This window comes from Podarcis tiliguerta (assembly GCF_965153285.1).
Source record: "Podarcis tiliguerta genome assembly, chromosome: 1".
Lineage (NCBI taxonomy): Eukaryota > Metazoa > Chordata > Lepidosauria > Squamata > Lacertidae > Podarcis > Podarcis tiliguerta.
This window is the reverse complement of record NC_139534.1, coordinates 64,122,495-64,266,166: the sequence shown is the minus strand read 5'-3', so window position 1 is coordinate 64,266,166 and position 143,672 is coordinate 64,122,495. Positions and strand designations below refer to the sequence as shown.

Sequence of the window (143,672 nt, the reverse complement as noted above, 5' to 3'; positions counted from 1 at the left end):
TAAAAATTAGCCATATCAAGTCACATTCCGTAAGTGGGAAAACTCTGAGAAATTGTACAATGATTGTTGTTGGTTGGCTGATTTTCCTTTTGGCGTTGCATCTGATGCATAGAGTTCCAAACGCTAAGGTGAGTAAACTTTGAAATACCAGTCGGAAATGCTGCCCTATGTCACCCGAGTTTGCTGTTTGATGCAAAACCAAATAGTTTGATTCTTACAAACTTAGGATGTGTTCAGTCCACTGTTTTATGTGGTTTTGCACCCAGACAACAGGAAAGCATCCTGATCATGCCAAGGTACTTATCTGTCACCATCTCGACAAATAGCCTCACCCTGTAAATAGAGCCGAGACTTGTATGCCTTTAGAACATGTGTGCAAACCCATATAAGCCACATGACCCCACAGTAAACCATCTGAGGAATTGTGGCAATGAGAATATATGGGGTGCTGTAGTAAATGAAGAAGTGCCCAAAATAAACCAGGTGTAGCATTACCCTAAGCATGAAGGAAGGAGATATGCATGAGTCCCAACCTTCATGCAATACTAGATGTGTCCTACATGTTCCGCTAATACTGATAAAAGCATGTTACAGGTGTTGATGGAGACTATAGAAGTTTTTTAAAACTACAACTTTATTGCAGTGGTTCCAAAATACCTATTAACTATTAAGCCTTTTTCTATTTCCAGAAATCTAGGTGAGACAGCCCTTATAATTTAGAAGAATAATAAAAACAATCAATTTTTTATATTGATTATAGTTCAGTAATTCTTTATTGTCACTGATAAGTGTAAACTGTTTAATTATTATTTACTGTTATTTAATTTTACTGTTTACTATTCTAATAGATTATTGAATATTGCTTTATTTAAGTTGTTTATTTTAAAGTTTTTGTGACTTTTTTGTATTGCATCAGATTGTTATTACATGTGTGATCTTTGCTGTTTTGTTGTTTCTTCAGCTTGCAAGCTGCCTTGTGTATAGTATTATAGAAAGACGGTATACAAATTAAAAGTGAAATGAAATGAAAAAGAATCATAACACCTCAGCCTAAAGTACAGCGTTCTTTGTTGCTAAGGTGTACTCAAGTTCCAACAGCTTGAGATAGATAACTGGGCATGTGGGTGACAAGTTTCCACTTGTACTTAATATTTCCTCGTGAGCTTTCATCATACTCCTTGCTCAGCGCTGCTAGAAGAGTGGGCATGCCACACGGAGAAAGGAAACTACCTTAGCTCAACGTGGTTGTCTGTGGCTGTGTGATTGTGTGGAAGTCTTTTTGGCAGAAGCTACTTCCATACAATATTTATTTGTTGTGCACTACAGTCCCAGATGGGACGTAGGTGGCGCTGTGGGTTAAACCACAGAGCCTAGGACTTGCCGATCAGAAGGTCAGCGTTTCAAATCCCCGTGACAGGGTGAGCTCCTGTTGCACAGTCCCTGTTCCTGCCAACCTAGCAGTTTGAAAGCACGTCGAAGTGCAAGTAGATAAATAGGTACTGGTCCAGCGGGAAGGTAAACGGCGTTTCCATGCGCTACTTTGGTTCGCCAGAAGCGGCTTGGTCATGCTGGCCACATGACCCAGAAGCTGTACGCTGGCTCCCTCGGCCAATAAAGCGAGATGAGCGCTGCAACCCCAGAGTCGGTCACGACTGGACCTAATGGTCAGGGGTCCCTTTACCTTACAGTCCCAGAGCTGGAGGAGAACTCATGGGGGTTCGAGATATGTGGGAATTCTGAGGAAGGATTCAAAAGACATGAAAATTCATAGAATCATAGAGTTGGAAGAGACCACAAGGGCCATTGAGTCCAACCCCCTGCCAAGCAGGAAACACCATCAGAGCACTCCTGACATATGGTTGTCAAGCCTCTGCTTAAAGACCTCCAAAGAAGGAGACTCCACCACACTCCTTGGCAGCAAATTCCACTGTCGAACAGCTCTTACTGTCAGGAAGTTCTTCCTAATGTTTAGGTGGAATCTTCTTTCTTGTAGTTTGGATCCATTGCTCCGTGTCCGCTTCTCTGGAGCAGCAGAAAACAACCTTTCTCCCTCCTCTATGTGACATCCTTTTATTTATTTGAACATGGCTATCATATCACCCCTTAACCTCCTCTTCTCCAGGCTAAACATGCCCAGCTCCCAGTGCTGATTGCCCAGTGCTGATGCTTTATTAAAGAAAGGTAGACTTACAGCAAAAAGCAGCCTGCCAGTTCTCCTTGCATCTCGTGTGCAACGGACACCACCAGGCAAGAAGATGATGGACTGTCTGCACCCAAGCAAAGATGCACACATTCTTTATACAATAGAACAGCATACTGTACGTCACATGTCCTGTGGAATTGACTCACTCATTAACCTGGGGATTTGCAAACTTGATGAGAATTGTTTGTCTGGTGGTGCAAAAGCACAGGGATATCTTCACAGCTTACTTGAACACTGCCACACCACACACACACACACACACACACACACACACTTTGCCCCTAGTCTCCATCCACTAGCATTTGCTGCTTGAGGTGTTTGGCTCACTGTAAGTCCCATTAGCCTTCTGCACCAACCATCAGATCAAATGAGCTCCAACGTTCAGCCCAGTCAAAAGAAACACAGATATGGTTTGGGAAAGATGTGCCTGTCCTCGAGTAGTTCAGCAGCCTCTTTGAAACTCAACATCATAGTTAACTCTAATTACTGAGTAAACTTTAGATGAAGGCGAGAAAGTGCATAGTATAAAAAGACTTGAAAAATATTTCAAATACTGTACGATATTTCGCATTTGTGCACACCCACAAAATAGGTTAAATCTACTTTTCAGTTATTCATGCCCCAAAAAGCTTCCAATTCATCACTTTTACAACAAAATTGATTTAATGACAACTCACAGGCAGATTAAACATTGTTCTGTCCCTCCCATCCTGCTTCGTTCATCCCATATGTTGCTCCAGAGTGTCCCTTGTGAGGCCACAGGGGCTTGGGGGGGGGGGCAGCCAGATAAGCCCGGGTGCATTAGTGAAATTCTACTTGCTCTTCTCAGGTTTCAGCCTACAAATGACACAGGGCACAGATCAGATTCCTGACCATCTCAATTTTGATGATTTTTAAAAAGTGTTTCCAGCCCCAATGGTTGCAAAGCTGTTACGCTTGAAAGGTAGTGGTCAGTGCCTGGTGAGATAGAGGTGATCTGCTGAGCAGCTAAGCCCTGCATATCTCTTTTCCGAAAACCAGAATAAACAATGCAAAATAGTAAGAATGGCACAGAAAAATTATTCAAATAAGGTCTTATGCATACAATGGTACCTCAGGTTACATACGCTTCAGGTTACAGACTCCGCTAACCCAGAAATAGTGCTTCAGGTTAAGAACTTTGCTTCAGGATGAGAACAGAAATCATGCTCCAGTGGCACGGCGGCAGCAGGAGGCCCCGTTAGCTAAAGTGGTACCTCAGGTTAAGAACAGTTTCAGGTTAAGAACAGACCTCCAGAACGAATTAAGTACTTAACCTGAGGTACCACTGTACTTGACCCAATGCATCCCAGTAATTTATTTGCTTCTCATGCAGAATCGCCTAGTGAAGAGGAACAAAAGGAAACCTGAAGGTGTTATCCCTAGACCAGTTTGTACCTGCGCACCTTAAACTCAGCCTCTGAGTCAAGCCTCAACATATGGCCCTTTTTCTATATGAATGTTGGTTGAAGAGTGAGATACTTCCCTCCAAACTTTTCAGTAATATTCTGTGTGTTTGGTTACAGGCTGAACCGGCAAAGAACGAAGGTGATAAGCATTAACTGGCATTGTCCTTTAGAGGAATGCAACCCAGGGCAGACTTCCCATCTTCTTTAAGAGCGACAAAGATGTTCCAGTTCAGAAGTGCTATTTAAAACATCAGCAAGAAAGGAGTTTCAGGAGCTAATGCTTACTGCAGTACTGAAGGCAATGAAGCATATTGTTTCACTTGTTGGTAACACATAAATTGATTGCACAGCATCATGTTATATGTTTATGACCAAGTTACCTGGACCTTCAAATATGTTACCACGTTTCACGATGCGCAGGGCAGAGTGGATCTCAAGCATTACCTATAAGAGCATATTTGAAATAGACTATGCTTCTATTTAAGGGACAATCACATAGAACGTTTCGTATCCGATACGATTTCTGATGGACTATATACTTTTAAAATTGCCTACTACCTGCAGTAGCAAAATTCACTTGGTGTTCACTATTCTGAAAATATAATGGGTGGAAAAAGACATAAAGGTTAATGTCTGCGGAATGATTTATTTAGTCTTTTAATGCATATGCCACCTTTCCCATGAAGATTTGAAGGCATTTCACACAAATGTGAAAGTTAAATACTGTAATAGCAAGCAACAAACTTCTTAATTTTAAAGTTTAAATTTTTAAAAAAGCATGCCTATTTATTGTCTGCTGATTAGCATTCTAAAATAAGCATTGTATAATGAACTATAGCACGGTTATCCTATTCTTCCCATGTAAATAAGCCACACATAAAGGAGGCAAGACAGGAGTGCCTGGCATGCTCTGGTCCATGGGGTCACGAAGAGTCGGACATGAGTAAACGACTAAACAAAGGAGTATATAGCCCAGGGGTCAGCAAACTTTTTCAGCAGGGGGCTGGTCCACTGTCCCTCAGACCTTGTGGGGGGCCAGACTAGATTTGGGGGGGGGGCGCGGAAATTAACGAATTCCTATGCCCCACAAATAACCCAGAGATGCATTTTAAATAAAAGCACACATTCTACTCATGAAAAACACCAGGCAGGCCCCACAAATAATCCAGAGATGCATTTTAAATAAAAGGACACATTCTACTCATGAAAAACACCAGGCAGGCCCCACAAATAATCCAGAGATGCATTTTAAATAAAAGGACACATTCTACTCATGAAAAACACCAGGCAGGCCCCACAAATAATCCAGAGATGCATTTTAAATAAAAGGACACATTCTACTCATGTAAAAACACGCTGATTCCCAGACCGTCCACAGGCCGGATTTAGAAGGCGACTGGGCCAGATCCAGCCCCCAGGCCTTAGTTTGCCTACCCATGATATTATAGCCTATAGGGAGATGGACTTAAATAAATACTTAACTAATTCCAGAGCCTAAGGTGTTAGCAGAGAACAGTCAAGATTATTGCATCTACACCACCAAAGGTAGTGCTAATTTATATTGGGGACAATGTTGCAGAGCTGAGTGCTTCTGTTCAGCATTTCAGATGCTTCATTCAACCCTCACCACCTAGACTCTGCATTCCATTGCCTCCTGAGCATACTCAGTCCTCACTGGGCAAGGCTGTTTGTTTGGTTTGTTCCCCATTTTTGGGGCAAATATTGGTGCAACCTGGAACCTAAATACCCCATTATCTATAGATGGTGCCATTTTGGTACATAATATCAAACACTTGGAGAACTGGATTCATTATTACTGTCTATGACTCTATAGTGATTGTGTGAGAAAAGGAGATGTCCATGACAAAACCTTTAAGAAGTTTTCTCATTTCATACTTGAAAATGTCATTTCAAGTCTTTTTGTTTCTCTTCAATAAAACGTGTCTATTCTGTTATCTTCTTTGGGAACATCCTGCACATCTTCCATGGTCATCCTTTGGGGCCTGGTGGTTCAAAGTATCTAGTTATCTGGAAGTCCAGAGTGTCTTTGCAGATGCCCTTTTATGTTTCCTTTATTTGCTATTCTTAGTTGGACAACTCCTCAACCTCTGCAATTTCTGCAGACACTTTGAATGTCTAACTGGTCCCTCATCTTAAAGCAATGCAGTACTCGCAACACAATACAGTAGTACCTTGGGTTACAGATGCTTCAGGTTACAGATTCCGCTAACCCAGAAATAGTACCACAGGTTAAGAACTTTGCCTCAGGATGAGAACAGAAATCATGCGGCGGCAGCGGGAGGGCCCCATTAGCTAAAGTGGTGCTTCAGATTAAGAACGGACCTCCGGAACGAATTAAGTACTTAACCTGAGGTACCACTGTACATACATATGGCTCTTTAAAATTAGCTTTGTGGCTTAGCTACAGTTTTGTCATCACCACTTTGCTTCCTCCCCCCCAAAAAAAGAAATTCAACTCAGTTTTGTGCAGAAGGTATCTGGGGTAGCAGGTGGCTTTGAGTACCAAAATGAAGCTGCTAAAAGTGGGGATGAAGGGGAAGAGGCCATAGGGTCATGCCGAGGGCTTGCAAAATTATTTCACTTTAACATCTAAGATTCTTTGGCTCCCTCATTGATTTAGGGAAGCAATTACAGAATACAAAGGACAGTCATGATATGGCAAGCATGACGTGAAGTTTTTGATTTTTGTATTAACTGGGCTAAAGCCATAAAGATGAAATTCAACAGATATATGCTGTGTTACAGCTCAATGGACAACTGCTTTTCCAGTTTTTAATTTTCCACTAAGATACAATCTTATATGTTACTGAACTATAGCACAGTATTTGTACTGAACTCAGTCAATATTATTCCCTAACATTAGCGACTATGACAAAGTAGTCAGAAACGGCATCATTCAATTAAAACTTTTAATATTTGATCTGCTATTTAATAACTCAGCTATTTTGATACTCTGTAATAAGATCTAATAAATTCCAGCCGCTTCTGCATGGCTCAGACACTTAATAACAAAGTGAAATAGCAAACTTCAAGGAACAAAGAATATTTTGCAAGGAGTCTTGTGGAAGGAACACCCTGGTATTTTAAAGTCTCCTACAAATTAATGCAAACCAGTGAAAAATTCAATAAAATGTTTTAATGTCTGTAATTTATTATATACATAATTTGCTTTCAGACTGCACTTCAAATGTGCAAAAGCATACACTCTGACAGCACCAGAAAAAAACAATAAGGTTAACAGTTTTTACCTGATTTGTCACATTGTGTTAAACACAATGAGCTTCACAAAAAACAGAACATGGAATCTAGAAGCATCCTCAGTTATATGCTAACACTTGATTGTAGTACTCTGACTCAACAAAATAAATAGAAATCCAACATAGTCATCACAATTAATTTACTAGTCTCTTCAAGACTGTATTTTCTTTCCAGTGTTTTGGTCTCCTGCTATATATGTAGAAATACACTTTGGGGTAATTAAATTTACAGAAAGCCAAAGCCAAATAAAAATTAGTTATGCTGGATAAAAATCAGGGGCTTATAAAAAATAAGATTTTATACATTTTGAAAGAGTTCTCCATTAAAGAATAAATCAGAGTTGTTTGCTAGGATTTTCCATGAAACTTGCTGCCCTGGCCTGTCAGATACTGCTGTAAAAAGTGTAAGTACAGCCTTAATAAAATACATATAAGGCAATTGCAAAATTAAGTTTTAATTAAATACAAAGTGCCCTTCAGTTTTACTTAGTAATATCAATAAATACTAACTACTGTAGTTGTGCAATACAAGACCTGGAAGGACTTTATAAAAAAACTATGCTATTTCACATGATCAAGCATCAATAAAGCATCTTTGACAGCAGAATTAACTCTTCATCCTACATTCCTGGAAATATTAATGTATGTAAAAAAAGGCACATCTTTCACTGAACAGAATCAGCAACTTAGACTAGAGTTCTGCTAATGCAATCTATGATGTCTCTACAGAAGCCTGACACCTCCAAAAGGAAAATATTCAATTTGTTTCTTTTGCTTCAGTGTTGTATATGCCTTGGAAGAAATGAATATTCTAGCTGATTAGTGAACCATTAAATAATTGATATGTTTATTTAAGGGGAAGAACCAAGAAAAATGACGGGAAAAACATTTTCCTGCCACACACAAATAATGCAAACAGACATGTTAAACAGCTCATCATCTCAAAAGAGAATACAATTATTCTCTAGAACGCATGATCATTCTCATGTTCAGGGCAAGTTTCTATTTTGGAAGTTCTAAAGTGATAAAAGAAGATTGGCAATATTAGGTTATCTTCTACAAGACAAGTAACACTGAAATGTTTCAGAATACAGTCTTGAACAGAACTTACAAGACGTGGTTAAAACATGCATGTGAATAATGAAGATTTCTGTTCAGATTTCTGGTGCTACAAATTCTTCAGCTTGCTGAGGACCGTACCTGGGCTGATGATTAAGATACATCCTCACATTAGAATAATTATAAAATGAACAGCAGCCTGGTCATGTTTCCAACAGTCATTGCCTTGAACGAATTAAAAAGACAAATGGGTGCATTTGCCAGATTCATGTGTGTATATATTAATCACAGCAAGATGTAACGCAGACAAATGGGGGGAAATAGCACTAGAGATAACAGTAACTTTTAAGAGTTCCAGTTCAGCTGCATACTAATTGTAGCAACTGTCCAATAGTTTCATTTCAGCAAACACCACCCAACAACAAAAAGAGGTGGCTGAAGGATTTTATAAGCAAAGGTTCTTTATTTTCTTTACATTAATTCTCCCGATTAAACTCCACTTCCCATTTTGAAGGCTGAATTCATTCATTCCTGTTACTTATTACAATTTCACCTCCAATTATTCTTTAAAATGTAGCCAATCTTTGCTAGAATACCTCTCCGCTAGAACACTAATCAGGATACACTGTCCAACCTTAGTTTTAGCTTTTAGAAGAATATCATATTCTTCATTATTGGCCTAACGATGCAATTTTTAGCAAGCATAATCGGTTTTTTTATTTATTAGACAGCATATCATGGACACCAGAGTAATAAAATACATGAAACATGACTGAAATCCCAAAGCACAGTTCTTTTAAATGAGGGAAAACCTAGAACTTTTTGTAACATTCAATTACTGTGTTACTTTTGTAGTAGCTTTAAATTGGTGCGTAACCAAACGTTCAAAAACTAACAAAAATGACCTTTTGACAAACTATAAAGTATGTTTCTTTGTGGGGAATCTATTCAGCTGCTTTATTGAACAACTGTTCAGAATAACTATAAAGATGCCTGCAATGAGAAGGATGTAGATTGAATTGGTGTCTATTCTGGAATAAACTAGTTGGCAATATACACCAGCAGGCTTTGGGGTTGTTATGCAATATGCACTTAATCTAGAAATGGAGACTGAAAAAAATGGGGTATATTCTAAAAATATTCCTAAAATGTAGTTAAGCCAAAGTCATAGAAATTATATATCTATATAAAATGTAAGTTTGCATTTCCCAAGATAATTTTATTTTTATTTTTGGCAATGAAATCCCAGTCCTACAAGGCAAACTCATCATTTGGTCCCATTTCTTATTGAAATAATTTCTAAATGACATGAAGTAGCTCGATTCTATCTTCTGCACAGCAGGATAGGAAAAAAATCAGGCAGTGGACTGACTCTTATCAGCTCAAGGAAGACTTCAAACACATGGGAATAGATACAGGGTTTCCCAAGGCCCCACTCTACTGAATTCAAGAAGCCAGAGGAACAACCTTATATTACTAGAACCAGCAAGTTAGCTTTGCAAGGGGAGGCAGGATGAGATTTCTGTTGGCATGTATGATGCTGTTTTCTTTTCTTCGTGCCAGACACTGCTGTCTGTTTATTCCACAACAGCTACTTCTAGGGATAGGTTCAGTCTATTAGTTTTCGAAGACAATGCTCATGACCTTTCATGATAACATTGCTTTTTCAAATAATCTTCTCCAATACAGGTCAATATTGCTTTCAACATCAAGAACAGCAGCGACAATTTTTTAATCTGTGCTTTATCTGGATGGGAAGAATTTAAGAATCTTGACTCAGGACACAAACAACATTATTCCTTTTTAAAGTAAAATGAAGAATGCAGGCTGTCGTACTGGTGTGAGGGCCCACATTTTGCAAGCCAGTGCATAGTCAGTCAGTAGTCTGCTGGCATCCTTGAACTAATTTAGGCAGTAGTAACATTCATTTCCACTTTAATTCCGTCTATATTCTCAATTAGTGCATTTATTTTATAAAAAGGAAGCATTGGCAAATATTAAAAATATGAATTTGTGGGTCAAATTAAAGAACCATATTTCTATATTTCCATTTTCTACTCAAGTTTTTACCCTTTCATATGCAAAGTAAAACTAAAGCTGAAATTTGGAACAAGCAGCAGAATTGGGGGGGGGGGGGGAAGAAATGGAAGAATAACAAGAAAACCATAGCTATGGCAAATTGATTAACGTGTTCTCAGCTTCTTTGCCTGCTTCTTTCGTTTCAATTCCTCTTCTTCACGTCTTAGCTCTTCTAGATCTTCCTGCATTCCAAGCCTCAAGCTGCGGAATAAAGATTTAGTTACACTAAAATCTGAAGATAATTAAACCCAAAATGTAGGAGCACAAAAAATCCCTAGCCAGGAGGAAATCAATGTAACCCTCTTACAATTACCCATCACTAGACAGCTTGCAGAAATCTTAGCTAGGTTTAGGATATCCCCTAGAGAAGCCATATTAGAAACTGCCTTACATTTCCAGGGATGCAACAGCACTGGAATATGCTACAATTAGACTGGGAATAGAAAAATAAAAATAAATGGCTCCCATAACATATTGAGACGGCACAAGGTTACAAGCCTACCCAATACTAAAAACATGCTATATAAAGAAAGGCTGGCTAATTGTAATTGCTGCTGCAATTGGCCTGAACAATAATGATATCCCCCAATTAAGAGTATAAATATAGAGAGTTAGAGCAGCTGAAATTTGTATTCACATGTTGCTTTGAAGATGCTACAAGGATCAATAATACCTCCAGACAATCCTATATATGACCAGACAGGAAACCAAACTGATTGCGTTTATATTCTGTTTTTGTACAGCACACTTCCGGAGGTTTAGGCATGTAAGCTTGTTGCAGCGAAACCACAGAACAGGGACCACCAATCTTTTTGGAGCAGTGGGCATTTTACAAATTTCAGGAAAGTCCTGAGGGCACTAGTCACAAAATAGTGCACATGGATAGTGTGGCGTAACACAAAATTAGAGAGAAAACTTGACCCTGACAATCTTATGCTCACTATGGGAAGCCAGCCGATTGTGGAGACCACGCAATACACACAGAATTGCTATGCAATAACAACAGAGGGCATTCCTCTGTACTCGGAAAAATATACAAGGTGGCCACATCACACTCCCCCCAAAGAGAAGGTACCTGTACATTTTGCCCAATAACTTTCATTTTAGGAGAGCTAGACATTTGCTTATTTTAAATGAAAACTCAGAGTGGGGGCAGTGGTTTTCCCAGGGGCACCTAATAAAAGCCAATTAGTGCCAGGTTGGCAACCCCTGCCATGGACTGTTTTGCAGCAGCTTAAAGACCTGTTTGAATTACATGTTCCATTCTTCCAATCATTTTGCCTGTGCAAGCATCCCAGCTTGCCAGATGGAACAATACCCCCCCTTCTGTTCTAGGAATTCTTCTGACCCTTCCCCAGAGCCAATTTTGAGAGGCCCGTGGGGAGAGGCAGGGGAAAGCACTGTTGCACAAGCAGAGGTCCTTGTGCAGGGCTTCTGCCGACAGAGCTGGTTAGGTAAAAAATGTATTAAGTATTGCAATGAAATACAAGAATTACAGTCTTAGCTTCAATATATGCTAAATAAGTATGCAAAAAACACACAATAGCAGGAATTGGTCCATATAATCATCTTAGCTTCACTGAGTAGAACATTTGTAATGGGACAAAAATCATTGTCTCCATTTGGGCCCAATATTTAAAATTGTTTTCAGGAGATCACTGACTTTCTGAGGAAGCTACAGTCTTTGACAGTCTTCCCAGGGACCATCATTCAAGCAAGCATGGATGCTGAGGCTCCATACACTAACAAAGATGGGTAAGAATCCATCAGGAATATTATCCCAGTTGATCTCTCCACCAAGTTGGTCACATTGTCCTCACTTATTTCAAATTTATGGAGAGCTTTTGGTTTCAGGTTAACAGCACTGTGATGAAAACGTGCAGATCTCCACAGTATGCCAATATATTCATGGCTGACTTTGAATCATTTCCCAAAAAACCTCCCCTTCACTTGAGGTCACTTCACAGAGACTTCAGCCATTTTGCTCACATTGCTTGCCATGGCTCACAATGATTCCAAACTCATCATTATTTGGAATCACATTCATGGAACTGTTTCTTTTTGATGGATGACCAAAATCTGGGAGAGTGAAGTGGATAGATTCAACTCTGCTTACCTTTTGGCTTCCTCCTTCTGTTGCTCCTTCCAGCTGCTTTCCATGTAACGTAAGGCATAATCACTTTCGTCTTTATATCTGAGAGTAATAGGCAAAATGAAATGCAATATGTTCACTTTTGCTATAATACATAAATGCATGTGTTTCAGAACCAGAATTGTATATGCATTTAAATAAAACAGAAATATGTTTCAAGTAACCTTATAATTACGGTATATGGCTGGACCAAGTCAGTTCCTTTCAGTGCAGGGGTGGGGACCTTTAGTCTCAGTAATCATATGCTTTGGCAATAGGCTGCATATTGTAGTATATCAGCCCCTTTCTTGCATTTTTTGAGTACATGCACATTCATATTTTTTATCCGCGATTATAGTTGACAGAAACCACTGAGAACTTTTGCTCAAACTCTGTTTTCTTAAGGAGCTCCTGATTAATTTCAAAAGTACTCAAGCAGACCAAATTATGAAACTGTATCGGGGAAAACTTTATGCACCTTACATGAATGTTATAGAGACTGTCATAATTACACAATGGTATAAAATGATACAATATTTTTTTTCTCACCTAGCCCGATCATAGCCAAATATCTCTTTAATATGTCTAGAGATTTCTTCCTGGGACTCTCCTTCATCATCTATGAAGTCCTCCATTTCAGAATCGTATTCATCTTCATCGTCTTCATATTGCCTTTTACTAGTAATAGGTGGAAGAAATGGTCTTGGAAAACCTAAGGGGTGAAATTCAGACATGTAATACACACTTCCAAACCCACTGCAACCTTTATTTTTGTGCTGCATTAGTTTTTCATTAGCTAATGCAGTCACTTCATGAGGCTTTACATGGGTTACATTCTGGGCAGCTATTGGTGTAATGCAGGGGCAGATTAACTTTTGGCCTTCCAAATGCTGCTGGACTACAAGTTCCATCATTTCTGATTGCTGGCCATGGCTGACGGGGGCTGATGTGAGTTCATCATCATCTGAAGGCACACAAGTTAGTCATCCCCGCTACCCAGCATTTAAGTAACAAATTTAGTTGGATCACTGTAAATGGCTTGGCAAAAAGAAATGTTCTTTTCAAATGCAGGGGCGTATTACATCAACACAACAAATCTACTCTTGGAATACAAACCTGAAATCCTCCTCATAATAAGAATACTAAATGGTGTGTGTTTACTAGGCCTATTGCTTCAAGCGTTATTAGGTAGCTTATTATGTACCAGACAGATTATTATGTACCAGACGCAAAGACATAGAGTCCGGCTGGACCAGGCTAAAGGCCCAACTGGTCCAACATCCTGTTGTCACAGTGACCAGCCAGATGCCTATAGAAAGTTTGCAAGCAGGACCTGAGTGCAACCGAACTCTCCTCGCTTGTGATTCTCAGCAACTGGGATTCAGACTTCCAACAGTGGCGGTAGAACATCATGGCAAGCCCTATCCTCCATTAATGCTTCCAGTTCACTTTTCAACATATCTAAGATGGTGGCCATCACATCTTATAGAAATGAATTTCATAGTTAAACTACCAGTATGTGCTGTATGCAGTAGTTCTCTTTTATCTGTTCTGAATCTTCCATCATTCAGGTTAGTTGAATTGCCCAGTATTATTTGGGGGGAGGGGATAATTCCCATGCAGTTTCTCTACACTAGAACACAAAATCTGCACTTAATTCCATCTGCTTGACATGTTAGGCCCAGATTTGAAAAAGCAGGGCAAGGCGAAGGATGATTTGTGCTTAGCAGCAAAGCATTATCTGTGTACATCTACAGCATTCCAGCACCGTCTCCCTCTCCAAAATGGTTGACATCGCTTCTTCATACAGTACAAGCACTGGAGTTGCAGCAAGCTAATCTAGAATAAGAGAACCTTTGTTATGGGAGAGTAAGGGCTACTGACTGCTGCAAAGATTAAGTTGAAATCCTGTCTGCCTTGGCAAAGGAGTGCTCCAATAAAAATAAAGCTCAACTCTGCCCTCCCCCAACAGGAGTGATTCCTGTGCTTCAGATCAAGGGAGCTACTTACCCGTAAATCAATCATGGAATTAATATCAACCACAATATCTTTGTTACAGCCTTTCCTGCTCACACTGAATTTGCTTGAACTTGTAGAAGCCAGAAATCACATAAATGTACCTGACGTTAACAAGACCATAAAATTTATCTAAGGTTTCCTACACTCTACCATACGTATGTTTGTGAGGAGCAATCAAATCTGCAAAGTAGTTTTAAAAACAGTCCATATTTTGCTTTGCTTTTTTTTGTTTACAAAGTTCATGGTAGAATGAGATCCTATACAAATTCTCGGAGTACTGTACTACCACTGAACTCAATGGAACTCACATTCAACTAACATGCACTAGATTGGAAGATATGCAACTCCAAGTCCCAACAGATACAGTGAGACAACAAATGTATGAATGCAACAAAGAGTACATATCAAATTATTCATAAACTCAAACTTTAAAGATACCTTGTGGGGGGATTCTGGGTCTTTGTTGTGGAAATGGCCTCATCCCATTCATTTGACCGCTACCTTGTCGTGGTACCAGATTTTTAGAAGAGATCGTTTCTGATACAACCGTACACTTTGGTTTCAGAGTTCCAACTGAAGTGGTGTTTGGCCGGCCTGGTCCCAATCCTGAGTTACTACCTCTTGCCGGTCCTGCATTTAGACTATTTGGCCGCCCGGGTCCTATGTTTTGACTACTTCCAGAACGCACTGGTCCTGAACTGTTGCCTGGTCTGCTAGATCCCACACCTAAGTTACTGCCTGGCCGTACAAGTCCCGCACTTGAGCTGCTGCTTCGTTGCCCTGATCCCGAGCCGCCACCTAATCGTCCAGGTCCCATGCCTGAACTATTGCCCTGTGGTCCACGTCCAGCAATCAAACTGCTGCTTGGCCGACCTGGACCTGTACTCAAGCTGCTCTTTGCTCGTGGAAGAGGTCCTCCTGCGCCTGAATTGCGGCTTGCTTGCTTGGAGCTGACATTTTTAACACCTTCATGCTGGGAAGGAGCCGCACCAGATGGTTTTGTTTGGCTAGTAGTTTTTTTCAGACCAATTTCTTTAGCAGATGGATGCCTGAGAATTCCATTTGCAGCTGTTTTCAAAGTTGGGGTATGAGAGTTAGGTCCAGATTTCCCACCCCCATTAGATGCTGGTTTAATTTGACTGCTGTTCGATGGGCTTTTCAAAGGGACCTTATGTGCAGGTTTTGCTTTCTCAGAAGGGTTGGGTTTGGAGGCAGATGACAACTTCAAATGCTTTTCATTTAAAGCTGGTCCCTTGGATTTCTTGTCAGTACTACTTTGAGAGGAAAGGCTTCCTTTCGACAAGGAATGTTTGTCTGCTGAATGCTTACTAGGTTTAGCATTTATGAGCTCCTTCTGTGAAAATTCCTTCTTGGAAGAATTTGATATAGTGACCTGTTTTATTTCTTTCCCAACTTTTTTCTCTTTTAGTATAACCCCCTTTTTGTGTTTCCGCTCTAAGTATTCTCGCTCTCTCAGTTCTTCCGCTGTCATGGGTCTTTCCTCTGTCTTTTTCAGAGGAACTTTTATTTCAACTGGCTCATACTGTTTCTTTTCAGCCAGCTTTAAAAGGTCCCTAAAGTTCAGTGTTGGAGGTGCACTTTTGGGAGGCGCCTTTGGTTTCACTGGTGCTTTGGATGGCTTTTCTTCATATTCTTCCAATTCATGCTCCGATTCTGTCTGATCATATTCAAATTGCTCCATTTCATCACCTGTCATGCATTCACCTCCTTCTGTGTTCCCTTCAGAACTGTTTTCACGGCCTTGCCTCTTTTTAGGCTTCTCTTCAGCAGGAATGCCATTATAGCCACGGAAATTGTCCTTCGTCCGTGAAGCCATAGCTCTTGCTTTTCGGTCATGTTTCAGTTCTATACGTTTAGCGAGAAGTTCTTCTTTTCTTCTTTTTTCTTCAATGGCTGTAAAAGAAGGAAAGTTCCTATGTAAAATATTTGTTGTGCTTGACAAATCTTGGGATAGCTTGAAAAACTGCAATGGCTAGTAAAGGTCATGCTCAGAGTTTACAAACTATCTAAGCAATCAAATAGCAGACATGGAACATAAAAGCTACCCTTGGAAATTACACAGCAGAATTTTAATTAAGAGCTCCACTTTAAACACAAGGGCTGACTGAGATCTAAAGAACTGCACAATTAATTCAGCACACCCAGGAGGTTGTGGGTTTGGGTTTCTCAGGCAGCAGCTCCCCACTGAACATGGGCAACTGCTTGCAAAACTGAGGAGGAGGACTTTCAAAGAGCAGTTCTGTCTAGTATCTTCTGGAATTTGTCAAAAAGCCTGTTAAATAAAACTTGCTTTGAAAGAACAAGGTGTCAAAACTATGCACCAATCTCTGTGGTGTTGTAGTTTCTAGCTATTGTACAAACGGAGAGGAATTCAACACTCTGATGTTCCAAACAACCCAGCAGCATTGATGGAATTCCTGCTTGCCTGATGGAATGATCTCCCCCTCTCCCTGCTCACTGCATGCTGTACTACCCCAGAGATATTGATAGGGAAGGTGGGAAGCCTTGTTGTGCTCGCAGAAGTCCTTGCATTGGCTTCAGTCATCTGAATCCAGTTCTAAATGCAGAACAGAGGGGAGGAAATGAACCAACTCTTTAAGTTTTGCCACTGCTTTCAGAGGATTATAGAAGCCAATGCACATCCAAAAATGAGGGAACTATGGCAACAATATTCAAAAAGAAACAGAAGACAGTTATCACCAAAAATAAGTGACAGTGGCTCTTGGGAGGAGAAAGAGAATTTAAAAATATACCCTTTTTCCTTTGTTCCTCTTCTTGCCGCTTGAGGAAAGCTCTCACAGCTGCTGACTGAACACCTTTCACTTTTGGATCCTTTTTGGGAGGGCCTACTGCCAAACTGTATCTTTTCTGAAAAAGAGACAAAATGTCAGAACCACACACCAATCTTAAAGGCTCTAGGTTTCTAGCTACTGTACACAACAGGTTGGGGACTTTGGGCAATTTAACAATAAAAGCCTTTTCAGCAATTGATTTCAGTGGTGTTTAAGGTGCTTAGCACTGGCCACAACCACATGCCACAATACGTCATAAACCATCTTATCACAACATTTTGAATGACATCATCACAGACCACTGGCTATGTTGGTTGGAGCTAATGGAAATTGCAGTATAACAATATCAGAAGAGCATAGATATAACACAAGACAGGCTATATTTTATTCAAAAAGCTGTCTCAGTGCTTATGCAAGTAAGAGTTTTTGTACTTAATTTGTGATTTATTTGGGGGGGAGTGTTTAAACATGGTCAGATTTAATTGTAATTACTTATTTAGCTGTATAAGAAAAAAAGCTGTTTTATGTTATATATATATATTCCTTCCAGTAGCACCTTAGAGACCAACTAAGTTTGTTATTGGTATGAGCTTTTATGTGATGCACACTTCTTCAGATACCAATCTTCTTTGTATTTGAAGAAGCGTGCATGCACATGAAAGCTCATACCAAGAACATACCAAGTTGGTCACTAAGGTGCTACTGGAAGGATTTTTTTTATTTTGTTTCAACTACGGCAGACCAACACGACTACCTGTAACTGTGTGTGTGTGTGTTTATAATTACCAATTTAGAATATATTGATATTCCTTCTCAATGAAAAAAGGAACACTAAAACAAATACTTTAATACAAGACTTTATACAACACATAGCTTGTATGAGGTATAAAAGTCTACTACAGCTACAAGTTCTCTCCAACAACTCAGTGAACAAGCTAGACAGGCAGTAACATTCCATTCTCATTGTTTGATAAAAGTACCAGCTTTATACAAAGATTTGTCCGCAGTGGCGAAAAGCACAGGTCAAACACTCCTGGTGTGCTTTTTAAAACACTGATTATCCTTTTCTGAGCACCTCCAGATGGCAACTGTAGGGTTGAAAGCTGTAGCAATATGCAAGCTGCAGATGGCTGTTGTTACACAGCATTTAAGCAATAACTGAAATTGAAAACCACAAAGCCTTTAAAAGTTCATTTTGTAAAACTTGATTACACCCTCCATGCCTTGAAATATTAGTGAAAATTATTCAAAACTATGTTAGCTCCAAAATTAGCATTTATCCCCTCTTTAAAAGAGAGCAGGTGTCTTTTAAAACACTGCCCTCTCCAAACTAAGAGTGAAACCACCACCTGGTTTTTCTTTAAGTTACTTTGACAGAAGTAGGCAGTTGTCATAAGTACAATGAAGAAATCTCACAACCCTGACTGAGCCAGATATTGAAATATGACCCACTCCACAGAGTCGCTGTGAAGCTAAAAAATAAAATAAAATAACAAGAGTGCAGTAGCCCTTTATTTGAAGATCCCAATGCTATTTCTGAAACTACAGCTTAACAAGAAGACAAAATCATGTAGAAATTCTAAATGTTATAATTCAAACTTTGAAAATACTTTCTCTTTTTATCTTATACTATCACATTGCCTTTGGCCAGATTCATTCCCTACACTACACAGACCCTATGTGTTACTGTTGAACAATAACAAGGACTACTTTTTAAATCAAGTTAATAGATATTTACATACTTGGGTCAGATCTTGAGTTATCTATAGCAACAACTGAGCTATCAGTGGAAGCATTACTAAGCCCAATAGTCACTTCATTTTGAAAACAGCTAATTATTGCTTAGCATGGCTTTCCCTAAGGGAGATGAACTAACAGCTCTATAATTTTAGCGAGACATGATGCAATACATTATTGTTTCTATTTCTCATATAAATGATCGTGAATGTGCTTATTCACTATCTAGCAAAGAATAGTTTCAGCCTAAAATCCTTCTTAGCAGCAACATTTCAGTAACTGCTTACTACTTGATAATGGTTTTTAAAGTGTCTCAAATCTGAAATTACCTTCAGGAAAACTTAATACATACATTTTAATAGTCCAATCCTAGTCATGTTTACTCAGATGTAAAATAAGTAAGACTTTCAAAGTTAATGGGCTGGATCCAATGCTTCTCTTCCAATGGAAGATAATTTGAACAGAAAGATTATTTCTGCTGGAGGAACAGACTTCCTGTCAGAGGAAAGGAACCTCTGAATGCTGTTCAATGTTGCCTAGGACCGCAACCACAGGAAAGCAAATGTTAACTAACTCTGCTAGCTTACAGGAAGAGATGAACTTCCCAAAGTCAACAATAAAGATAAAATTGTAGTAAACGCTCAAGATTTTATTAATCATTTCTGAGCTTTCATTCAGCACAAGCTGTTTAAGAGAAATACACTTTCAGGAATTATATTTCTAAATCAGATGTGGGGAACCTGTGGCCCTCCAGATATTCATGGAATACAATTCCTACCATCTCGAACACTGGTTATGTTGGCTGGGTCAGATAGGAGGATGAGTCCAATAACACCTGCAAAGCCACAGGTGCCCCACCCCTGTTCTGAATTGTGATTCCTTTTCATTGATTAAATCACTTTTCCCATGAAGAGATCATGATCCACACACACACTGGCAATACGCATTTAATAAAACATGAACTTTACTGATAGCTTCTTCAAAACATATAATATGTTCTCTTGAAAGCGAAAGCTCCATTTGCTTGTCCTATTTGGAATCTATACAGTAGTTTCTTGCTTTCATTTAATCCCTTTTACTAGCTTAGACTCCATTTTCCTGATATATTGTAGCCTAGCAAAAGCTGCATGAACTTTTACTAACCCTTCTCATTAGGAAAAAACCTCACTTGCTTTTAGGAAGGAACAAGCAGCAGCCAGTGTCCTAACACTGAAAGAATTCAAGGAGGTCAATTGCCATAGCAATGCTGAAGGGAGACTGGCTAGGCAGAATGATTGCAATTAATATTATATCAATATATAAGAATGGATGTATTAATCACAAAATAAATGAAAGCAGATGTTGGTGGACAACTAATAAATAAGGTAATTAATATAGATGGACATTGATGAATATTGTTATAATGAGAAGGTTGGGGAGGGCTCAAAGTATCTAAGAGATTTCTGACCGGTTTAGACAACAGTGGGATGTAACTATTATAGAAAGTTTTATTGCAGCCACACGATTGGCTAATAGTAATCAAATGTGTAGCACAGAAGTATATAAGAATGCTTTCTGTATCAAGTTGCAGTCATTCCTTGATTTCTAGGAGACTGTCCCCATGCCTAGTTTCATCTGAAGCCTATTTTGCATAGAACTGTAGACTCAGAAGGGACCCTGAGGGGCATCTATTTCTTTGTTTTGTGTCAGGGTTCCCAAGAAGAACACCAATTTCTCTCTTTCTCTGACAACCAACCCTTCGCACTTGCAGCTGTCCTTTCATCTAGTAAATGTTGAAATCTGTATTGTATTCAGGAGCACTTACAAGACTCAAATTTCTATTTAATCTATTTTAAATTGAAGAGCGGCCCAAACTTTCAGATTACTAAAACAGAAGAAGGCATTGCTGAAAATGAACTGTTCATAAAAGATTTATGTGAAAAGAGACCTGAAAGCATCTGTGACAGGGTTGTCAAACCTGTGACTCTCCAAGCAATGGGACTCCCCACTCCCATCAGCCTGGCTAATGATGGAAGTTGTAGCCCAACAAGACTTGAAAGGCCACAGGTTATCCACCTCTGATCTAGAAGAGCAGTCTCCAGCTTTTTTTGGGGGGGATGTTATGGCTAAAAAAATATAGTCACCTTATACAACCTACTTTGAAAACTGAAGGTCAAGTATAAGAATTGGAATGGGTTTTTTTTGGTTGTATGGAGAAGTTAAAAGAAACTTTTTTTTTACATGTGTAGTAGACATGCATATTGAACAGCTATTTGGTGCAACTGTGCTAAGGGTGTCCAGGATATATTTGCTGCCCAGCCTTTTTTCTGTATCCAGTTTTTGTCTAAGACTGCAATCCTATGAGCACTTACTTGACAGTAGGCCCCACTGATTTAAGTGGAATTTATTTCAAAGTAAGCATGCATTGATTTGCCTGCAAGGCATTTAAATTAGAATTGCTAATACATCATCTTTCCTACGTCAGCAAAGATTATAGCTGCACACTATTTGAGGAAACCACAGCAACCCAGCACTGGTAAAGGTTTGGGACATTAGAATAAATATTTCAACTGACCCTATTAATGAGATACAAAGAGAAGAACGTTTTTTCGTTAGACTGAGACTTGCGTGTTTTCCTGGAGAATTAAAATCAAGACATGGACTAAATAAAAAGACCTGCAATAGGCATTTAAATCATCATGCTGTCTACTCATAGAAAATATACCTTGGGCTTGGTCCATCCTCTGAGGATGTAGTATCACATAAAAGTCTCCAAAGGTTATAACAAAGCCCTGTTCCCTCCATCCTCCACAGCATATAATGGGGCTGTCACCATGCCAGTCCATTAACTCCAAAATCTCTAGCCAGTCCTCTCTGTCCCACTCCACTTGACCAAGGAAGAGTGATGAAGGGACAATGGTCTGCTCCCTCTAACTCCATAGGGAGAACAGAGCTCTGTTATGCTCTAGTCTAGGGCAGGCTCCCTCAAACAGAAGGCTGGGTGCATACCAGTGGGTCTTGGGCCACTCTGAGGTTGGCCTCAGTGTCACAGCCTGTCCAGAGCCTCCTCAAATACCTGCCCCGTCTCCTAACCTAACCATGTGATAAGACTTTTGATTGGACCAATGACTATATCAGCAACTTCTTGCACTCTGGTGTCCAGGAAACAAGTTGAGAGAGAAGCGAGGCAATCCCTCCCTTCTCTGAGAGGAAAGGACCAGGGTAAGCATTGATGGAAATTAGAAATGGAAATAAAAGTTTCATTTTTATGGTAATAAATAAATGAACTAATAATACATAAACTAGGAAAAGAAAAGAAGAGGATGAGAGAAGCTGATATAAAAGGTGTGAATATAAAAGGATCAGGAAGCTGGGATAAAAAATATTGGGAGTTTGGCATGGAGGGAAGGGAATACAGCAGATGGTTAAAAACACTTTGAGAGGCATTGGTGGGGGGCCGGAAGGGAAAAATATGAATGAACAGGCCTTCTCTACTTACAGCCTCTGGGTAAGCACACTTTGCTTAAAATGGGGAGGCTGAGCAAATGTATGTACTTAGCCTGAGGAAAGCTGAGCTATGGAACTCCCTGCCACAAGGAAAATACTGTGGCAAATAATTTAGTAATTTCTGAAGGTGGATCAGATATCAGTAGAAAGTGATGTCAGTAACCGCCAGCTGGTTATGCCAAACTCTGCCTCTGTCTGCCACCACTGTGTTACTGGCTCTACATCTGAACCACCATTTTGTGATTAGTGGATCTCAGTGTAAGCCATCTCCAGAGGGCCCTGAGGATAAAAAGCCTGAGAACCTCTGACAAATAGGAAATCCTTCATGCACACTACTATGCCCATGGTGCACTGGACCAAGCTTAATCTATTCTATTTAATGCTGCATTGGATTAATTATATGGGTAGAGGGAGAGAGAAAGAAAAAATTAAAGGCACTGTCTCTTACCAGAATTTTACCAACAGCTTCCAAAAGATTATCATGACCCAGTATTTGAGAAAATATTTGATACCAAATTTTAAGATACTAAAAAAGGTGGCATAACTCTCAGGATATTCTTCCCAACATGCTTCTTCAGGAAAAGGAAGGAAGAAAATGTCAATACAGTGGTACCTCTGGTTACAAACGGAATTCGTTCTGGAGGTCCATTCTTAAGCTGAAACCGTTCTTATCCGTGACTTCCGCTTGCATCATGGGGCGAAGTTCGCAACCAGGAGCAACTGCTTCCGGGTTAGCGGAGCTCGTAACCCGAAGCATGGGTAACCAGGAGTGTTCATAGCCAGAAGTACCACTGTAAGCTCCTTTGTAACCCAGTAGCTACCTACCCTTAACAAATGCTACATAATACTAATATTATGTTGCCAGTTTTTGTAAAACCTGAAGCTTTTTTTTAATAAACTTTGCTTTATCAAATATCTTACACCTTTTACCAGAAGAACATGCAATGATCACCATGATCCTAAGAACTCTTTCATTTAGTACTTCCTTGCTAACTGTAATTCTCATACAGCCATTCCATGATACAACCAATCTAGATATCCATTTGTATTCTGATTCTTTAAAATATAGTCCCACATCCATAAGCCAAATTCAGGTAAGTCAGATAACTATAAAACAAATAGTTTCACAAATAGACTACAGCTGCTGTTCTTTTAACAAGCATCTGCCTAAAGCCTAAGTAGACATGCTTAGGCTGGCTTTTGCGGCTGTTGTTACACCCAGAAAACCCTGCTGCACATCTTCAAAGCCTGGAGAAGCTCACTTAGAAAGTATAAGCCAGATAAATCCCTTTAAGAATTGAAGTTGGTATAAAGAGGAGTGGGATATAGCTATTAATGATAAATTAACATGTGCCATTAAGGTAAGATGGGAAATATGCAGCAGAAAGGATTTTGAGGAGATATGGAGGGTGTTTGTAGAATTTGTACTGTTCAAACAGAAAGGGGCCAAACCATGGTAAGAGGTGTTGAAATTTTGGGAGGTTGTATAGCTACAATGGAATAATCTCGGTGGTGGGATGCACATTTCAAAATTATTTTGACAAAGTAATAATCATAAATAATTTTAAAAAAGAAAAAGTGATGGGGTCGGCATCCAAAAAGTTCCCTGAACCCTCACATCCTGCTTGGACATTGTACAACCTCAATGCAAGCCTTAGCCCTACGTTTTTAGGCCAAGCTTCAGATCAACTGCAAAACGATTTTAAGGTTAGCAACCTAGCATATGTAGAGGTAACTGCAAACCAACTTTTTGGTCTCGTTTTCTAAAGTTTTAAAGTTATTTTTTGCGATTAAAAAAAAAGGAAAGGGTCGGGATTTGAAGTCAAGTGTTCGCTATCCGGAAAAAAGGAAAAGAAAAAAGCAGCAGCGGCAGCTTTTGAACAAAGGCATCTTTCTGTGACTCAAGCGAGAAATGCATTTGATAAAAGCATCCCCCACCCCACCCCCGTGACACCTCGCCGAACAGGCTCCTCTCGCCGGGCGCCGGCAGCTGAGCGAGCAACAGATTAGCAACACAAAAGCTGAGCAAGTAGCGCGCACGGAAAACCCGGGATGTACGCGCGGCTGGGAGCGAGAGAGACCGAAAGAAGAGCCCGAGAAGACTCGACTCAGAGGAAAGTCCGCTTCGAGGAGAGCAAAGAGAGAGGGACCCAGAAGGGAAGCGACGGGCCGCAGCCGGTTCGGCGAGAGGCGGTGGCCGTCGGCTCTTCCCCGCCGCCAACCGTCCTCTCGCCTCCCTCCCTCGCGCCCCCGCCAGCCCTCACCGGCACTGCGCTCAGCCCCTGCTGCTCCGACGCCACCATCAGGATATCGCGGAACTCCATCCTGGGCTCCGTGGCCCTTTCGCCCCCGGAGAGGGGCGCCGCCGCTCAGCCTCGCTGCTGCTGCTCCTGCCGCCCCTCGAGTGGATCTTCTCCTTCCCTCGCCCAGCTGACGGAAAAAGTTCCTCACGGACGCCTCCCTCCCCCTCCTTCCCTGCCTCCCTCCTTCCTCACTTCCGGCCCCGAAGCTCCTCTTCCCACCTCTTATATCACCTCGTAAGCGTCAACCAGTTGTTTTTTTTTTGTTTAAATGAGCTTGAGGTCACTTCCGCCACTCCGCTCCATGCGGAAGCACGCAGGCGCCCTTCTTCTTCCGGAGAGGACGTGTTCCGACGCGCCACGTGATACGAACAGCGCGGACAGGGGGTTGCTCGCCACGTGTCTGTGCAGCAGAGCGGTGGGGTTTTCATCTCGGGTTTAAAATGCTGTGTTAGTTCGGTCCTCTGCCGGAGAAGGATTCGGGTTTTGTTTTTGTTGTTTTTCTCCCGAGAGTGGGTTTTTTTGAGGTGGGGTGGGGAATGTGGGGATACCTGCTGGGCTGACAAGGTGTGTTTCTTTCAGTGGCCCTCTCATTTTGCACCTGTACTTCATTGATTGTTATTGCTTGGGGTGGATCCTGCTGCTTTTCTTGCATTCACTCATTCGCTCGCTGCGGCTTCTGCTTTTACCGCCGCCAATCATTCGAGCTGGTAAAGTGCTACAAAAAGGCTGGGGTGCGGGTGACAAGTGTGCCGTCTGTTTGCCATATGTACCCCATAGTGGAAGAACCCTGGCGTCTTTAGGTAGGGCTGTGAAAGACTGCTGACTGAAACCCTGGAGAGAAGTTGGTAGCTATGAGCTAGAATGCTAGATCAACCAAAGGGTTTGACTCTGCTTCAGGCCACTGCCTACATGCTTGGTGTGCGTTTACTCAGAAGTAAATCCCATTTCATTGCATGGGTTTACTTCCAAAGGAGAGGTCTGCCAAATTGTAGTCTTCCCAGTTGTTATAGGAATTCTAAGGTCTAATATATATAGAATAAATGTTCATAAATGTACAAGGCAAACACACATGCAGAAGTGCAGTGTCTGAAACAGCACAGGAGAGCAATCCTGAAGCTATTTTGACTCCCTCAAATTGACCTCAAATATTTCGCTTCAAGGAGGAAGGAAATGGGAAAAGCTTTCCCGTTGTCTTTGTACTGTAGGGGCTTACACCTCCCTTTGCAAATACAGTCTGGCCAGTATCTGTTAAGCTGAGCAAACTATCAATATATGTAAGAGATTCAGGAACTAAAGTATTTACCATCACAAAAGAATGGCCAGACCATCCTGACAGACAGGTTTTCTGCTGTAGACCGCCCTCCTGTGATGTATGTATGATGTTTTGGGGGGTGGTCTTGAGCTATAGGGGAGGCAATTTCAAAGGTCTATATAAGAGCTTGCACACCATTGTTTGGGGTTCCTCTCCTCCCTCCCTTCATGGGGGGAGTGGGGGACTCTGTTGCAACAGTTTAATAAAGATCATGCTTACTAGCTGATTTGCTTCTCAATATTCTCTGGTTGGCCTCTGTTATTTTCTCCTACCAATAGAGAACCTACATAAGGACTCTATACGGGCTCTTGGATACCCCATGAGGGATAAAGGAGCAGTATTTTTCTTATAACACAGTACTTTGTACAATCAATTATTTTTTCAGCTTGTTTTGGGTCAATACAAAAATGATTTGGTTTGTGGTCATAGCTTCACAACAAAGCTATTTTTCAGCACTAGTACAGAAGTGGATCGTGCCAGCATCGTTCTTGCAGCAATAATAGTTGGCAGTAAAGTTTGTAAAGGCACACAATGGTAAATTGACATTGGCATATTGAAACTTTGATTCAGGTTAGCTTGACCTTGTTGGCAGTCTGGTACTTGTTAAACTCATGGCCTTATCTTCACCTAAGCCAACTAGTTTATGCTACTCTTGCAAAGACCTGTGAGACCCCTACAGAATCATCTTTTTAATCATCTGCTGTACAGTATGACCACATCTTGGAAGGTAAGGATGGTCGCATGGGGGTGGTTCAGGTATAAGTGTTTTGGAGTGTGACCCCCGCACACAATGTGCTGAGTGATGGTCTGCTATGTAGCTGATCCTTTTTGCTATAGCCAGAGTTTCTGACTCCCCCAGCCCCAATAATGTAGCCCTTTCAGTAACCCGGGGGGTCAGTTTATAGTCATCAGAATCACTTGATTATTTTGTCCTTGACCATGCCAAATCTGGCTGCAATTTCGGATAGAGGATTACATTCATGCTAAGCATTTTTGGGAGGGTACACAAGCCTAAGATCCACGCACATAACTTTAAATTATGATCCCCATTGCATGTCAGCTCGGCCAAGGAGTCAGTAACTTGAAATTCCATAGTTGTGCATACAGGGCTAGTGATTTGATTACTTCTCTTTGAGACTCTTAGGAGTACCTGTTTTTATTTGTGCTTTATTACTTGAATTTTCTATTCTGAATTCTGATACAGGTGCTGTCTAAAGCCTTTCTAATACAAATTTTGATTGCAAGGTTGGGGTGACTGATGCAGAGGCAACTCCCCAGCTGAAGTTCAGACGGATAGTAAGTTGTTTTTTTTTGTTGCTTCAGCCTTCATTGATCAACCCTTTTGAACAGCAAGAGAATGGGTCCCATATGATTTATTTATGTATTTATTAAATGTACGGTATATTCTGGCCTTCATCTGGGGATCACAGGTGATTTAGAATATAAAGAACATTAAAATACATAACATAAGAACAATGTGTGTTCGGCTGCACATTGTTTGAATGTCCTCAAATAATATTTGCTTTGTCAGTCAGTCATAATTTTGGGGAATATTCGTTTATCCTTCACAGTTAACAACACTGAAAGAGAGAAAATGGTGAAGACACTTGTGCTTGATGGCAAACGATGACTGATCCAGAGTACCAGGGACGGGCACAACACACCAATGAAACCACATGTGTGTTTACTCTGCAGTGGGAAATACTATTAATTGCATCTGTTTAATGGTCTTACATGTATTGCATTGCAAGCTATTAATCCAACTGCAATAATCTGTTTCTTCCATTTTATTTATTTTATTTTAACTTTGCTTCTGCAGGCAGTCATATAATTGGTGCCAGAGAGTGGGCTCCTGGAGTCCTGGCCAGTTCCATCATCGCTCGCTTTGAAGCTCATCCATTTGCCACAGACATTTGGATCTGTTCAAGACGATGGGAAGGCAGCAGTACTTGGAAGATGCAGCACGGCAGCTGGCAGACACTTGCCCAGCCCAAGCACGGTTTTTACTGTGGACGCTCAGCAACAGAGAAGACAAAACCGAGTGTGCCGGTTCTGTGAACCGAGTGTGCCATTACTGTTTCCAGTTTCTCCTTCCAGGTAATGTTAGGGTACGTCTGATGCCTAAAAAGAGGGTGACTCCACAGATACAAAAACTACTTAATCGGGAAGCAAAGGGCTACAAACTCAATTTAAAACAAACAAAGCTTTTGAAGAAGTACAAGGAAGCAAAGAATGTTCTGCTGGTTACCTGCAATGCATGTGGGAAAACAACAAGGCATTCTGGGAATAGTAGAGAAGGTTTGGGTAGAAAGGCATTAACCCGGAAGTCTTCAAACAAAATTACACCTGTCAGCCACCGTCATTCTGGATCCAACAGAGGGACACCCAATTCCAGAACATCATCTGGTCAATCAACACCTCGTTCTTCCTCCAGGACTCAGAGAAACATCAAAGACCACTTCGCACAGCTGAAAAGACTGCTTCATCTTGAAGAAAATAAAAAAAGTAATAAGGGGGACCTCAAAAACTTCTTACTATCACTTTAACATTTTTGAAATACTTAATGTAACATAATCGCAGCTAATTAAAGGAATGCATCACTTAAAATATGCCCGTGGTACTGCATTAACTATAGTTTTTCCTGGAACAAAGTGCTATGAAACTAGAGGTGCAAAGGTCTGGGGGGAAAACTTGGAAAAATAGGGGCAGGGACTGCCCCCCCTTCTTTCCAAAGCCTTTTTCTTGTAAAAAGATTATGGAATGTTTTCTTTTTGAATGATGAATAAAACGTTTAAGAAGAGCTGTTTGTATATTTACTCCCCCCGCATGATTTCCCAAAACTATAACAGGAAGACTTATGTGAGAATATGTACAGTATCAGATCATTACAGTTCTTGCAAGTCCTGAGTTGAAGACTGAGACTATGGGTCCATCTGCACCATTGCTTGAATCAAGTGGGAAGCAAAACTAACTGCTTAATTAGTTTTGTTTCCCACTTGTTCCATCATTATTCTCAGGAAACCTTTAATGTTCTAATGAAAGGGTGACATCTCCATTTTCTTTTAGCTTACAATATGCCTTTTCACTAACCAAATGCTCTTAAGGAAATGTTATGGTGGCACCAGGAGACACCCCAGGTTTTCGCTGACCTAGTTTGGTGAATGCCACCTCCCTCTTGCCTCCTCTGCTGGCCTCCATATGACTCCAGACCTCATTCTTGCTTCTGGGAGAGTCCCTCTTTATTTCTTAACCCCACTTCCCCATGCTTCATTAGCTTTTTCTGAAAAATCATTGCTGGTACTCCAGCTAGGCAAATAAACAAGCGCACACAGAGATGCTTGTAGGGTAAGAAAAATAACAAAGTAGTTTATTGTATGACGTAAATAACTAGGCTAGGAAAGTTTCTAGTTCTCTAACCTAACAAGCTAAAGGAAGGCAGCCACCCTTGCTCCTTTTACTCAGGATAGCTCCCAGCTGACTTCTTGAAGTCTGTCAATGTGAGGGAGGTACAACCTATCAGTCTAAATAGAGAAAGAGCGAGGAGCCTTCGTATTCTCCTGTTTAGGGAAGTTTTTAATATTTGGTGTTTTATTGTGTTCTTAATATACTGTTGGAAGCCGCCCAGAGTGGCTGGGGAGGCGTGGCCAGATGGTCGGGGTATAAGTAATATATTATTATTTATTATATTCCCAGACTATCACTGTACCTTTATGCTGACTTCTCTGTCTTTATGCAAACCCCTCTTCTGCAAACTGAGTTGCACCCAAACTTCCAACACTGTGTGTGTGTGTGTGTGTGTGTGTGAGAGAGAGAGAGAGAGAGAGAGAGGCTTTCTTGTCTCTTTCCTGTACTGACACAGGAGAAAAGCTTTGTTTCCCTCTGGGATGAGGAAATGAGTACACACATGCACACCCATGGAAGTGAGAGAAGGTGGCGATTTTTTATGCTAAAGGTGAAGAAGAAGAGGAGTTTGGATTTGATACCCCGCCTTTCACTCCCCTTCAGGAGTCTCAAAGCGGCTAACATTCTCCTTTCCCTTCCTCCCCCACAACAAACACTCTGTGAGGTGAGTGGGGCTGAGAGACTTCAGAGAAGTGTGACTGGCCCAAGGTCACCCAGCAGCTGCATGTGGAGGAGCGGGGAAGCGAACCCGGTTCCCCAGATTACGAGACTACCACTCTTAACCACTACACCACACTAGAAAATAGATCTCTAGATGTTTTGCAGTAATCAAAAAAGATTGCTGACTTCACAATGGTTTGATAAAGGGGTCAGGAGCCTCTGACCTTCCGGGTGGTGGAGTCCCAATTCCCACTTGCCTGAGCCAGCATGAGCAAAGGTCAGGAATGATAGGAATTGTAGCCAAACCATATCTAGAGGCCTGCAGGGTCATTCCCCCCTGTGTAATGGCAAGAACTTCCCCACCCCCAAATTAGGCTGCTTAAATGAATAAGGGTGGAGGGGAGGAATGTGTTTGAAAGAACTATGAGCTCAGTTCCCTGGGCCAAGATGGACGCAAAGATCCTTAATTCTTAGTGCATGTCTGCCCCTTTTGGCAAATTACTGATTTGCACCGTTCCAGGAAGTGGAACTCAAGACTAGGATTTGTGGAGTTTAGGACTGAGTCAGCCCACTCCTACCACGTCCTGGCTTTTTTAAAAAAACAGCTAATCTGATCACTAGATGGCACTCTGTCATCTCAAACCAGACTTGGTGCTCCAGCAAGTAACAAGTCTTCTCTAGCTTTCTGATACCACAATTGTGATGGCAAATGGGTTATTTTTATTTATTTATTTAAAGAGTCATAGGAGGTTTAGGATGTTCTGACAAAATCCTGCCAAACTTGGAACTGCCATACTAGATGAACTCAGTTCTTTCAACTCGGTATGGGACGCCATCTCCACAGAATATGGCTAGCTGTTTCACAAAATACACAGGATGAAATGGCAGAATTCTGGTCTGTTTTACTTCAGGTGGGGGGGAATTGCATTGGGGAAGGAAAACCTGGCGTCTTCATGTCACTTAGAGCCCACTCTCTGATGAGCCACCTTACCACGTGGAGAAATATTTTTATTGTGGCAGGAGTGGAGGGCTGAAAAAAACCCATGACCCCTCAACCTCTACGGGCTGAACTGCTCCTTGTAATTTAGGATTTCACTATCATCTCACTCTTTATAGCCTGTAGAATGGCTTCAGTGTTCTGTTACCTCTACCCCCATAGAACTTGACCATCTTCTCTGGTCCATGTATGTTTTAGGACTTTTGACTTCCCTAGAGTAAATTTACCAGCCATGGGACAAGAGGGGATGCTCTTTTACAGACCAATACCTGATTAAGTTGGAGTAAATGAGTGTTTTTCACAATGGAGGGATGTACAAAATAGCAGTTGGGATAGTTCGTACTATTTAATTCATAAATGTTCTGAATTTAGGGGGGAGCACTGAAGTGGCAAACTTCATCCAATTATTTGGAATTATGAGAACCCAAGAAAACAGAAGAGCTCCAAAAGGATCTCTCCAAACTGAGTGAGCAGGTGAGGCTCAATGTAAGTCAGTGCAAAGCAATGCACAATAAAATCACTTCATTGGGATGTAGCATTTAACTGACCAAATACTGTCAAATGATGGGTTTTCTATTCTTGTACTGAATAAATGGTGAAATGGCTCTCAAAAGCCTCTCTTCGTCCCATGTTTTTGATGGTATCAATATAGTTGAGAGCGCTGATTTTATTTTTAAAATATTTAAAAAATGGGAGGTATCCAATTAACATATAATAAGTTAATAACAATAATTTATTATTTATACTCCGTCCATCTGGCTGGGTTTCCCCAGACATTAAAACATCAGTCATAAAAAACTTCCCTGAACAGGGCATGCCCTGTCAATACAAGGATTTCTGCTGATGCAATAGGAATTTCCCCTGCTCCTTCCATGCACTCCCCAAATCTGCTCTGGAGGGTGGGGGAACCTCTAGAACATATTTTAGGGGGTGCACAGGGAGAGGAGATGGGGGATGTCGCATTGTGCAAGTGGGAATCCTTGTGCTGTCAGGGCATGTTACTTTGCATGCAACCCCATATGCTTTAATCATCAAATGGTGTGATATTTGGGCAGCTTTCAAAGTCAAATCAGGGTATTGTTGTGAAACAATTCAGTTTTTAAAATGTTTCCGTAACTCATGGCAGCAGGAGAAGGTAAAGAGAGAAAACATCTTAATACAGGGAGATTAGCTTCTAAATTTCTGGTCCAAGGTGTTAAGATTACTCTGCTGAATTTTATCTCTTAGGCAGGGTTTCATATTTTCGTGTCACTGTGTCACAGGGACGTGGGTGGCGTTGTGGGTTAAACCACAGAGCCTAGGGCTTGCCGACCAGAAGGTCGGCAGTTCAAATCCCAGTGACAGGATTAGCTCCCGTTGCTCGGTCCTTGCTCCTGCCAACCTAGCAGTTTGAAAGCACGCCAAACTGCAAGTAGATAAATAGGTACCACTCCGGCAGGAAGGTAAACGGTATTTCCATGCACTGCTCTGGTTTCATCAGAAGCGGCTTAGTCATGCTGGCCACATGAGCTGGAAGCTGTCTGCAGACAAACGCCAGCTCCCTCGGCCTATAGAGCGAGATGAGCGCCGCAACCCCAGAGTCGTCTGTGACTGGACATAATAGTCAGGGGTCCCTTTACCTTACTGTGTGTCACAGTCAGGAGATGTGATGAGGCAGGGCTTCCCTGACCATTGGCCATGAGAGTTGAGACTCCAACAACATCTGAAGGTTCCCCAACCCTGGTGGAGGTAAACCAGTAAGGAGCTCTTCCAGCTGATGGTGAGCAGCTTGGTTTGCTCAAATAATAGAAACCTGCCTTTTTCGTACTGGATAAATGAGATGTCTCCCAAAAACCTCTCAAAGAAATCTTAGTCCCATGTTTTTGATGGCATCAATATAGTTGAGAGCACTGATTTTTAAATAGCTTGCCACACTGTCTGAGTTGGGCTGCGGTTCTAATAAATGGGATTCCAGTTTCTGCCTCTGCCTGTGAATGAATGTATTTTGAGAATTACACCCCTGGCAATGGAAACTTTTTTTTACAGTAAGCTCTCCTGACTTCCAGTATTTTATTGGCAGTTGTGAGTCAGCGTGATCCATTGCTCCTGAACTAGAGGCAAAACATGAAAGCTGCCTTAGGATATATATGGATAAACAAGAATAAAATCCAATTATTTCTCTTGCTTCTCACCAGCTGCGCAGGCAAACAAAGCTCATCTTTACTTTAGCGTTCTGTGAATTCTAACCAAATTGTAAAAGGGCATTATTTTTTCAAAGCTTCGCTGATAGGAATTAAATTTTGATTTCAGATGCTTTGTCCCTTACTGATTGGAGTGGTAATATTATACATTTCCTACCTCTAGCAGCGAGACAGTTGTCTAACAGAGCAAAAATTGAAACAAGGGTTGTAAACTAAGCCAAACTAAGCATTCGTGAGTCTTGTTGGTTTTAATGGGAGGACTGAATGTGTGGTAAGCTCTTTCCCCCCCTTCCCTTGAAATCAATGAGCTGAACTTTGGCTAGTTCTATCCAATGCTCAGGTGCCTCTAGATCAAAATATTCAATGCTTACATATATTAATGAATAGAACTGGATTTTAGTGATCTCTTCAATCATAGTGGCACTGTGTTCTAAACCACCAAGCCTCTTGGGCTTGCTGTCGTAAGGTTGGCAGTTTGAATCTGTGCAGCGGGGTGAGCTCCCATTGCTTTGTCCCAGCTCCTGCCAACCTAGTAATTCAAAGGCCTGCCAGTGTAAGTAGATAAATAGGTACCACTGTAGCAGGAAGGTAAACAGTGTTTGTGTTGCACCAGAAGCGGTTTATTCATGCTGGCAACATGATCTGGAAAAGCTGTCTGGACAAACAGCAAATTCCTTGGCCTGAAAGTGGAGATGAGCACTGCACTCCATAGTAGAATTTGACTGGACTTAGCCATCCAGTGGTCTTTTACCTTACCTGTCTATTTCTACAAAACCATGTTTTCTATATTTATATGGTTTAGGGTTGAATCCTAACAATTATTACTCTGAAGAAAGTCCCATTGAATTGAATGTGTCCTACTCCTCCCAGATAATTGAGTTAATAATAATAATAATAATAATAATAATAATAATAATAATAATAATAAATTTATTATTTATACCCCACCCATCTGGCTGGGTTTCCCCAGCCACTCTGGGCGGCTTCCAACAAAACACTAAAATACAATAACCTATTAAACATTAAAAGCTTCCCTAAACAGGGCTGCCTTCAGATGTCTTCTAAAAGTTTGGTAGTTATTTTTCTCTTTGACATCTGGTGGGAGGGTGTTCCACAGGGCGGGTGCCACTACCGAGAAGGCCCTCTGCCTGGTTCCCTGTAACTTGGCTTCTCGCACAAGGGAACCGCCAGAAGGCCCTCGGCGCTGGACCTCAGTATCCGGGCAGAATGATGGAGGTGGAGACGCTCCTTCAGGTATACTGGACCGAGGCCATTTAGGGCTTTAAAGGTCAGCACCAACACTTTGAATTGTGCTCGGAAACGTACTGGGAGCCAGTGTAGGTCTTTCAAGACCTGTGTTATATGGTCTCGGTGGCCGCTCCCAGTCTAGCTGCCGCATTCTGGATTAGTTGTAGTTTCCGGGTCACCTTCAAAGGTAGCCCCACATAGAGCGCATTGCAGTAGTCCAAGCGACAGATAACTACAGCATGCACCACTCTGGCAAGGCAGTCTGCGGGCAGGTAGGGTCTCAGCCTGCATACCAGATGGAGCTGATAAACAGATGCCCTGGACACAGAATTGACCTGTGCCTCCATGGACAGCTGTGAGTCCAGAATGACTCCCAGACTGTGCACCTGCTCCTTCAGGGGCACAGTTACCCCATTCAGGACCAGGGAGTCCTCCACAGGATTGCAGCCTTGGTTTGTCCCTTCAGGATGCTTCTGGCCAGTGCTTTTTTTCTGGGGGGACACAGGGGTACGCATACCCCTAAACGTTTTGTGAATCTTTGTACTTTTGTCCATTTACTGTATTTATTTATTTATTTTTCCTGGTTTGAACTATAAAATGGTGATTTTCTTGAGTCAAAATGAGAGTATGCCTAAACATTTTTTTTTTTTTTTTTTTAAAGAGCACTGCTTCTGGCTTTCTGCTATATGTTACAAGGCGTTGCTTATCTAATTAATTGCAATTTTTGCCTGAGTCAGTCTGGCATGACACCTTACAAGTTACAAATATTAATATCATTAAAAAACACACAATGGTCCACAAAGGATGAGGTCTCTGAGGTTCAGTATGATGTCAGGGAGAGCTCCCCATTTCTAAGCCTGCAGAAAGGTTCAGAGAGGTTTGAAAACCTGCAAGACATCTTCCAAGCCTCCCTGAGCCTCAGTGTGAGGTCAAGGAATCTCCACTTTTCTCCAGGCTTGGAAGAAGGCTGGACGAATTTCCCAGACTTTGGGATGTCTTTTTGGAAAATAAGCTTACTGCTGTCTGAACTTTTCTGAAGTTAAGCATGTTGTTATGTACTGAGTTGAATAGGATCCAAAATGCAGCAGTCTGATGTGTCCTAGAACAATAAGATCCAAAATGCAGCAGTCTGATTGGTCCTAGAACAATAGGATTCAGAATGCAGCAGTCTGATTGGTCCTAGTACAATGCAGCAGTATGATTGGTCTGCAGGAGCCACCCAATCCAGCTCCAGGTGGAAGTGAATCCGCAACCTGTTTGGCCTACAGGAGAATCCCGGAATTAGCCAATCACGTGCGGCCCATTGTGTAAATAATGTATATAAAGCAGATATTTTGGGGGAACTTTCATTCCTCACTACCATGAGCTGAATAAAGAGCATGAAATCCACAATCGACTCTGAGTATATTTCATATGTTTTGAGAGATTCCCCTGCCCCCCTCTCATGAGAAGGGTGGATGTGAGTGTCATAGCTTCTGGGGTCTTGGCTAATGGCTTCAAGGAACAGGGCGAGTCCTGCCTTTATTGGTGAAGGATCTCAATGCAAGGAGCAAAACTCATCAGAGAACAGGTTGTTCCTAGCAGAGGGAAGGAGAATATTAATTCTCAAGTCCCTTCCAGATCCTATTGAACAGCCTGAAGATTCTGCAAAATACAAAAAGCACCAAAAGAAGGGTGTGATCACATATAGCTGCTTACAGAAATTCAAACTTGTTAACAGTGAAAATGAAATGATCCCTAAGTGAATGACATTTATTTGGCCTCTGCAGTTTAAAAATTATCTATTGATACTTATTCAAGAATATACAAAAGTTCATGCCCATTACAAAGTATCTTTTTTATAATACACTGAAATAAAACAGCTGCTTAATCTAAAAAAGAACAAGGGCAGAAAGAAGAAAATGAAAAGACTGAAAGAGAGAGAAAGCAAAATATGAGGAGAGAGAAAGGATTAAAGAAAGATAAGAAGACTTCTGGTTCTCTGTCCTGCAGCTAAATATAGTATTCAAACTAGTTAAAATCCAACCATTCTCTCTTCTGTAAACCAGTATTTTATTCAATCTTCAAATCCTAATATTACAAGTTCGTTTTCTCATTTATGCAAGAAGTCCATACAAAGTTTCCAGTCCCAACTAAGACGAATTCATTTTCAGTGAATTTGGACCATGCCCAGCTCTGCCGATAAAGCCCAAGAAAATACGCAAGTCAGATATCTAATGAGCATGGCCATCAAAAATCTGGATTAACTACCATAGTAACAGGTCTGTCTGCCAACAATGTCTTCTGCTTTTTATCCAGATTTTTTCTTTTTTTTCTTTTTAGCTCTGCTAAAACCATTTTTGGCTACTTCATTCTACAGCCCTGGCAATCAGTGACAAATATGGTGCAAAACATGAACTGAAATGAGGGCAGGAAGAACTCTGCAGGTCATTTCCCCTAGAAAGCCCTGGAAACCAATGAAACGAACCTGGGCAAAACTTGCCCCATGTTCTGCAGAATCTCAGCGTGAGGGTATTTTGAAAATAAACAAATAAATAAACCTGTACTGCGTTTTTAGAGATTAGCGAGACAGAACTAGATTAGTGAGAAAGTGCAGGATAAGGGAAAGCAGCCAACTTGCATGGTTGGATTTTTTCTTTTAATGTGTGTTTCCCCTTGCAGAATTCAACAGTAGCTGTTTCATTTCTAGTGAAGCAACTGTTGTGCTTAATTTGTATTGCAAAGGGCACAAGCAAAGGAAAGGCTTTTTCTGTCTTAATTGTTTCCATGGCTGGATTATTCACCACAAACTGTATTCATGAAAAGATGTCCTGCTTTAAAGTAGATAGTTCTCTTATTTCCAGGGCTGCCAAGTGTCCTCTATTTCAAGGGATCTCTTAGCCCAGTGGTGTCCAAACGTTTTTCAAAGAGGGCCAGATTTGATGAAGTGAAGGGCCAACCAAAGTTGTTTAACCTTTTTTTAGGATTGAAGTTGTTGAGGTTTTTTTAGGATTTTACCCACGGGGGCCGGATTAAACCTTAACCCAACTGGCGGGTTGGATTAGACCCCCGTAATGGACTTTGGACATGCCTGTCTTAGCCCAAGACAGAGGGCCATAAGAAGGAAAAACAGGGGCCTCTCCATTGCCCACTGGTGGGGGAAAGGTGGAAAATGTGAAAATAGACCTCTGCCTTTCTCCACCAGGAAAGATTACTGTGCCATGGCCATGCACGCTACTTCAAGATAATGTAGCTTTCTGCACTAGTGCTGAAAAATAGCTTTGTTGTGAAGTTATGACCACAAACCAAATCATTTTTGTACTGACCCAAAACAAGCTGAAAAAATAATTGATTGTACAGAGTACTGTGTTATAAGAAAGAGACTGCTCCTTTATCCCTTATGGGGTATCCAAGAGCCCGTATAGAGTCCTTATGTAGGTTCTCTATTGGTAGGAGAAAATAACAGAGGCCAACTAGAGAATATTGAGAAGCAAAGCAGCTAGTAAGCATGATCTTTATTAAACTGTTGCAACAGGGTCCCCCACTCCCCCCCCCCATGAAGGGAGGGAGGAGAGGAACCCCGAACAATGGTGTGCAAGCTCTTATATAGACCTTTGAAAGTGCCTCCCCTATAGCTCAAGACCCCTCCCCCCCAAAACATCATACATACATCACAGGGGTGCGGTCTATAGCAGAAAACCTGTCTGTCAGGATAGTCTGGCCATTCTTTTGTGATGGTAAATACTTCAGTTCCTGAATCTCTTACATATATTGATAGTTTGCTCAGCTTAACAGATACTGGCCAGTCTGTATTTGCAAAGGGAGGTGTAAGCCCCTACAGTACAAAGACAACGGGAAAGCTTTTCCCATTTCCTTCCTCCTTGCAGCGAAATAAAGGTAAAGGTAAAGGTACCCCTGCCCGTACGGGCTAGTCTTGACAGACTCTAGGGTTGTGCGCCCATCTCACTTAAGAGGCCAAGGGCCAGCGTTGTCCGGAGACACTTCCGGGTCACGTGGCCAGCGTGACATCGCTGCTCTGGCGAGCCAGCGCAGCACACGGAAACGCCGTTTACCTTCCCGCTGGTAAGCGGTCCCTATTTATCTACTTGCACCCGGGAGTGCTTTCGAACTGCTAGGTTCGCAGGCGCTGGGACCGAACGATGGGAGCGCATCCCGCCGCAGGGATTCGAACCGCCGACCTTTCGATCGGCAAGCCCTAGGTGCTGAGGCTTTTACCCACAGCGCCAATATTTGAGGTCAATTTGGGGGAGTCGAAATGGCTTCAGGATTGCACTCCTGTACTGTTTCAGACACTGCACTTCTGCATGTGTGTTTGCCATGTACATTTATGAACATTTATTCTATATATATAAGACCTTTGAATTCCTATAACAGTAGTTGTTTTAGAAATTAGTTTAATTAAACTGAAATAAATAGGCTTCAGGAAAACTCCATAGATGCTGTGACCGCGAACAGGAAAAAACAAGGATTTCTGTTTTTTTACAGGAATGCCCATGACGCTACTGCTGCAGTGCTGGAAAGGTATAGATGTTTTAATTCTATAGATACTCTACAGTGGCTTTTTCTCCCTCTGCATGTCAGTCATGTTCTGCTGAACTAGCTAGCTGACACGGCACTTTCTGAACACTGCATGCATCAGAAAAGAAGTTCTTTGTCTTTTCCGCAGGGGACACAAAAGGGGCAGTCAAATGACAGGTTGGGGGGGGAAATAGCATCCTTTTTTACTGGAGGAAATGGAGGAGAGGCTCACACAAGGTGCTTTGTATTAAAATCAAGTGTTTCACCACATGTTACAACACCAACCTCATTCATCACCATATGCTGATGCGGGAATCACACACCATCAATTGCCCTGCGGGGCATGATTGTTCAGTGCACTGGGCTACCTTAACCAGCCTGGAGACAGCCGAGGCTCTAATGTGTTATGGACGAATCTGGCATGGTGGCTTCTCAAAGTTCCAGTCAGTTTTGTTCATCACATTTTGGCCACTGGTTTGCCATTTTTTAAACACCTCATGAAAATTTGTCAGCATACTTGTGTGCATTTCTCCTGATATACATACATTATAATGCATTTGTTCCTAATAAACAGATTTTTAAGTTATTTTCACTCAGTTATGCCTTTTTCTGTATGTACATATTATTTTGGTTGAAGAATTGCTTCACAAAATTTGGAGAAGTGTGGTTATTGATGGATAAAGTTAAAGGGACCCCTGACCATTAGGTCTAGTCATGGCCGACTCTGGGGTTGCAGCACTCATCTCGCTTTATTGGATGAGGGAGCCGGCATACAGCTTCCTGGTCATGTGGCCAGCATGACCAAGCCGCTTCTGGCGAACCAGAGCAGCGCATGGAAACGTCGTTTATCTTCCTGCCGGAGTGGTACCTATTTATCTACTTGCACTTTGACGTGCTTTTGAATTGCTAGGTTGGCAGGAGCAGGGACCGAGCAATGGGAGCTCACCCAGTCACGGGGATTCGAACCGCCGACCTTCTGATCAGCAAGTCCTAGGCTCTGTGGTTTAACCCACAGCACCACCCACGTCCCTTTATTGATGGATAGCTGAAGAAGAAGAAGAAGAAGAGTTTGGATTTGATATCCCACTTTATCACTACCCTAAGGAGTCTCAAAGCGACTAACAATCTTCTTTTCCCTTCCTCCCCCACAACAAACACTCTGTGAGGTGAGTGAGGCTGAGAGACTTCAAAGAAGTGTGACTAGCCCAAGGTCACCCAGCAGCTGCATGTGGAGGAGCGGGGAATCGAACCCGGCTCACCAGATTATGAGTCCACCACTCTTAACCACTACACCACACTGGCTGACATCATTAATTATTATTATTTATTGAATTTATATACCACTCTATACCCAGGGGTCTCAGAGCAGTTCACAGAATAAAATCAAGATATAAAACTAAAAAATACCTAATAAAAACAAAAACAACCCAATAGCTCCTCCAACCCAATAGCCCCCCTTAACTATATTGGTTTGGGAAGGGCAAATTTGGCAAATTAGCATTAAAATGTGAACAGAAGTAGATTTCTCTCCTATCCCTAGTCACAACTGTTTGTGTACATGCATAGGAGGGAGGGATAAGTGATAAGTGATAGACAGGTCTTCCTTCTTCCTCTGTTTGCCGCAGGCTATGTGTGCAGCCTGGGTGCCTCAGTACCAAATGCTTAGCCTGTGTCTGAACCAGAGCAAATCTTCAGCTTGCTTGTATATCAGCAAACAACCTGATAATGATGATAATATGATGCCAAGTGCCTACAGGTAACAAATCCAAGATCTTGCCTGGAACGCTGGTCTACAGAAAGGTGAGATGGAATAAAAGGAGAGGGACAAAACAAATGTCCCACAATAAATCTGCACAGCGACAGGTGAGACTGATGGCTGCGCTATCAGAGAAGCGTAATAGTCTTAACAGCGCATGACTTTCTCTGTTTTCGCTCCTGGGTCGCATCAAAGAGAGCTGACAGTGTCGAATATTTTGCTGACAGTTCGAAAACTGGAGGAAAGCCACCTTCTTTAGCCTACAGTTGCTTGACTATTACACTAGGGGGAGGTATGGGAACAGAATAATACACCCAGGAAAACACCTGCATCTGCCTGCACCACCACCATAGTGGCAATGCAGACTACAACAGGTAAAGGTTATACTAATTTTGCGCAGCTTTTTTTTAAAAAATGACATTTTTGGTTACAGAGCTTTTTCTTATTTGCAGCCGCCCAATTAAAAAATGTAAAATTATTTTGTCTGTGTGCTGCCCTTTTGTGTGTTGGCATCCACCCGGAGGGTTTGGGGATGGTTTGGAGTTGTGTGATGCTTACGGATAGCACAAAAGGAGATGTGACTCGTTGCATGGCTGTTCTTTCTGTACTGAAAAGCAGTCGCATGGGGGAGGCTGATCTAGAAGGAGATCAGGACTGCAGCATGCAGTGGGGAGATCATTAGCTCCCACCAGTGGCGTAGCGTGGGGGGTGCAGGGGGGGCCGGCCGCACCGGGCGCAACATATGGGGGTTAGGGTTAGGGGATGCAAATCCACTGGTTAGGGGGTGCAAATTACTTGCCTTGCCCCGGGTGCTGACAACCCATGCTACGCCACTGGCTCCCACTACCGTCCTGATTTGGGCTGGGATGCAGGGGGACATGGCTGCTGTTCAGCCCAAGAAAGAAGACAGTACTAGTGGCTTCTCCCAGGGGAAAATAGCAGCTATGTCCCGTCCCCTCCGCCAGTCTGGATCAAGGCTATGGTGGGGGCAAAGGGGTCAATCCAAAATTGTTCTAATCCACTCCCCATCCAGATTGTCCCCTTCCCTGCCACTACAATTAATAAAGAGGGGGGGGGGACCAAGCAAAGGACATGCGCACATGATTAATGTCATCTTTCTCATTTCACTCATAAAACACAGTTTGGCTTTAAAAAAAAAAAGGAACAGCAGTAGGATCGGCACAGACATATTTGTGTAGCTTTTGGCCGGTTCTCTTTGGAGTGGTGTACTTTCTATCTTTCACTTCCTGAAGCGTCGTTCTATTCTTCCATCATTCTGGTGGTGTTCACACAATGCCCAGTGTGATTCTTAGTTTTTACTCCAAATGCTGAAGCCCCTACTGGCCACACACACTTGTGGCAGCCATGCTGCTTTGGCATCAGCAGGCAGGATCCCTCCAGTGCTGCAGATGTGCTTCTGCATGCCAGCAGGAACCCTGGCTGATCTGGGTTCTCACTCATGTGGAAGAGTCCCGATGTCCATGCACCTGTTTGTACACAGGGCTCTTGTCCATCAATGCTGAAGGCAGATACCTGGGCATGACCAGCAGGTGGCATCCTGCTCTTTCCTTATGTGTTTGATAAATGGACAGGGCACCCTCTGAACACACAGGAACATAGGTTGCAGCTGAAATAATAATAATAATAGTAATAATAGTAATAATAGTAATAATAATAATGCTGAAATAATAATAATAATAATAATAATGCTATAATAATAATAATAATAATGCTGAAATAATAATAATAATAGGATGCTGCTAAATAAATAAATAAATAAATAAATAGTATCCCACCCTCCCCGGCCAAAGCCAGGCTCAGAGCATCTAACAACAAGTAAAAATAGCACAGTGTACATAAAACCACACAGTCAGTTAATTAAAATACATTCTAAAATCAATTCAGAATCAAATCAAGGGAGGCCATCTAGCACAGCATCATCTCTACTGACTGGCAAGGGCACTGCAGGGTTTCAGACAGGGGACATGACCATCTCTACCTGGAGATGCTAGAATTTGAAATTGGGACCTTCGTCATGCACAGCAGATGCTCTGCCACGGAGCTACTGCTCTTCCCATACAGCCACACCTGAGAATAATTATGACATAGGGCAAAGCTATTATTTGGGGGGGGGGCGTTATTGGGTTGCTGGTATTATTTTTATTATGCATGTTGGGATTTTATGTTGTGAACTGCCCAAGGCCTGCGGGTATAGGGTGGTATACAAATGTAATAATAATAATAATAATAATAATAATAATAATAATAATATTCTGATGGAGTCATCAAAGGACCAGACAAATTTAGTCCAAACCTTGATGGAATCCTGAGGGCACCCATTTACTCTTTCTTATAATGGAGCCTTTGCACAGGGTGGTTGCTGTAAGTTGGCTCTGTGAATTGGAGGCAGGGAGGGGACAGCCCAGCTGAGCAGGCGCTGAGCATACTTGTCAACCCAGCCTTATGCAGAATTAAGTCTTGCTGAATTCAGTAGGGTTTGTTCCAAAGTGGGCTTAGGCTGCAGTTTTATGCTAGCTTCCCTGGGAGCAAACCCACTTGAACTCAGTGGAACAGAACTTCTGAGTTGCCACATATAAAGTTGCATTGCCCATCCTTAGAAAAAGTTATCTGTTTTTTTTCCAGCAGTAGAACTTTTTTAAATGAAATACCAGCCAAACACTGGAAATTGAGAACCCCCATACAAATGATGACAGGCTGTGAGCCATAGCATGACATTATTACACCACGCATAGCCTCATAAGGGATATTTAAATATTCTTCATTCAACTAAATCTTTGGGAAAGTTCATTCAAGGCATACAATGGAGCATTTGTCTCTTGCAGTTGAACCAGTCACAGAAGGTTTATGGGAAACATTTAGAAAAACACTCATTAAAGCAAAGACAATCTGAAATGGGAATGAAGAACAACAATGCATCAAAGAAACCATACATACATACAAAGAGTCCCTAGATTTATAGACATCAGAGGACAAAGCTGACAAAGGAGGTTTGTGTAAGATGAGGAGTTACATCACTTCCTCTTTTGAAAAGCAACCCGTAGCCTTGGGATGAATCTCCTTCAAGCTGGCAACAAAAAGAAAGAAAGAACTTTACATTCCACTGCTGCAGATTGGAAAGAGTTGCATGGAAATAACTAATACCAGAGGAATTTGTAGCAGGAGTGGATGGATTTAAATGACAGCTTGTTCCGGACATATGAATGGGTATTCGTCCCGTTGAGGTCCCCAATCTGTGCCTGTCTGGCAAACTAAGAAGCCATCTTGAACACCACAAAATACCCATTTCACAGACAAAAAACTGGTGATGCTAATAACTCTATCCCTACCCCAAATGGGGAAAACACCTACACATGTCCTCAAACAAAATAAAACAAAGAAAGAAAGCAGGCAGACCTTTCTGCAGAAGAGCAAACAACCACCAAGCAAATAACCACCTCAAAACCAAAAGCAAAAATAACAACCACCATTTAATTTTTAAATAGATAAAACTTGGGAGGGTCAGGAAGTCTTAGCAGGCACCAAGGAAAGTGTCTGAGGATATATGGGTGCCACACTGTGATCCCAGATTTACAATAAGCATAGTACTTTAATGTCAACAATTTAGAAAGTGTCAAAACACTTTCCCACATACTCCTGAGAGCTCTGAGCTCCATGCATTTATTATTATTGAATGTATTACTTTTTTGTTATTTTATCGTTATACTTTGCTTTATTTATTCATTCTTTAAATATGCATGCACACAAAACCATCAGTTTATATATACAGTGCTACCTCGGGTTAAGTACTTAATTCGTTCTGGAGGTCCGTTCTTAACCTGAAACTGTTCTTAACCTGAAGCACCACTTTAGCTAATGGGGCCTCCTGCTGTTGTCGTGCCGCTGCTGCACGATTTCTGTTCTCATCCTGAAGCAAAGTTCTTAACCCAATATACTATTTATGGGTTAGCGGAGTCTGTAACCTGAAGCGTATGTAACCTGAGGCACCACTGTAGTATCTTTCTGAATTATGTGGGGAAAAGAGAGAGTTCTTCACCCCCAAGGAGCTTACAGTCTGGACAACGGGGGGAAAGAATATAGTGAGGGAGGAAGAGTTGAGGAGGAGGGAAGACTGAGGGGCCAATGCAGCTGCTTGGTTGCAGCTGGGAATGATAAAGGGGGAAGCTGCCAAAGGTAACAAAGAACAGGTGAGTTTTGAGAAGGACTCAGAAGAAAGAGAGAGCGACAGGAGCAGTTTGCTCCGTGGGGATGGAGCCCTCTGGTGGCAGCATTACTGCCACTTACTGGGAGAGAGAACTTAAAAGGTAAGCACATGGAGCTTGCGCTGGTTATGAAAGGGGATGTGACTCCAGAGAAGAGTTGTGAATAGCTGTGGACAAGAGAGGTTGAGAATTGTGGCAATTGTGAGATGAAAGGAATGGAGCGTGAAGCAGAAAGACTGAGTAGTCCGGACAGAAGATCAGATCACAAACCAAGGTTTTCTTGAGGGAACAAAGAGGAATGGGCATTGTTGCTGCTGCAGGGTTCTACAAAGTGAAACGGCATGATTTGATAACGGCAAGGAGGCATCAGTGGCTGTGATGCTGACAGGTATGGTGGGGGATCAAGGAATGGGAGGTGTGGGATGAAAAACAAGCAGATCAATCTTGCACATCTTGAGTATGCAATGGTGCCAGATGCCAGCCTACTACTTACCTGCCCACCGCCCACCTGGCTGCTGTGGAGCACTGCCTGTGCTACTAGGTGGCACTGCAAAAAAACCATCTGGAGCAATTGGTCAGGTGCCTATAGGTCAGTGGAAAAGGAGAAATCAAGACAGGAACAGTAGCAAGACAAAGCAATTGACTCCAATGATTTAACAGGAAGACAAACTTTTTATTACTATGAACACAGCTATATTTCAGCCTCACATCTTCTTCACCTGCACATGTCAACACTTCTTTCCCCCCAAAACCTCTCTGAGTTATAACCCTCTTTTTACAGATGGAGTTGCCTGTTAGCAGAGCTGGCCTACTCATAGAGTAAGGTGAGGAGATCTGCCTTAGGCAGTAGAATCCAATATAGATCTTTATTCTGCCTCTGCTTGTTCCCGATGTAAAACTTCATTCACCTCTTTTTCCCTGGTGGAGCGGGGGCGCCATTTTGTAGTTTGCCTCAGGTGCAAAAATGTCTTTGGCTGGCCCTACCTTGTTAGCCCAGGTGAAATATATAACTCAACCATTGTATTAGTTTCATTTTTATCCTATCCTTTCTTCAAGAAGCTCTCTCTCCCCACTGCTTATAAGAATACCTGTGATATAGGTCAGGCTGAAATAGTGGCCCAGAGAGTTTAACGTGTCAGCAGGAATTGGAACCCAGGTCTCTCTCAAGTGAAAGCCAAATATTGTATCTACTTGACCACACTGGCCTACATTGGATTGTTGTGGAAAATAAAGCTATTGTGTATTACCTCTGCTAAGAAGAACTTCGGTAAAGATTAAGCACTCAAGCTTTATTTCTTGCCATTCCACCCCTCACTCAGTTGTGTTATAGACCCCTGCACTGCCTAAGAACCTGCAGCAGAATTGTGAAAAGAACGAAAATATTCAGTTCAGATTCAGAGCGCTCTGTGTGTGAGTCAACATGTATTCATGTGTATGTTTAGCTAACTGAAAATGAGAAAAAAAATTGATTTCATATTTAAGCAATTCTCCTTCCTATTGCAACAGGGCTATTGTTTTGTTTTTGTTCTTGTTTTTATTGTGTATTTTGTGTTTTTTTTATCTTGTATCTTCATGTTGTGAACCACCCTGAGAGCTATGAATGAAGGGCAGTCTAAAATTTTAAATAATAATATCAAGTTTCCACCTTAACCAGAAACCTCTCCTGCAGCATTTTATAAGGGTACTCATAGAGAAGCAATAGCAGAATTAAAAACTGAGATGTGTATGAAGCGTCTTCACAGTTCAGAGGTGGGCAGGCTACATCCATGCTGCTTCAGGGAATTGAGAGCCCACCAGTGCCAAATGGCACTTGCTAAGGAAGCAGGTACTCAGCTCCATACTGATGGTGTTCCAAGCTCTAGATGGCTGACAATGTCAACCTGACATTGGCCAGAAAGGAGAGCTGGAAGGCTCCTATGCATGAGTTCCTTCAGGGCTGCGAATTCAGAGGACGTGACTGTGATGACTCACTATGTGTTTTCCCAGTTTATTGCACTGGCCTTCTGTTGGTTCCACCTGCTGCTTGTTTTTCACTCCACTCCTTTTCATTTGAGTTTGTACAAAAGTATCAGATGATCACCGCACTAACTTAGATCTATATATGAGCTATATATCTATATATGCCATCTCGGAAGCAAGCCACATTGCATTTCATCAGGGTTTGCTCCCAGGGAAGTGGGAACAGCCTTCAGTAAGCTTTACTGGCAACTTAACCCTGTTGGATCAGACCAAATGCCCATCTAGTCCAGCATCCAGTTCTCAAAGGGACCAACCAGCTTCCTCTGGGAACCCCACAAGCAGGAACTGAGCACAAGAGCACTCAACCCACTTGTGTGCTCCAGCAATTGGTATTTACTCTGATAGTGGAGGTAGTACACAGCCATCATGGCTGGTAGCTATTGATAGCCTTATGCTCCACAAATAAGGTCTGCTTCTGCAGATAAAGACATGAGCTTCAGAGGTGTCCATGTTTAATTAGAACTGTAGATTCAAAAACCGATGTAGGAAGCAGGCTGCAGGCAGAGGTGTAGTATGAAGTACATTCCAGAGGCAATAAAGATGGCTGCTGTGTTCTGCTTATCACCATCAGATCCTGAGGGTGAATTTGGCTATATCTGTCCAGAAATCTGATCCACTTTTTTTCGTTCCCATTACCAGGCTTTAAGGTGCTAAATAAAGGGCACCGTTGTTCCTTTTGTATATTCTTCTTCTGTTATTCAGGACCTTTATTCATACCACCTTTCTGAAAGGAACTCAAAGAACTTTTCTTACATATAGCACTCTATGGGGCAGATTAGGGTATACAGTGGTACCTTGGGTTAAGAACTTAATTCGTTCCAGAGGTCGACAGGGTGAGCTCCCATTGCTTGGTCCCTGCTCTTGCCAACCTAGCAGTTTGAAAGTATGTCAAAGTGCAAGTAGATAAATAGATACTGCTCCGGTGGGAAGGTAAACGGCGTTTCCGTGCGCTGCTCTGGTTCGCCAGAAGCGGCTTAGTCATGCTGGCCACGTGACCCGGAAGCTGTACGCCGGCTCCCTCGGCCAATAAAGCGAGATGAGCGCCACAACCCCAGAGTCTGCCATGACTGGACCTAATGGTCAGGGGTCCCTTTGCCTATGCTTAATTTTTGAGTTCATTTTTCAGCAGTAGCTATGGACCAGGTTTGACTATACCACAAATCCTTATTTAATTCCTCTAAGTATTTCCATTTTTTTTTACAGTGGCCATCCTGGCAGCTTAGAATAAATACAGAATCCATTTGTTATCCAAGCCTTCTTCATTTGACCCACCCCATTTCCCCAGCAATGCTAATGACGTGGCAGCATTATGGGCAGGGAGGAGTGAAGTGGCTGCTGTCTCCACTCCATGATATGCAAACCTCTATGCATTGCATGTTTAACATATATGGCACAATTCTGTTAATAGCTTTTATCATTGTTAGTATTCTATAAATGAGTGTGCATTTCTTATGGAATTGTAAATGGAGATTTTCAAAACTACTGCAAACCACCCCATCATGCCATTATCACAGTGGCCTTTCTACAATGATTACATATATGAATATAATTGAATATAATTGAAAAACCATTTATTATTATTTTTAAAAATGAAGTGCTCCTTCTTTAGGTACAGGTCCATTTAACTGGTAGTTTTGGCTTAAGTTCAGCTCTTGAAAGCTTCAATGTAGGATTCCCCCCCCCCCTTTTACCGCATCAAGGAACATGCACTCCATTAGATAAGTCAGGCAACTTTATAGGACAGAAAATATTCTGCACCAATGAAGGGAAGCCTCTGGCCCTCCAGGAGTTTGACTTCCAATTCCCACCCACCCCAGCATGGCCAATGGTCCAGGATGCTGAGAGTTGCAGAGCCACAACATCCCCCTTCCTGTTTGACACTGTGTCAGTGTTGTTCCAGTATTATTTCATGGCCTGAGTTCATGTGATCCAGATGGTAAACTGTCATGGCATTTAGTATAGCCACGTCCTCACTGCCTATTCTAGTGTTAGAGCACTGCATGGTTCTCCTACATTAGGGATGGAGGAATCTTTGGCCCTCTAGATGATGCTAGGTGTTGTACAACTCCCATCAGCCCCAGCAACCATGGCCAATGGTCAGGTATGATGGGAGTTGTAGTTATGGACTATCTGAAGGGCCAAAGATTCCCCACACTTGCCCTAACTTGCCTTTCCTCCTCTTTGAGGAACCCTGTGGAGTCCTCCCACTCTCTGGATCAGCTGAAAGCCCTGATATGTGGACATTCTCAAATCAGTTCACCAAGGAGTTAAAACACCTGAAATTGTAAGTAGCAGGCTGATATTTAAACCTTTTCATGTTCCGCCATTTGGCCCTGATCAGACTGGACAGCTGAATATAAATAGGAGGCAATCCCCTTCGGCGTAATTAATTGCATCCACAGCAATAATTTCATAACCAAAGGAGGATGAAAGCAGATTGATTATTGATTCACTTTCTGTAATTGTTGTTTTGGCTTGTACATTTTCAGCAATGCTATTAGCATAGATGTTGTGTTCTGTGTTTATGATAAAACGTCTTCTATGCTGATGTAATCCACTCTTTTTCCTATGCTTATGAATAGAGAAAAGCGGACTCTCAAATTCTATCAAAAATGATCAATATTTCCCCAAAGATGTTAAGCATGACAAATATAGGGGTCTCTAGGTGGGACAGCAGAGGAGAAGAATGTTCCACTGTGAAAGCAGAAACCCATGCACCAATGCAACGTTCGCCTTAGCGCTATGTTTGATTTAATGGTAGTGCAATTGCACAGAAAATGAGTCTTTTATTGTAGGTAATTCTCACATATCATGGTTAACACAGGTGACTTAGGATTAGCTTAATTATTGGTATGTGAGACATTTTCTATAGGGAGCAACTGCAGCAGTTTCACATCTGAACCTTTAAGTCAAGGGCTCTAGTTTGTTACTTTTTTTGCCAAATTAATTTATTATGCCTTTGTAGCATGATCACATTTTAGGTGGCTCTGCCACAAAGCTTTAACTTGACTGGGCCCTCCATTCTGGATCAAGCGCAAAGGAATCCCCACATGCAGCACATTGCAGTAATACAATCTTGAAGTAAACAACACATAAACTACTGTAGCCAAGTTTTCTCAGTCCAGGAACCATTGTAGCTGTTGTGCAAGTCACAGCTGGTAAAAGGCACTTCTAGCCATTGAAGTGACCTGGGCCTCCAGAGACAAAGCTGGATTCAGAAGCACCCCCAAACTTTTGGGGCACCTCCAAGACTTGACCTTTTTTTCCAGACACAGGAACCACTCGCCCACAGAGCCTCTGACATGCCAGGATTCAAGCTCAGCTTGTCTTTCCTCATCCATTTCACCACTGTGTGTCCTCTCCTGATTCAGATGTTGTGAAGAAACACAGGTGAATGTTCTCAGCAGACTATTGGCACCTTGCCCTAAAGCTCCTAATGACTACTTCCAGCGGCTTCATCTAGATATTAAAGAGCATGGAATGTTCTCTTACAGATAGCAAATTCCATAATCCGACTTGTTCTGGTGTTGCAAGAGCCTCAGTTCAGCGCTTCCACCCAAGGTATCTCAGGTATTGATCCACCCTAGGTATCTCAGCTGGCGAAGTCTGCTAAATTAATGTGAAGTGGTTGGAGACAGACTTTATTAAAGCTCCACAATGGTGCCACAGTTCTCTGTTGCTATGGAAACCAAGCTGTGGGAAGGCATAAAGACAAAAAAATAAAATAATAAATTGAGACCCAAAGCATCAGCTCTCTTCTTCTTTCTCTTTTTCATGTGATGTTCCCATGGGGACGGCTGAAAGCCTCATGGATGTATAACCATGAGAAAAGTCTAGCAAGGCTCCACGGAAAAGAGCAAGTCTTGGATCTCTTTGTCAGTCACCCACAGCTGAACAATCAGCAGGATTCTTTGATGACAGTGAGAGGGGGGGCGGGGAAGAAGTGTCACACAAAAGCCATTAAGTCAGGCGGGACAGACTTTGCGTGCCGAAATGATACTAATAACGACAGAATGGCTTCTAATAAGACTAGCTTCACCATAGCACTAAAGGAGCTTGGTGCAGTTTGTTCCCGCATCAATTATCATATCTGGCAAGAAGTCCTGATCTTAGCAGATTTATGGCTAGTTCCTGGGATGTTGCTGGAGCAGCATTAAGTTAGAAGAAATGCAAAGGAAGTTGGTAGCTCTGTTAGGCTTGTTTTGTATTGTGCCATCATGCAGTGCCAAGGGACAGACACAAAGGAAGGGCAGGTTAGATTTCAAGTCAAAGAAATGGAAATAGTAAATGATAATAATTAATGACAGCTCTTTTCGAAAGCCTAGGTGAGCTGCTCCTGGAGACCTATATTCATGCACATGTGCTTTGAGCAGACCTTGAAAGGTCATTTCAAATCCAGCCAAAGCTAAAGAAATCAAAGAGTCTTTTCCTCCTGACTGCATGGCAGTAAAAAGCCCCTCTTCAAAACGGCTCTGTTTCTCTCTGTCTCAAAAACACCCCTATCCCTGCACAGCTGAAAGGATTTTGATGCTGAGCACAGACTCTGGCAAAGAGCCTGAAGCTCATCTTCTATTGCCACTCTTTTCTAAAAAATGCTCCTCCCCGATATTTCCTTTCCCCTCAAAAAGTAGGGCTTGCTTGCTGCACCCTGCTGCCCAGTGACTGAGGCAGAGTTATATACCAGTCCCTGTGGCTCTGGAAGGCCACATAAAGATGTCAACTCAGGCAGTTTCAAAAGAAGATCAGACCAATTCATGGAGGCCAAGGCTCCTGTCGGAGGCAATATATGCTTCTGAATGCCAGTTGGTGGAAACTGCAGGAAGGGGAGAGCACTGCTGGCACTCAGGTCTTTGCTTGTGGATTTCCCATGGGCACCTGGTTGGGCACACTGAGAACAAGATGCCGGACTAGATGGGCCTTTGGCTTGATGCAACTGGGCTCTTCTGACATTCACAGAAGGAACCAGTTGGTACCCCTGTTCTCTCCCTCCTCCCATCCCACAAAGTGTATGGCATTTTAACATTACACTGAAAGTGAGGGCTGAGCTGGTGCGGTGGCAGTGGGAGGCTCCATTAGCGGTACCTCAAGTTAAGAACAGTTTCGGGTTAAGAACAAACCTCCGGAACGAATTAAGTTATTAACCTGAGGTACCACTGTATAATGGGAGTGGGCATTATGATCTTGGAAGATGTTCATGAGGGCTAGTCCTGGGGAGAGTCCTAGTACCTGTTTAGTTATTTTGCATACCTCTTATAGGACTGCTGTCCAGAAGGGTTGAATTTTAGGGCATTCCCACCACATGTGGAGGTATGTGCCTGTGGAGGTGCAGACTCTCTAACATCTTGGTGAGGTTCCTGGGTGTATCAGTGCCAGTTTCCATGGTGTTAAGTATCACCTGTAGATGAGTTTCAGAGTGAGTTCCCTTCTTTTGGCTAATACAGACTTAAAGGGACATCACCAGATGGGCAGCATCGAAATCAGATTGATTATATTCTCTGCAGCCAAAGATGGAGAAGCTCTATACAGTCAGCAAAAACAAGACCTGGAGCTGACTGTGGCTCAGATCATCAGCTTCTTATAGCAAAATTCAAGCTTAAACTGAAGAAAGTAGGAAAAACCACTGGGCCGGTAAGATACAATCTAAATCAAATCCCTTATGAATACACAGTGGAAGTGAGGAACAGGTTTAAGGATTTATACTTGCTGGACAGAGTGCCTGAAGATCTATGTGTGGAGGCTCGCAACATTATACAGGAGGCAGCAACGAAAACCATCCCAATGAAAATGAAATGCAAGAAAGCAAAGTGGCTGTCCAACGAGGCCTTACAAATAGCGGGGGAGAGAAGGCAAGCAAAATGCGAGGGAGATAGAGAAAGATACAGGAAATTGAATGCAGATTTCCAAAAAATAGCAAGGAGAGACAAGAAGGCCTTCTTAAACGAGCAATGCAAAGGAATCACCTCATCTGTCTCCTGAGAAATCTCTATGTGGGACAAGAAGCTACAGTTAGAACTGGATATGGAACAACTGATTGGTTCAAATTTGGGAAAGGAGTACGACAAGGCTGTATATTGTCTCCCTGTTTATTTAACTTATATGCAGAATTCATCATGCGAAAGGCTGGGCTGGATGAATCCGAAGCCAGAATTAAGATTGCTGGAAGAAATATCAACAACCTCAGATATGCAGATGACACAACCTTGATGGCAGAAAGTGAGGAGGAATTAAAGAACCTTTTATTGAGGGTGAAAGAGGAGAGCGCAAAATATGGTCTGAAACTCAACATCAAAAAAACGAAGATCATGGCCACTGGTCCCATCACCTCCTGGCAAATAGAAGGGGAAGAAATGGAAGCAGTGAGAGATTTTACTTTCTTGGGCTCTATGATCACTGCAGATGGTGACAGCAGCCACGAAATTAAGAGACGCCTGCTTCTTGGGAGGAAAGCAATGACCAACCTAGACAGCATCTTAAAAAGTAGAGACATCACCTTGCCAACAAAGGTCCGTATAGTAAAAGCTATGGTTTTCCCAGTAGTGATGTATGGAAGTGAGAGCTGGACCATAAAGAAGGCTGATCGCCGAAGAATTGACGCTTTTGAATTATGGTGCTGGAGGAGACTCTTGAGAGTCCCATGGACTGCAAGAAGATCAAACCTATCCATTCTTAAGGAAATCAGCCCTGAGTGCTCACTGGAAGGACAGATCGTGAAGCTGCGGCTCCAATACTTTGGCCACCTCATGAGAAGAGAAGACTCCCTGGAAAAGACCCTGATATTGGGAAAGAAGGAAGGCACAAGGAGAAGGGGACGACAGAGGACGAGATGGTTGGATAGTGTCTTCGAAGCTACAAACATAAGTCTGACCAAACTGCGGGAGGCAGTGGAAGACAGAAGTGCCTGGTGTGCTCTGGTCCATGGGGTCACGAAGAGTCGGATACGACTAAACGACTAAACAGCAACAACAACAAGTTTGTCTTGGATTTCTTGTTTTGGTATAGTATGGATTTGTTGTTTTTGTAGAAGTCTTTTAGACAGTTTAGGCCTTTGGCTTGTCAGGTTTTTATCTGGAGATTTTGTGCTGTGTGTTGGAATAGTGGGTGATAGGCCAGGGGGGTTAGCAGAGAGGGTGATAGCTTGCCTACTTTTCCCTTCTGTGTGAACCTGTTCAGTGTTGTGGGGATTTACTTTAGTTTGTTTTGGAGAAATGGGTGTGCTGTTGAGGGGATGTTTTTGATGGTTTCTCTCTCCCAGTGGACCCATTGCTTCATCTCATCTTCTCGAGCATACGGAATTATGTGGCGTACTTGGTTGGCGATGTCATATGATCCTATGTTGAGGATTCCCCATCCTCCTTCTGAGGAGGGGAGATGCAGGTATTTGGGGCTCATTCCTGGCTTTTTGTGTGAGCAAATAAACAAGTATAGTTTTTTCTGCCACTTCTGGAGTTGGGTTGGGAGTTTGGAATAAATAGGTTAGTTTTGGAAGGGGGATCATTTTGAACACAGCATACTTTTATGATTATGATGATAAAATCTAATTGCATCACAAAGGGCTGTCACCTTTGGCTCTAGAAAAGGGAATAATTACATCCACAATTAATCATTTACATGACGTAGGAGGATGATTAGACAAGTTCATGAAGGATCAAGCTGCTGTTGACTGTTGGCCATTATAGCCAAGCTCTGCCTCCATAGCTGGAAGCAGAAATGCTTCTGAATGCCAGTTGCTGGAAACTGCCAGAAGGGGGCGTGTTCTTGTGCTTGGACCCTTCACCTGTGTTTCCCACAGACATCTGTTGGGACACTATGAGAACAGGATTCACTGGCCTGATCCAGCAGGCTCTTATGTTTTTAGATTGGAGGCCGGGTGAACATATATGCTTGGGTGACTCCTTTTTTTTTTTTTTTAAATAATATTTTATTGAGTTTTACAACAGAAACTTGAAACAACATTAAACCAACAACCTCAGAAAAACAACATAAAGAAAAAGAAAAGGAAAAAACAGAAAAGATAAGTATTACAACACACAAACACAAAACAGCAAAATACAACATAGAAAATAAAACATATTAAAAACAATTTTTGTCTCCTTGTATTCTTTACATTAACTTATTTCTCCGACTTCCCCAGGCCTTCCTTCTCTGTATTCCAAATCATATATTCTGTCTGCAAATTCTTGTCCTCTATCGTACTTTGATTTTCTAATACTCTTAAAGACTAATAGATAATTGCATTTCCTTAGTCTGACAAAATATTAAATCTTTCTCTGATCACTTTTTCCCAAATACCCATTCATCCTCAATCCGATGTCATCAAATGTTCGTTATCTTATAATGTTTCTGTAAATAATCCTTGAATTTCCTCCAATCTTCCTTCACCGTCTCTTCTCCCTGGTCTCTGATTCTGCCGGTCATTTCTGCCAATTCCATATAGTCAATAACTTTCATCTGCCATTCTTCCAGTGTGGGTAGCTGTTGAGTCTTCCAATACTGTGCGATGAGTATCCTTGCTGCTGCTGTAGCATACATGAAAAATGTCCTATCCTTCTTATGCACCTGTTGGCTAACCATACCCAGGAGAAAGGCCTCTGGTTTCTTCAAGAATGTGTATTTAAAAACTTTTTTCAACTCATTATAAATCATCTCCCAGAATGCCTTTATCCTTGGGCATGTCCACCAAAGGTGAAAGAATGTACCTTCAACCTCTTGACATTTCCAACACTTATTGTCAGGTAAGTGGTAGATTTTTGCAAGCTTGACTGGTGTCATGTACCACCTGTATATCATTTTCATAATATTCTCTCTTAAGGCATTAGATGCTGTAAATTTCATACCAGTGGTCCATAACTTTTCCCAGTCAGCAAACATTATGTTGTGACCCAAATCTTGGGCCCACTTAACCATCACTGATTTCACTTCCTCATCTTGTGTATTCCATTTCAACAGCAAGTTATACATTCTTGACAGAATCTTAGTTTTGGGTTCTAACAATTCTGTTTCCAATTTTGATTTTTCCACCTGGAAGCCAATTTTTCTATCCATTTTGAAAGCCTCCATTATTTGGTGATAATGAAGCCAATCTCGAACTTTACTTTTTAATTTATCGTAACTCTGTAATTTCACTCGATCACCATCTTGCTCTAAAATCTCCCAATATTTTGGCCAATTGGCCTCCATATTGAGTTTTTTTAGTGCTTTTGCTTCCATTGGGGACAACCACCTTGGAGTCTTATTTTCAAGCAAGTCTTTATACCTCATCCAAACTTTAAACAATGCATTTCTGACAATGTGAATTTTAAACATTTTATGCACTTTAACCTTGTCATACCATAAGTATGCATGCCAACCAAAAGCATTATTAAATCCTTCTAAGTCCAACATGTCAGTGTTTTCAAGAAGTAGCCATTCTTTTAGCCAGCAAAAAGCTGCTGCTTCATAATAAAGTTTCAAATCTGGCAGGGCAAAGCCCCCTCTTTCCTTAACGTCAGTTAATATTTTAAATTTTATCCTTGGCTTTTTGCCCTGCCAGACAAATCTAGATATATCCTTTTGCCACTTCCTGAAACAGTCAGTTTTGTCTATAATTTGCAACGTCTGAAATAGAAACAACATTCTTGGCAGTACATTCATCTTTATCGCGGCAATACGACCCATTAACGAGAGTTTCAAATTAGACCATATTTCTAGATCTTTCTTTATCTCCGACCAACATTTATCATAGTTATCTTTATATAAGTTCCCATTTTTAGCAGACATGATAATTCCCAAATATTTCACTTTTTTCACTACTGTCAATCCTGTCTCATTCTGAAACCTTTCTTTCTCAATTTCTGTTAAGTTCTTTGTCAAGACCTTGGTTTTAACTTTGTTTAATTTAAACCCTGCCAATCGACCAAACTCTTGAATCAATTCTAAGACTCTTTTTACACTGGATTCTGGCTCCTGCAGTGTCAAAACTAAATCGTCTGCAAATGCTCTTAATTTATATTGTTTAGATCCGACCTGTATCCCTCTGATCAGTTGGTCCTTTCTAATCATATTCAGCAGCACCTCCAGGACTGATATAAAAAGTAAAGGGGAAATTGGGCACCCTTGTCTTGTACCTTTCTCTATTCTGAACTCCTCAGTTATTACATTATTTACAATTAATTTAGCTTTTTGTTCAGAATAGATTGCACTTATACCATTCTCAAATTCTTGGCCTACTCCCATACCTTGGAGATTCTTCTTCAAAAAGCTCCAAGAAATATTGTCGAAGGCCTTCTCCGCATCCACAAATATCAAAACTGCTTTTGTATTTATTTTTTCCTCCAAAAATTCCAATATATCAATTATATTCCTCACATTGTCAGATAGATGTCTTCCTGGGAGAAAACCTGCTTGATCTTTATGAATCTCCTTTATTAATACTTTCTTAAATCTTCTAGCCAAAATGTCTGCAAAGATTTTGTAATCCACATTCAATAGCGATATTGGGCGGTAGTTTTTAAGTTGATGTTTTTCAGTCTCTATCTTCGGTATAAGCGTGACAAAAGCTTCCTTCCACGTTTCTGGTGCTTTTTTCCCCTGAAGTATTTCATTACAGACATCTTTCAACGGCTGAATTAACCAGTCCTTCAATACTTTGTAGTATTTAGCAGTCAGTCCGTCCGGTCCTGGGGACTTGCCTAGTTGCATATTCTGAATGGCACTCTGAATTTCTTGATCTGTTATCCTATCACTCAGATTCAATCTGCTTTCTTGAGATATTTTCGATAGCCCATTCTCTTTCAAAAATTCCTCTATATCTGCTTCATTCTGGGGTTGCTGAAAGTAAAGCTGTTTGAAGTATTTTTGAAAGGCAGTCCTTATTTCCACTGGGTTCTGTATATTTCTTCCTTCCACTTCCAAATTTGTTATCGTGTTCTGTTTTTGTCTCTTCTTTATTTGCCATGCCAATAACTTTCCACATTTGTTTGCTGACTCAAATGTCCGTTGTCTCATTTGCCTTATTTTCCATTCAATTTCTTGATTAATCATTTGCATATATTCAACTTGATATAACTTAATTTCTCTTAAAATTTCCTGTGATTTTGGTTTTACTCTTAGTCTCTTTTCTCCCTCATTGATTTTCTCAAGGATCTTTTCTCTTTTTTCCTTTTGTAGTCTCTTCTTGACCGTGTTCTGTTGAATCAGAAACCCCCTCATAACAGCTTTACTTGCGTCCCATACCGTTCTTTTCTCCACCGTAGTGTTTAAATTTATCTCAAAATAGTCCTTCAAGGTTTTCTGGGCCTTCTTAGTTATTTCCTCGTCTCTAAACAGAGCGTCATTCATCCTCCATCTAAAGGAACCAGTTGGTATTAAGTTCATTACCATCTTAACAGCATTATGGTCGGAACAAGTCTTTGGGCAGATTACCGCTTTTTTTGTCTTCGGTGCCAGTCCTCTCGTGATCCATATCTGGTCGATTCTTGTCCAGGTCATTTTGGCTTCAGAGAAGAAAGTACCCTCTTTTCCTAGAGGGTTTTTGGTTCTCCAAATGTCCACCAAATCCAGGTTATCAGTCAATTCAAAAAAGGTTTTTGGTAGTCTCCCATCTTTGGTGACTACCTGTCGTTGTGCCTTGTCCATATTTGTCGAAACTACTCCATTCATGTCACCCATCAACATCACATTGTATTCCAAATAATCCATCAATGTCTCATGCAACTTCTTGAAAAACTCGGATTTTCCATCATTAGGTGCATACACACCTACTATCAGATATTTTTGTCCATGGTATTGGATTTCAATTGCCAAATATCTCCCTTGTTCATCTTTGAACATAAACTTTGGTGAGAGGCTCTCTTTAGCATATATTACAACCCCTCTTTTTTTTACTTTATCAGATGAGATAAATTCTTGGCCCAATCTTTTATTAATTAAAATTTTCCTATGGAGCCTTGTCACATGTGTTTCTTGTAAGCAAATTAAGTCCAATTGTTCCTTTTTTAAAATATGAAAGATCGATTTCCTCCGTCGAATCGAGTTAAGACCATTGCAGTTCCAACTTAAAATTTGCAGAGACATGGTGAATTTATTCTATTATGTTCCTCCAGTTGCTCCCAATGTCTTATCCTTATCTGTCGAATCCGGTGGTGTCTTTTTCTTCCGAGTCCTCTTTGGTTTTGCTCCTGTCACGCCTTCACTCCCTTCCTCTGATGATTCCGATGGGTCTGTTACTTTTAAAGTTCCCTTCTGTAGGTCCTCCTCGTAGGTTTCTAGGAATATATTCTTATCCTCCACTGATTTTATCTTTATCTTTCTTCCCTTGATACTGAAAGAAATTCCTTCCGGGAATTCCCACCTGAAGATGATGTTGTTTTTTCTTAGTTGGGTAACCAGATCCTTGTAGTTTGACCTCAGGTCCAAAAGAAATTTTGGAATATCTTTAAAGATCTCAGCTTTAGATTGATTAATTACCAAGGGTTTTTGAAAATGTAGTCCAAGAACCTTGTCTCTTTCTTCTTTGGTTCGAAACGTAATCAAACAGTCTCTAATTTTGATCCTTTTGCTTGTTCTTCCCAATCGAAAGGCACTCAAGATCTTGAATTCCTCTTTCTCGGATTCCAAGTTCCAAAATTTCTCAAATTCTTGTGTAAGAAGGTCCCGCAGGCTTCCTTCCTCAATTTCTGGTATATTTCTAATTCTCAAATTCGTTTGTCTCTCTTTCAGGTCCAGCATAGAAAATTTTGCTCTATATTCCTCTAGTTGTCTGTTCATCGGTGGTAATTTCTCCTCAGTGGCAACTGCAACTTCCTTTGCCTCCTCAGCAATTTTTCTTGTCTCGGCCGATACTTCCAGTAATTCCTTAATTGAAGCTGTATTTTGCTTTATATTTGCAGAATTTTGTTCTATTTTTTGGAAGGCCTCTGTTACTCCTTTATTTGTTTCAGTAACCTGGCTTTTTAATTCCGTAACTTGTCTTTTAGTGTCCGCCAGTTCTTCTGTCAGTTTGTCTAAGGATCCCTGTATCCTTGCAAATCCTGCCGTAATAAGGTCTTCTGCTCCCGACATTACTTTAACTTTAGGTGTAACAGAGGCACTTCCTGTAGGTTCTGGGAAGGATCCCCTCCTTCCCGTGTGAAAAGATTTGCCAGATCTTGTTGTTTTGTCTTGGAATTGCTGTACTTTCCCTCTTTCCTCTGCCATAAGCCGACTGTTTCAAGGTTATTCTGCAGCTGAAACTTGTTATCTACTCCAAAATAAACAGTGGAAGTTTTTCTCAGTTATTTTGTAGCTCTGTAACAATTCCAGTAACCACCAGGGGGACCTAGCAGATGTTGCAGCTGAAGGGATAATATGTCTCCCACTCTCCTTTCACAGCAAACTTGTATCAGTAATGTTCCCTCTCAATATCCACAACTCACAACTCCATATCCATTACTCCAGTCCTTATAAAAAGTCCTTTTGAGCACTTCCACAGTCCATATGGCTTAACTTTCAAATTTGACAGATCAGGACCAGGAGTCCAGGCAGTGAGCTTTATAGTAAACTTCTTTCAATGCAGGCAATAAAAAAAAAAAAGTTTTTTAAACTCCCCCCCTCTTTCCCTGCTTCCCGAGGGGGGGGGATTTCTCTCCAAAGACTTCAGATTTCAACCCTTTCGAACTTTATTTTATAGGGTTTTTAGTCCTCACGTCTTTGCTTTCCAATGTTTACAGGCGGAAGGCTGGCTCCCTGTTTAAACCTTTCCGCTTCGGTGTCATATTACGTTGTTAATTTAAGTCCGATTTAAGTCCAATTACTTCTCAATTCTTGCTTAATTTCATCAGATCCTTTAAAATATTTGTATTTTTCCTACTCACGGATCCTTCTTTTTAGTCCCGATTGCACAGGGAAAAGTTGAGCGCTGCTCCGATCACAGCTGCGCGACGTCACTCCGAAAAAGAAGCGATTGACTCTCAGCACCGCTTCAACCCCCGCCACGCTCCGGAGCTCTTACTGAGCCCCGGAGACGTTTTGGGAGAGCGCTGTTGGTGCCCGCCGAGTCCCACGGACGTAGACCTCCTCCGTCCACGTTTCCAAGGGTCCCCCGCGTCGCCGTAGCGGTAGAACCCTGTTTTTTTCGGAGCTTCCCCCTCCGGTGCTCAGCAGGGGGCCGCCATGATCGATGGCGCTCAACCAGGAAGTCCCTATGCTTGGGTGACTCCTAGATCTGTCAGTCATGGAGGAAGTTAAAAGGCTGTGCCTCAATTGGCCAATTAAGTTCTCCTCACTCAAGAGCTTCAGAAGAAGGAATATGTGTCCAAAAGAGGATATATGTGATTTAACATTCAAGGACTGATTTTACATTTGTCACCTGTATTTTCTTCTAACTTCACAACGTTCATGGTTAATACATTTTGCATCTTGCACCAAATTCACTAAATATGATGTAAATGTCAAACATCCAGATAAGTTCTAGAGAGGTAGCCCTGTTAGTTAGTTGCAACAAAAGCAAAACAGAGTCTTGTGGTACATTAAGGACGATCACATATTATTTCATAAGGTTTAGTGGGTGCTTCCAGACAGGGCTTTATGCCACAAATGGAACATTCAGGTCCAGTTCTTCTTTGAACATGACTGGCACACAATCATCCTTCCACTTTGTTTTTTCAGCCTTAGATTATTATTTTTATCCATAGGTATTCCACTGTTTCCCTCCCATACTAGTGGGAGGTCCTTTTCTTTCTGTGCTCAATTTTCTGGCCCTTCCCCCCAGTCATTACTCATCCCCCCTCCACTACCTGTTCCTGGTCTGGGCAGGCATGCAGGTAATTTATTTATTTCCCACAAAAAGTTGGCAAGAGCAAATATTTCAAGCCCCTTGGCTATCATGTTTCACAATGGGCAAAATGGAATCTTGTACTTTTGTGGGAGGGGGGCAACACCCATTTCCATTGTAATAATACAGAAGTCTTGCACAAGACTGATGTTGACCTATACTGAAATCCTGATCAAAGTGCCTTGCACAAGACCTCTATATTAATTTTTTCTATAAGTCTCTATGTACTGCTTTTACAGCCTCCAAGCTAATCCTCCCTGTGTGCTGAGATATTGCACGAATAGATCCTCTGAACTGGGGCAGCATCCACAACATGCATTAAAAGCATGTTTAAAGCAAACACCTTCCTGCAAAGAACCCCGGGACCTGTAACTTGCTTAGGGTCCTGGGGATTGTAGTTCATTGAGTAAACTACAGTTCACATGATTACTTGGGAGGTGAAACTATGACTATTAAAATTGTATAAACATGGTTTAACTGTATGGTGCAGATGCACCTTTAGGTACCAGGTTAAAATGTTCCTATTCATCCAGGCCTTTGGCTGATTAGCATCTGATACCCTTGTGTGTGTGGGGGAATTATTGGTTTGTTTTTGTTCTTCTTATATATTTTGTGTTTTTTATATTGTATTTTTGTGAACCATCCTGAGATCTAGATGTGAAGGGTGGTATACAAATTTAATTAATAATAATAATAATAATACTAGTAATAATAATAATAATAATAATACTGGTGTGCCTTCAGCATATGGCATTTGGTGGGAATAGGCAGACTCATGCTGTTTGGGTTGCCAGAAGCACAATAGCTAAGTTGTGTGTTCACGTGAGGAGTAAATGGATGCATGGGCATGGCCAAGGGGGTGGGGCAGGGAGGGGAAGCGGGCCCCCCCATCAATAAAAATACATAGCTAACTGAGGTTCTGCCACCACCCAACCAAAGACCTGCCCTCCCAACAAAAGGCCTGCCCCCCCCCCGCAAAAAAATCCTGGCTATGAATGGAAGAAGGGATAATGTCGCTAGGTACTGCCCATCAAAATGTCACCACCACCCTGCAAAAAATGTGATAATGAGCTTCAACAAACTAATAACTGTGGATGTATAAAGGGTTATTACTTAGCTAATTTTCCAAAGTAAGAGAAAATCTGTATGAAATGTAAAAAAAAGAAGAAAAAGTAAAAGATGGCCTTCTGATGCTGACAGTGCAAAAAACTTGTGTGCCTGAGCAGCACTGATTTCACAATAAACCTCCACCTGGAAGCACCCTCTGTTGTAACCAATGCCAGAAACTTAGAGATATCAATCACAACAGAGTTGCTGAAACCTAATGCCACAATGAATCTGTGAGTCTTGAAGATGCCAGATATGAATTCATATCAGGACATGAATGCAAACAAAGCAGATAGCTATAGACACCTAGAACAATCTGGATACTACAACTCAGCACAGGACCATAGCACATGTATGATTATGATTTATTGGAAGCAATTCTGAGTTCAATAAGACAAACTCTTCAGAACGCATGCATAGGGTTACAGCTTTAATACAGCACTTGCTATGTGACATGTTGCACCATTCCTAAATGTATTTCCAGATGAAAGCATAAGAAGCAAACAATTAGTAGATTATGGAAATTGTCAGGGGAAATGTGCAATTCTAACGCCAACTTTCTGAAATTTAATTTGGGAGCGAGCTCCTCGATCTCAGAGGAGCGTGTGTAAACATGCTGAGTTGGGAAATAAAGATGGGGAGACAAAATATTATTCTCTCTCTGCCCCCAAGTTTATCCTAGGATTTAGTGCGGATACGTACTAAACAGCATACAGATAGGCGCCGTTCCATCGTGACCCTCACTCGTGGATCAGACCTCAGTGACTGTTGCATTTTCCAAACTCGTAGATTGACTTTTCTTCCCCACAGCCTGTCACCTGCTTGTTCTGTTGCTGATTTTGTCATGGTACTCGCCAACTTTGGATAAATTTAGGACATACACTGCCGCTGAAGGGACGATGGGAGAAATTTGGAGCCAGTGAAAAAGAAAGTCGATTTTGCTGGGTATGTGTGTGTGAGAGAGAGAGGGGGGGGGAGAGAGGCGGGTTTCACATAGGGACAGCCCCCTGCCCGGGGTCTGCTCACCAGCAAGTTATCTCTCCGGAGGAGGAGAGGGAACGCGCACGCTGAGGTGCCGCCCCCAGCTGCCTTCTCTCCGCGCATTCGCTCCAGCCATTGTGACGTCACTGCGTTCTAAAAAAGAACCGAGAAAACAATCTGCATTGAGAGAAATAGATACAGTCCGGGTCCTATTTAAAGGGGAAGCTCTGGGCACCCCGGAGTCAGATCCAGCTTTATAAACAAAGGCGAAGGAAGGATTGCGGGAGAACCCTCAGCAAATATGGTGTCGCCGGTGACAGTGGTGAGTTCCAACAACCAGCTTTTTAGTAACTGCAAGGCGGGTGGGGAGAGCAAAGGGGGACGACACACACACGCACGCACACGCAAGTATAAAATCAAGTGTCAAGATTGCAATAATTGCTGCCTCGGGAAGCGAGCCCTGCAGATTCGCGGCTGACGACTTCACAATCGCTTCGGGGTTTTTATTTGGACAGGTAGCCGCTGCCAGAGAGCATCTGACCTACGCTGGGAATCCTGTCCCCATCATCTGTGCCGGCTCCTAGAGTAGTCCCCCGCCACCCCGTAGTACTTCCATCTCCTTGCCCTTTTTCTTTTTTACTCTCTCCTCCCGCCTCCCTCCGTTGCTGGTAGCAAAATGTGGCTGTGATGGCGGTGGAAGAAGGGGGGGGGTAGAGATTGGAAAGGGGGAAGAGAGACATCACGACCGGATCGGTCGTTGCTTTACATAGCAAGCGGTGTGGGGGCGTGGGGAAGAGGAGGAAACCCTGCCAAAAGTCAATAGGATGAAAACATTGGGCATGTGACTAGGAAGCGTGACTTTGTTGATTTCGCTCCTTGGGGCTTGCCGGCAAGGCACCGTCTGATTGATGGAGAAGATTGCGGGTGGGAGGGATTCCAGTTCACCTCCCCCTTTCTCTGGCGCTTTCCCCCCTCGCCGCCCCCCCTCGACTTGCTTTGCTCCGGAATTGCTGGAGGATGGCACCATGCTGCCAATCTGCCTGCCTGTGTGTGCTTGCATGGCCCATATATATGCGCGTGTGTAAGGCATGTGCCATTCCCATTACGGATTTCTGATCCCCGGGTGGGTGCCCTCTGGGATCGAGGAACAACAGTGCAGAGAAATCAGCAAGCTTTATTTTTGCTTCTCCCCGCCCCCTGCCCACTCCGCAGCTAATAAACATCTTTGTCCGAATGCCATTTAGACTGCTGAAGATGTTTTGAAAATAAAATAAAAATAGGTAGATCTATAGGTATATCTAAATCTTTCTCTCTCACCCACTCTCTCTCTCTACATATATATATACGTGTGTGTGTGTGTGTGTGTATGTAGCAGAATTTTAATCTGGAATGAACGCAGCTATGACTGACTGATAGATAGGTTGCTGAAGCAGAGTGATGTAGTCAAAAGCATGCTAGAAGGACGCAAGAGACCTGGGTTCAAATCCATTGCTACCCATGATGCTTACTGGATTTCTAGTACACAGAGCTGTTGTGAGGATAAAATAGAATAATCCTTTGCAGTGCTATTATTCTAGAAAAAAAGGTGCCAGAGCTCACCATGAACACCTCCCTTGTTCTCTTATAATGGCAATAGTGCCCACCATGGGTGTAGCCAAGGGGGGCAGCTGCTCCCCTCGAATCAATAAAAATCAATAAAAATACATAGCAAACTGAGGTTCTGCCCCCCCAAATCCATGGTACCCACATGGAGCAGAGTTCCATTGAGTTCTAGCTGAAAAACCCCCTGATCCTATGTAGGAACATAGGAAGCATCAAGAGCAGTATTTCCTACACTGTCCACCAGCATCTCTCCAAGGTGTTAGGCAAAAGCCTCTCCCAGCCTTACCTGGGACCTTCTGCATGCATCCATCTAGTTTGTCTGTCCTAACCGCAATACGGGACACGGGTGGCACTGTGGGTTAAACCACAGAACCTAGGACTTGCCGATCAGAAGGTTGGCAGTTCGAATCCCTGTGACAGGGTGAGCTCCCGTTGCCCAGTCCCTGCTCCTGTCAACCTAGCAGTTCGAAAGCACATCAAACTGCAAGTAGATAAATAGGTACCACTCCGGCGGGAAGGTAAACGGCGTTTCCGTGCACTGCTCTGGTTCGCCAGAAGCGGCTTAGTCATGCTGGCCACATGACCCGGAAGCTGTACGCCGGCTCCCTCGGCCAATAAAGCGAGATGGGCGCCGCAACCCCAGAGTCATCCACGACGGGACCTAATGGTCAGGGGTCCCTTTACCTTTACCTAACCGCAATACAACAGGCATTTCATTCCAAATGAAATTAAAATAGGTATTGTAGAGACTTCACTCATTGGGCACTTGAGGATGTGTGCTGTTGTGGTGAGAGCGGACTTTCCCAACCCAGATGTTGTGGGACTACAACTCCCATCATCCATGACCAGCAGGGGAATGATGGAAATAGTAGTCCAACAACAACTGGGAGCACAAGGTTGAGAAAGGCTGAGCTAGAGTGTTGGGCCTTGGGAGACCAGGGTTCAATTCTCTGCTTAGCCACGAAGTTCACTGGCTTGATATTGGGCCAGTCACTGCCCTTCAGACCAGCCTACCTCACAGGGTTGACCTGAGGATAAAATGAGAGCAGGAGAACCATGTACACTTCCTTGAGGTTCTTGGAGGAAAAGTGGGATAGGAATGAAATTAAATTGTGATTAATACCTTCTTCAAAGTCACATGCCTCACTTTCTTATCTTGATGCTCTTTAATTCCAGATGAGTGGTTTGGAGGTCAGCAGGGAAATGTTCTCCGCGTGTGAAAAGAGACTTTATTTTTATTACTTTATATATTCAAGGGCTGATCTCTGCCACAAAAGCAGGTTGTGGGACTGAGATCTGGTGAAGTTACTGCAGGGGGTTCCACAGGGATAATATTTATCTCTGCAAAGAAACAAAGTGTTACCTCTTTGTCCTTGGGTACTGGTAAGAAGACTGAAAGATAATGTAGTTTTCTTGTTACCTTGATTAATTTAATTATAAGACTCAGTGATTATCATCTGCATTATTTTATTCAAGTGACAAATTTAAAATTTAGAAAGATTTTGAAAATTAGGAAAGTCTTTTTACTGGTGAGATATTGTAACAAATAAGTAAACGTTTTAAGCACAATTTGGTGTTTCCTTCACTGGAGTATTTCAAGGAAAAGCTGAACAGGGGTTTGCCTTAATTATAAGGCTTGTTTTGCTCACTTCGGCAGCACATATACTAAAATTGGAATGATACAGAGAAGATAAGGCAATTTATTTATTTATTTATTTATTAATTATGCCGCCCTTTGTCCAAATATCTCAGGGCAGCTCACAATATAAAAATACAAAATGAGAACACAAAATACATAATAAAACAAAAACTAACCAATGACCCCCCTCCCCCAAAACACATTTAATAGGCCACAAATATTAATCAGCCAAAGGCCTGGTTATAGAGAAACATTTTTGCCTGTTGCCTAAAGAGATGTAATGAAGGCACCAGGCGAGACTCTCTGGGGAGAGCATTTCACAAATGAGGAATGAGGAGCCGCTGCAGAAAAGGCCTATTCTCATGTTGCCACCCTCCAGACGCCTTGTGAAGGAGGAACACGAGGAAAGGCCTTAGATGATGATCACAGGGTCTGGGTCTGTTCATATGTAGAGGGGTAGTCCTAGTGGTATTGCAGTCCTTAAATGAACTTTTGTTGTTGTACAAACTGAAGCACATACATAGCTCATACTTTAACGTCGTCCCCCCCATTCAGCACTGCCAAAACCTGATATTATGAAAATCATGGGCCAGACTGCTGACTGGCCCCTTTAATTGGGTTTGTTTTAAAGGGAAAGATAAATAGACAGCACCCGTCCTGTATTATGAAACTGTATTATGAAATTGGGAACCCTAACCAGATCCTTCTGGTTAGTTTAATGCCCTCTGTTCCGACTGTGTATTGGAAGGAGATAATACTTTTTCTTTAACTGAATACACGGTGATGTTTTTTAATGTGGGAATGAAGTGAAATGCAGCCTATTTTACTGGTGAAGCTTCAGGCCAAGATTTGGCCCTTGTGAGCCTGAAAAGTCTTTTCTGTATCTTTACCTCATTGCCAATCTTCTTTTAGAACCAATAGAAGATTGTGCCAAAAAAATACTGTCTGATAAAGGAAAGGTACAAATTATCTCTATTTGACCTTTCACCTGCCTGAAGCAGCTTGAATTCTTTTTTCTCTTTTCCTCTGGACATGAAACACCTGGTTATAAAACATTATATTCTCTGAAAATGACTTATGTAGGCTGGAACTGGAGTTTTTTTGCAGGTAGATTTTTGTGGCCGTCTTAGGTATCTATTCTTGTCCCTAATTTTTTCTTCTGTTAGATCTCTTCCTCCTTTTACTGACCAACTTTTAGACCACAAAGACATTTACTAGCTACAGAGCTGGCATCACTGAGCATAAAAGTATGACTTATTTTCGAATAAAGCATACAGAGGACCGCACTGCATATTTTCTGGTAAAACAGATTTGGCAACTGTAATGTCCAAAAGTCCTTGAAGGCTTATTTAATCGTTCATTTTTATTAGGTGTCTGAAAACTGTGCTCAGTACCCCAAATATCTCTAGGGACAGTAGATAGTTAAAATAACTTTTTAGAAAAGCCCTGCTGGAACAATCTAGCCAAACTAAGATACTTTGAAATGTAATGGGACTTACCTCTGGCACTTTGAAAAAAGATAGATATACCTTGTACCATTTTATGAAGACCAGGGTTGCTTTGAGACTTTGAGTCTTGGGAGAGATACTATTTTTATAGTATAAAAATACTCTTGATAGTGCTGTATCCTGCCATAGTTCTTTATATCTCAGACCTTGGGCTTTAGTGTGCTGGCACCTGCCCTTCCAATGAACACCAGGCAGGTACCTACACCATTGACATTTAGATACCTGCTTAAAACTCACCTGTTAAGCCTGGTTTTCCCTGAGACATTGTGTTTGTTTCATGGATGTAATTTTCTTGTTGCGTTTATGTGTGAGTATCTGGAGGCAGTTGGAGGATGGATGGCAGCTAACAGATTGAGGTTGAATCCTGACAAGACAGAAGTACTGTTTTTGGGGGACAGGGGGAGGGCAGGTGTGGAGGACTCCATGGTCCTGAATTGGAGAACTGTGCCCCTGAAGGACCAGGTGCACAGCCTGGGAGTCATTCTGCAGGTCAGTTCTGTGTCCAGGGCAGCTGTCTACCACCTCCATCTAGTACGCAGGCTGAGACCCTACCTACCAGTCTGTCTCACCAGAGTGATGCATGCTCTGGTTTTCTCCCACATGGACTACTGCAATGCACTCTACATTGGGGCTACCTTTGAAGGTGGCCCGGAAACTACAGTTAATCCAGAATGTGGTAGCTAGACTGGTGACTGGGAGTGGCTGCTGAGACCATATAACACTGGTCCTGAAAGACCTACATTGGCTCCCAATATGTTTCCGAGCACAGTTGGTGCTGACCTTTAAAGCCCTAAATGGCCTCGGTCCAGTATACCTGAAGGAGCGTCTCCACCCCCATCGTTCAGCCCAAACACTGAGGTCCCGCGCTGAGGGCCTTCTGGCGGTTCCCTCACTGTGAGAAGTGAGGCTACAGGGAATCAGGCAGAGGGCCTTCTTGGTAGTGGCACCTGCCCTGTGGAACGCCCTCCCACCAGATGTCAAGGAAATAAACAACTATCTGACTTTTAGAAGACATCTGAAGGCAGCCCTGTTTAGGGAAGCTTTTAATGTTTGATGTTTTACTGTGTTTTCAATATTCTGTTGGGAGCAGCCCAGAGCAGCTGGGGAGGCCTGGCCAGACGGGTGGGGTATAAGTAATAAATGTTGATGATGCTGTTCATGATTTTTTCTATTAGTGTTGGGTGTATAGAAATGTTTGAAACCAGCTAAATAAATAAAACCCTGGCAATACCTTCCCCCTCTTACTATAGGTTTACTCAGAAGTAAGTTCTGTTACAGCAAAGTTCCTGCTTATTTCTGCTGCTCTCCATGGTTGTCCTCACCCCCTTTCTTTCAAAGCAATTTCTTCTGCTGCAATAAGTTTCTAGCTGTTCACAATTTCACAACTGCACTCATAACACCCCCCACAAAAATTACATAACAATCATAACTCCCAGCTGCAGAACAGAATGTAATGGAAGATCCAGCACCGGCTATAAAGTGTGTCCTGTACAGAGCAGGAATGCCAACATCATACTGGTGAACAGGAACAACTAATTTCAGGGGCAGATGTAGCTATATAAGAAATGGGAAAAGAGGGAGCTTTCAACTAAAGGGGCAGTGGCCCCAAAAGCCATAATGCTTCTTTGCTAATCCACACTGGACAATACATTTATTTTTCAAGACAACGAAATATTCACATGTTGAGTCCAGAAAAAATGCACATAGACACATTGGAAAGTACTGGAATGCAAGAGTTTGTTATCAGGATTCTCCATACAAATGAAAGTAAACAGATTTTGTTCATTCTGAGGATGACAGAAACCTTTGTCTGATGGGTTCCTACATTGTAAGAGAAAGTTCAGAGATGTCCACGCCTTCCCACCTATTCTGCTGCACACTTAATGGAAACCTTTGATCTACTGCAGGAGTTTCAGAAAATGCCTGAGGAAGTAGTAAGCTTCAAGGTCCTTTGAGAAGAGCTAGCTTTATTTTATTTAAAATGAAGTAAGAGAGAGAGAGTGTGTGTGTGTTTGCACATTTGGAGTCTGTAGTTTCAATTCTCCATGTTCTCTAATTCTCACTAAGCTGACAGTTCCCTTCCTTCCCCAGCAGACGCTAGTGAGGGTTCCCTGTACAAGAAATGCTGCAGTCAGATCTTAGACTGATTCTTCTGGCTCAGAGTATCTCCTTTCATGAGAGGCTAGAGGAGCCAGTCAGAGCATTCAGCAGCACTGCAGGGTTTGGAGCCTAAATCACCATGCTTGTTATTTATACAATTGATGTGAATGTGAATGTACCTTTATAGTATTTTTTAAAACAACAGCAACATGAAGGGCTATTATTATCGTAGACTGTGCAGTTTATGACTAGCAGTGCATTTGAAATGCCCAATTCTGCTATTAGAAGAATTGCATTTTGTAAAAATAAGATGTTTATGCATATTTATGTCATTTCCTTTATTTATCCTTTAATAACATATGCTTTAATTCTTCTAATAATGCAGGAAAGCTAAACACTTTAAATTTCCACAAATTTCAATGGGGGAGATTTTTCCAGAAGCAATTCTATTCATAGAATCATAGAGTTGTAGAATTGGAAGGGACCCAAGGGTCATCTAGTCCAGCCCCTGCAATGCATGAATCTCAGCTAAAGCATCCATGACAGATGGCCATCCAACCTCTGCTTAACCCCCCCCCCCCAAGGAATCAGTCTATCACCTTCCAAGGGAGTCTGTTCTACTGACAAGCAGCTCTTACCAACAGAAAGTTCTTCCTCATGTTTAGTTGGAACCTCCTTTAACTAGAATCCACTGGTTCTGGTTCTCCCCTCTGGAGCAAGAGAAAACAAGCTTGCTCCCTCTTCCATGTGACAAACCTTTAGCTGTTTGAAGATTGCTGTAATATCTCCTCTCAGTCTTCTCTTTCCCAAGCTAAACATATCCAACTCCCTGAACTGTTTTTCATAAGGCGCAGTTTCCAGACCCATTATCATATTGATCACTCTCCTTTGCACATGTTCTAGCTTGTCAATATCCATCTTAAATTGTGGCACCCAGAACACAGGAGTCCAGGCAGAATAGAGTGGCACTATTTCTTTGCTTGATCTGGACAATAGACTTCTGTTGATGCAGCCTAGAGTAGCATTAGATTTTTTGTGTTGCTTCATCACACCGTTGACTCATTTTAAGCTTGTGGTCTACTAAGACCCCTAGGTCCTTTTTGCATATACAGTCGTACCTTGGAAGCAGAATGGAATCCGTTGCCTCTCGTACAGTTTTTGCCCATATACTCTCAAATTTGCCTTCCATGCTCTGGGTCATAGATCTCTTCACAAGTGTACACATTCTTTACATATAATGCTACTCCTCTTCTCTTCTCTGTTTGGTCTATTCCTTTTGAGCAGGTTGTATACTCCTCAATTTCTACATTCCAGTCATGAGACTCATCCCACTCATCCTATATACCTACTTGGGAATAAGTCCCACTGGGCTCAATACTTCTGAGTCAGCACGCGTTGGATTGCACTGTTAAGCATGTGGTTTGTTGCAACAGCAGTTACAAATAGGATTAGATTAGCATGGAGTCTAATTACTTCTGTGCTATACTCAGTCAAATTTGAAGGATATGTGGATCATTGCTCCCTGGCATTAATAACTAAAGATACATCCTGCAGTGTAACCTATATATTCTTTCTAACTGGTTATAGCTGGGATGGAGAACCCAAGGCACTCTGAATGTTGTTGATCTGCAGCCCCCATCATCCCTCACCAGTGACTATGTCAGCTGGGATGGATAGAAGTTGGGATTCGGACAACATCTGGAAGACCACAGGTTCCCCATCCCTGCTCTCATTAGCTCGAGAGCCAGTGTGGTGTAGTGGTTAGGAGCAGTAGACTCGTAATCTGGGGAACCGGGTTCGTGTCTCCGGTCCTCCACATGCAGCTGCTGGGTGACCTTGGGCCAGTCACACTTCTTTGAAGTCTCTCAGCCCCAGTCACCTCACAGAGTGTTTGTTGTGGGGGAGGAAGGGAAAGGAGAATGTTAGCCGCTTTAAGACTCCTTCGGGTAGTGATAAAGCGGGATATCAAATCCAAACTCATTTATGCTACAAAAATCTGCAGGCTATTTCTGGCAGGTGTGCAAGTTAAAGTGCAAACAGATACTGTAATTTGTCTCCATAACTTTCCTTCCGGGGGGGGGGGGGGAGGGATTTGGGCTTGCTTCTCTGCAAGCAAACCCTGAAGAGTAACCAAGCCTTGTTCTTGACTTGCTGCTCATGATTTGTTGGGGGAAAGAAATAATGAGCCGGATTCAGATATCACACGGTGCCAGACCACTGCATTGGGTTGGACTAGATGCCCCTTTGGGGACCTTCCATCTACACAATTCTATGATTCTGTGTTTCCCAGCAGTGCTTCAGCATTGAGGCAGGAGCAAAGCACCCTCAATTTCAGAATGCACCAGAATACTGCAAATTCACATTTAACCACAGTTATGGTAATTTGACCAAAGGTTTAATGTGATGTGCAAATGAGGCCACTGAGTGACAAACAGAAGCTGAAATGTGAAAGGAGTTCTGGTGTCATAGCACCCTGCAAGGATCAGGCATTGATTACTACCCAGAGATTTCAAAACCATCAACTAGCCTTTATTGGTGTTGACACTAAATCCATATCTGTTTTCGGTGCATTATGCTTCTTGCTTTTTAGATGATTTCCTTTCAGTGAAAAAGATGGAAGGAAAGTAGATTTCCTTTGAGAGAGGGTTTCTGAAATTCCTTGGGACACAGATTGGGAACAAAGCTGCCCAAAGGCCCCTCTGCTAAAAAGCAGAAAGCAAGGCATCACCACTCAAAGGACACTGGAGAACATCTTTTTAGTGAATATTTGATGCTTAATTCTATCCTTTCTCAGTAGGCACTGCCTTAAGGTTTCATCACCAGCTGAGTGGCACTGAAAAGGGATTACCCTGCCGGCCTAACCACTTTGTGAAAGGAACTTTTGCTGAAAACAACTGTCCCTTCATATTGTCCTGCTGCTAATTCAGGGGACATGGCTTTAGCTGATTGTAACTGGGGCAGATTTGTTTTTTGTTTGCAACAATACATGAGAACAACGAGAGCATCAATGCTGCACTGCTTCTGCTGCAGTAGGGCAACAGTGTGTTGACACCAAAGAGCTGGCATTCCTACCTGTTATTCCATGGCTAAAGGTGGTGGAATAGTTGGCACACAGGAATGGCTAGTTTGTTGGCCTGAGAAAGGAGGTGTGATCTTGTTTAGATCATCTTGTGATGTTTATCTACCTGTTACAAAGCACACTGCTTCTCCCATGGTTCTTAGTTTAACTTAAGAGGGAAAAAATACTCTGAAGAATATGGGAACATGTATGTGATGTCCCCAAGTAAAGGGAATTGAGTGAGAACATAGGCCATTCATCAAGGCCAAAAATGTTGATTTTTTACTCCCAGTTACTCCAACCCACAGCAGCTTTCGGTAGTTTCAGATAGAGATCTTCCCCAGCCTTATTTAATTTAATTTATCCTATTTCCTTTCTCCAAGGAGCTCAAGGTGATGGCATACATGGTTCTCTTCCTCCCCCATTTCATCCTCACAACAACCCTGAGAGGTAGGTTAGGCAGTGGCTGGCTTAAGGTCATCCAGTGAGTTTCATGACTGAGGGGAGATTTGAACCCTGGTCTCCCGGGTCCTAGTCTGACACACTAACCACTACACCACACTGGCTCCTGCTATCTGAGCCTCTTCACCTGGAGCACCCAAGGTTGTGGAGCCCGGAATCTTGCACATATAAAACATGCGCTGATCTAGGGGGAGACAGCAATGGCATCTGTACCTTCCCCGCCTCAGCAGAACTAATGGCGGCTTCATGCTGTTGCTAATGCTGTTTACACACTAAATCATTAAAGCACATTCAAGTGCACATTCTTCCCCTCAGAGAATTCTGGGTAATGTAGTTTACCCCTCACAAAGTTACAACTCCCAGCGATCCTTAACAACTGGGCCGGCCCACCCATGAGGCAAGCTGAGGCATTGGATGGCAGGATCCACAGGGCAGATCCTGATGTAGATATTTATCCCCCACCCCTTATTCCTGGTGATCTTCACTCCTTCCCTGGGAGGAAGGGGAGTGCCGTTTTGTGGTTCGCCTCAGGTGCCAAAATGTCTTGGGCCAGCCCTGGTTAACAAATGGCAGTGCCCTGAATTCTTGGGGAGAGAATGCACTTCAAATGTGTGTTATAGTGTGCACATAGCCTTAGGCTGGGGAAGGGGACAAGGGAAATAAAGATTAAACTTCCTCTCCCAGAGAGTGCTACTTTGCTGATCCTCAAAGCAGCCACATGGGTTTGCAATTTACTAAGAAAACAAACAAAGCAAGCTCACAGGAAATCTTAATCATGGCTCTTCTGTGTCACACCTAATTTGGCCCTGCAAAACTGCTTAAGCGCAGATGAGCCATCATTGCCCTTGTCAGAATCACAGAACTTTGTTTTTCTTCCTGAAATTGACCAAAGTAGAAAGTATGTTATAAGTTAATTGACACAAGAGATATGTGTGATACAGGTCAACCATAGTCTTGGAACCCTATAACATCTTAAGGGTTCTTGGAGTCATTCAGGTTTTGCATGCCAACTGTGTATCCTGTATATTAGAGCCCCAGCACTTTTGGTGTTATTTTAATTTTAAAGGAAAACAACTTTGAGAGGAGATAATTTGGAGTAGTGGAGCAGTTGGGTTCTAAGTGATCTCAAACACATGCTTATAATATTAGAAGATCATTCAATGTGTGACTTCAGGTTTAATTCTGATATATAATTCTTATATCTCACTGATAGTATATAAACACTGCTTGAAAAGCTCACTTTAAAAAACCTCTCTAACAGAATAAGTAACGATCAGTAAGCCAACTAACCAAGCGGGTGGTGGAGGAGGACTTGCTTAGTAACCAGGCAGAGTGACATGATGTTCCTTGAGCTAGCACATGCTCTGGTTGGCTGTGTAGTTCTGAGGAAGTTTTTCCTCTGTATGCTTGGTTGTATGTCTCCCTACTATGTACAAGGCTTAAAGTAAGAAAAACAAAAGCTCTTTGTTTATCTCTCCCCCCCCATGATACAATGGAACCTCATATTACATACCATCCCCCTTGTGAACGCTGTGGGTTACAAGCTCCGCTAACCCGGAAGTAGATGCTCCCGGTTGCGACCTTTGCCCCGGGATGCGAGTGGCAGTCGCGTGCCGGCAGCAGCGGGAGGTGCCATTAGCAAAAGTGCATCTCAATTTATGAGCGGTTTTGGGTTGAGAACGGACCTCCGGAACGAATTAAGTTCGTAACCAGAGGTACCACTATATACCATTTTGTTCTGTTTCTTAAGTAAAGTATTAGAAGGATTTCTTTTTTCTTTGGACTTCTTCTGTATTATTTAAGTGACTTTGCTAACACTGAACCCCATGGCGGTTAAGCTACCTAATCCTGCTGCCTTTCTGCTTCAGATTTTCCCTTCCTGAAGCTGCTTTTATAAAAACCAAACCAAACCCATGGTTCTGTTTTTGGTTTCTAATTAAAAAGTTTCAACTGGATAAGATTTCCCCCCAATAAAATAAAATAAATTCCCTAAGGAAACTATTTAACACCTTACATGTTTTGAAACAGTTAAATATAAATTAGAAATAAAACAAATTAACAACTACATTGACTCCAAAGAAGAAACCAGTAATTAAAGTCACCTAAAGCAGAGGACAAGAACTGACTGAATGCCTTGGTCAGGAGGGTGAAGAGGAAGAAATCAATTTAGGAGGGAAAAATCTAAGAAGCAGAACCCACTTCAAAAGAACTGGACAGAGGGGAAACGTCTAATTAAAAGGGCAGTTGCAAGGATAACCTTGAGCCCATCCTAAGAAGGCTGGCACTACAACTTTATTTTTAAGTAAAATCAGGGATGAATATAGCAGTAATGGGAGGGAAAACACTGGAATGCAATGGGTTGAAATAGTAGCACTATCCTGTTGCATGATGTTTTCATGATGGCTTTAATTGCTGCAGATCATTTTATGAGGTTGCTTCGGTTTTTTACTCTGTGCCTCACTCTGGGATAGGGAAAATGAAGAAGGGCAGAATATGAATTGAAATAATAAATGACATAAAAGAAGATTGTAAATGGCCTGGGGGAAGTAGGCATGATGATTGTGTTTTTGTCTACCTTGCTTGCTACGAGTCACCTTGGAGATTGGTGGTGGTCCATAACTGATGGTTCTTTTGAAGAAGAAACACCTGTCAGATGATGCAGACTTATCCAGCATTGAGATGAAAATACAAGAGGCATGATATTCCTTTTCTTTTCTTCATTGCTTATGTCTTGAAAGATACAGTACTGGGCAGGGGGGAGGAATTCCCCCTCCCCAAACAAACATTTTCTCCATAAACAATAACTGCAAGTTTTTTAAGCAGATGGCTGAGTCCTGAGTTTCCCTTCCTCATAGGAGTTAAGCAATCAAGGAAGTATCCTTGGAAGTGCCTTGTAAATCTTTTATGGGAACGTCATTGCTATATGGTTGGGAGCGATGTAGCCTTGCAGCTGAAACATTCTGTTTGCTTTTGTTGTGCTTTTGTGAGCATGCAGGACAGAAGGGAAGGGGAGAGAATAAATAACATAGCGCAGGGCAGGAGGGAGAGCGACTGGGATCTTTCTAAACTGAAAAACACAATCAGATGAAGTACTCCATAGTCTTTTCTTTCAGCTTCCTGTATCATTAAACTCTGACATTTTCTTGGAAGAATGTATCAGAGCCTAAATGAATTCATTACCTTGTGTTTTCCTTATGAATGTGGAACGGCAGAAGGAATGTTTTACCTGGTTATCTTTTCAGCGTTCCATTTTCTTCTCTGCTATAGTTTCCCTTCTCCATCTTTCTGGGTCTAAGCTTTACCCAGTCCCTGTGGTCTCAGTTCCATATCTGGAACATGGAGCATGTGAGGGTCATGCGTTTATTTTAGGTGCTGCTTGCTCTGAACATGGAGAATAAGCAGATACCTGGCAAGGGCATAATCTGATGCCAGGGCCCAGCTATGGTGCATAGAGAGTGTCTCTGAGTCATGCTTTTTCTCACCACTGAAGATACAACTAAACATCACTGGAAAATGCAGGGCCATCACTGAAATGTTCCTCTGTAATGTCTAGGAGCCCACCTCCTTGGCTGGGGTCTGCAGAACCATTTTGAGGAGAATGTGAGACGTTTCACGACATCAAAGTAGCTGAAGTGGGAACATTGGGTTAGCTACAGTGCAGTCATGCACAAGTTTATTCAGAAGCAGGGATATAGGGAGGCAACAATTTCCACCCCATCCTCAAAGTCAGCCATTTTCACACACACCACTGAGGTTTTCACTGAGCTATCCACCATGCTGAACTATTCACTGTGACCCCAATATCTCTTTCCTTTGGCTCCTAGGCTGTATTTCCTATGGGAGTGTTGTGAGAATATCATCCATGCCAAAAATGTCTGTCATACTCTTCTAGTGTGAAGTTATTACTGAGCATATTAGAGCTGAATAGGAGGATTTGAATCTCAAATGTGCTTGCTAATTCATTCTCACAACGCTGCTGCTAGCGAGTAGTTAACTATTTCTGCTTTGTGGATTAAAAACTGAGGATCAAGATCCTCAGTACAAATCTATATTTAGGAAACAAATAGCATTGTGGGTCAAACTGTGGAGAAAAGCAAGGATATCACCAACCTTCCGGCAGCCCTCAGCTTGGGGCTGCCAGTGGGCCCAGCATCCGTGTCCCCAATAGCCACGATGATACCATATTTATTTATTTTTTATTCAACTGCAATCACCATTACACTACTCACCACCCTACCTGGTGAGTCTCCAGATAGCTGTTTAGTCATGGGCATGGATCTGTAGGCTAGGTGTTACTGATGTATAAGTAGGCACATTGCATTTGGGGCAAATTACAATACTGGGGAGCCACCATGGATGAGAGTTGAGTTTTGCTCTCATTCAAAAGCAGCACCTGCACCCGCCCTCTGCTAAGACAGTGGGAAGGGTAATGACTTGGGGTTTGGCTGGGTCATTCTAGTGAGGGGCCTTTTTGAGCCCTTGAGCACTGAGCATAGTGGAAAGGAAACTGATAATGCATGCAGGCTGGCATAAGAACTCATGCTACTTTATGTGTTCTAGTAGCAAACCATGCAAAATTATGTCAAGGGCAATAATTAATGCATTTATTACTCCTTTATGTTTTATTTTTCTTTATTTTTTCTTTATGTTTTATCATGCCTTTATATTTGTAGGAAGCATCCTAGTGTGGTTGGCGCAACACAGTCAAATGGGCGGGGTACAAATAATAAAATGGGTTCATTTGTTTGTTTATACTGAAATGCTTCAATCCACTGGGAGGAAGTCACCTTAGCTAAGTCCCATTGAACCCATTGCCAAAAGATAGTTGCACTAAACTGAATCCTCTCTGTTTTCAGTGGAGTGTTAATGCTTACTTAGAACTGACTTCTGCCGAATTCCGTAGAAGCCCCTCCAGGCAATTGGCAGAGATAATAGACTCATTCTTCTCCAAGGACTGAAGCCTTGGTCATTACTAATTTTTGCTTGTTGACAAGTGTACACATGGCTAGAGAGTTTATTTATTAGATAAATTTCTATACCACTTTTCATTTGGCCTGTAGCAGTGCTCTGAAAGAGCTATTTGAGCAGGTTTGCAGAAGCCCCTCCAGGCAATTCACAGAGATAATAGACTCATGTCTTCTCCAAGGGAAAGGAGCCTGGCTGGAATCTTAAACAGAACCATCATTTCCTGTTTGCAACAGAATAGGGTTGCTATTTTTAGTTTTTATGGTCTTATGCAGTTTTCATGCATGCTGGAGCTATCGGAAGCAAAAATCAATTTGCAGTCTGTTAATAATGGCTATCCTAGATCACCTTGGAAACCCCCATTGATCCTGATGTTAACCTTCACTCCTTCGGTGAATGTACACAAGCAGTATTATTGTGCGGTAAGGTACGGTTGCTCACTTATCTGTATTACTACCCATATGGTGTAAATGTTCTTTACTGATCATACTCAGTGGTGAATTTTGGCATCTTTACCATATAGGAAGCTGTCTGTCTGGAGTCACTCCTGATCTCCAGCTGAAATAACACACGGGATTGCTTTTGCTTCACATCTGTCCCTTGTTGTCCTCTCTCCTCCCACCTTGTTGCCCTTCTCCCTCATCAAAATTTAGAGGGCAAGAGCTTTGGGGGCAAGGTACTGGTTCTGTTACCGATAGCCTGTAGAACACTATGTTGTTAATAATAATAATCCAGAATCAGGGTCTTCTCTAGACCTCCACATTTCTGGACAGAAGTGCTTTTGAAGTTCAGGAGATCCTCTAGAGTAGATTGTGATGTGTGATAGGAGGAGAACTCCTGATCAGCAGTGTGCAAATGGAAGCACTTCTCTGGAGTGGAAGAATGAGCATTCAAAAACCATCCAACACAACCCATGACTAAGGGTTCACTGTTACTGAAATTTGAGAGGGGATGTGATGTTTGGGAATGAATCTGGGACAGATTAGGCTGTGGCTAGTGAAGTGGATAATTTGTTGCTGGACTAATTTCTCATCTTGATCAGCTAGGACCTGCTGTGACAGATCTGGCAGCTGACCTATTAAGAAGAGTGCATCAGGACGGAGTGAGCAGCTCACAAGACATTTTTCTTGGGTTAGCTGTAGCATGTTCAAGGAAATAGGTGTCTGATTTATCTACCACTAATTAATTCCAGGCGTCTTGGAGTTTCATGATGTAAGAGTTAATCAAGAGAGATGTGAGAGAGAATAAGGAAGCTTGAGGACAACCTCTTCTTTTTAACAGCTCAAGGAATCATTTGTCTCACTAACACTTTATATGGTGTGGACACCATTATTTGGGGTAGGTACCTTCAACCTCTTCAGACCTAGGATCCACTTTTAACCTAAATGCGCACCTTGGGACCCATTTCTTAATTGTTTAACACACATTTGTGTGGTGGTGGTGCTCCTTTTGCAACTCAACTTGGATCAGGCCGCATCCTACCAGTGGTTCTTGACCCAGCAGTTGAACCCACCCAATTATCAAGCCCTCACTTGCCTCTCTACTTCACAGACAGAAAATTACGCAAAGGCCAAAGCTGGTACGCTCGTTGCATAAGTAGCTCTTCCCTGAAACATTTCTCAGCCCAGTTGTTAATGCTCCAGTGTGATACGAAACCCAGGGACACAAGGAGATTAAGGAGGTGGTTGTTTTTATGTTCGCAGTGTGTAGGCAGGTTAATAAGATAATTGGTACATTTTGACATGTTTCTACACCCAGTAGAACGAAGGCCGTGGATCATTTTGCTTAATGAAATTATTTAAAGTCATATTTACTGGGTCAACCATTCTGTTGTGAGGAAAATGACCCACAGATATAAGCAACCTGTTGTTTCGGCCTAATGAAAGTAGTTGGAGGAGGAACAACCAACATGTTCCCTTTAATATTGAATTTGCCGCTTCACCTTTCTGGTTTTCCGTCAGAGCTGGTTTTCTCATAGAGCTGCTGCTGTTTCATGAAGGGCAGATAGCTGGCTGGAACCGATGGGATATGTCGTTCAACAACATCTGAAGGACATCACATTGGCAGAGTCAGCTCATCCAGTAGGCAAATTTGAGGTGGCTGCCTCAGGGGTGGCAGCCCCCAATACGGCAGCTTCGCGGGAACCCCAACACCTCTGCAGAAAGGGTGCCGGTATTGGTTGAACTTGTGCCTGAAATTGCTCAAGCATGAGAGATCTCATGCGATTTGGGTGAAATCTCACCCAAATTGGGTGAGTTCTTGCCTGAAATTGTCGCTGATACTGCCGCTGCTTTTCTGCCCATGGCAGAGGCAGCAGGGGGAGTGGAAAGCAGTGTTGGCAGTAGCAGGTATGGCACCAGCGGCAGGAGTGGCAAGGCAGGCAAAGGCGACACTTTCCATTGCGCCTTAGGCGGTGAAACGGGATGCAAAGCCTCTGTGCATTGGTTATCCCTCCTCTATAATAATAATGGTCTGTACACAGTCCTGGTATCTCCACACATACAACAATCATGGTCACTTTTCCACAACTCATTTTCCTGTTCACCCAGTGCAAAATGTTCTTGAATTTTTAGCTGTAGTTCCGAGAGATGCCATACTCAGGGTGTTTTTGTATCCAGCTGACTATATTTATATCATATACTGTTCCAAAAAAGTTGTGCTTCTATTCAGCCCGTCTTCTGCGTTATTCAGTTTGGCATAAAGTCTGCCAATGAACCCTTCACGCGAGGATTGCCAATGCACTGTTAAATATATCTATTTGTTACATATATTTTAAGACTGACACCTCTTGGTGTCGGAGCTTGTTCAAAGGCTGAGTCAGAGCTTTCTGCAGAGGCCTTATCACACCACTGCCTGCTGTTACTCCTGAGCTGCCCCCGCAGCACCCCTCTGCTTTAATTTGGCTTTAGGCATAACTTAATGGCAACTCTGAGATTCTTTGGATGCCAAATTTGATCATGTGTCATATTATGCACTGGTGCAAGAAACAGTCAAGCTGATATATATTGCGGTTTTGACATGGCCTGTGCTCTTCAAGGGCATAGAGATCATATTGGTCCTCCACCTCATTACCCCTCCGGTTGCTCCCCACCACAAAAGTTCAATATCAGACTAATTGAAGCTGCGGCCTTGAATCTCTGTATCTCATTACCCATTCCTTCAGCCTGCTAGTCTCAGCAAGGCAAAATTTAGAATGTCATGAAACCTGATAAAACAGTGCCTTTTCCTTTTTTTCCTTTGGTAATGTACAATCTGTGTTCTTTTCACAGGAGATTGTGATATAAATAATGAACTGTCTCTGGAGAATATGTGCTGTGAAGCTTGAAAGTCTTCATTAGGTCTCAGTCCCAGAGTCTTCCTTTCGCATTAAAACTTTTCTGTGCTAGCTTGGTTTTCTGGGGAAAAGGACACCGGAGGTGGCTCAATAAGTTTTGGTGCCTGGGGCAGAAAATCAAAATGTGGCAAAGATGTAATAATGTTGTGGTAAATAATGAACAAGCTGCTGTTGATGGGCTGCCTCAGCTTTGAGGTGATGGTGTGTGGCCTACTTTACAGAGGACAGTCCTCTATTTGAAGGGCTAACTGCTGAATCTGTTTCAAAGATTTTTTGTTGTTGTTTAGTCGTTTAGTTGTGTCCATGGACCAGAGCACGCCAGACCCCATGGACCAGAGCACGCCAGGCACGCCTGTCTGCCACTGCCTCCCACAGTTTGGTCAAACTCATGTCTGTAGCTTCGAGAACGCTGTCCAACCATCTTGTCCTCTGTCGCCCCCTTCTTCTTGTGCCCTCAATCTTTCCCAACATCAGGGTCTTTTCCAGGGAGTCTTCTCTTCTCATGAGGTGGCCAAAGTATTGGAGCCTCAGCTTCACGATCTGTCCTTCCAGTGAGCACTCAGGGCTGATTTCCTTAAGAATGGATAGGTTTGATCTTCTTGCAGTCCACGGGACTCTCAAGAGTCTCCTCCAGCATGCTTTGACTAAATGTGATCCACCTGGAGCAGGAACTGGCAAGCCACTCCAGTATCCCTGCCAAGAAAACTCCATGGACTAAAACAACAGGCATATAAAAGTTTCAAAGATAAGGAACCATAAAAAAAACAAGATGGAGGGCCTTGAAGCTGCCCATCAACAGCTTTTGAACACCACAACGCACACGTAACTAGCTGCAAAGTAACATAACATGATATGTAATAAAACTGTAATTTTAATCGTCATATCAAAAAGCACAGTTCCTGATGGCAACATATCATATATTTTAAAGTCCAAGGATTGTCAAGTCCAAAGATTACAATGCACAGGTGTACACAAGGGTGTGTCCTGAGAACTATTCTACCATTAGCTGCCTTTTGTTACTAATTAGTTTGTTTGTCACACTTTCAGACATAGGACAATGCAGAAGGTGGTTTCGCTTGTTGCATGTTTTAAGATGTTGGACGATGCAGAAGGAAGATATCAGCATGAAATGGCATTGCCAACAGAAACTGTGCATTGTAATGTTTAGACTTGACAATCCTTGAACGTTACGATACCAATAGATATGGAAGATATTATATGTTGCCATCAGGAACTGTGCCTTTTGATATGATGATTAAAATTACATTTTTATTACATATCATGTTATGTTAAAAAGGTAAAGGGACCCCTGACCATTAGGTCCAGTCGTGGCTGACTCTGGGGTTGCGGCGCTCATCTCGCTTTATTGGCCGAGGGAGCCAGCATACAGCTTCCGGGTCATGTGGCCAGCATGACTAAGCCGCTTCCGGCGAACCAGAGCAGTGCACGGAAACGCCGTTTACCTTCCCACCGGAGCGGTACCTATTTATCTACTTGCACTTTGACGTGCTTTCAAACTGCTAGGTTGGCAGGAGCTGGGACTGAGCAACGGGAGCTCACCCTGTCGCAGGGATTCGAACCACCGACCTTCTGATCGGCAAGTCCTAGGCTCTGTGGTTTAACCCACAGCACTATCTACTTTACAGCTATTTACGTGTGTGTTGTGGTGTTCAAAAGATGCTTCACGGAATGAGGCAATAGTGGTGTTTGTTGCCCATCAACATCTGGCAGCACTCAGTCAGCAGACTGGGCATCCACACAAATATCCTGGTGGTGCCTTCCACACCATGGTGAGGTGTGTTTAATTATGCTAATTATTTCTACATTTAATTTAATTATGCTATTTTCCCTACAGGTCTAAAAGCATGCCCAAAATTACAACAACAACAACAACAACAACAACAATTTATTATTTGTACCCTACCCATCTGCAAACTTCATACAAATTAGCACCGTCTTTTGTCTTGTTTTTGGGTGATGCAAACCCTCTTTTTTGGCAGTGCAAAACAGTCTACCCTACTTGGCTTGCTTAATTGGTAGGGCTGGGTTTGAGCAGAACAGATTGTGCACAAATAGCAAATGATAGTATGCTAACTTGTTATGGTACTCTCCTTGCCTCATAATAATTTCAAAAGGTATTGCTAAGTGCAGATATAGTTATGTTGATACCATATTATCTTCCATCCTGATGATGCCCTAAGGAATGCTAGACAGCAAAGGCATTTATTCCTCATCCTGTTCATATCTCACTGGTGTGATTAACTTCCTGTGAGAAACACTTTTGCTTGCATAACAGTACATGATCAGATTAATAACTAGAACATGCCCACATTTAGTGCAGGGAAATTGGATCTCAGGAAGAGAATGAGTTAGGTTTTTGTCTCTTTTCATGTTGCTTCCTACATCATCACCAGCCATGAAATCAGGCTTTTAATGCTAATTCAAGCTAAGCAACACCTGAAGCCCATCCATCCGTAGTTGCATCTATGACATAGTGACTAAACAAGTGGCAGGGCATAATTTTGTTATCTGGGTTGTTAACTATTTTGAGATGATATGTAGGGATAGATGAATCAGTCAGTTTGGGTTTCCCCCCAGTTTCTATTTTTTTCAAGTCTTAATGCAGTTCTGCAGCAATTTGCTTTTTTAAAAATAAAAACAACAACACTAAAAATCGATCAGTATTCTAATTTCTTCTTATATATACATTTTTGCAAACAATTTCTCCTCAAATTTTGTGTTATTTTCACTAACATATGTCTTTTTACGCACAAATCTCCTAATATATACAGTTTTGAACACATTTTCTGGTTGGAAAACTTCATTGTGAAATTTGGAGGCCTGCAAACTTTGAAGGATGGTTGTGTTTTGATTTGTCTCTTGGTTCGCAAAGTGTAAATTGGGTAGTTTCTCATTAAAATGCAAACAACATCAAATTTCTCCCTTGTTCCTAATTATATCTAAGTTGTATGATGAGTTGAAATTTGCCTTTATTGTTGCATAAAGGTCCTCTGCAATTGTGGTCATGATCTTTCCTGCATTTTAAGCAGTTTCCTCAATCAATTCAAATCTTTTTTTAGAATCCAGATGGACAGCTAGACAGAGACAGCATTTGGTTGTTGCTGCTATACAGCAATATATAAATAAAAATAAGGCTCGTTCCAGGGATATCCTTAACCTGCACAACTTGTGTTAGAGCATTAGAATTTTCTCTACCTTCTTATGACAGACAATGACCGCTCTTAGTAGGAAAATGCTGGAGATTTTGAATAATAGCGTTGACAGTTAATTGAATTGTGTGTATGATTTTGCGCAGTTCATATTTGCTTTAGAGTGACTTACCTGGAAATAAATCTCATTGAACTTATTTCTGAGTAGATAGCATCATGCAGTTAAGGCAGTATCCAGATCGCCAGTTTTACACAAATTGCATTAACAGCAGTGCTGACATAATAATAATAATAATAATAATAATAATAATAATAATAATAATAATGTATTATTTTATACCCCGCCCATCTGGCCGGGTTTCCCCAGCTGCTCTGGGCGGCTCCCAACAAAATATTAAAAACATGATAAAACATCAGTCATTAAAAACATCCCTAAACAAGGATGTCAGATGTCTTCTAAAAGTCAGATAGTTGTTTATTTCCTTGGCATCTGATGGGAGGGCATTCCACAGGGTGGGAGCCACTACCAAGAAGGCCCTCTGCCTGGTTCCCTGTAGCCTCACTTCTCACAGGAAGGGAACCGCCAGAAGGCCCTTAGAGCTGGACCTCAGTGTCCTGGCAGAACAATGGGGGTGGAGACACTCCTTCAGGTATACTGGGCCGAAGCCATTTAGGGTTTTAAAGGTCAGCACCAACACTTTGAATTGTGCTCAGAAACGTACTGGGAGCCAATGTCGGTCTCACTACTGCTCTGCCACAGCCTCACTCAGATAAGCAGCAGCAATCCTGGGACTAGGGGAGGGGTGGCTGCATCCCACCCATTGCATCACTACTGATAGATCACTTGCCGTATCTCCTAGTCCTCCATAGGGACTAAGTTCCGAGAGCAATAAAAGCTCCCACCTTTTCTAAACAAGTGCCTCTTTAAACCACAGAATCCTCTAATAATGATATCCAGCTATTTAAATAATACCCTGCTTCATAATATTTTTTCAATAGTCTTTTCATTAAAGCATCTGGGTGCAAAGACTTATTGCAGTGCACAGCTACAAAGGAATTTCTCTCTCCCTTTGATAGGCAGCCACCCCTTTTTAATGCTACTTTGATTAATTCCCTTTCCCTTTCTCTGCACCTCCACTGCAGTACCAGCCCCCCCCACCCCGCCACCCTCCCCGGCCAGTGCCAAATAAACTAAAGCACTAATACATTCAAGTCCAGAATCTCAAGGCCAAGTGCCAAGGGTTTAATTATATTCTTCTGGCAAATGACCATTGTTTGCTCTTTAAAAAGTCAAGCCTTACTGGCTGCCAACTCTGCCGCTCCAGTCAGCTGAGGAGGGAGGCTTTGAACTGTTGCAAAAGTCTTTTATTTTTGCAGAACCAGGAGGTAATCGTAGAGCTAGTTGTACGCTGTGAGCACGAACAGATCTCAGAGGTAAGGGAGGGATGACTTGTGACCTCACGTAACTGACTGGAAGACTTCAAATGAAATTTGTACACAGTCCAACCGGACATTAAAAAAACAACAACCAAAAAACCCACCCGTCTTTTGGCAATGTTGTTCTGGGGAAAGTTACCTCAGATTATCAAATCCTCTGCAGGTTTTGATGTCTGTCCTTGTTCTCAGTGACAGAGAAGTTAAAGGGAGGATGTTACGCATTGCTCTTTGGAGAGGAGTACAGTCATACCTCATGTTACGTTTGCTTCATGATACGTTTTTTCAGGTTGTGTCCTGCAGTGACCCGGAAGTACCGGAAAGAGTTACTTCCGGGTTTCGCTGCTCGCACATGCGCAGAAGCAGCAAATCGCGACCCACAGGTGCACTGCTGCAGGTTGTGTTCTATTCATGTTGCAAACAGGCCTCTGGAATGGATACCGTTCGCAACCAGAGGTACCATTGTATTCCTCCTTCTAACAGAAGACTTTGATGGTGAGTGCCGCTGGGGTTTTGCAGCCAAAATGGGGCCATTAAGAAACAAGAGAGAGGCCAAGGCATGCTTGCGGGGGGGGGGGGGATTCAAGGTTTACAGAAGAGCAGTGAAGTGTGTAACGTTATGCATGCATATTATTGAGAAAGTGGGCAGAGAGAAGTTTTAGCTCAATGTCTGAAGAGTCAGAACAGACAAAAGGAATATTTATTCACACAGGGCCTAGTTAAACTGTGGAATTTGTACTCACAGGAGGCAGTAATGGCAACAACTTGGATGGTTTAGAAGAGGATTACACAAATTTATGGAGAATAAGGCTATCTGTGGCTGCTGGCCAGTGCTCTGCCTCCATTGTCAGAGGTAGTATCCTTCTGAATAGTGGGGTGCAGGTGGCACTGTGGTCTAAACCACTGAGCCTCTTGGGCTTGCTGATCAGAAGGTCAGCGGTTCGAATCCCTGCGATGGGGTGAGCTTCCGTTGCTCTGTCCCAGCTCCTGCCAACCTAGCAGTTCGAAAGCATGCCAATGCCAGTAGATAAAGTAGATAGGTACCGCTGCAGCAGGCAGGTAAACGACGTTTCCATGCGCTCTGGTTTCTGTCACGGTGTCCCATTGCGCCAGAAGCGGTTCAGTCATCCTGGCCACATGACCCAGAAAGCTGTCTGTGGACAAACCGTTAACTCCCTCCTACTAACACATTTAAAAAACCATAGAGTGACATGGGAACTGAGGCCATTGTCTCTGAACTGGATCTTGTGCCAATGAGACATTGCCAATTTGCACCTGCAGCTCAAACATGAGACAAAAAACTGCATTGTATCTCATCTCAATAGCTGTGTTGTTTCATTGAACCCAAGGATCTCCCACCACACTGAAAAGAGCTGGTCAGTTAAATATTTGCCAATAATCCAACCTTGAATGACAATAGTTACCACTGCTGGGGGCGGCGGTGTGTCCAATATTGAATTTTAGCGGGTATTTAAGTGCCATATAGGTTAGATTGCTGTAAATATATGGGGCAGCCTCTGAAGATGTTTCGGAAACTTCGGCTGGTAAAGAATTTGGCAGCCAGGTTGCTCACCAGGACATATGATCCTTGGATGAAGGGGGGGGAATATATAAATATAATAAATAAATGAAATGTATTGCTTTTGTCATGTCAAGATTGTGCTTATTTAAGCAGATGGATGGGAAAGGTGAGAAATTCCCAGAGCTCTGTTGCTTTTCACAGGGAGCTTTGTCCAGTTCAAACTTTTTCCTCCATGTGATATTTATGGCAGCTTTTCCTGGAAAGCAATTGTTTTCAGTCCATAAAGCCTGGGCCACATGCTTTCTCTCAACATTGAATTGGCTCCTGCCCAGTGTGTGGCTGATAGAAAAACCATTCTGTGGGTGTGCCCCATGTAAGCAAATTAAGTCTGATTCTGTGTGTGCTTTCTCAAAAATTAATCCCACTCACTAGCTATAGAAGGTTGGAGTTGAAGTTGGTAGTGAGGCTGACAGCTAGGAAACAAAATATAATGGGCTAATACAATATGGAGGGATGCGGGTGGCGCTGTGGGTTAAACCACAGAGCCTAGGACTTGCCGATCAGAAGGTTGGCGGTTCGAATCCCCGCGACGGGGTGAGCGCCTGTTGTTTGGTCCCTGCTTCTGCCAACCTAGCAGTTTGAAAGCACGTCAAAGTGCAAGTAGATAAATAGGTACCGCTCCGGCGGGAAGGTAAATGGTGTTTCCGTGCGCTGCTCTGGTTTGCCACATGGCCACATGACCCGGAAGCTGTCTGCGGACAAATGCCGGCTCCCTCGGCCAATAAAGCGAAATGAGCGCCGCAACCCCAGAGTCGGTCACGACTGGACCTAATAGTCAGGGGTCCCTTTACCCTTTACCTAATACAATATGAGATTAAATATGGTCCTGGGCAGCATGTTTAATGTTATTTCTGAAAGCTTTGGGATGGCATCTGCCAAGCTCCTGTGGTCTGCAGCCTTCATTTGTTGCGTTGGGGCTTGGACAGAATGATCCCAGGATTTGAATAGCCTGTTACAGTGATATAGTTGCCACCTGAAAGCCAAAACCTTATTTGTGTGTGTTGAGTCATTTAAATGTATGGAGACTTGTGTTTCTTGACTAAGATTGAGGCCAAGCTAAAAGCTAGCGCTCGACCTTGAACTTGGCCTGGAATCTTTTGAATGAGCATAGCTCCGTCAGTAGAGCATGAGATTTTAAATCTCCGGGTCGCAGGTTTGAGCACCATGCTGGGGAAAAGATTCCTGCATTGTAGGGGGTTGGACTAGAATGGCTGTCATGGTCCCTTCCAATGCTATGATTCTTTGAATGTGCATTGCATGCTCTGAGAATCACCTGTGGCCCCTCGACGGCATGCACCACCACTGGGAGAGCGCACATGGCAGCAGTTCCCAACATATGCACGCAGCAGAATGGGTGTGTGAAATCTTTGAAAAGTGCACTGGGTCTGCCATAAGGGGAGGGCTGGGGCAACATTAGAAACGGCCCTAAGCAGCATTATTCTTTAAAGTCACTTTAATGAATAAGATTGATTTCCAGGGCTTTTGTACTTTACGGGGAATGAACGAAATCTCTTAAGCCCTTATTTTTGGCATGGAGCAGTTTGGAGACTGTGCAGCTGATGACAACGGGGAAAAAAGAACTATGGTAAAGTTCAAGAAGGCTTTGTTCTTGGAATTGCTGTTGGTCAGCAAAATTCTTGAACGAAAGGGAAGCAGTGAGGGGAGCAATTTGGTAATGTTTACAGGCTCTGTGTAGTCTCTGCGGAATGATTTGATGGATTTCAGGTGGTTGGGATTTTTTAAAGCAAACAAACTCACAGCTCATCATCTTATGTGTGTGTATGTCTTTCCCCACCCCAGGTGAAGAGTGAAGGCCCGAAACTTGTCCCCTTCTTCAAAGCCACTTGCGTCTATTTCGTCCTCTGGCTGCCCACCTCCAGCCCCTCCTGGTTCAGTGCCCTCATCAAGTGTCTGCCCATCTTCTGCTTGTGGGTTTTCCTGCTGGCGCACGGGATCAATTTCCTGACGGCCCATCGCAGCGCCTGCAGAATCCTTGCTGGTTTGATATTCTCATCCATAGGAGATGCTTTCCTCATCTGGCAAGAGCAAGGCTACTTCGTTCACGGTCAGTGGGGGACCAGTGTGTGGGTCTGGGCAACTAAGCTTCTGGAGCACGTGTCATGTACTGTCAATGATGAAGTGTGGAAGTAATACAGATGTCTGCCCATGTGTGCTCCTGCACTGGAGCTTTAGCACATAACTGTAAATGCAGGAATCAGCGCCAAAAAAGTCTGTCATTTCTCTTGTTGGGGTTTGGTGGCTGAAGTAATATAGCCATGATCTTCATACACTATGAGTCAAATTTACACATCTTTGCTGGTGCAACCCAGTCAGATGGGCGGGGAATAATAATAATAATAATAATATCTTTTAAAAGATATTTTAACACACATATAGGGCTGGCTGGCTATCTATCTGTCTATATTTCAATACCTCAGTGTACAATAATTATTTCTTTTCATGAATATTATTAATATGCTGATTTAAATTTCTCTCCTGCCCTTCCTCTCAAAGGAGCCCAGGATGGCAAACACCAAAATATAAACACAAAGCAATTAAAAATAAAATAAAAGCACATGTAGAATGTTTAAAACCATCTAAAAACATTAAGAACATCTAAAGATAATCGCACACCCTCACAGCTAATTATTTCAAGGTTGCCAGGATCAGCGTCTTTTAGCTATCAAATGCCTGGAATGTTTTAATATCCCCCTGAATGTTGTTAATGAGGTGACAGATGCACCTGATCAGGAAGTGCATTGCACAAATGGCAAGCCACCACCGAGAAGGCCCTGTCATGGGTCAATATGTTCCACACTTCTTAGACATTTTGCCTGTTTTATTTGATTCTCTCATGCAACCCATTACTCTGAATAATGGCAACATGCCTTAGGCTGAGCAATAGTTTAATGAAGGTCATACAACAGATTTACAAATCTACAAATGGTGTGCACAGAGGGCCAGTCTAGACATTGCTGAAGTTCCAGGGCAGCCCCTAAAAATGACATTCCTCAAGTCTCGTTCTCCCCCTCTCCTTATACTGTTTAATAAAAGTCATTGCCGATGCAACATAATCACAGTGAGTTTTGCCACATGCTCTGATGCTGGAGGGGAATTTATTTACAGTATTTGTGTGTTTATTACAATTAAATACCATATTTTCTCCAGGAAGTTCAAGGTGCTATGCTTGATTCCCCCTCCCATTCTGTTCTCATCTCTGTGAGGTAGGTGAAGCTGAGAGATGGTGACGGGGTCACCCTGTGAGTTTCGTGACTTACCGTATTTTTTGCTCTATAAGACTCACTTTTTCCCTCCTAAAAAGTAAGGGGAAATGTGTGTGCGTCTTATGGAGTGAATGCAGGCTGCGCAGCTATCCCAGAAGCCAGAACAGCAAGAGGGATTGCTGCTTTCACTGCGTAGCGATCCCTCTTGCTGTTCTGGCTTCTGAGATTCAGAATATTTTTTTTCTTGTTTTCCTCCTGGTGTGTATTATAGAGTGAAAAATACGGTAGTGAGGATTTGAACCTGGTTCTTCCTGGTTCTAGTCCAACATTCTAATCACTAAACCAGGAAATTCTTAGTCTGGTGATAATCTCTGGTGAGTTTCACTAGAGATTATGGAGGAGGGAAGAAGAGCTACAAAGAAGTAGATTATCTCATTCTGTCCAGAGACAACATTGGTGATGATGGTCCAATCATACTATATTTTTTAAAAGCAAAGCCATTGCCTGCCTACAGCCTAGTGTATAAACCCATGCCTCTAAATCTAGATTAGCACATTTAGCCTTTTGCAAATGGAGGAACCACACCTTTAAAAGCAGCATTAGTGAAACTTGGACAGTGTGGATGTATTGGACGGGGAGAAATTTATTGCCAGAAAAATAAAAAAGCCACATAGGTTCCTTTGTGCCGCTGAAGAAGCAGGAGCTACCTTCTGTTTGACTCCACCTGTTTCCTCCTGCAAGCTTCCTTTGAAAGGAGATGGATTGTGACATGTAGCCTGAGGCACAGCATGATTCAGAGAACAAGGGAAGGAGATCCTTTCTGTACTCTTGACAGAGGCACACTTCTTCACCTTGTAGGCAGAGGAGCGAGATGAGATAAGCAGGTGGTCTTTGGGGCTTTGGCTGCCGTAGATGTGCTGACACAGAGCACAGGGTTGATTGTCATGGGAAGAGAGAGTGATTTGGCAAGCTGTGCCGAGGCTGGGAAGGGAGCACAAGTCCTAAGAAGTCACATGCTGCTGTCTAAGGGGAGCCATCATTTGCAGAGGGAAGAAATCTTCCTGCCAATTAAGCCTTTCCGCTTTTTTAATAAAAAGGTATATGGCTCCCATCAGCTTCAGGGCCTTGTGTCCATGCTTTGGGCATTTATTCCACCTGCCCCCGAGTTTTCTGTAACCAGTTCTCTCTGATCTGATGATCTTAAAATGACTTGCAGATAGCTGCTGCTGCAGAAGCAGCTCACACCAGAAAATGTAGGGAGAGCAGATGGCCTTTTCCTGTCAGAAGTGAAAGCTGCACGTATTCTCCCAGAAAGTCTATCCGTTGCTTGTCTCCATGTATGCCAGTGTTGACATTCCTTCACATTTTGTCTCTCTCTCCCTTTCTGTAGGTTTGCTGATGTTTGCCATCACGCACATCTTGTATTCTTCCGCATTTGGGATGAAGCCTCTAGATCTGAAAGCTGGCCTGGTGATGACTTTGGTGTCCAGTTTCTCCTACACTTTCCTGTACTCCTACCTCTCGGGCCCCTTCACCTACCTAGTAGCCGTCTACACTGCCTTGATTGGCTTCATGGGCTGGCGGGCCATGGCCGGCGTGCAGCTGTGCAACGACCTGTGGACTTGGACCAAGCTCTCGGCTTGCATTGGCTCGGTGCTCTTCATGGTGTCCGACCTGACCATCGCCGTCAACAAGTTCTGCTTCCCTGTGCCCTACTCGCGGGTCATCATCATGGCCACGTACTATGCAGCTCAGATGCTCATTGCACTTTCTGCGGTGGAAAGCAGGGAGGAAGACATCTTCAGGAAGAGGAAGTAGACGGGGGTGCCTGTAGGCGCTCAAACTCTGCTGGGAGTGCTGTAACTGCAATTCATCCCGGAGGAGAGTTTTGACTCTAGGTGAACCGGTGATTGCAGATCTTGCTTCATCGAAGCATTATCTTTAGTGTTTAGCTGGCTCTTCTCTAGTCCAGTTTGCCGGAGCCTAGAAGCCACACTGGAAGTTTAGTTCACACAGAACCAACTATCTGACCTTTTCCTCTCTCTCTCTCTCTCTCTCTCTCTCTCTCTCTCTCTGCATCTTGGAAGTTTCATGGGAGGGAGGGCCTCTCTAACTACTTCATTGTGTTTGTATAATACTGAGGCTGAGGCTGAACATTCCAGAAGGAGAAGATTCGTTTCAGGACGACGTTTCAAAAGAAGGAAAGGGTAGGCAGTGCACTGGCGTTTAAGAGCTTTGCCTTCAACACTCTGAATGTGCAAAAGTCATGTGAAAATGACCCTTGGTGCTGCCTGACCAAGCCCCGTTTTGCGTGCATTACAGTACAACTGTGAAACAATTGTGTGTCTACACAAGGAACCCCCAGGGCCCAAACGCTACAACAGGACATGGGAGCACTTTGTGGGAGTTCATGTCGGTCGTAAAGCTTGGGCTGCCCCTGGGAGAAACCAGTCTGACGTCCAGATTCGTTACAACCATTTTATTTATGGGCCATTCAAAGCCTTTCTTCTGAATGTGAATCCTGCAGGGCCCATGTTGTTCTGCAGGCTTAAAAGCAACAACAAAATGCAACAGTTTTCTCAGGCTTGGGTGGATGGGTGGGTGGGCGGGAACACGGGAAATGAAAAGATTGCTGTACATGTGCGTGTGAAACGCAGTTAACGGTATATGGTTTGTCAGTTTTTCTAGCAATTTCTAGCTTGCATAATCTCAGATTAGAGCACCAAACAGGAGAACATTGTGAGCGCTCTCAAAATCTAACTCACCAGCTGCTTCGTTGGCTGAATATTTTGGCCAAGGAAACCACCGGCTCATCAGACCTGCTGTCATAGCTACACGACGGGTCTGGGAGGAAAGACTTGGATTAGTGACGATGCGTGGAGCCAGCTTCTCCTCCCAGCCTCCACTCCAGAGTCCAGACAAAATCCCATGTATTGAAAGAGGAAGAATCGGCAGGGTTATATCCTGCACATGCAGGTGGTCTGGTCACTGTGAACAAGCGCTGTGTGGCGGATCCCTGACAGGCATTAGCAAGTCATTGTTTCTATACAGTGGACTATCAGGGAACAATATTTATTTGAAACTAAGCCAATGGGCTTCCGTGTATTTGCGCATGTGTAATGTGCCTGTTTCCGTGTACATGTTGCACAATAAGAATTGTGTTACTTTCCCACCAACTGTCACCAGGACTGTAGAATCTGCAGGTGCCTTCAGACCAACAGCTGCAGTTGCGGGTCTTGCCGAGAGGTACAGCCTATCACCAAAGTGCTGAGAGACTAATCAATGCGCCACTCTCCTCTCATCCATCTTCACTGGACAGCACTGAGTCACTGTAGATCCAATTGGCAGGGAAGTGCAGTGGGGAAAAGTTATGTGCCAGCAGCTTCCTTGCTGTTTTGTTTCGGTGTCAAGTTGCAAAATGGGTTAGCTTGGCCTGCACTGCAGCGATTGGTGTGAAGACCCCTGGTTGTGTGTGCCCACCTAATTATTTGTTGGGGACTTTGAGGGAAACATCATACTTACTGACCGCAATGTATTTTTCTTCGTACAAGCTAGTAAGTGGAGGTCATGGGTAGAGCAATCCTGCAGAGGTTGGAGGAGGGAGAATCTGTGTCAAAGGAGCCACCACTTTCAAAGCCCTGCTGGGTTCTTACCTATATTCTTTTTCCTGGCCCATTTCCTTTTCTCCTGTGAAGAGGGAGGTTTGCAGCCTCTCAGCTGCCTTTCCCGGGAGCTTAAGTGTTGATTTACTTTGAGTCTTTACAGTTAGAACATACAGTATTCCTTTAGGTTCCCTCTACTGTGTTCTTTCAGTAGAATTCTGCCCTTGCTTGCAAAATTACCTGTTCAGATAAGTACCTTTCCCCTTACTTTGCTTATCTGTGTTGTTGTTGTTTTTTTAAAAAAAACTATGAAAAGAGCATCCTTAGTCATTCTTAAACAGTGGCATCTTGCCAGAGGTGCACCACATATTCGAGATAGATCGCACACACCTACACCCGGTTAATATCTCAAGATAAGACTTCCACACAGACATTCTGTCAGAAATGAACCACAGCGTATGCTGTTCCTCAGAGTCTAGCTCTGGGGTGCTCTCTCAATTCCCATAATCTCACTGTGTCGGGCACTTCAATTCCTACAATTGCTGGAGAAAGGGCCATAGCTCTGTGGTATCAGGCTTAATCCCTGACACGTCTTCAGGTGGGGCTGGGAAGGACCCTTGTTTGAAACCCTGGAGAGAGCTGCTGCTCCTTGTTGATGCAGACAATGCTGAGCTGGATGGGCAAACTGGTCTGACTCAGGATGAGGCCTCTTCCTCTGCTCCTGTGGCTGACATCTTGTAACGGGCATTTCCTTATTACAAGCATTATTATTACAAAGTAATAATTATTACAAAGTACCTACCTTTCCCCAGGGATACTTCCAACATGTTGAATTGTTTGCTACTGGCTCAGTCATTAAGGTAGAAGCTGCTCGTGTGACTTTCTGTAATAGTCAGTTCTGGCAACATCCAATCAGTGGAGGAAACTCTGTGTTACAAAAGTATTGTTGGTCTTATAGCACTGAAACCATTGTGGCTTCTCCCAAAGAATGCCACGTTCACCATATGTTGCGTAATCTTATACACCTTTATCATGTGTCTCCCCCACCACTCCCTTATTCGCCTAAAAAGCCCCAAATGTTGCATCCTTTCCTTACAGAGGAGTTGCTCCAACTCTTTGATCCTTTTGGTTGCCCCTTTCTGAACCTTCTTCAGGACTCAGGTGAGGTGAGGTGACCAGAAATGTACACAGGGGGTTTGGGGTCCCATGAATCAACATACCCACAGAATCCCCACTTTTCAGCCCAGAAGCAGAAGCAAAAGCAGCAAAACAATGCTGGCAGGGCAGTTACACCTGCAGAGCCCCAGTGGAGAGAGTCCTGCCCTCTGGACGACCCTCCCAGGGAGCAGAATGGCAGCTGGGCTGCTACTTATGGCACCTCAGCCAACTGAATGCTGGCTGTATGCCAGCTGTTGGATTGCACCCTGCGCTGATTACATCCAGGATTTAGTTGATTAAGTTTTATGTGTGGATGCAGGCTAACACGTGGAATATTTTGTTTTAGGGCAGCATGTTGGGGCAAGTTTCATCGGGAGGCTACTTTGCAATGTTGTACATATTATAAAACCGTAACTCTGTTCATGGGAGGATGATGATGATGACGTACCTGACCCAAGGAGGATTACTCGGCTGACCAATTGTTTTCCATTTGGAATTGGGGTTCTGCTGTCTGAGCCTGGTAAGGCACACAGTTTGAATTAACTTTTTCATATATGGCCTATGAATTTTGGCTTCCCTTGTGCTATTTATGTGAACAGCTAGTTATTGTTAAGGCAGATATGAAAGAGGAGGAGAGCATTTGAAATGTGAATGAGTATTCTGACCAAATGCAGGAATTGCTTTTATGAATGAAACAAGGAGAAGTTTACGCCACATGCGTGAATAAAACATCTGGGTAGGCAGTTTGAGTCTGATGCATTCTCCACGACGAGATGCTGTCTTGAGCTCTATCTGTTGGTCGTCTGGAATCCACTATGCCTCTCTTCAATTCAGCACCATGCTTATTTTATGTACTGTATTTTTTGCTCTATAAGACGCACCAGACCATAAGACGCACCTACTTTTTGGAGGAGGAAAACAAGAAAAAATAATATTCTGAATCTCAGAAGCCAGAACAGCAAGAGGGATCGCTGCACAGTGAAAGCAGCAATCCCTCTTGCTGTTCTGGCTTCTGGGATAGCTGCGCAGCCTGTATTTGCTCCATAAGACGCACACACATTTCCCCTTACTTTTTGGGACGGAAAAAGTGAGTCTTATAGAGCAAAAAATACGGTAACTTAGAGTCATAGAGTTGGAAGGGACCACAAGGGTCATCTAGTCCAACCCCCTGCAATACAGGAATCTTTTTGCCCAACGTAAGGCCCAAACCCACAACCCTGATGTTAAGAGACTCTTGTTCTACCGGTTGAGCTATCCAAGTGGGCATGGCATAGTATGTGGAGACTTCCAGAAGTAACAAATGGAAGACATAATGTGAAAAGAATTCCTCTTAGCAGTATGAGCAACAGCGATCCTCTGTAGCCTTAATCGACAGGACTCGAGAGACAGCGGCTTGTTTCAGACTGGCTCTGAAACCACAGAGGCAAGAAAGAAGATTCTGAGTGTTAACACTCTGCTTTGCTCCTGCCCCATGTGCTGCTACATTCTTATGAAGGACCCCAAGGAACACAGGGTCTTTCCAGAGTGAGGCATTGTGGGAAAGGTGCCTTTGAAAAGGGCCCACACCACTACTGCTTTGTTGCAGCATCCAGTTTCAGACTTGAGCAGTGTACTACTTTTAAGCTTTAGACAATATCTGCTGTGGCAAAGGAGCTGCAGCAGGGCTAGCCTGCCCATCAGCCTCAGTGAGGCAGTCACCTCAGGTGGCAAGCTGGGAACAGCTGGGAGGCCCCCAGGGAGCATGCCACCTGCTGCCTCCTGCACTTCTTGTCTGTGGCTGCCGCCTGGGAGGAGGGGGGCCACTGCTGCCGCCTCTCCAGCCTCCTTTAGTTTTTCCTGCTGCCTTCAGTGCACCCATGCTTCTCTGGGCCACCTCCTGTCACCTGAGGCGGCGGGGGTTGTGGGTGGCAGAGGAGACGGGAGGCACCATTTTCTATTTTGCCTCAAGAGACAAAATGTCTTGGGCTGACAATCCCCCAAACCACCTCATCTTGAATGCCTTGATCTAAGGAAGGCAGCTTCCGCAGAGTGAGGCATTCTAGCATGGGCAACACTGGAGGAGCAGCACTGAGCATTTTGCTGAAGCAACCGAGTGGCAGGGGCACTTCAAGCGGACAAAGGAGGAGGGTGGGCAGGTGGGCAAGAGTGCACAATTCCCTCACCCTTCGCATTTTGCCACCTGAGGCAGAAGTCTCAGAGTGGCTAACTGGTGGAGCGGCCCTGTGAGGAAGGCTCTTGAGACAAGGTATGGCTGGAAAGTCCTCAGCCTCTTTCCATTCCATTCTATTCAGGCTGAGGACTTTTCAGGGTGCTCATTGTAAATGGGCAACCAATGAGCCTTAAAGTCATTGTCAAAAGCCCCTTGGCTGTTCGCTGGCTAGCGCCATCCGCTTCTTTATCCAGACGCTAAGCAGATTTCATACCCGTCGCTTTCCTTGCATTCACTGGTGAAGAGGCTTTTCCTCCCCTTAGAGCAGCCAGACACCCTTAACTTCACTTTGATGGGTGTCTTTTGTTTAGAGAAGAACCAGAATAGAACAGATGGCCTCTTTTTTTCTTTTCATTTCAGGACACCACAATTTCACAGGCCTTGAAAAGTGCCTCCACCACCTCCTCTTCACAATCTGAAATGGCAGCCAGAAAGGATCCTTGTGATAGATAGCTATCTACAATATAGATGTGTGTGTATGCCATATATATACAGTGGTACTTCAGGTTACAAAGACCTCAGGTTACAGATGCTTCAGGTTAGACTCCGCTATCCCACAAGTAGTACCTCGGGTTAAGAACTTTACCTCAGGATGAGGTAAAGGTGCGGTGGCAGCAGAAGGCCCCATTAGCTAAAGTGGTACCTCAGGTTAAAAACAGTTTCAGGTTAAGAACGGACCTCTGGAACAAATTAAGTTTGTAACCAGAGGTACCACTGTACACACATGTTGGCTTTAAATAGTCACTGTGTATATATAAATACTGCCTCCGGTCTTTAGGAATGTCCTGCTGCTGTTAAGACCACAATCAGAAAGAATTTGTTTTCTGTTTGTATTTATGATTGTTTACATTCCTTGAAGCATTGGTTAAAAAGAAAAAAAGAAAAGAAAGCAAGCCTGGGAAGAAATAATGGTAAAACAGGAAAACATGGATAGCATTTTTAGGTATGCTACATTAAAATGGGATACAGAACGATATGTGCAGAAAACTTAAATGTATTCTTATCGGAAACAGCTGCTCTTGAGTCCTAGAGCTAGAGGAGGCACTGGAGATCACATGTCCAAAGTCCGCTTCGGGGGCCTAATTCAGCCCGCTGGCCGGTTTAATCCCCTGTGGCAGTTTATTTCCTGGGGTAAAATCCTAAAAAAAACCCTCAACAACTTTGGTTGGCCCTTTGGTTGGCCCGTCACTTCATCAAATCTGGCTCTCTTTGAAAAAAGTTTGGACACCACTGATTGCAGGATCTACAGGGCAGGGCACAATTACAGTGTCACTGACAGATGGCTATTCAGATTCTGGATACTTAAATACTCCTCCCAAGCTAGATTGTTCCATTCTTAAGCAGCTCTTACCATTAAGCTTCTCCTAATATTTCCTACAATCTGCTATAAGTCTAGACAGGCATTTGCAATGCATTATATTTCATTAAATTAAAAAATATATGCAGAATATTAAAAAATGTACCGAACTTTTAATTAGAGAAAGGATATGTCTAGGAGCAGAATTATATTTTTTGTGATGTTATAACTCCTGTGACTTTACTATCTGTTGAATTTTTGCCTGTTGTGTTGCTGTCAAAAGGCACCAGGAGCCCTGAGAGGGCAGAAAAAAGGGAGTGATCCAAAAAACCAACATCAAAACACTTGGGGAAACTTGGGCAGTGGTAATGAGAAGCTCTGGTGGTCTTGAAAGAAAGATCTGGTTTAAAAAAACACAGGAGGTATAATCTCTTGCCTTTAATGCTGTTGCATAATATTATCAGCATTTTCTTCATGAGGAAAATTGTGTCTGGTTAGGGTGAAAGAGCAGTAAGGGGATTTAATCAGTTGGCATCTTCATTCATTCAGCCTGCTTAACTTCTAGCCCCACCATGAACCTGCTGCCCTAGAGAATCGCAGGGTGTGACCTGCAATTCTGTGCCTGCACTTTTTGCAAACTTTCCCCTACTTTGCAAAATCTAGTTTGGAAGATATATTAACATGTGCTGTTTTGCAGGGTAGGGAGGGATGCAGGAAGATCACTAAAACATTATTTTTTTTTAAAAAGTAAGAAGTTTTTATTAGTTTTCAATCACAGTCCAATAACAGCCTCATTATAACAATACTGATTTATAATACAATTATTCATACCAATCATTCAAATACTGAATTATGTAATTTAGTTAATGTGGCCCCCCGCGTGCTAGATTTGATGGTTTGATGGTTTTCTTTATTTCTGCGTTCCAAAATCATCTTAGTTTCAATTGCATTCCTGTCATAATAATAATCCCTTCTACAACAACTGCAATATTAGTGACCTATCTGTGTCGACACATTAAATGATTTATAAAACTGCAAGTGAGGAACTCAAACTATATCCTTGCTCTTCTGTGGCAATCATGTCTATGTTGTTTCTTCTTGTCCTTGTAAGATGTCTTTCTTTCCCCCAATTATTGCTGTTATCCGTCATGCCTTGGGCAGAGCTGATATCCCATTGTTGTTCCAGAAATTTCCGCATCGCTTCGTCCCGCGCTTTGTTGTTTTGCATCCAGAACTTTAACAACAGCTGCAGCAGTCACTTTGTCTCAGTAAATAAACTGTTGTCACCATTTTTCTTCTCAACCTGGGAAGAAGAGTGGTCTGTCGAACTGCAGATGACTCAGTAAAGAACCTTATCAGATCCTTGGCAGTTCACAGACTCCTTTCATCCTTCCTTCCAGCTGAAGATATACTTCTAATTAAATTAAATTCCAAGTTCTCTTAGCGTTATTCAGCTTACTTCGTAAATAATAAAGGATGGGGAAGAGTCAGATCTAACCATCCATCATAAACCTTTTGCAAAATAGAGCTTCCCTCCCTTTTTCCTTTTTTTACACACACAGTTCCGTTTGATGTTATATTCCATATTTATAATCCTATTTCTTCTATACTTGCTTATACAAATATAATTTGAACTAACATTCAGAGGAGGGTTGCCGAATCATAAATGTAGAGAAGAAAACTTTAAATAAAGAAGCCGTAGGCTCCCCTCCCCCGTCTTTTGCACCAAATGAAACCTTATCTCAAGTTCAAACCTCAAAGTCCTTGCAGTTGGTTTGTTCCGCAGTTTACAATCTCATCTCTTCTAGGATGTGGCTGTACTTTAGTTCAATTAAGCTCCAATTAACAGGAGAACCTGTGCTTCTTAATGGCAGCATAGGAGGGTTTTCGCCAGGTGAAGTGTTTTTGCACTCAGCGCCTCCCTGTCTCCCACATTCCATGCTGGAGCGAGAGCCAGGTACTGAGACAAACTGCGAGTGAAGCCCATTCCTCCCGTCCTTGGGGGGAATTTGCAAGGATGTCACCCTTGTGTTTCCTTTGCCAACGATCTCCCGCTGTCGTGGGGGCTGCCTATATTAAGGCAGAGTGGCACCAAAATCACATTATTTTAAAATTCTTTGGAATATAGTATTATTTCTTCTTCACCAAATAGTATTATTTCTTCTTCTCTGAACAGAGTTCAGAAAAGCAATTTGCTGCTAGCAGATGGTGAGTTCAAATGGGTTGGCTCTGAGTATTGTACAATTACACTTTCTCTTTTGTGCACAGATATATGTTTCCTTGATTGTTTCTTGTTTGTGTTTTCATTTTGTTTGTATCATGGAGGGATACTGTGGAGAAAGTGAGCAAGATAGTGCTTTGTTTGCACCCTGGTCATTAGGGAAGAACCAATTTAATGAGAAGCATTACCACCATCCATTTTCAGATTGTGGCAATTTAATTCGGCAGTAGTGTTATCATGGCTCTCTTAAAAGTACAGGCAGTCTTGATAAATGTGCTTGTCAGTTGCTCTTGGGTAAAAGAGTTAGTTACCTTTTTATTTTTAAAGTATTTTTTTAGAAGAAAGCAATCCTCAATAAAAGATTTGTTTTTGTGCATTACTCTATGTCCAGAACCCTCTCTATGGTTCCCAACCTCCTTTGAGGCAGATTAGCTTCTTGCATCTTTACAGATATTATTATGCATAGCTTGCCTGTTTTAGTATATCAGACTGTTAGGAGTTTAAGATGAGGTAGGCAATCATTTCTGGCCATTCAGCCATTTCTCTTGTTTACTTGTTGTGGAGTTGAAATAAACATGAGAAAAAAGTTCTCAGGCAAAACTCCCCAAGCTCTATTTAGTTGATGGAATTTGAAGCCTTTCCCCCAAGATTACGATTTAATGACAGTCTTGGACTTGGGATTCAAGGAGAAATCTGGTGTAAAAACAGTCGCTCACTAACACCTTTTTGTCTTACGATTCAATTGTCAGAAATTAACATTCCACAAACTTGTTTCTGCTTGCAAAGCACCCTTTTGGATTGAATCCTGTATGTTCAAAAGGGTGGGTTGGGTAGGTGAGGAAAGGAATGTGTGTGTTTGTGCGCTGTGCACCAGACATTGCTTGTCCTGTGTTTAGGCTGTGCAGGAAACTACTTCCAGGCATGCTTCCCCTTCCTCATCAACAAAACGATTAGAACAGGCAGAGCTGAGACTCTTCAGCATCATAGATGCTTTCCCCCATCTGAACGTATATAACCTCATCCTGGAGACACAAATCTCTCAGCTTAAGATCTGTTTTTACTGTTATTGGTAGGTTAGGAAGTGAATGTGAGGTGGTGGGTGCATGACAGCTAAAGAAATCATGCCTAAAAAATGTATATATTTTTAAACCCTCAGGAAAGAAGCAGGCTTCTCTCCTCTTTCATCACTCCTCCTGCCATTTATATGAGCGCTGTTGGGCTCTTAAGTGGTTATGTGTCCTGGGCATCATGGCCATTTGTAAAGTGACCGCTGGCATCTAAGGAGAAAGAGAATTATCTCCCTTGTGGAAAGGCACAATGTGAAAAGTGTGCTCAGATCTAGGGTGATCTAATCTCTAGAATGATCAGATCTAATCTTCATTGCCTGAAATCTCCAAAGCTGGCTTTTATTGCTGTTGTTGGCTTGGGCTCTAGTTCGCCTCTATCTAGTTCCAGCCTTACTGCAGACATTGTGACATTGCCCAGCCCTTCTCTAGTTGTACACAATGACTTCTGTGTTCCCTGGAGCATGAGAAGACACATCTAGCTGGTTTGATGGGGCTTGAATATTGCAATGGGAATGGGAATGTGCAGATTTGTACCAACATTTGCACTTGTTAGGCATGGGGAAGGCTGCTTCTGCTCATTGATTACTGTGACTGCAGTACCACTTCAGGAAAGCTTCATTCATGCCTTTGAAGTTAAAGGAACTGTAGTGGCTTGCATCAATGGAAGACCTGGGTTCTGCGCCCTTTCCTCGGTTAGCAAACACTGAATTAATTGCAATGCTTCTCTACCTACCTCACCAGGGTGGTGTGAGGAAAATTTAATGTTTTTGAATCCCTCTCAAATGGGACACATTTTCATAAGCACTATTATTATTATTATATATTAAACCACAGTGTTATTTAAAAGTCACGTTTAGGAGCTTGCACAATTGTTTTTAAAACCAGCATCAGTGAATACCACTTTGTTTTAGACTGGCGTTTTTTGTTTTGTTTTTGTTCTAAATTACTGTAATGGTCAGTATATAAAAATGTAATGTGTGAATAGGCCCTTGAATATATAATTCAGTGCCTCTGGATTTTGGTCAGAGCTGCAACACTACTACACCCAGAACACTATACCATAATGGCCAAATACCATAGGAGTTCTATCTCATGCCATTTTAATTTTTTGGTGCATTTTAGTAGGAATATTTACAATTACACTGCATCTCAAGCAGATGAGTAATAGCGGCACTTCCACCCCCGCCCAGATTTGGCTGCATAGAACCTGCAAATTGGAGACCCATCAAATTCAATTTCAAACCAGCATTGACCTACAGCAGCAAACCCTGAACTGTGTGTTCAGAATTACGCTGTTGAAAACTTTGGGGAAGGAGGTAGGGTTGCATTGAATTTATCTGTTACATGAACGTGTTATCTAGAAAAGGAAGTTGCAATGGATAACGCTCCACTGGGCTATACAGTGGTACCTCGGGTTACATACGCTTCAGGTTACAGTCTCCGCTAACCCAGAAATAGTACCTCGGGTTAGGAACTTTGCTTCAGGATGACAACAGAAATTGTGCTCCGGTGGGGCAGCGGCAGCGGGAGGCCCCATTAGCTAAAGTGGTGCTTCGGGTTAAGAACAGTTTCAGGTTAAGAATGGACCTCCGGAACGAATTAAGTACTTAACCCGAGGTACCACTGTATAATTAAGATGAAATATTCTTATGACAGCATTTCTCCACAAAGCCAAGAAAACCAGGGACTCTTTCCTTACAGCAGCAGACCAAAACAGCCATGTCGACTATCAAAGCTGCAGAGAAGCAGGGACATAAGGGAGCTTCTCCATATAGTAGCTTCTCCCTTTCCTGATTTCTCATCTGGCTGCAGGCGGGAGACACTCTCTGGTCTATTTTTAATGACAGTGTTTGATTAGCAACACTCCCATCCACAGATTTCCATGCACGTAGCAGCGGACTGTGTGTGTGCACCTGGCCACGAAAGAGATGGCTGCTGCTGGACTGGAAGTGCAGAGTAGGTTTAGGAAAGGGCCAGAGTCTAACAGACGGAGCAGAATTCCTTGTGACATCATGCAGGGCCTTTGGTAATGGCTTTACACCTGTGTACTCTCAAGGGCATTGTAAAGTAGGCCCAGGTTTGAATGAAAAGCCTCCACAGAATGATATGGAGTGGCATGCGACTGAGGGTGGATACATAGTGAATAATTAGAGGTTTTGGATAACAGAAATTGTACATTCTTTAGCATTTATGTGTGGTAATGTAACAGAGGTTGCATGAGGTGCATTTGTACTATTTTACTCACAGAAACCCTCCCCAATAGAATTTTGGCTTCAGAGGGTTACTACTTCCCAGCATCGGTCAAGTTGGGCTTGATATACATCAAACTTCATCTGGTGAGTTGCAAATTACTGTTTTCCCCACATGCTAACAATGTTTTCACCATTATGAAACACAGTACAAATCATTTTATACTAGCTTCAACTGTTTACGCAAAAAACAACATAAAAATAGACCGTAGGTTCCAAATAGCTGCAATGAAACCTAAATTGATCTGAACTCAGAAGCAGATACAATGCAAACACTGGTGTTTTTCTTTTCATGTTCAAATTTATTTTATTTTCAGTTTGTTCCATTGTGTTCTATTGTGTGCATCCCCCCCCCCTTAATGTAAAATGCTCTGCGCATATAGATGTACTAAAAGTAAAATAAAAAATCCTCACTGGCCCGAAAGGCTAATATATTTGTGTTTTTTGGTTTGTTAATTGCCATGTTCCTGCTAAAACCATAGAGGCAGAGGAAGTCCAACTTTAATGAAAAACAGCTCATAGTTATGGTTGGCAGGGTGATGCAGCCACCTCTGTCTATTTTGAGTGTCATTTAAGAGCAGCAAATTGTTAATTTGTTTATTGCATTCCTATTGTACATTTCCTTTTGGGGAGTGGCTTTCCTTCCTCAGGTGCCAAGATAACAAGGGCTTTATCTACCTTGATTTGAGGTGGTGTAATTTGCTCTTCTGCCTCAGGCAGCAAAATGCTATGCATAAGCCCTGCTCACAAATGTGGCGCTGTAAAACTGTAAAGTGGGGCTGGAGAACCTCAAGCCTGGAAGCCAATTCTGGCCCTCCAGACTTCTGTATGTGGCCCTCAGGACTCTTTCCCAGGCCATAACCCTCACTGGTCCAATTCTGGACCCCCCTTGAGTGCTTTGCCAGGCTGGCATTTGTCGCTGAACTCTGATAATGCCTCTTGCATTATCAGAGCAGGTTTTGCCTGTGTGTGTGTGTGTGTGTGTGTGTGTGTGTGTGTGTGTAAAACTAGCCTTCTATGCAAAGATGAAATGTAAATTCATTGCTCTACTCATTTTCCCCTCTTGCCCCATCAACCACTGTCAAGTTTCCCCACCAGAAGGGAAATATAACTCTCTGAAAGTTTTTTCTCACCTCTGCTATAAAGGTTTCACCTGCTTTCATCTGCGATTCCCAAGAGCAAGTATATGGTTGGAAGGAAAACTGAGAGAACTGCACAAAGTCACTGCCAGTTGGGATATTTGTTTACATGGCACCTGATTAAAAGCTAATCTCTCTGGCCACCAAGAGGTGGAGATAGTTAGCAATTGCTGGGGACACAAGCAGCCTACGCCGGCAAGTAAAAGCTTCGTGCCTGACTTCTCTGTTCTGTGCACCTGCAGGAGTCAGACTGGTGTCACATTTTCCCAATATCAGGAAGCTGCAAAATTTGCTCCTGAAGTGGAATAATTCACCTTCATGACCTCATCCACTGCAGCTTGAAAACCAACAACAACAATTTTATTATTGATCCATTGCCCATCTGACTGGGCTCTTGCCCTCCCAGAACTCTCTTCACCTCAGAGGGAAAGAGGCAAAGCTTCAAGTCCCAGTCCATCAGCTCAGCTGGGATTTACTGCCATTTAGCTTCTGCTGCTCCCAAAACTGCCTCATAGTTGCTCCTCCAAGGAGAGTTTCATATACAGTCATTGAGGGGAGATCTGTACCCTGCACTCTGTAGCACATATATGCCCAGCCCATTTGGGGTGCGTGGGTGAGTGTGTGAACCAGCCTCAAGACTTTGATGCATACAAATGCTCCTCTCAACAGTACTCTACCAGTTCACAGGCATGGTCTGATGTCCATTCTGATTTATGGAAAGCATCTGAAGTGTATGCTAACAAAATGTGCACATTTGCTCTGATTTGCCAGTTCCCATGTCTCCATGGCAACACTCAATGCTCTGCATTTTGTGTGTGTGGTTTAATGCACAATGAAGTGAACAGGACTCAGGAGATTAACATTCAGTCCCTGATCTTCCTTTGGACCACTATTAAACCGTTCTCAATGAATTCACTGGCTGGTAAGTGCCTAGTCATCACTAGAGGGCTATCAGTAGTATTGCTATGTGAGAAAAGGTTTATAACTGCAGCTTGATGTGCTTAAAAGGCAAGGCCATTCAAGTTCTTGAAGAATCTGCTTCAAACATAATTTAAATCAATATGCCCAGACCCCCATACTGTACGTTAACAATGTCAAGAATTTCATTTAGCTTCCATCCCCCTTCAGATCTTGAAATATGGGTCCCCTCAACAAAATTTAAAATTCGGCTTTGTAATTTGTAATTTGTGTGATGTGATTTGATTTGATCTGATTGGCCGGTTAATAAAAATTATTTTTTTAAAAAAGGATTTCATTTAGCTTGGTCCACAAACCAGATAAATTGGTTTGGTATCAGGAAGAAGTATTTGGTACTAAATTGGCTCCAATTGCTTAAGCTTATTTTTTTTAAAAAAATAATGATACGGACACTCTATTTATTCAGATTTGCTTGCACAACCTTACACAGAGGTTAGATTACACCTGGTCTTTAATGAGTGTTCATCCTGATTTGTTTGTGAGATGGGTGGGGTGGGAATAAAGAAAAACAAGCAGTTCTATTGGGATCTTCTTTATTTCCAAGTTCTCTGAAAGGTACTGGCAACCATATCTGCCATCATGAAGCTTTGAAGGCAGCCTTTAATGAATCCTGCAGCAGCATCTTCAGGCTAATGACTACAAGTGGTAACACAGTTGTGGTACTTAAAGCCATGCACAGCAACTATAATTATTCTGAACACTCAGCCGACTTTAAAATTGGTTTTTGTGTGTTGCTCACATGAGGTGTTTTGACTTCTGCAGGCTCTCAGTCACTGATTCCAGGAGGCTTCTATCATCTTTATCTAAAAGAGAAAGGCCGTCAGATATTAACAACTAGTGGATTTTTTGTTACTGAGCTCATGGAAAATTCAGTTCAGGGTTGTGAGGTCAAGAACTTGTGGCAGGTGTGTACTCCCCCTGAATGTTTATTTAAGAACAGTGCTTGTACTGGAGGGGGGGGGGCTTAATTAGAGCCACAAGCCCCTCAACCTGGCTTTCTTCAGTTTTAGGCAAATAATTCCCCCCTCCCCATAACATTCTAAAATTAATAGCTAAAGAGACTTTTGACAAAAGTTAAGGAGAACTTGGCCTCTTAAAATTTTAACACCATTTAAATTGTGACACGTATCAGCTGGTATCAGTATGCATAGATTTGGGAAGGTGAAGTCATGCACATTTGTGAGCTGAAGCAAATCAAAATCAGTCACTCCCATATTTCAGCATGTGCTTGTGACTGATGCTATCACACAATCTTATCTGTCTGAAACTTATTACCTAGTGACTCACCAGCAGGCAGGCTGTCTATTAAACTTTCCGAATTCCATTCATGCCTACTTCTACAGTAAGTTTCAAGTAGCATGGTAAGTTTATCATCATGCAGATAGGTAATTTTACTGTTTAGTCTGAAAATATATTCCTGTTTCTTCCAGATGGTGAGAAATTCACACTTCCCAACATGATACATGAGCCAAAAAAACAGCTATCCTTCAAAATCGGCACTTCCCCAAATTTTGCAGTGCGGTTCTCTAACCAAAAAATGTGTGCCAAAAATGCGTATTAGGAAAAATTATAGGAAAAAAAGCATACAAAGAGTCATTATGTTAGAGGAAATTCCTTGCAAAAAAATGCGTGCATCAGTCAAAATTGTACACACAATGTGTGTATTAGGAGAAATGCACATGGAAATGCAGATGAATTGAAACTGATGTGAAAATGTGGAGAACTGAAGTTAGGACAAATGAGAAATCTGTTCACCCCTAGTTCCAGAGGTTTAAAAGGTTGGTGGGAGGCAGTTTCACAGGGTGACTTCCAATGAACCTTTGTTTTTGCTGAAGTAATGATGCAGACTGCAGGCTGAAGCTGGATGACTTCTCCATTCTCCAGATGATACTGAACTGAAACTGCAGCCTGTCACTGACTCTCATCAGCCTGTTTTGCTGAAGTAGTAGCCACAGATACAAAAATAAAGCTGAGCGGTATCAGCCAAATATAGATCCCTTCTATTGGTGCTGTATCAGTTTCTTTCTGAGCCGTGCCTGGAAACATCACTCTCAGCTTTCACTTAAAAAGAACAAGCCAGGGATCCTGACACATGGGGAGAAGAGGGGCGAAGGGGCAGAAGGCAGAATAGGCAAGGGCAGGAGATAGGTAGCAAGGACTCCCAACATAGATCACCCATCCTGTATGCCACTTATCTCCCCCTCTCTCCCTTCAACCTGCTCTGTGAAATTTTGACTTAAAAAGGTAAAGGTACCCCTGCCCGTACGGGCCAGTCTTGACAGACTCTAGGGTTGTGCGCCCATCTCACTCAAGAGGCCAGGGGCCAGCGCTGTCCGAAGACACTTCCGCGTCACGTGGCCAGCGTGACAACGCTGCTCTGGTGAGCCAGAGCCGCACACGGAAACGCCGTTTACCTTCCCGCTAGTAAGCGGTCCCTATTTATCTACTTGCACCCGAGAGTGCTTTCGAACTGCTAGGTTGGCAGACGCTGGGACCGAACAGCGGGAGCGCACCCCGCCGCGGGGATTCGAACCGCCGACCTTTTGATCAGCAAGCCCTAGGCGCTGAGGCTTTAACCCACAGCGCCACCCGCGTCCCCTGAAATTTTGACTTAATAATCCCCAAAAGGAAAACTGGAGGGTGATGTTATTCAAGTTTTTATTCCCAGCATGAATGATCTGGCCCAGGCTAGATCAGGGCTAGTACGAGAAAATACCAACTTGGGCAGAATTAATTCTTTTAGACACATGTTGGGCTCCTCCAGATGTCCTTTTTATTGCACATTCATGATGATTTGTGCTAATGATGCTATCAGAACCGTCACATGCAATTCTCCTTTGAATGCTAATTGCTCCAGCCAAAGTTTTGGGGTGGCCATTCTGCTTCATGTCCAATCACATCCTGGGTGAAATCCCATAACTTTTCGTACCACAAATGTTCTCTCTTTTTTTGCCCTCCTTCTGTTGCATCATAGCCTTTCTGGACAGCCAGAATGCCACAGCATTATAGAAACATTGCTGAACAATGAAAAAATCCACCACGAATTCACTATTATTGTGTGACGAACATGTTGCAGGGCACACCCACAACAGAACATCATTCTGGAGGGGGCCTGTCCTATTTGGCTTTCTCACACTCAATATAGTTACACTAATAAGCTGGTGCTGTTAACTACGCCAACCTTCGCCAAGGAAGGAATTCAACTTACCATACACTGTCAGTGTGCAACTGCATTTTTCCTGCCCAAGCTCATTCTCAATCTCTATGGTGTACTCTCCCGTGTCCTTGGCAGTGCAAGTGGGGATCATCAGGGTGCAGACGCCACTAGTTGAGTTGTACCAGAACTTGGAATTGGCTGTGATGTTGATTTGACCCTTGTACAACGTAACCACAGGGCGGGGGTTTCCCAGGAAAGCGCAGCTCATGGTGCAATCATGGCCCCGGCGCACGGCATGATTCTTCAGTGGAGTAATGAAACGGGGGGGATGGCGCCAGTCTCGCTCATGATATTCTTTTATCTTGGCATGGAAAAGTTCTGTTGAAGGAATGGCATAATCAATACTAGTTCCAAAGGGGTTTCCTCCTATTCGGATATTCATGTTTGGCTGTCTGTGCCTCCATGGTATGATGATACAAACCTCAAATACTTGACACGGCCTTATGACTTTGCTTTCAGGCCATGGAATTCCTCAAAAACTGCAGGGCATTTAGTTGTCACAACTATTCATTTTTTTACTGATCTCTTTTATTTACTCATTTAATAAATTTCTGTACTGCCCTTCCTGCCAAAGGAGCTCAGGGCAGCAAACATACAAATGATTAAGCAATGGATGGATCTGAAATCAATTCTAATACAGATGCAGAGTGGGAAAAGATCTCTACCTAAAAGGCTTGCTGGAATAATAAATGACATTGGAAAGGAGGGTTGGAACAACTGGAGACAACTCAACTCAGCCTCACTTTTAGCAACTGAGATACTTGGGCCAGAAAACAGTAGTTACAAAACTCCATAGACATGTGGATATGAATCAAACTGTCTTCTGTTGTTCTAACCCTATTCTCCAATGCCCATTTACCCTATTTTTTGGAAGGCCATTGAATTCAATGGCTAACTTTCTCCAAGGTAGTTCTGGTAAACTTAATTTTGCATGGGATTAAGTGGAAGAAGTTTTTCTTCATTTGTACATTGATGTGACTATGTCCCAGGATTTCTAAGTGGTCCTAGGCCTCATTCTTGCAGCATTTATACAACAGAAAAGGGAGGCATGATGTTGTTTGCTTGGGTATTTGCTGACCTGCAATGTGCTTAAGTTGTCAGCATATACATTATATATACCGTAAATTTCGCTCCATAACACACAGTTTTTTCCTCCTAGAAAGTAAGGGGAAATGTCTGTGCATGTTATGGAGTGAATGCCTTCAGATGGTGGGGGAATCTGCTGCAGTCGTGAGCAGTCCCTGGCTCGCTTTGAAACAGCAAAGCAGGTGTAAGCGGCTCCTGTCAGCTAGCGGAGCCGGGGAGGAGGGAGAGAAGCAGAGCGGGAGTTGGCTGCTTTAAAACAACCCCTGCTCTCTGTCCCTGCCTGCAGTTTTTTGCTGTCCGATTTTGGATTAGCCACTGTAGGAGCTGTGTGTGTGTGTGTGCTTGAGCTATCGTTCTCCTCCTCCTGCTTCCCCTTCACTCTCCCAGCGCCCCTGCGACTTTAGAATTGACACTCTGTGTGTGTGAAGGCTCCTTGAAGGCTCCTTCTCCTTCTCTTGCTTCCCATTCACTCTCCCTGCGCCCCTGCGACTTTAGAATTGACACTCTGTGTGTCTGTGTGTGTGTGAGGGCTCCTTCTCCTTCTCTTGCTTCCGTTCACTCTCCCTGCGCCCCTGCGCTCTCCCAACGCCCCTGCGACTTTAGAATCGACACTCTGTGTGTCTCTGTGTGTGTGTGGGGGGGGTCGTTCTCCTTCTCTTGCTTCCCGTTCACTCTCCCTGTGCCCCTGTGACTTCCAGCGCCCTGCGACTTTAGGGCCAGTTCTCTCTCTCTCTCTCTCTCTGTGTTTTGATCTCACTAAGCTTGTTGGGGGAGAGTGTGGGTCGCAATTTTTCTTGATTTGTCTGAGTGGTTACTATCGTGGTTTCCTTGCCGGGGAGGAGGGAGAGACGCAGAACCTGCTTGTTTTAAAGGAGCCATGCCGGAGAGGAGCCTCTCCTGCATTATTGTCCCTTGAGTGCTTTTCCTTCCCTCCCCACTTAAAACATGGTTACAAAGCACGGATCCACATGGATCCTCAGGATTTTTGCACTGGGTCACCCCAAATTCACCATCAGATCACATAGCATGTCCATGGCTACAGCCTGCACCAAAACACACACGCACCCACTGTTTCATGGGGCCACAATGTCGCAAAAACGTGGTTACAAAGCATGGATCCACATGGATCCTCAGGATTTTTGCATTGGGCTACCCCAAACTCACCGTCAGATCACATGTCTGTGGCCACAGCATTAACCACAAAAATCATACATACATTCGTTTAGAATATTTTTTTCTTGTTTTCCTCCTCTAAAAACTACGTGTGTGTTATGATCAGGTGCGTGCTATAGAGCGAAAAATACGGTAGCTTTTTTGGGAAAGGAGTACAGCAAGGCTGTATGTTGACTCCCTGGTTATTTAACTTATATGCAGAATTCATAATGCGAAAGGCTGGACTGGATGAATCCCAAGCCGGAATTAAGATTGCTGGAAGAAATATCAACAACCTCAGATATGCAGTTGACACAACCTTGATGGCAGAAAGTGAGGAGGAATTAAAGAACCTTTTAATGAGGGTGAAAGAGGAGAGCGCAAAATATGGCCTGAAACTCAACATCAAAAAAATGAAGATCATGGCCACTGGTCCCATCACCTCATGGCAAATAGAAGGGGGAGAAATGGAGGCAGTGAGAGATTTTACTTTTTTGGGCTCCATGATCACTGCAGATGGTGACAGCAGTCACAAAATTAAAAGACGCCTGCTCCTTGGGAGAAAGGCGATGGCAAACCTAGACAGCATCTTAAAAAGTAGAGACATCACCTTGCCAACAAAAGGTCCATATAGTTAAAGCCATGATTTTCCCAGTAGTGATGTATGGAAGTGAGAGCTGGACCATCAAGAAGGCTGATCGCCGAAGAATTGATGCTTTTGAATTATGGTGCTGGAGGAGACTCTTGAGAGTCCCATGGACTGCAAGAAGATCAAGCCTATCCATTCTGAAGGAAATCAGCCCTGAGTGCTCACTGGAAGGACAGATTGTGAAGCTGAGGCTCCAATACTTTGGCCACCTCATGAGAAGAGAAGACTCCCTGGAAAAGACCCTGATGTTGGGAAAGATGGAGGGCACAAGGAGAAGGGGACAACAGAGGATGAGATGGTTGGACAGTGTTCTCGAAGCTACAAACATGAGTCTGACCAAACTGCAGGAGGCAGTGGAAGACAGGAGTGCCTGGCGTGCTCTGGTCCATGGGGTCACGAAGAGTCGGACACGACTAAACGACTAAACAACAACATAGCTCTTTCGGAAGGAGGTTTTCCTGAACACAGCTAACAGCTATCATTAAGATAGATTAACTAGTGTGGTTCAGTGACATGGGAGGCACACAAGATATAATTAATATATTAATGGAATTTGCTAAGCCACTGGCTTAGATGGTTTTAAAAGATTAGGCAAACGAATGGAGGGTAGGCCTATGAATGGTTGTTAGCTATAATAGCTGTGTGGAGCTTTCAGGTTTAGGGACAGTGTCTGTGAACCTCAGTTGATAGGGAGTAACAGTGGGTAAGAGGTGTCATGTTCATGTACTACAGATGGGCTTCTTGGAAACATCTGTCCAGCCCTTGTAGGAGAAAGAATGCTGGACTAGATGGGTCTACAGAGAAGCTGTAGCTCTGCATGAAACATATGCAAGAAACAGCTGGAAGTGCTATTTAAAATAGGGAAGTTGCTCTCCAGACAAAAGGCTGCTTGGCTGGGTCATAGACTTAAGAGGAATGGGGCAACTTTAAGGACTTTTGCTCATGTGCCTATAAAGCAGCTACCTCTGCAGTTCACTTACTTTCAGTGCCCAGGGAGGGTTTCCATGGAAAAACTTTTGTGCTTGCACCTATAAGGTGCTGTGGCCACCTGAAATGCATGACAGCACCTATGAGGAATCTTATTCTACATGCTGAAATGGAGGAGAACTTCCTGGGGAAAAATAACCCTCGTTTCATAAGACATCTAGGCATTTTGAGCTGGACAGATTCTTATTCCAAACCACATAATAATGAACTTTGGCAACACTTCTACTTTCAACTCTCTGTGCACTTCCAGCTTCAGAAAGCAGGGCAAAATTGCAAACTGAGCCTCAATCTGCTGAGACACAACAAAAACACTATTTGGCTACTTATGCAGACGTAGATGCTTACCTTTGTCTTTGTTGATATGCCAGGAATCCTTTGAATCTAGAGGATCACTGTCACCAACTTCATTGCGGGCAATAACCCGGAAGAAATATTTCCTGCCAGGAAGCAGGCCCGTGACAGTGTACTTGTTGCTGTAAACTTTCTCTGCAGCCGTGAACCAGGTGGCTGTGCTAGTGTCGCGTTTCAAGATGACGTAATGGGCACCTCCATCCTCCTTTATGTCTGGAGAGTGATCCCATTTCAGTGACACAGTGTTTGGCACCTCTTCATACAGGTTCAGGTTAGTAGGAGGCCTTGGGAAATCTAAGGCAGAAATACTGAGTATGAACCAGTGTTTCATCTTTCTCTGTTTGCAGTCTTCTATCATTTATTTGGAGGGCAGCATCTCCCTCTGGAATGATAGACAGAGTCATGCTATTTCAGCATACCCATGATGGTCTTAAGCTTGAAAAGCTAAACTAAGAATGGCAAACATTGCCTGTACTCTGTGATCTGGCAATCAACTGCCTGCATTAGAACCTCTTCTCAAATTGTTGATCGGCTCAGCAATTGTCAAGAGGCTGGCATTCATTCCTCATCTAGTTTCACAGGCTCGCCCCACCCCAAGCCCTTACCACACACTCTTGTACCTGTCACTCGCACATGAATGTCGTAGTGGGCTTCTCCATAGTCATTGCTGAGTACAATACGGTAGAGTCCAGTATCCATGCGTTTGGTGCTGCTGATGAGGAACTGGGAGTGGTTCTTGCCTTTCGTGATGCTCTCTCTTCCCCTTGTGGTATTACCATCCTTTTGCCACACCACATTTGGCGGAGGGGAACCCTGCCAGAAGCAAAACTTGCTGAATATGTCAAACCTAAGCAGGAGACATAGCTTTTGCCATTTGCTCTTCACCCTGGCCTTTAATCTGACTCTGTTTCATATGCAGCTGCTACAGTAGCTGCTAAGGCAAGGAACAGATTAAAGGAATGGGGAAGAAATGGGCAGGAGAAACCATGGCTGATGCTTCATCTCTCAAGTAATGGTTAGCTTTAGGTCCTCCATATGTTGTAGGACTCCAACTCCCATCAGCCCCAACCAACATGACCTGTGGGCAGGGATGATGGAAGATGGAGTCTGACAACACACAGAGGGCACCATGAAGGGCTACCCCAGACTTCAAGGGAACAAGGCAACTCTCTCAGTTGCAAGCAGTCAACCCTAAAAGATGTAGGAAGGTGGGAACTCTTGAGACAGTCGCAAAAAAATGGGCATGGGAAGCAATGGAAGGAGATAGCTTTTTTTGCTAAGTTATTTATTCCAGTCCCGTGATTCTGTAAGCACTGGCAACAGCTGAAAGATGTGCATGCATGCACACAAACTCGGACAACTTCTTAGACATAAAACCACCCAGAATTAAACCTGAGAATCTTAATGAACCCGCATTCAATAAGCCACTCTTCTTAGCAGCACTGCCTGATCCCCCTTGATAAAGCTTCATGGCACAGATTTGAGCAGAGAGGAGGAGATTATAGGGTTTGCAAAGCCCTGATTAGTCTGGCATCCCAATCAGTATTATTCTGCATTACTGTGAGTACTTTAACAGAGAAGCATACATGTTTCAAATGCTACCTCTCTCCTAGTCCTACCTAATTATTCCTAGTCTGGGAAGGTTGCCTATGTGATCTCTTAGGGGCAAAGTATACTTTATCTTCAATGCTTGATTGTGTTTTATGTGTCTGATATTTGCTTTGTTTTAAAACCTTTTCCTCCATGAAAAACTGGAGGCCCTTTTAGAAGGTTATAAAAGATTTAATAAGAATCATAATAATGTTTAAGACAGTGTGTAGACATCAATGGGATGAACAAGGTTGGTGAGCAAAGAGGAAGTGCAATTGAAGAAATAAGGAAATTCTTGGGGCCATAACTTCCTGTTACTGGAAGTCTAGAGCAACCATAACTGATCTGGCACGGAAATAGATTATTATTACTGATTATGTATGATTACGGAATACCCAGACAAAACACAAGCATATCAGAAACTTAAGCCAAACAATGAAAATAAACAAATTCCTTCCAGTAGCACCTGAGAGACCAACTAAGTTTGTTATTGGTATGAGATTTCGTGTGCATGCACACTTCTTCAGATTCACTGTTTTTGTTTCAGTGTATCTGAAAAAGTGTGCATGCACACGAAAGCTCATACCAATAACAAACTGAGTTGGTCTCTAAGGTGCTACTGGAAGGAATTTTTTAACTTTGTTTGGACTACGGCAGATCAACACGGCTACCTACCTGTAATGAAAATAAAATTAAGCAATCAAATTAAATGCCAAAAGTGTGGTATACTTTACCTAGCACCTAAGAGATAACAAGGAAGGAACATCAATGTCATTATGATTATTGCTTCAGCAAACTTGGCACTGGGTATAGTTGCCTAATGTTGCTGTTTACTTAGGTCAAGGTGCCCTGAGTACTACGGCATATGAGTTTGTTAAATAGAATCAATAAACTAAACTTTATTTATTTATTGAAATCCATTTATAAACCAATAGTTAACAAAACCCTTAAGCGGTTAATGTACTGTTACAGATATGAAGTAGCAGGATGTATTAGGGAATAGCAGAAATTAATAAATGGTAGAATTTTAATTATTTGGGATATGAACGAAAAATACAAGCTGCAGAGGAATTCCTGGGCTAGCCTATGCAAAAGAAACAAATTAAGAAACAATAAAGGGCCATTGGCAATGCAATAAAACTGTCCTTCATCCCCTGCCTTGAGGTGTGGGGCAGAGACAGGAGATTTGGAAGGCTGCTAGGGTAACTGGGCATGATGTCACAGGAAGAGTTTGGGGCCTTTGGCACTAGGCTTGGAATACCTGAAAAATGGGTAAAAGGATCTAGGCAGGCTGGCTGAAGGCAGGCTGGGAGAGGTGCCTTGGACTCCAATGCTGCACTGCTATGGGGAATAAGCCCCTCTTGAGATGGCCATACTGTAAGAGCTGGACTCCCTCCATCCAAATTCAGGATGGAGTACATATGTGAATAAATCATATTTTGATCATCTTGATTCTCAAAGGAACACAGACCTGGGTGAGCGCTGGGAAACCACCACCAAATCTTGGCACAAGTCAGCAGAGATTGGAGGTGGCATGCAACTTTTGTAGCAGTACTTTACTAAGCAATCTAATCAAAACACAGGTCCTTGCTCTTGAAATCTTATAATACAGACATGGATAGAGCGAGTCACACCCACACCATACATTTAAAGCAGATGGCTTTCCCCAGAGCATCCCGGGATCTGCGGTTTGATATGGGTGCTGGAAAGCTCTACCAGTGAAAAGGCCATTGCACGTGGGATATAAAAAGCATTCACTGCAATTTTAAGGCACAAGTTCCCTGATTGAATAGCAAGAGCAGCTTACAGTGAAAGAGGCATGAATGCAGAGGGCAGTCCCAGCACGAACAACCATGTGACTCTTCAGCCTGGCACTCAGATCAAACTTTGGAGCAGCTATAAGACACACCAGGACAACAAAAGAGAAAGATGGGTGGGGGTGAGTAGTTAAAACTATTAATCAGAAAACACACATTTCCCTGTTACCTATATTGTCACTTTGGCTCTGTACAGTTAAATTTACAGTGGTACCTTAGGTTACGAACTTAATTCATTCCAGAGGTCCGTTTTTAACCCGAAACCATTTTTAACCACTAATGGGGCCTCCCGCTGCCGCCGTGCCACCAGTGCGTGATTTCCGTTCTCATCCTGGGGCAAAGTTCTCAACCAGGAAAGTTCTCAACTCACAAAACATACACCAGATGATCTTGCTAGCATTCCTTCCACTTTGGGGGAAAGGGAGCTCAAGGCAAATGCAGCTCCCATGAAGCTGGAGTCTATGCACACTGACTTACCTGGAGGGGGCATGGCCAGAACTCCATCCTTTAACTCAATTGGCTCTCCCACTCCAGCTTCATTCACGGCTCGAATCCGGAAGAAATATTTCTGCCTCTCCTGCAGTCCTCCCACTGTATAGTTGGTGCCAGAAATTGGGATTTTGGTGCACTTGGACCATTCCTTGGTGTCTTCAGCTCGCATCTCCAGGATGTATCCCGACGGCGGATCACCTTCCTCTGGCTGCTGCCAGGCCAGGGAAATACTGGAGTTGGAAGAATCGGCTACATGCAAACCTCTCACCAGTCCAGGAGGCTCTGGGCGAAATAGCAAAACATCCGCTTTAAAGGCACAGCTGCATATACCGTTTTAAACACATTTTCTCTGCCCTGGTGCAACATTCAGTCCCAGCTTTCCAAGTGTGAGCAATGGATACTTTGGCACCTTAAAGACTAATAATGTGTTGCTGTCTGCATTTATTTAACTATTTATTAGATTTATATACCACCTTTCATCACAAGATCTCAGGGTGGTTCACAGGATAAAATACAAGCTAAAACACAAGAAAGCAGTGAAAACAAAAACGACAAAACAATAACCCTCTCCTTCCCAATAAAAACAACAGCAAACCACAATGCACAATGTTTTTTGATGCTGGTGATTCCTGAGACTTTGTGTATCCTTACAATTCTGGATTCTTCTTTTCTAAAATTCAGATATATCTCAATTGGATCATCTTCTTTAGTTATAGGCCATCTCATGAAGGCTATCCATGTGGGTGAGTGCGCGCGCATGGGCTATTGGCTCCAAGAGAAGTCTTTTCCCCCCAAGCCAAATTGCACTGGGGGGGGGGGCAGCTTAGATTAGACTGAATGTGCACCAGTGGGCCTTGGGCCACTTTTGGGTGGGCCTCAGTGCCACAACCAGCCTGCCCCATGCCTTCTCACTTGCCTATCACATCTCATAGCTGTTCCATAGCCTTTGGGTTGGCCCAGGGCAAGCTCTGGTTAGGCCTTCAATACTAAATAAAGGTGGCCAGGAGACAGAAAAGTTTGGGGGGTGGGGAGAAGGAAGGTCAACCTCCCTACTCTGATACAAAAGTGCCAGAGGAGGTGTTAAAGGAAATGGGAAAGTGACATAGAAGGTTAACAATAATAATCAGGGAAAAGAAAGGAAAGGGAGGAAAAAGAAGTCCTGTTTAGAAGACAGAACTGAATGACAGAAAGGACCAGAGAGGAGGGATGAAAGAAACTGGCAGTAGGTTGTGGTGGGTGAAAGGAACATGGAAGACGAAATTTCAGGAGATGGGTAAAAATTACTTTGAGACATGCAAGGTTGGGAAGGGAAACCATAAAACAAGAAGTCTCCACTTGCAGCCTCTGAATCAGCAAATTCTGTCCAAAATAATGAGACTGAGTCACAATACCACCAGAGCAAATGCTTGTACTTAGCTTGCGGAAGGCTGAGCTGTGACACTCCTTGTCACAATGAAAACGCCACGGCGAAGAATTTAGCAATTTTCAAAGATGGATCAGATATCAGCAGAAAGTGTTATCAGCTGATTATATACCAAACTCTGCCTCTGTCTCCCATCATTTTGTGACTGACTCTGCCCGTGAACCACCATTTTGAAATGCATAGGCTTCAGTAATGACCAGCCATTTCAAGCGGGCAGAAATTAGGTTTGAGAACCTGTGTAATAGATAGTACAAGGAAGATGATGGTCCTAATCCATGATATGTGTTGGTCTAATAATTCATAAACAAAAAGCAGCAGCTGTGCCTGCTCAGTATTATTTGAAAAAGGGCCACCTTGCTACCTGCTGAAATTGTTATTGAAAGTGGTTATGGAAACAAATAGCCAGATAGGGAATGGTTGTTGCAGGGGTCTACCCTGTTTCACTGCATGCACAGCAAACCTCTTGTTTTTTAAACGTATTTATGGAACACTAGGAACAGATCAATGTTAGGGACATACTGATGGGATCTCTTGCCACAACTGAGTTTGAAGCACTGCTAGGTTGCCCAGGCCCTGCTCGGTTCACAGCTATGACACGGAACTCATATTCTGTATCTTCCAATAAGCCATCCACTTTGCATTTCGTATCTAAAGAGAATGCAGAAGAACACAGGTATCATAATTACTAGAGAGGAGGTGTTTTCCAGACAGAAGAATGTTCAAGTGATCATTGCCCTTTAGGACTCAAGGGGGACACGATGTTTCTCATTTTATATAACTGGGGCATCTTGCAGCTTTTTGCTGCCACCTTCTGGCCACGAACACAGCTTCCAGCCGACAAAGAGAAGTCTGCAGTAGTTTCACACTTGGAGCACTTCCCCACCACAGACTTTCAAGCTGACATGCAGCAAATGCAATGGTAACAGAAGCAGCAAATACAGAGCAGTTGTGCACAGAAGAGTCATATTATAAACAAAACAAAACAGGAGCAAATTCAGGAACACAGTAATTGTACACTGTATTTATTCGCCCAACTATTTTAATGCTGCCATTTGGCTTCAAGGGACCTCCAAGACAGATTATTAAGCAGAACAACAACATTGGCAAATGAACAATGCCCTCTTCACTTCAGTAACATCCCAAATGCCGTTAAGTTAGTTTGCATATCTGTATTTAGCTTAGACGCATTCTGGATTTCCAAATAGGTAACAGAAGAGGAAAAGAACTTCAGCTAACCAAGGGAACAGAGGACATATCAGGTAGTGAGATCAACAGTCAGGTGGTTTCCAAGGCCACTTGTGTGGCTCAGTTACCATTCAAAAGTTAAGATGAAATGGTTAACTGTGAGCCATCTGTAAAAAAGGAAGTGGGATTGGACAGAGTAAATGTATATACAGGAGATAAACCATTTCGCATGAGGGGTTCCGTTCCTGGCCCCCATGTGCTTCAGTGGAGCATGCATAAGTGTGCCCCCCATTATGCCCCCATTTTCCCCTCTTCCTGGTCCAAAAGGACCTGCATGTTGACTATGACACATCATTTGGACATGCCTAAAATGGTCGCTGCCTGTGTTTGGTGAAGGTGGTATCTACTGGCAGGTGCTTTGCGCTTAGTAAAAACATAACAGACAGGTATTCTGAGTCCCTAGACTGTGCTCCAGGTTGTGTTTATACTGAACTATATGAATCTTGGTCTGACTGAGCAAGGCCATTATTTTTTTTTACACTTTGTTCTTTAGAGACTAATACACCACATCTTGCTTTACATTCTTGACAGTTGCAATTTTGTGTGTGTGTGTGTAATTATATTTAACACTGTATGTGTGTCGGTTGGGATAAATTTCTGACCTTGAATGAGTTCTTTGGACACTGGGACCCAAAGGTTGCTGCCTTTCTTCCTCCTTTCCACAACATACCCCATTACTGGAGAGCCACCATCTTTAGCTGGAGGACTCCAGGTAATAGTAATCGCGTCTTTGGTAACATCAGTAACTTGAGGTTGAGATGCCTGACCTGGGGGATCTGAAAAGAATTTGAGGACAGAGGAAATCAGAACTACAGTGGAAGCCTTTTCTTTCTTAGCTGCTTTTCTGTGAAATTATAATCAAAGCAAGAGTCACTTCTACTGTTCCCGCCAATTTTGTCTCTGTGCCTACACCCGCCCATTACTTCTGGCCATGGCGACCACTAGTACGCAGTCCTCAGGAAGTTGTCAATAAGGATTTCAGGCTCCAAGGGGAGTTCTAGAAATCGAAGTGACTCAGGCAAGACCATCTCTACCCAGTAAGTCCGAACATACTATCCCATGATATACAGACCAGACACAGCATTAAGCAGATAAAGGGGCACGTGATTAAAGTTAAATCAACTCCATGAATTGACTAAGATGCTAAAACTCAATATGATTTCTGCCCCAGGTAAACATTCCTTCCTGACAAATGCAATGACTTGGATTTTGACCAAAACCGAAACCTGCGAATTGAGCCTTTATAAGAGAATGTTTTACTAATTCTCTTCATGTGCTACCTTATCTTAAGATAAGGCCAACAGCAGCCTAAAAAAAACCCCACTGGACAATTGCAAATGTCACCATTTAGTGCTCTAAGCATGCAACCAGATGGAAATCTATCTAACAGAATCAGGCTTACTTACCAATAGGATCCCCAGCAAAGATTTCTTCTGACTCTAGTGGCTCACTCACACCCTCAGAGTTGACAGCCAGGATCCGAAACTGATAGGGTTTCCCCTCTTCTACCTTATCTGTGGCAAAAGTGGTGTGTTTGCTGTCAATCTCTCCAATCTTGGTCCAGGATTTTTTCCCAACCATCTTCCGCTCAATAATGAAGTGGGTCACCTGCTTGCCCCCATTGTCCTTGGGTGCTTTCCACTTCATTTTGACACACTTCCCAGTCTTCTCCAGGAATTCAACTTTCCCTTGTGGTGGTTTTGGTTTGTCTGAAGCACACAGAGAAATTGCAAAGAGAGTGGCAAAGTGATGAGTTTGGAACTCACAGAGTGTTTGTTGTGGGGGAGGAAGGGAAAGGAGAATGTTAGCCGCTTTGAGACTCCTTAAAGGGAGTGAAAGGCGGGATATCAAATCCAAACTCTTCTTCATCAAGACTTTCTTGAGAGGTGTTTGACAAGCCTGGCCTCATATTCAAAGCAGTCTAAGTCACTTTACTAATTTCATCCACCAACAGAAACTAAAGAATCGTGCTACTCTGTGGTCCTCAAAAGTGGCCACCTGATGATCCTTGAGAAACTAGGAATCAGGAACGCATCTCAAGGTCCCGTCACTTGTTCTATGACACTGTAGCAAATTTCTGAAACTGGGCCTCCAATCCCTGAAGGGTAAGCATGGGTACAGTGAGTGTGGTTATCTCTAAAATAATGGACAAAAATGAAACTCAGCAAAAGCAGAGTTAAGGCTGCAATTCTACACACACTTGAGACTAAGCCCCTCTGAATACAGTAGGATTTTATTTCCAGGCAGAAGATCAGGATGTGACAGGCAACTGTCCTTTTAGTGCAGGAAGATTCAGTTCCTTACATTTTGTCTACCCTGTAAGATACTGAAGTGTGATCACACACATACTTACTTTGGACTAAGCCCCATGGTCAATGCTACAATCCTAAGTACACTTACTAGGAAGCACCTCCCATTGAGCTCAATGGGACTTCCTCCTGAGAAAATATGTTTAGGATTATAGCCTAAATATGCTTCAGATTGTACTGTGAACTGCCCTAGAGGATTATCCCAGGACCTACCAATAACATTGAGGTGCAGTTGAGCAGTGGCTGTTCCACAATCGCTTTTGAGCCTCAGCAAGATAGCGCCGCTGTCTTCCCTCACACAGTTCTTGATTGTGAGCAATGCTTGGTCATGGGTCCTTTCGAATTCTATTCTGTCTTCTTCGGTCACCTCAATGCCATCCTTGAACCAGGTGACTTTGGGCAGGGGCTTGGCCCTGAACGGTACTTTGATGTTGGCTGTCTGCCCTGCTTTCACCGTCACTGGGTGAGCAGCTAGAGCTTCCAGCACAGATGGATCAATAAAAGGGGGATCTGGAGCGGGGAGAGAACGGAAAAATAGGTCTGAAAACTGCAGTCAAAAGGACACGTTAGCAACATTCATACACTTTCATGCCTCATTGTATGGTCTTCACCAATGACAGTTTAAGTCCCTGCAGCCATACATTCCATTAGCCATAGAATTCCAAGTTTAAGGTGGCCTCAGAAGAGATGTGATACATGTACATATACATACACAGACACACAGACATATGATTTGGGTATGAAACACCCTAAATTCCTGGGTCCAATAAAAGTTAGAATTAATCAAGGTTTGGGGAGTTAACTGTGCCTGAACCCTTGGATTCAGAAATGCAAGTCTAGATTCTCAGGAAGCTGAATTCTGTTCCAACTACTACATTCGGTGTCTTTCTACACACTTGCAGAACTGCAATACGCTCACAGCCCTGGTCATGACATCAGGTTGATGTCTAGGATGCCCTGTGTGTTACTGAAATTAAGGCCTAGAGCAGGAAGAGGGAGTGGTCAAAGGAAACGGACAAGCTGAAATGACATGGGTGGGGGTGGGGGGACAGGAGTACTGTACCTGCAATACTGACAGTGGCCTCACTCTCTGCCCCTTTTGCTCTGAAAGTGTACTTTCCTTCAGTGTCCTCTCCCAGCTTGTCAATGATCAGCTTGTGGACAGCCCCTTGCTTGACAATTTGGATTCCTCTCATATCTGTAATCTGAAGGAAAGGTTAAAAAGAAAGGTCCTGTTAAAAGTCCAAACGGCAAACAGGAACTCACATGCTAGTTTAATAGGTAAGAGTCAAGTTCTAAAGCTTCTAAAGGAAGCCTTTTCCCTTTTAAGCAGAGATTGGATGGCCATCTGTCACGGACCTTTACACTTCTATTATGCCATGACTCCTCATATAAGGGATGTGCTTTTGTGTCTGTATGCATGCACATGGACTTGCTGTGCTGCAATAGCTGTTCTACCATTGTTGTCTTCATTTAATTTCTTTTTTTTAAAAAGGGACACACCTGTACTCCAGCATGGTAGGAGGAGAGTGCACAGACTTCAAATAACCAAATAAAACCTAACAACAATGGAAGATTCAAATGTTTATCACAGCTATAGAGGAAAGCATTGCTAGTGTTTGCCACTTTTAAAGAAAGTAAAATAAGCATGGGTGTGACATAGCAGAAGGGGACTCAAGAGCATGTTTTTCAAAATTCCCTTGAGCCACAATATGCTGTGGCATCGGGAGGGGAGGGAATAGGCAGTTGATGCATTGACCCCTGCACAGTCACATTCTATAAAGCAACGACATCAAGGATGGAGAATCACATTTTCCTAGGTAGTCACAGGGAGGGATCCAGCATTGCATTCTTTCGATCATTCCATCAGTACAAGCATTTCAGCTTGCCAGACAGAATGCTCCCTCCCCAAGTTGTCTCTCAACCACTCAGAGTCAGTTTCAAGGGGGGCGCATTGGGGAGGAGAGGGAGGATGCCCCATTGCATAAGCAAGTTGCTTGCACAATGGGGCGTCCCCCCCTCTCCTCCCCAATGCGTCTTCTGCAGGACTTCCACTGACAAGACCCAGTAGTTGAATTCCACCTGTAGTCACTTTATTTACAAAACATACCACATCTACTATTGACAAAATGCAATGTCCCTGCATGAGAAATATCAGAAGGGAAGACAGTTGGGACTACAGAAAACAATTGTCTACAACTGCTAAGGCCAGCCTTAGTTTGTTCACTGTCCAAGAAGGAAATGCTGAAGTGACTACACTGTGATTGGCTACCTTGGTCTCTTCCATACTCCCAGCTTCCTATGACTGATATGTTAATGAGAAAATGGCTGCTAATTCTTCTGTGGCTCTACAAACGGTCACATCAATTAACTGGCATAGATGTGCAGGAGCAGATGTGCAAGTCTCTCTGCTTACACCATAGAAACATACCTCTTTACCATCCTTCAGCCAAACGCCTTCCACCTTCTCATCATTCAGGACAACAGAAAGCTCTACTGGATCCCCTGTTGGAGCCTGGACATCTGATAAGCCACTCTTTACTGTGGCAAATCTCTCTGAAGGGAGAGGAAACACCCTCAGTTACAGCAAGCAGGGAACGATGCTGAGCAGATAATGCCAAAACAAGATAAGCAAGAACACTTGTTTCAGATTTTGTTAGCTAACTATTCCATAGGAACAAACAAATATAGGAAGCTGCCTAATACGAAGTCGGACCCTTGGTCCATCTAACCCAGTATTCTCTACACTGGCTGGCAGCAGCCCTCCAGAGTTTCAGGCAGGGGATATTCCCAGCCCTACCTGGAGATGCTGGGGACCGAGCATGAGACCTCCTGCATGCAATGCAGACACTTTGCTTTACTGCTGAGCTACAGCACTCTCCCCTTCTTGTTGTAGGGGCACTTGCACCCCCTACCACATCAAATCAGCCTGGAAACTTTTGTCTAGAATCTGCGAGCTACCGAGTGTGTGTGCTTCTGTGCTTCCACACCCAGAGATGCAAAGTTCCAATCCCATGGGTCTTTAAAGCCAGAAGGGGCAGCCCCTGCTGCAGCAGCTGCTCCTCCAGGTTTTCTTCAACAGTTGCTCACTTCCCCGTTCATTTTATTTTAACTACAAGAGAATTTATGTCCTTCCCTTCACCATATGATCTCAGGGCAGGTTGCAAACTTGCAATAAAAGAGTAAAGCAACATTACAATAAGGCCGATTCAGAACAGCTTATAAAGAGAGATAAAAGCACAGCATGTCCTTATTAACATCCAGTGAGTGACAACTTGGGCTCCTCATGTGCAGCAGCATTTGAAATTCAAGTCTACAAACTGAAAAATACAAGGTGCAGATTTGCACCCCTGATCACATGGAAGTCATGTGTGGCTTGAGTTCAAAAACCATGTGATGCCATCTGACAGTGCTGCTGAAACTTGCTTTACTAAACTCTCTGGCCACCCTTACCTTCTACAGTAACAACACAAGTGCTGTAGTACTCTGTGGGGTCATTTTCTTGCGTGGCAACCACCATGTAGTCTCCTGAGTCACCAAACTGACAATCATCAATGATCAGCTCTGCCGTCTTCCCTTCATGGGTCATGCTATGCTTGTTAGTCCTTGCAATCACCTGTCCATTCCTCAGCCACTTCAAGGTAACATCTTTAGTGGTCAGCTCACATTCCAAGCAAGCTTTGCCCTTCTCCTTGACTCGAACATTCTTCAAGTTTCTGACGAACTTAATTGGTGTTCCTTGAGAGGAAAGAGGAGGTAGAAATTGGACTGTATGGAGTTCGACAGGAAGCAAACCAGATTTCGGGAAGTCAAGGCCAACAACAGTGTGTTGATAGGGGGCTAAGTAAGCTAAAGGAGAGATAACCAAAGCCTGGAATTTTGTGAATGTACTCTGTGGAGGTACCATTCTCACCAAAAAAAGAGGATGAAAATTCAAATTGATTTGCAGTCTAAAAATACCCATATTTCTAACAGTAGGGTATTTCCAAAGCCTGGGCTCCAAACAAACCAGGAGCTGTAACGGAGCTTTGTTCTTGGCTTACCATTTGCTCTTTGCTTGGGGGACTCAAACCATGAGCCCAGACTTGGAGGCAGCACTAAGCCAGACCATGGCTTTGTCCCCAGCAGCATGGCAGCAACAGGAGGAGGATGGGGTGAGAGAATGAAGCAGCCATGATTTTAGTTCTATGCACCAACATGTTACATATTGACCTTTAAACTATAGTTAAGCTAAAGTGTGGATTAAAGTGATGTGGGAACCAGCCCAGCCAACACAGTGACAATTCCATCATATGTTAGAACAAATCAAATCTGGGTCATACAAATGATTTTGCCTCCCCACTACCCCCATCGGCCATTTTTCTTCAAACCACCAAACAGAACATTCTTCTTTTCCATAGCAAAAATCCCTTCAAGTCCTTGCTTTCACATTTTAGATTGAATTTAATTAAGATGAATCAGTAAAGCCAATAGGCTATTTAGTATTTTAGACATAATACTAGAATAGGAATCCAAGACGATGGCAGCAGAGGAAAGCACAATAGTTTTTTGCAGCAATCAAAAAATGTGATGCACTTAGCCACCGACTCCAGTTCTTTGGGGGTTTTTTTTTAAAAAAAATTGGATACCTTGGGCAATAGTTAACATACAGTTTCAGCATCACTTACTCTGAATGGAAAGATCAGCCTTAGTAGCGAGATCTCCAGCTTCGAAAGTGACAGCACCCACATCACTTGGACGGACATCCTTAATTTTCAGTGTGTGAGTTAAGCCATCCTCTGACGAGATGATCTCATACTTGTCATCGCGCTTCAGCTCTCTCCCATTGAACTTCCAAGCAAAGTTGGGCACCTTTTTGGAAAGGCGGATCTCAAACACAGCAGTCTGCCGCTCAGTTACTGTCAAAGGTTTCAGGTCTGCCAAAAACTTCAGGGGTTCATCTGTTAAAAAACATGACAAGGTTTCACTGTTTGCTTATGTGTGTGCTCAACCACAGAGATGTCTCCCCAGCACAGGCCAGATTCTCAGCCTGAGTTCATCAGTGCAACTCTACACAAATAACAAAGACTACTGTGACTTGTACACACTATAAGCATATGATTTATCTTATGCAATTAAAGATCAGATTTACCTATTACTTTCAATCGTGCAGAGAGATGCTTATCTCCCACCTGAAAACTGTATGTGCCCATGTCGGCTTCAGTCACATTACTGATGCACAGCATATACTTAGTGCCCATCTGCTTTGCTTCGTATTTTCCTAGGGAATACTGAAGACGCAAAGGTTCATCACCCTGGAAAAAGGAAATATGGAAAGCTTTGAATGATGAAGTGAAGAGCTACATGCACCCATAATGCAAATATGGGTTGGGCACTGTATTAAATGTGCATTCTGTACTTGGACTCCTTTGGTAATATTTTATTTTGAATTTTTTAAGATAGTATATTAGTTTCCTATCAATTATGTTGCTAAGAAGAAGAGTTTGGATTTGATATCCCGCTTTATCACTACCCGAAGGAGTCTCAAAGCGGCTAACATTCTCCTTTCCCTTCCTCCCCCACAACAAACACTCTGTGAGGTGAGTGAGGCTGAGACTTCAACAAAGTGTGACTAGCCCAAAGTCACCCAGCAGCTGCATGTGGAGGAACGGGGACGCAAACCCTGTTCACCGGATTACGAGTCCACTGCTCTTAACCACTACACCACACTGGCCCTCAGGAGGCCGGTGGTTTGAATCCCCGCAATGGGGTGAGCTCCCGTTGCTCGGTCCCTGCTCTTGCCATCCTAGCAGTTTGAAAGCACGTCAAAGTACAAGTAGATAAATAGGTACTGCTCTGGCGGGAAGGTAAACAGTGTTTCCGTGCGCTGCTCTGGTTCGCCAGAAAGCAACTTAGTTATGCTGGCCACATGACCCGGAAGCTGTACACCGGCTCCCTCAGCCAGTAAAGCGAGTTGGGCGCCACAACCCCAGAGTCGTCCGCGACTGGACTGAACCGTCAGGGGTCCCTTTACCTTTACGGTGCTACTGGACTATTTTTTAGTACTTTATATTTGATATTCTTCTATGTTTTATTCTGGATTGTTTTATTTGATGTTTTAATGTTGGTTGTAAATCGCTTTGAGATTTTTCCCCTTAAAAATATAAAGCGGTATATAAATGAAACTACTACTACTACTAATGGAATCATATGTGACAGTGTCAATAGTATCATAGGAACACATCATCATGAATGCACAATTAAAAAGATATATGGAAGGGCCTACTATTTGTGACATTTATGTACACATGCCAGTCATTAAGTGATAACTACACATTCAAGAACTGGCTGCAACTGTAACAATGGGAAAACAATGCTACAAAGCAGTCAGCATGTATTTATGAATGCATGGATTCAACTGAACATCATAGTGATGTTATAAAATTATTGGAAGTATGCCATAGCTGGCATATTGGTAGGTAAATGAGGATTAGGAAAAGAAATGTATGCAATTTCCTTTTGGCATACATTACAGTGTGGCTAAATTAACAAACCTTCTTTTCTCTCTTGGAATATAAAATGTATTGCATTGAATTAAATGGGCTTATAGAAGTAGCTAGCCAAAAAGGCAGCTTTAGAGGAAAACCTATGACAGATACCCCTCCACTCATTAGTCTGAAAATCTCACACACCGCCTCCCTTTGTTTCAGCCAATATAAAGAAAGGTGTTTGCCTACCTTGATCCACGTCCTCTTTGTATTGGCATCCCTCAGTTCTAAAATACAATCAAATATTGCTGTAGAGTCCACCTTAGCAGAAACATCCTCTAGAGGCTTCAGAATTTTTACGGCCTGAATAGAAATTAACCAAAGAAAATCTTTAATAATTTCTTTTAAAAATAGAGAATGAATCACAATTCCAAATGATTTCCTATGCCTTAACCTTATTTTTATTATTATTAAGGATTCTATGTTTTTATGCTGTAACTGCCCTGACCTGCAGGTACAGGGCAGTATACAAATTTAATAAATAAAAATAACAAAAAATATTTTAGCATTCTTCTTAAAAGTCCAATTTTAATTAGTAACTAAGATCGCTGATACCTTCTGCTTCTATCCTTTAGCCACTGTGTAACTCAACTTTGAATTCTGTTCATTACAATGCTCTCTTGTTGTGGCCTATTATTCATTTTGTTTGTGTGTGTTGAATATTTGTATCTTTTCCAACTCACAATGTGTCCAGCACGCTCCTCTGCGTACTCCACTATGCACAGTGTTGTCAAGCCTTTTGTGGAGACAATCACCGATGCAAAAACTCACTTCACACCCACGGTTCAGGCAGTAAGGTTTATTGCCGGTTTACAGCTTAACGGTTCTGTACACCTGTAGCCCATAAATCAGTCACTAGCATGCTGCTAGGACAGTTTGCATCTGGATATGGTTCTCCCCCTCCCAGCAGGGAGAAGAGCAGAGAGAGAAAATGTGGGATGTCACTGAGAGCAGTCAAGTACAACATTCCTTGTTTTCCTAGAGTGGAAATGCAAGGGAATGTTTGGCCCAGCCAGTCCAAACTTCTTTGTTCCTCCTGGGCTGGAGCATACTTCCTTTTGCATGTGACTAGAGGTGGGCGTGACCTTACCTGTCCAGGTAACAAAAGGACAAGGCATGCTGCCACACTCTCCCTTTTCCATCTTCCCTTTGTTGTGTGAACTGCAGTGACTGCTAGCTTGCAGTCACTGGGATTATGTACATATTTGTAACTAAGTCTGCCTTCAGGGATCCAACTGTGAACTGATGTGAGTAAACTTCTTTTATTGACTTTAAATTAGATTGTCGTATCTTTATTCTTTTAAGAGGGATAAAAGGGAACTTACCAGGAACATACAATTCAATACTGAATTATATGATAATGAGAGGCTTACACAAGCCTGCAACCAGCTATCTACTGTGCCTGTAAAAAGGGAATGTAAACTCTGTTAAGTAAAAGAACTTGCTTACACAAGTTAGGAAGGATATTAATAAACAATATATCCTCTCCTGCCTCCTTGAATATTCCTACAGAAAATGAACAAACCCATATCTTTCTCCCAGTCTCTGCTCATGAACATCACCTCATGTTCCTGACTTTGAAGCCACTTTCTTCTAGACCATGGGTAGGCAAACTAAGGCCTGGGGGCCGGATCCTGCCCAATTGCCTTCTAATTCCGGCCCACGGATGGTCCGGGAATCAGCGTGTTTTTAAATGAGTAGAATGTGTCCTTTTATTTAAAATGCACCTCTGGGTTATTTGTGGGGCCTGCCTGGTGTTTTTACATGAGTAGAATGTGTGCTTTTATTTAAAATGCACCTCTGGGTTATTTGTGGGGCATAGGAATTCATTTATCCCCCCCCCCCCGCCAATATAGTCCAGCCCTGCACAAGGTCTGAGGGACAGTGGACCGGCCCCTGCTGAAAAAAATTGCTGACCCTTGCTCTAGACTGTTTACGTTACACTGCATAGATAAGGAATGACTACTAGTTTTAGTTTCACATATACCAACAGTGTGGAGGTTTGTGTTTGCATGTTTAGGAAGTAGAGCCAAGAGTTCTGTGGCATCATAAAGTATCACAAATATACCAAGGCTTATGCCACCCAAAAGTGGTTAGTCATTAAATGGAACAGGACTCTTTAAACTGGATACATAGCTCTGTGAGGGTACTCTTGGCTCTTTCCCCCCACTCCACCCTCTGAAATCTGCTCTGGAGGTTTGGTCCACCCTCTGGAACAGTGTGGGGTGGATGTGGAAATAAGTCAAGATTGACACCCTCATCCCAACTTCTGTTTGCAGAAGGCTTCACTGACTCAAAGATTTTTCTGATCATGGAAGGGCACCATTGGATCCAATCTTTTGATTTTGCATCAACAAACTTTGCATACAAGTGTATCATGGCAATATTTTTCAAGAGGCAGGATTAAAACACACACACACACACACACACACTGCTTTTGTTGTTCTTATTACTATTTTTCTTTTCTTTTTTAATGCCCAAAGTCTGAATTCTACTTTTCTTGGATCCAATATTTCCCCCCATGACATATAGATAAGACAACACGGACCTGAATAAAATACTCCAGCCGAATTGAAACCAAAGACTTCTTTATGATATACATGGAAGCAGAGATGGAATGTCATTTCAGTGTCCAAAAGCATCACTAACCTCAACTTCTACTTTTTTCTTCATCTCCTTCAGCTTTTTAAGAAGTCCTCGGAAATCTGTGAAGCCATATTCCATGCAGACCTTCTCAAAGTCCTTCTTGGGCACCTTGGAGAGAATCTCCAGCATTTCTTTCTCATTAACCACCCTCTTCTCTTTTTTCTTTTGAGCCGGAGGCCCCCTGTGTGTGCACACACAACAGGTCATGTGGCAGTCATGTGGCATTTATTCATCTACTTCTAACAGAAAATAATCAGGGTCTTTGCAAAACTATAATTCCCAGGGCTCTTGAGAGGGAAACCAGGATAATTAAACCAGCTTGGAGGTCTTAAGACAAATCTTTCCCAAACTATTTTCCTTTATCCATGGGTATGTTTTTCTTCTTCTCCCAGAGAACATTCTGATCTATGTGGTTGGGCTACTTCCTCACTGAGCTCCCTGAGGAAAAGTAACAGATTGTTTCTTGGCTCAGATTTGGCTGCTCACTGTGTTTTCTGGCTGACAGGCCACTCCCCACCCATGGCCTGAGACAGAGACAATGGAACAGCTACTCTGGGACTCCTTCTCCCTCCCTGCACCATTCATAATTGTTGTTGTTGTTTAGTCATTTAGTCGTGTCCGACTCTTTGTGACCCCATGGACCAGAGAACGCCAGGCACTCCTGTCTTCCACTGCCTCCCGCAGTTTGGTCAAAAAACTGCGGGAGGCAGTGCAAGACAGGAGTATGTTAGAGAAGTGGAATAAAAAGTTTAAAGCGAACAAACTAACAGAAAAAAATGACCCCTACATGGTTTGCAATCCACAGGGACAACCATGCTCTGGCCTCTCTCATTGCTATGGCCTTTCACTCATGCAAGAGCAGTGCTCATACTGCTTCTTGCTTGGCCACCAGCCCACCAAGCAACCAACCAACCAACCAACCAACCAACCCACCCACAATGATGTTGTAACCAGGACCAGCCCTACCATGAGGCAAAGTGAGGCAGCTACCTCAGGAGGCAAATATTGAGGCAGAGAGTGGATGTGCCTGTGCTACGCAGCCTATCCTGCATCCACTAATCTAGGCCACTGCCCTTGGGATGCAAAGGAGGATGCTGAGATAAGATTCAGCAGTCTGCTGGGCTTTTGTACATGGAACAGGAGTGGGAGGAGGAAACTTCTTGCCCTTTGCTTCAGGCAGCAAAACTTCTTGGGCTGGTCCTCTTTGTAACCCACGCAGGGGAAAGATCTGGAAACTGGCCACAGGTGTATTGGGGGGCGGGGCGGGGGGAGAGCATCTCACCTTTTCTTCAACATTTTTTTGAAATCCATCTTTTCTTCACCTTTTGGTTCAAAAATAGTGAAAGAAAATTAAAAGAAGAGAGTTAGTGCAGACAGTTAAGGTTCTGGAGCGAGTGGTCGTGGACCAGATCCAAGTGCTTTTGGAAGAAACTGATTTTCTAGATCTATTTCAGTTGGGGTTTAGGCCTGGTTTTGGCACAGAAACTGCTTTGGTCACCCTGTATGATGACCTCTGTCGAGAGACAAGAAAAACATGTCCCTGCTAATTTTCCTCAACCTCCCAGCAGTTTTTGATACCATTGACCGTGGTATCCTTCTGGAGTGGCTGTCCGAACTGGAGGGTGGGGGGGAGGGGAAAGAGAGACAGACTGCTTTGCGGTGATTCCAGTCGTACTTGGATGGTTGTTCACAAAGGGTGTTGCTTGGGGTATGCTTTTCAGCCCCATGGAGCCTTCAATGTGGGGTTCCATAGGGCTTGATACTAACCCCTATGCTGTTTAACATCTACATGAAACTGCTGGGTAGGGTTATCCAGAAGTTTATGTTGTCAGTAGTATGCCGATGACACTCAGCTGCAGGTGAGGCAGTGGAAATGCTGGACTGGTTTCTTGCCTCAATAATGGACTAGATGAGGGCCAACAAACTGAAGCTCAATCCAGATAAGTCTGAGGCACTGTTAGTGGGTGGTTTCCTAGACCAGACGGGTAGGAGATTGCCTGTTCTTGATAGGGTTACACATCCTCTGAAGGAGCAGGTTCATAACTTCAGGGTACTCCTGGATCCTTTGTTGTCACTTGAGGCTCAGGTGGTCTCAGTGGTGTGGAGTGCCTTCCACCAGCTTTGGCTGGTGGCCCAGCTATGCCTCTATCTGGACAGGGATAGCCTAACGACTGTGGTCGATGCTCTGGTAACCTCAAGGTTAGATTGCTGCAATGAGTTATACGTAGAGCTGCCTCTGAAGATGGTTCAGAAATTTCAGCTGGTGCAGAATTCAGCCTGGTTGCTCACCAGGTCAATACAGTTTGATTACACCCATCCTGGTTCAACTGCACTGGCTACCAATTAGTTTCTGGGCCTAATTCAAAGTGCTGGTTTTGACCTGTAAAGCTTTAAACGGCTCAGGACTGAAATACCTCAAGGACCGCCTCTTTCCATAGGAACCTACCCAGACCCTGAGATCATCTTCTCAGGCTCTTCTTCGTGTGCCTCCTCCACCAGAGGTCTGGAGGGTGGCAACACAAGAACGGGCATTTTCTGCAGTGGCTCCGCATCTGTGGAATGCTGTCCCCAGGGAAGTTCAGCTGGCACCTTCATTATACACCTTTAGGCGCCAGGCAAAAACATCCCTCTTTAACCAGGCCTTTGGTTGACTGACATCCTATGCCCTATTGAAATGTGTGTGGGGGGGATTATTGGGTTGGTTTTGCTTTTATTTTAATCATATATTTTGTGGTTTTATATTCTGATTTTATCCTATGTATCGCTCTCAGACCTGCAGGTACAGGGTGGTATATAAATTTAATAAATATAAATAAATAAATTAGGAACAAGGAACCAGTTTACAGCGTAGCTTAGGAGACCCACCCGTATACATTATTACACATTTATCAAAGGGCTTCCATATCCTCATTCCATATTCCACTTTGGTAAAAGTTCCAAAGGCCTTTCTTTCCTCCCTACAATGCGGTGTCTTTCCCCCATGAACTGAGATTAGGTATGTGTTTGGTACTTACTTTCACTGATAGTCAAGGACACAGTACAGATGAGGTCAGCATGGTCATTGGAAACAACACACTTGTAATTGTCTGCATCATCTGCATGGAGGTTTTCCATCTGCAAAGAAGACACGGCGCCCAGACAAAACAGGCAGTGAGGGGCACTTGCAGATTTTACGGAACCAGCATAACTCTCCCCTTAAACACTGAGGCATCTGGAGTCAATTTCATGCTGAGTTGAATCAATTGCCTCTTGCTAAAGATAGGGCTTCTCCAGATTGGGCTATTCTCACACATGGTTCTCCAGATGTTGTTGAACTGTAACTCCCATCATCTCTGGTGATTGGCCATGCTGGCTGAGGCAGATGGGAGTTGCAATCCAACAATATATAGAGAACCACAGATTTCTCACTCCTGGCCTTCTCAGGGTTGAACTAGCAAGAAGACTGAAGAGAGCTCTTTGGAGAGATTTTAGCTCTTCTCTTTGACTTCCTCTCCCTATAATGACATCACATGAGCCAATAAGTCATTTCAAAGGCTCTGTGCATGTTTTTCCTTCATAGAAGAACAGCTTAATAAATGCAACTCTCTGTTACCACAGCTGATGGCCCAACAAGAGTGTGAGTATTTCAAATTGCAACGCTGAATATCACTGTTGAAAAATACTGCATTCAGCTTGATGTAGAGCAGAAATTCATTTCAGTTCACTTTTTAATGCCAACCCGCCTAATTCACACTTCCTGAGCCAATATGTGAAACAAAACACAGCTAACTTTCAAAAGTTGCACCTCTCCAAATTTTGTGACGCAGCTCACCAGCAAAAAACTGAGTACAAAAATGCATATATTGGGGAAAGTGTGCAGATAAACATACGGTGCAAAAATGCACTATATAAGGAGGAAATGGTTTGCAAAAATGCAGCTTTGTGTACAAAATGGAAATATTTGGGGAAACGTGCATGGACAATGCATACAAATTTTCATTCTTTTTAAAAATTGCAAGCTGATGCAGAAATGGAAAGATTGGAGCTGAAGACCGGAAAAGCAAAATATGAGAGAAATCGAAATCAGGAAGATTTTTCCCTCTCTACACTTCAGAGAAGTAGGTTATAGTAAGAAAATGGATTTTCAAAGCAACTCATATTACCTTAAGGACATATTCCTTATTGATGCTGTCGTAAAACATCTTTGATCCTTCTTTGATTGGTATCCCACTTTCTCTTTTCCAGACGACACTGGGCTTTGGGTTCCCTTTCACTTTGGCTCGAAACACAGCTTTGTCTCCTGTAGGTAAATGCGAAGCAACATCAAGTGAAATTCGAGTGATATTCTATTTTGCAACAACCTTCCTTCTCTGTGCCAAAATTAACCATTCCATCTGCTGCTCCTCAAACTAATGCTAGAGGAAGAGCAGCGGCATGCAGAGTTTCTGTGTGGCTAGCTCTGGTTTCCTGTGTCTTCGGATAGTGTCTGTGATGCCTTGAAGGTGAAGTGGCTTATAGACCTGATGAATGCTACTTCTGCTCACCTTCAGGGGCTGTTATCGGATGAGGTTTCTCCACAAATTCTGGGATGCTTTCCCCTGCAGGTATCTCAACGGAGCGGGTGATCATGCTGAAAGACTCCACAGAAGAAGAAGAAGAGCTCTTGCTAGTTGAAATGGTCTCCTCTGCCAGGCAGAAACTTACAATTATTCATATAAAATGGTTCCCCAGTTTTCAACTCCCCCTCACAAAAGAACGTAGTATGTGGACAGTTATTTCATTAACTTATTTTGAGAATTAAATCCACATTTTTGTCTCTGAGGGCCCACATAGCAAGTCATGGAAAATAACAACTTGTGCCATTTTAGTGTCTTCCTAAAGAGAAAAGCTGCTTTCTGGGGGTGGGGTTGGGGGGGTTGGGTGCGCATGAGTTACACACCCAAACTAAGCAGGATCATCTGATGCATGGGGGGCTCAATCCTGCTTTTAGTTGTGAAACCAGCCACATCTCTACCTGCCTTACACCTGATGTCAGATATGGTTTCAGGAAAACAGATTTGGCCCCCAGGTCGCAGGTTGCCCTCCTCTGACATAAGCAATGGCACCAGAGGAATGAGCAATGGATGGAATGTGTTTTGTTGATCTGCTTATCTCCTGTCTTCACTATGAATCATAGAATCATAGAGTTGGAAGAGACCACAAGGGCCATCGAGTCCAACTAGGATGCTCCTAGTTTATATAGACATTTGAAAAGATCTGATGTAATGTGTGGACGGTAATGAATATAAGCAGCTAAGTAATATAAAATGTGACGGACTCTTCAGGTTAATTGATTAATCTGTCTTTATCAGTGCACCCAGTGCTGTACAGAGTAACGAAAACAAAGGTAGTCCTCTAAAACAAGGAGGTTACAAGATAAATTTAGTCAGTGATGGGTGGGAGTGGAAAGGAAGGGTAATAAGTGTTGAGTGGCAATAGAGGGGTTAATACAAAAGCTTTATGGAAGAGGTTGATTTGGGGCTGCAATGTAGAAGAAGATAGAAAGGGGAGGGGCTATCTAGGTATTCATGAAGGAGGAAGTGCTATGCATAAGAATAACCAGGAAGGATGGACAAACTAAATGTTTATTCTGTATTTTGTGTTTTTATCTGGTATTTTTATGTTATGAACTATCCTGGATGAAGGGTGGTATATAAATTTAGTAAATAAACAATAAATATATTAAATAATGGAGCAAGAGACCTCAAGGAAGTTGAGGGTGGTAAAATAAGAAGTGGCAGTCGCAGGCAATGATATACTGAGATATAAAGAGAGATAATGGATGGACAAGGTTGCAGAGAACTCTAAATGTAAGGGCGAGGAATTAATGCTGGGTGCAGAAGAGAATGGGAAACTATGGCAGGGATTTGAGGGAAGCATCACACCCCTCACACCCACCAATGTCTCAGACATTCTCTAGTTCTTGGTAATAACACAGGAGGTTAGTTCCAGCTAATGCTCTGCTATCTACCAGCTGCATATTTCTGGTATAAGTTGTCTGCAAGATGGGAAGAGCTCAGCATAATGGAGTCAGGGCACAAGGTGAGTTGCACTACATGTTGCTACAGTGGTACCTCAGGTTAAGTACCATACTTAATTCGTTCCAGAGGTCCGTACTTAACCTGAAACTGTTCTTAACCTGAAGCACCACTTTAGCTAATGGGGCTTCCTGCTGCTGCCGCGCTGCCGGAACCCGATTTCTGTTCTCATCCTGAAGCAAAGTTCTTAACCTGAAGCACTATTTCTGGGTTAGCGGAGTCTGTAGCCTGAAGCGTATGTAACCTGAGGTACCACTGTACTTCCCTATCTGCCCATCCCTGCTGTGACAAATTTTGACAGGTGGGCAGGGCTGACCCTGAGATGTATATTTTTAGGTCCCGCATTATTTTTTTGCTGGTATGCTGTTTGAAATGGCTTTTAATATTGTGTTTTAAGTGGCCCATTTTGGGTAGAAGGGAAGGTAATGCCAGACGAAGCATGTCTATTCAGAAGTTATGTTCCATTTAGTTCAATGGGACTTAATAGCTAGATAAGTGTGGACAGAATTATTCATTAATTCAGTCATTATTTCTGAAATCATCCTTTATTGTAAAAAATTATCAGGGTAAAAACTACAGCCAACATAAACTCAATAAAAAATTATAACTAATAGGGATAAGAGATAGTAGCCTTTCTCACAGCTGACTTTAGCTGGATTGAGTCCAACGGATTTAGTTCCTTATTGACCAACAACATTATTTGATGCTCTGAGCTTCTGGAGATTGTCACAATACTTGCCTCCCACAATTGTGGTCGTCTGAGACATGTGCTGCACTGAGCTGGAGCTGGAGCTGGAGACCATGGAGTGAGATTCCATATGCATGACGGCGGTTGCCATAATGGCGTTCTGCAGATTACAGTATTTTCAGGGGCTGTAAGAATAAAAAGCTTGATCATTTTACTCAGTCAAAGCAAGTCTAGTGTTCACTCCCACATCTCATGACCATGAAACAGCATGCAGGATTGGGGTAAGGTGATATAGCAGTTGGGAAAAGCAGAGAGGAGCCAGTCTGGTCTCAATGGCTGGAGTGAGCAGGAACAGGGAGAAGGGTTGGCCCTCAGCCCCCAAGAACTCCTATTGATTTTCTCCCATTAAATTATTGTCATCCACTCTTGTCAAGATTAGTAATGTTCCACATCTGGGAAAACCAGGTAACATCCAATTGTGTGTTTTTGCTTGTGGAAAGGGCTTCTGATCCTGTACAGTGGTACCTCGGGTTAAGTACTTAATTCGTTCCGGAGGTCCGTTCTCAACCTGAAACTGTTCTTAACATGAAGCACCACTTTAGCTAATGGGACCTGCTGCCGCCGCTGTGCCACTGCAGCACGATTTCTGTTCTCATCCTGAAGCAAAGTTCTTAACCCAAGGTACTATTTCTGGGTTAGTGGAGTCTGTAACCTGAAGCGTATGCAACCCAAGGTACCACTGTATATGCTTCCACAAATGGAGGCAATTTTGCACCAGCTCCTTCTTTCCTCTTGTGACTCCCTGCATTGCAGTCCATGCTGGGGTGTCTTGCAACTGTGAGAAGCAATTATTTTTGGGGCAGGGGTGGGGGTGCTGGAGGGAGGAAGAATAAGTGAAAATCCCTTTCAGTTCTCTTTTAATAGCTGAGGAATCCACGGGATTAAAAAAAGCTTTTCCCACAAGCAGAGGGAAATGCCACACACTGGCATTTTACTTATTTATTAATAACTAGGTGCACCTTCCACAACCTTTAACCCAAAGCCAACCCCATCTAACAATATATAATAAAGATGGAAGAGCCATATTTTTGTACTGCTTCTTAAAGGATCGAAAAGATTTATAAGCTTAGGAGAAAGGTCCACGTGGGGCTCAAATGATAATATCAATAAGGACCTAGTCAGCCTCCCTACAGAGGGTATTCCAAAGCCAGGAACCACAACCCCTGCAGCCTGTTTCTGGTCACCATCAGAAGGTGGGGGTCAACCATGAGGGAAGCTTCAGCTAATCACAGTGATTGTGCGGACTGTGGGGAAAGACAAGATGGTCCAGTAAGCAACTGCATCCTAATCCTTAGGACTAGGAGTTTAGGAGCTCAGGAAAACCATTGAAGCTTTTTAAAGACTGGTCAGATATGCCCTCACCATCTGAACTGCCTGGTTTGGTATGGCATCTTGATGCAGGACAGCCTGGCCCTTGTTGCTTGGACAAGCGGATGGGGGTTCATTGGGTGGAACTGACAACAGCAATGAGGTTTGGTGTCATGGTTTTCAGACAACAGGCTAGCTTGCTTATTTTATATCAAACCTCTACATCACATTTCTACTGAGAGCCACCCACCAAACATATCTGTCACTCAGATCATGGAGAGAGTTTCCATGACAACACTGCACATTATTGATGGAGCCTGCCACTAGTGTGAAGATGGTCTGCATCTTTTCAGATCCAGGACTCATCTTCAACCTAAACATGCAGTTGAGGCCCCATTTCTTCATGCGGTTTGCCATATATTTGTATTGGGCTACTTGCTGCTGCTGTGACCCTCCTTAGATCAGGCTGTCCTGCCTTTGGGACCAAGCCCGGAGAGTAATGCTGGCAGAGTGCTCTTTGGCCTTTGATGGCTAGGTTATGGGGAGCCTCAGGTACTCTTTTATCTCCAATGCTATTTAATATCTATCTGAAGACGCTGGGAGAAGTCATTAGGAGTTTGGGGGCAAGGTGCCATCAGCACGTTGATGACACTCCACTTTATTTCTCTGTAACATCTGAATCAGGAGAGGCCTTACAGTCCCTGAGCTAGTGACTGGGTGCAGCGTTGAGGCGGGCGAGGAAAAACAAGCTCAGCTTGAATCCTGGCCAGATGGATGCACTGTGGGTGAGTAGTTCCCGTGCCTGAGAAATTGGGCAATTGTCTACCTTGGATGGGGATCAGGTTCACAGTCTGGGGCTGCATCTGGATCCAGCTTTTGTCACTGGAAGACCAGTTGGCCTCAGTGGCTAGACTTTTGCAATTCCTGGACTGGGAAAACCTTGCCACAGTAGGTCATGCATTGGTTACTTCAAGAATGGATTATTGCAATGTTCTCTCCCTTATACTTGATCCAGAAGCTGCAGTTAGTGCAGAAGAACTTTGCTTCAGGATGAGAACAGAAATCGGGCTCTGGCGGTGCGGCAGCAGCAGGAGGCCCCATTAGCTAAAGTGGTGCTTCAGGTTAAGAACAGTTTCAGGTTAAGTACAGACCTCCCGGAACGAATTAAGTACTTAACCTGAGGTACCACTGTACTGAAATGACTGAGATCTTATTAGCATATAACAACTGTGCTCAGAGATCTGCACAGGTTGCTAGTTTGCTACCAAGCTGAGTTCAAGGCGTTACTATTAGTATTTAAAGCCCCCTAACAACTTGGGACCAGTTTACCATTGAGATTGCCTTATTCCATACAAAATCAGTCTTTTGGTGTGGCAGCTGTGGGACTCCTTGGCTGTTGATATCAGGCAGGTACTTTCATTGTATACTTTTCAGTGCCCTGCTTAAAACCCATTTTTTAAATACAACCCTACCCAGATTTTTTAATGTTTTAAACTATTCATTTTTATCAATAATTTTATTATTTTATTCATTTTGCAAACTTTTTTGAGGGTTTGTTTGTTTTACACTCAAGAGATATATAAATCTTATGAAATAAATGAATAAATAAAAATTTCAAAATGCCAGTAACCTGAGAATATTATTAATTTGACCCATCTAGTAAAATAAATATATATATTTTTTAAATTCCCTCCTGGAATTTTTTAGAAATAAAACACAAGCAAAAGAGCAGCAGCAGCAATAACAACAACATATTAGAATCCAAACAAATAAAAGAGGCAAACTAAATTATTTGTAAACAGTACCTTTTCTTCTGGCGACCAAGATTCTTGGTGGTCTCTATTATGAAGCAGAACTTTAAGGGAGCATCAGTTAGTTCTTCCGAGTCCTGCAGCAGATGTGAAATGGCTAAAGAGTCTTGGCAGACTCTGGAAGACAGCTGGGTCCCACAGCATATTTCAAATATGGCTCTGTGTACTTCAAACTTTAAATAAACACTGGCCCCCTGTGGGCTATGTGGTTACATCCATTTCTGCAGCTTCAACAGTTTCACATAGTTAGAATAAGAAGACAGACCCTTAAGGTTAAAGAGGGAGGGTGCACAGCAAAACCATTAAATATAGCATGTTATCAAAGAAAGAAGCCTAGCAAATTAAGCGATTTAAAAAACAACACTTTACATATGACTGAAAAGGGGTCCTTACTAGGACTTACATTTACAAATGGCTTTCACCTATGTTCTGTCCCATATTAACATTTGTACACACAGAAAAATATTGTAGAAAGTGGCTCATGAAGATTATTTTGCCTCTCCTTTTGTGTGCTATGGTGGCAGGGCATTATCAAAA

At 42.8% G+C, this 143,672-nt stretch overlaps 4 protein-coding genes and 3 long non-coding RNA genes across 13 annotated transcripts in view; 4 read left to right on the top strand and 3 right to left on the bottom strand.

The window, feature by feature from the left end:
• Nucleotides 1–4,609, top strand: part of LOC310673327 — a 5,023-nt gene extending 414 nt beyond the window's left edge. The window contains exons 1-3 of one of the 2 annotated variants that reach the window (XR_014508961.1): nt 1–128; nt 3,748–4,515; nt 4,595–4,609. The exon at nt 1–128 is cut by the window's left edge and continues 108 nt beyond it. This is a non-coding gene — a long non-coding RNA (uncharacterized lncRNA). Of the gene's footprint in view, nt 129–3,747; nt 4,516–4,594 lie in introns of those variants that run through there. The other variant, XR_014508962.1, reaches the window with a different exon arrangement.
• A 2,156-nt stretch (nt 4,610–6,765) lies between these two features.
• Nucleotides 6,766–24,750, bottom strand: SPTY2D1 (SPT2 chromatin protein domain containing 1). Its single transcript, XM_083431618.1, has 6 exons — nt 24,497–24,750; nt 16,971–17,085; nt 14,635–16,110; nt 12,727–12,889; nt 12,163–12,240; nt 6,766–10,247 (listed from the first exon to the last, which is right to left on the bottom strand). Exons 1-6 carry the CDS (start codon nt 24,554–24,556, stop codon nt 10,151–10,153), a joined length of 1,989 nt encoding a protein of 662 aa, XP_083287744.1. The 5' UTR covers nt 24,557–24,750; the 3' UTR covers nt 6,766–10,150.
• Nucleotides 24,751–24,898: 148 nt separating this feature from the next.
• RMP24 (ribonuclease MRP subunit p24) lies at nt 24,899–28,645 on the top strand. 3 transcript variants are annotated; one of them, XM_083431643.1, is made up of 3 exons: nt 24,899–25,099; nt 27,052–27,143; nt 27,667–28,645. In XM_083431643.1, exon 3 carries the CDS (start codon nt 27,779–27,781, stop codon nt 28,391–28,393), a length of 615 nt encoding a protein of 204 aa, XP_083287769.1. In that variant the 5' UTR covers nt 24,899–25,099; nt 27,052–27,143; nt 27,667–27,778; the 3' UTR covers nt 28,394–28,645. The 3 variants fall into 3 exon arrangements, with proteins under 3 accessions (XP_083287769.1, XP_083287771.1, XP_083287770.1); XM_083431645.1 differs by lacking the exon at nt 27,052–27,143; XM_083431644.1 differs by lacking the exon at nt 24,899–25,099 and having other exon boundaries at nt 26,645–27,143.
• Nucleotides 28,646–63,093: 34,448 nt separating this feature from the next.
• LOC310670597 lies at nt 63,094–63,841 on the bottom strand. Its single transcript, XR_014507593.1, has 2 exons — nt 63,769–63,841; nt 63,094–63,630 (listed from the first exon to the last, which is right to left on the bottom strand). It is a non-coding gene; the product is annotated as an uncharacterized lncRNA (long non-coding RNA).
• A 55-nt stretch (nt 63,842–63,896) lies between these two features.
• On the top strand, nt 63,897–106,036 carry TMEM86A (transmembrane protein 86A). 4 transcript variants are annotated; one of them, XM_083426100.1, is made up of 5 exons: nt 63,897–64,045; nt 90,378–90,642; nt 93,192–94,008; nt 96,908–97,081; nt 99,131–106,036. In XM_083426100.1, the coding sequence occupies exons 1-3, from the start codon at nt 64,025–64,027 to the stop codon at nt 93,617–93,619; spliced, it is 714 nt and encodes a 237-aa protein (XP_083282226.1). In that variant the 5' UTR covers nt 63,897–64,024; the 3' UTR covers nt 93,620–94,008; nt 96,908–97,081; nt 99,131–106,036. The 4 variants fall into 4 exon arrangements, with proteins under 4 accessions (XP_083282226.1, XP_083282225.1, XP_083282224.1 ...); XM_083426099.1 differs by having other exon boundaries at nt 97,937–106,036; XM_083426098.1 differs by having other exon boundaries at nt 93,192–97,081.
• A 2,201-nt stretch (nt 106,037–108,237) lies between these two features.
• On the bottom strand, nt 108,238–143,449 carry IGSF22 (immunoglobulin superfamily member 22). The gene is made up of 23 exons (XM_083425962.1): nt 143,130–143,449; nt 140,008–140,141; nt 137,736–137,876; nt 137,355–137,491; nt 136,227–136,326; nt 134,495–134,534; nt 133,216–133,393; nt 130,756–130,869; nt 129,171–129,333; nt 128,707–128,979; nt 127,493–127,777; nt 126,471–126,595; nt 125,103–125,244; nt 124,253–124,549; nt 123,137–123,439; nt 122,333–122,506; nt 121,005–121,133; nt 119,048–119,344; nt 118,561–118,649; nt 115,784–115,976; nt 115,158–115,457; nt 110,930–111,256; nt 108,238–108,524 (listed from the first exon to the last, which is right to left on the bottom strand). The coding sequence occupies exons 2-23, from the start codon at nt 140,105–140,107 to the stop codon at nt 108,457–108,459; spliced, it is 3,975 nt and encodes a 1,324-aa protein (XP_083282088.1). The 5' UTR covers nt 140,108–140,141; nt 143,130–143,449; the 3' UTR covers nt 108,238–108,456.
• LOC310670593 lies at nt 108,484–109,715 on the top strand. Its single transcript, XR_014507591.1, has 2 exons — nt 108,484–108,626; nt 109,152–109,715. It is a non-coding gene; the product is annotated as an uncharacterized lncRNA (long non-coding RNA).
• Nucleotides 143,450–143,672: the final 223 nt, after the last annotated feature.

What these genes read in the sequence shown, in the direction of transcription:
- SPTY2D1 (XM_083431618.1), bottom strand. Translation starts at nt 24,556, where the DNA reads ATGGAGTTCCGCGATATCCTGATGGTGGCGTCGGAGCAGCAGGGGCTG. An exon ending in AGAGGAACAAAGGAAAAAGG is followed by an intron (nt 16,111 to 16,970) that starts GTATATTTTTAA and finishes CTTCTTTTACAG; the next exon opens with CCATTGAAGAAAAAAGAAGA. An exon ending in ACCCAGAATCCCCCCACAAG is followed by an intron (nt 12,890 to 14,634) that starts GTATCTTTAAAG and finishes TTCACCCCTTAG; the next exon opens with GTTTTCCAAGACCATTTCTT.
- RMP24 (XM_083431645.1), top strand. Translation starts at nt 27,779, where the DNA reads ATGGGAAGGCAGCAGTACTTGGAAGATGCAGCACGGCAGCTGGCAGAC.
- TMEM86A (XM_083426100.1), top strand. Translation starts at nt 64,025, where the DNA reads ATGGTGTCGCCGGTGACAGTG. An exon ending in TGGTGTCGCCGGTGACAGTG is followed by an intron (nt 64,046 to 90,377) that starts GTGAGTTCCAAC and finishes TCCCCACCCCAG; the next exon opens with GTGAAGAGTGAAGGCCCGAA. An exon ending in GCAAGGCTACTTCGTTCACG is followed by an intron (nt 90,643 to 93,191) that starts GTCAGTGGGGGA and finishes CCCTTTCTGTAG; the next exon opens with GTTTGCTGATGTTTGCCATC.
- IGSF22 (XM_083425962.1), bottom strand. Translation starts at nt 140,107, where the DNA reads ATGGCAACCGCCGTCATGCATATGGAATCTCACTCCATGGTCTCCAGC. An exon ending in TCCGATAACAGCCCCTGAAG is followed by an intron (nt 137,492 to 137,735) that starts GTGAGCAGAAGT and finishes ATTTACCTACAG; the next exon opens with GAGACAAAGCTGTGTTTCGA. An exon ending in ATAAGGAATATGTCCTTAAG is followed by an intron (nt 136,327 to 137,354) that starts GTAATATGAGTT and finishes TCTTCTTTGCAG; the next exon opens with ATGGAAAACCTCCATGCAGA.